The following is a 116,575-nucleotide window of genomic DNA, read 5'->3' on the forward strand; positions in this document are numbered from 1 at the left end:
TTCAAACCAAAAGTTGTCAGATATGTAAGAGCTGCATGTAGCCAGTAAAATGAGATTTCTTTGATTTCCCCAGCCAAATCCATGAAAGGGTGAGATAAGAGATGATAAAACGTTATTAATCCCAAAGAGTTTTCATTCATTTAAAAAAATAATTATCTTACAGTCATATTTTTTCATATATAATTTCATGATATTAGTTTCATTCGACCATCATTTTTAGGAAGTAAATGTAGATTATAATTGAATTTAAGTTAACTGATTTTTGCCACTGCATTAACATCCAGTTTTTTAAAGTTTTTCTTGTTGTAAAATGAAGTTCTTCCTCTTAACAATTTCTCATCAAATTCTTCAACAAAATCTGTATCATAGTAGTACACAAGTAACAGTTAAGTTTTAGTTTTTAGTGTGCAATTCAAACTATATTTTTAACTGAAAAATGCAATCTATAATGAATAATAATATGTTAGTGCATTGGTGAATTCCCACTACTGGAAAAAAACGAAACAAAGGGCAGCATTACATTATATAAAAATAAATAACTCGCTTATAAAAGCAGCTTTAAACCTCATTGAAACACCATTATTTGTGTCTGTTGTGACCTGTGTGTTGTCGGATGCTGAACCACACTTCAATCAGGAAAGCCCTGAAATCTTTCAAGCGACAAAAGGAAGGAATATACTTCACACTGAACACTTGAGAACATACAGTAACGTTTCAGCTTGCGTTTGGTGACTGGGGGAGCTGTGAAATGTTGTTACTGGACTATAGAGAGCAATCACCTCAGCGATTCCCACAACATGATGTAAGGGGGATGAAAGACAGCTCATCAGACCATAATACTTCAATTTCCATTTCCTAGGCATCCGCACTTTGTGCCACTTACACCAGATTATGTGTCTTTGTGCGCTGGCATCGATACAAGCAGTTTCTTAATAGCAGCTGCACCATGAAAAGCAGCTGGGAAAGATCACAATGTAGCTTTTGTTGTGGCTGTTTCACAAAGGTGCTGATTCAATTCTGTGGTAATTTTTGAGGCTGCGTCTTCTGGGTGTTCCAAAGTGATTTTTTTTTTCTCCTTTTTATTTTTTTTTATTTTTCATCGCTGATATTTCTGCTTCTGCTCGGCTCATACGCTGCACACATTCATATCCAGGGTGGGCAGTTTACTTGGTTTGGGTGCATGTTTTAAAGGTGTGTGACATGTTTAACATAATACAATCATGCAAATTAGAACAGAAACACCACAGGACTTACACGAGTACAACAAACACTCTTTCTAAAAAGTAGTGTAGACTAGTTTGAAGTGTTTTTGCATTGAATCTTCAGTGTACACCCTCTAGATATGACTGCCATGAAATATGCAGGACATAGTATGGTATTCTGTCCATGAGAAGATTTCACAAGTGACCCTGAAGTGCGCATTCTGTGTAGTTACAGTTTGTCTTCTTGCATTTCTTATTGCCTCACAAGAATATAAATGCCTGAAAGGGAAGATCCCAGAGAATTCAATAACATCATAGACAGAATTGGGGGTATGACATGCACAAAGAGGATGTTTTCAGAGTTTGACCCATGAGACTGCACCAGTTAGGAAGGGCTTTCACTATGCACATTGCTGCAGCTCTAACACAAAATGCCTGCGATGATATTCTATTCTGTTAAAAAAAAAAAAAAAAAGCCCTCTACACAGAAAGACGAGAAAAGCATTTGGTTGTCTTAGTACTTGTACTCCGAGCAGTGTGAATAAAGTTGAATTATTCTAATTATCTGTGAAGTGTACTATACATTAAACATGTGAAGTTAGTTGCAATAAATTGTGAACTATTTATTGGATCATGTGTCATTTTTCCTGCTGGCACAGTGGAAAAATAACCAAGAAATATTTTTTGTAGATTTGCAAAGTATTTGCATTCAAACTCCAGAATAAAGATGTGAATGATTCTGTCTGTTATCCAGTGACTTCCTTTCCTTTGCGCGATCGTTGTGTTCAAACAGCAGGGAAAGCAGAACCTGAAAAACCTGCTAAAAACAGCATCTTTCTGCCCTAAGAGAATTGTTTGAAGTCGTCCTGTTAAAGATCAGGCAGCCAGCTGAGCATGTGAAGAGTTAAACACTCTCAAATCCACAATGATTCAGTGTCCTGATACAACCTTATAATCAAGAGCCATAACACAGAATAGCTGTTATTCTAATAATTAATCGGTGTATTTAGCACAGCATATGAATAGTAAAGTTCACCTTACAACATAGGACTTTTTGTGCAGCCAAGACCACATTTGTTGTTGTTGTCATCGTTTTTGAGCAGAGGTAGCCTGTGGTTTTCCGCAACAATCATCTCCTGCAGGTTTGAACACCTGTGGCACACAGTACGGGACCTGATCCCATGTAGACCAGTTAATTCTTTTTTTTCTACAATGGTAAGACATTGTCCTCTTTAACCTTTAGAGTGGTCAGTGGCTTAATTTCTTGTTGTTTTGTTGAACATTAAGAAGGCACAAAGCATCAAGCTGTGGTCATTTTCTGATTTTTAGCATCATGTTAGGAGCATGGAGGGTGTAGTGTCGCACAACTGTTCAGTAAAATGTTTTAGTATGTTTTTTTACAGTAAAGATCACAACAGCTTCGGAGCAGCTCCAACATGTTTTATGCCCTTACATCCATGTGGCAGAGCCAAGATTCATGGTTTTCTTTTTAAAAAAAAAAGACACAAGAAAAAACATACCATCCCAGAAGATCATATAACAACACATGCCAGTGTTCTGAAGGTATTAATGGAACCCTCTGAGGCTCTGCTTCTGACCCTTCTGGATAAAACATACTGTACTCATTCTAGCATCAAAAAAAGGATTTTGACTTTATTTTCTCTCCAGAGAGCCAGAAAGTACACAATGCCTTGCTTCTATTGTGGAGTACACAAACCTTATATAACCTTAACTAAATACTGTAAAGTTAATGTTGTTCAAACTGAGCATGGATATATGGAATTTCAAGCATTTATTTTTTTATTTAGTCCCAGAATTTGGAAATAATAGATCAAAAAGTTTCTTTATGGTACAGAATATTTTTATCCAGTTATATAAAGGGCTCTTGATTCCAAATATCAAGAGACGTTTACCTTTAAAAAAAGAGATCTGAGACTCAGGTGTCACTAAAATACAAGATGCACAAGTTTGGGCTATTGCAGTTTATGCTGCATATCTCTTTTATTTTATTTTGAGAGACATCAATTTGTGCTATAAGTAAGGCTAAACATGTGATCAAGCTGTTTCTTCACTGAAAGCATTAACACGTAATTGATAGCAGTCTTCACATCTACCTCTTGGGAAGATGGCAAACAAGTGAGTTTCCCAACAATGTTGCATTACTCCTCGACTGTCACTATCAAAAGCACAAGAAGGAAGGAATTTTGGCCTCCTCTGACAGCCTGATTTGAATTCTTGCTTTTAATGTGACTGATATGATTGTAAAAAATCACAACGTCTTGGTGGAGCGTTCTGGCATCAGCGAGGGAGAGGAGAAGATCAATGTGTGTGGTGGGACTGTTGTCAGGCCCAGCAGAGAGCAGAGTGTGCTGTTATTCTTTTTGTCATTACACTCCGTTTTTCATCTTTATGCACAGCACTGGCAGTGACGGGTTCCAGCGAAGATCTTTGGGGCCCAAAGTGCCACTTGTTTTCTTTTGTAGAAGGTAATTAACTGCATTCTCCTGGTATCTCGTGTCTTTTCAGTCCTCATTAAAAAAAGCTTGAATGAAAACCATCAGTGCTAGTGATAACTGCAGCTGGGAAACACTGGCCTGTAGTAGGAAACTGCACTAAATCCGACAATTTCATGAGGTGTGAACCATCCCCCGGAAACTGGCAAATAGTGTATCTAACAGGAACAAAATGCAGTGATATCTGGTTATGTAGGCTGTAGGATAGTATTTCTTTTGAAGTACTTTCTCCTCCCAAGTCCCATGGGAACTGCATTACTTCAAAATCACCTAAGACCACCAACTCCCATTTATCAAGGCGAGCCACAATTGGCCCACAGGGTGAGCGGCAGTCAACCATAAATCTAGAAATGTCAGATAAGGCAGGGTATAAAGCACTTCTCTTACCAATTATGTCTTCGCTTTGATACATGTAGTAGTTATAGTCAAAGCAAAGGAGGGGATCATGAAGCGGCCTGAATATCCAGCAGATTTCAACACCCTCTGCTGCTATTTCAGCAGGACCCAAAAAATGACTGGGAGTCCCTGAATCCCAAGACATGGGTGGAGCCCTCGGCTAGTGTGTGCTGGATCCCTCTCACATAGATAATCCAAAATCCTACTGTAGATTTGTATTATGTATCAAGATCCAGGCTGAAATAAGAGGATCACGACATGACACCAGTGTACGGCCCCAGCAGGGAACTTGGGGAGTGGAGCGTAACAGCTTTGTTTCCCCCCGTGGAGACTTGCAACTTCACAAGCAATCCATAATCATCCGATGTTGATGTGACTGTTTGTATGCAACGATGAAAGGAAGGAGGAACAGCAGGGAGAGATGTCAACATATGCATACTGATATGGGCATACATTTAAAATGAAGACAGGGCTGCAGGGTATGCTGCTGTCTTCTGATCCAGGATGCCTCTCAGAGACGATCAGGAGGGGATGCAAGAAGGATTTGCTTGTAAAGAGCGCCATCTGGTTACAGCAGGACGCCCATGCATACAAAACAAAAGAAATCAACGGGTGGAGCCACAGAAGGCGGGCTTCTACGACTCCGTGCGTGAGTCCTTCCCAGCGAACCATCAGAGTTTCAGGCGGAGGAAATCGACTGTGGTGAGGAGTAAAGTGAGAGAAGCAGGAGCTGTTTGGGATCTTCTTCAAGTAGGTAAGGCTTCTTCATCAGACTCTTGCTTCTAAATAAATTTATCGGGCCGGAGCTGTTAGTTAAAGGAGGGGGAAAGGCGCCATGTGTCCAGCCGTGCGCAATGCGTAAAGACACGCCACAAGGAAGCAGCTGCACATGCTTTCAAGAGGGGAACATCATCCGGCTGATGCAATAGAGCCTGAGGGCATCTGAGAGAAGCTTCTGTACTTTTTCTCACCAAACTTTAAAGTAGTCGAGTGTGGCGCAAATGTGGAATGATGCGCAGTTTGGAGACGAACTCGGAGTAGTTTTGTGGACGGCTGCGGTTAAAGGGGAGACTTGAGCTTTTGCGTGCGGAGAAACATTGCCTTTTATAGCGCCACAAAGTTTCTGGAGGGTCAGTCCCAGCAGCAGTGTGGCTGAATGAACACACACCATAAATAAAAGGCAATTCTCTCACATTTCTCATCAGTTTTATGAAATTTTTCCATCTTAGATTATGTTATGAAAAAAACTAAAATGATAGTTTTTGTTTGAAAGTTAATACTTTCAAACTAGTTAAACGTTGTGGTTAAACATATGTTTTGCACCTTAACGATTGTTACCATGTGTGTTTGATGTTGATGTTTGAGGACTCAACATAGTTTATAACTTTTTAAAGCCCAATTCTGTACGTTTGAAGACCAACTCTGGTAAATTTCTATTCTGCAGTGTAAAGAATAAACTAAATCAAATAAATATTCAGTCAGTAAGTGAAACTTCTCATTTTCTCAGTCAACATTGCTGTGTAGAGCAACGATATGAGAACACCAGCAGTAGACACAAGGATTATTTGTGTTTAGGGGAGAATTGTTGAAGTTCACTTTTTTTTTCAAACCCATGCGTTAATTTAAAGCTTTACTGATCTATACTGTCTCCCCTCTTGTTCATAAATCTAATGTAAGAGACGTCTTCAGATGTCAGAGTTGGTCAAATCCATTTCTTATCTTCCAGAGTTACTGTGATTTTAGTATAATTTTCCCTCTTTCTGTTGCTGCTACAGAAAACTGTATTTTAAAGTAAAGTTGGAATGTGACCCACTTCATATTACCATGCTCCCCCCGCCCCGCCCCCCCCCTCCCCCCCCAAAATCAAAAAGATGAAAATGCACGTTCTGTTTTCTTTTCTCCCATTTTTAAAAATAATTTTTATTGTAATAAAATATATGTGTACTTGACAGAAAAGACAGACACTGATTAAGATGACTTATGTAATGTTAAAACAAACAAACAAACAAAAAGATAATTAAAGCTGACCTGAATAAAACATGCAGTGTCCCAATTTCCTGTCATCCAAGCAGCTAATATTTGCCTCAGCTGTAAACTTTTACTCCACACTTTCCGTTTAACTTTATTACTGCATCCGGTTGCTCCATTCATAGTTATAATATAGAGTTGTGCGCATGTCAAACTCCGCTGCTCTGTACACCTTCTGGATAGTGAACTTTCTGTGAATGAAAGAATGAGGGCAACATACTGTAAAGGGCTAATTCTTGGGTGTGGTATTTGTGAACGCATGGGTGACAAACTAAAGGAAAATCCAACATAATGGGTCTTAGTAAGGTGTTAGGTTGTCATCTGTCAACAAACCAGCTTCAGTGCACCTTGACATTGATTCTCCAGCTCTTTTGAGCTCCACTAGGGGGATTAAAACCATTCTTCCAAAAGATAATACCTAGTTTGGTGTTTTGATAATGTTGGAGGTCCAAAATCTCCCGTCAGTGTCCTGTTGACTTGACATCTGGTGACTGTGGTGACATTTTCATTAAACCATTCAGTGACCCCTCATGCCCTTTAGATGGAGCCACTTTTATCCTGGAGGAAACCGCTCCCATCAGGATAGAAATGGTTCATGTGAGGATAAAGGTGATCACTCAGATCTTCATAATGATTTTCAGTGATATTTCTTTCTAGGAGATAAGCAGACCCAAACCAGAAGCAAAAAAGGCTAACAGAGCCCCGGATCCCCTCACTGTAGGGATCAAGCATTCAGGCCTGTACTGTTCTGTTGAGGAACGCTACACATGCAGCAACCCACTTATATGATGAAGGATGACTCATCTGAGCTTTTTTGGACATCTCAGTAGAGCAATGCCAATGGTTTTTATGCACTGAACTCTTGGTTTTTTCATTCATCTTTGTTTATAAGGGAATTATGAACTCTAACTTTACTATAATATCCCTCTATTAATAATTGTTAATGGGTTGTTCTTGCTAGCAGACTGATCACTTCCTGCAGAGACATTATAAGTCACTTGAAGAAGAATTCCTTGTCTGTTTTTCCCACTTGAGTCTTACGGTCATCAAATGTTCACTGTTGATTACAGCTTCTGTCAATTAAATCAGTGCTCCTAATAAATCCAGTTGAGTAGTCTGTGTGACTGAAGCTCCTGCCATCTGTGCCCCAGCAATCTTATCTTCTTGCCATCTTTGTATAAAATCTGAATCAGCTTTCTAAGAATTTGACTACATGTCAAAGCGTGCCTGGATGTTCGTGTCTTACACTAACTGTACCATAAAATGCAACTATGTGGAAGCATTTCTGTTGATTTATGTTTCTCCACTCATTTACTTGAGTTTTCCTTTAATTTGTTTCCGATCTGTATGTATTAATGTAAGGAGGTGCCACCCAGCCCAAGAATTTGACTGGTGTTCACTTTAATTTGAAGTTATTTTCCCGTCTTGGTTTGCATTTAAAATACTTTACAGCATAAAAATTTGACAGAAGTAAAGTACAATTAAAATTTATATTTAAAAAAAAAAAAAAAAAAATATATATATATATGTGTGTGTGTGTGTGTGTGTGTGTGTGTGTGTGTGTGTGTGTGTGTGTGTGTGTGTGTGTGTGTGTGTGTGTGTGTGTGTGTGTGTGTGTGTGTATGTATATATATGTTTATATATACATACATATATACGTATACATATATATGTATATATAAACATATATATATATAAATATACATATATATATATGTATATATATATATATATATATATATATATATATACACACACACACACACACACACACGCTACCATTCAAAAGTTTAAGGTCACTTAGAAATGTCCCTATTTTTGAAAGAAAAGCAATTTTTTCAATGAAGATAACATTAAATTAATCAGAAACACAGTCTAGACATTTTTAATGTGGTAAATGACTATTCCAGCTGGAAATGGCTGATTTTTAATGGAATACCTCCATAGGGGTACAGAGGAACATTTCCAGCAACCATCACTCCTGTGTTCTAATGCTACATTGTGTTAGCTAGTGGTGTTGAAAGGCTAACTGATGATTAGAAAACCCTTATGCAGTTATGTTAGCACATGAACAAAAATGTGAGTTTTCATGGAAAACATGAATTTGTCTGGGTCACCTCAAACTTTTGAACGGTAGTGTATATAATTCCTAACATTCAACACTGAAATATTGACATTGGTATCAGGTTTCAAAACCAGCAGGTAACCTCTAAAAATAGAATATTGTGAACAAGGCTGGGGGGGAAATGCCATTCCTGCTTGTGGATTTTTTAGAAATGTGAAGTGAACAATTGTATTTGTGGAAAAGTTAGCAAAGAAATGTAAAAATTACATGTTCCTGACATGTTAGACAATTAGGGATGGTTCTTAAAATATTTGCAAAAGAATTCAAATAAGCACTCGAACATTGTAAATGAACAGTGTGGCCACCAGCCAAGAAAGTGTGAGAATAATACCAGGGATCAGAAACTTATCTCAGATCTATTTATGCATTTTAACATTAACATATGTAGGACATAGTGCCTGACAGAAATGTGTCGTGGATGAACGTTGCAGCGTTGATGCTGTATTGGGAGTCGCTGTGACATTCATGAATTTGCACGAAGTCAAAAAGAACAAAGCATGAGGCAGGTACTGAATGTCAACACTGAGTCAGCCTGCAAGGACATGTCAGCTGAGCTTTTTACTGGGGGACTGTTTCTGACAACGTGCCCGGCTTTCTGACAGCGTGTCGACATCCAGCAATCTTACCGTACATTGTGGATGGGACTATTATTGGCTTTACTGCGTCTGTAGATTATGCTGAATACCACTTATCATAGGGAATGACAGGTGATTTTTTGATACGATTTAGTATCTGTGCATGAACATTTTCAAAACCAAATTACATGTCAGACTTTTTCCCATTCAGTCTTCTGCAGATTGGTCAGTTATATAATATATAGGTATGTATGTAATTATGTACAAATGCAATATTAGACAAACATGTAATATTTAAAAATGTGTTAGCCATAAGCTCAAACGTGTACTTGCAGAGTTTTATAGTCAGTTGTTTAATTGCTAAGAAAGTGAGATATTAGTCCTCATTGATTATTTGTCTGGTTGCATCATAAAAATCAGCCTTTTTAGCTTAAAGTCTAGGTAGTTTAGGTTCATACATTTCATTTTTTATTTTTATTTTCTCCCACAAGAGCAAGAAATGGTACAGGAGTGTCCAAGACCCATTTATAGGCTTCATTCTCTCAGCAAACTTCAAAATCACTAGAAGCTACTGTTCATTTTCTAATGGCTTGGTGTTGCTGTTTGTCTTATCGATGTTACAAGGTTAATGTGGCCTCACTAAAGCCTAAATCCCTGGAAGGGAAAGTTTGTTTGTTTGGCTTGTGTAAGATGTCTTTTTTATGGTTGTCCTCACATGGCACTTTGTTTGCTTCATCCCCAGTCACACCACAAGGGCAGATGGGCTTTTTGTAGTGCTGCTAAATGCCCCTCACATGCCAAGTTGGAGCTGAAAGCTCTCTGAATGAACTCGTCATCTGTCGCCCTCTTTTAAATTCATGCACAGAGAATTGTAATTGAGGAGAGTCAACAGCTTTTTCTGAAATTGCGATTGTTGGGTAATTCACTTTTCAGGTGTTGTTTGTTTTGGATGGACCATTTTCAGACAAGAAATATATGCCAATCAGGTATTAATGTTTAACAGAGTACATGTCTTTAACATTAATTTACATCATACCGATCCAAAGTAGCCTTGTCAAGCCCTCATAGTTTTGAGTTATACTATTTTAATATTGAGATATATTGACAAGAAGTTTTGTTTGAGGTCGTACCTCAAACGAAACTGCTTCCATCCTCATGTATGTAAACATTGTCCCAGCCCATTTAAAAGTCATATGAAGGAGCCAAAGTATTTTTCCTGCAGCCAAATAGTGAAGTGCATGTGACTGGCTGCTATTCCAAATTCACCCATTTGCCCCTGTGTGTCATGAGCAGGTGTTGCGATCAGGGATTGGCTGAGAAGAGGGCAGGGTCCTTTCCTGCCCACCCTCCTTTTTTAGCTCAGGCGCTGCATGTCACATCATGTGCATGCTGCTGTATATCTGAACCACTGGCAGTTATCACCCCTTTTTTGTCAGGTAGTGACTTGGCAAATGTCCTTTTTATGACATATAAGGACATATTCTTTTGTCTCATACTTCTGTTTACATTTTTGATTGATGTGAGAAGTACGTATTAACTTGCAAATGCAGTTTTTCCTTTGCTGAGTCTTGCACGCAAGCCACATGTTGGTCTAATCAAAGAGGAATTGCATGTTTGCATCCAACTGTCCAACTATTCAGAATCTAGAAGAATAAACTCACACCTGTTGAGCTTCACGATTCATCTCGTCTTTCTTAGTCGAGTGTTTCTTCGACGTAAACTGTGGGACTGTTTCTGTTGTAAAAGGATCAAACAGCACACTCGGGTCATAATTTTGGGCTGTTGATCTGACAATAACGAGGAGAGGCTGTCGGAGTCTGTTGGTTTTTCACGAGGGGAGGCGTGGTTGTCGCACAGCTGCTCTGGAGGCCATGTGATGTGTCACTGTTCTATTTGTGAGGCAGACACCTGAATGGTTTGTACGCAAAATGCGTCTGTGTCACGTGTCAAACCACTGCTCGTAAACTCGTCTCTCAGCTCTGTTCATCTAAAGCCGACCCTAGAACCAAAGAACTAAGTTGACTGGAACTGTAAACCAAAAGCAGAGCATCTTAGTTCATCAGTGAAGGCAGAAGATCCTGGTTTGTATTGTGTTGTGGAAGTGAGTATTGTTGGACAGATCTATATCTGTCTCTGCTGCTCTGTTTATGGCCCAGGCTTTGAACCTTATTTGTGAACTGCCAAGAGAATGCATTGCACATGGTTTAAAAACTATTAAGGTATAATTTTTTGGCGGTTAATGATGATCTGAAATGACTGGTAGCATCATGGTTTTGTCTAGCTTTGTGGTGTGATATGGAATGTCCATTTCTGCTGGTTTTGTTGTCTTTATACTTCATTTTTTTCCCCATATTGTTTAGTGGACTTTGTCAGACATCTATTAGGAACCAGCTGAAATGAAGTTTTACTGTTTGCACTGTAACTTGGATCAGTTGAACTTAATAACAGATAATAATGCGTAAATAAGAGAACAATTAATTAGAACAAAATAGCTGCAGCTTGTAGCTTAGGAGGTCCAACCCTCCATACTCAAAGTGTGCACTTTCTACATGATGTCATACCTTTTTATGTCGAATTCAGCATATAATACATGCAAAATTCCATTAACAGCACTGTCAGACGTCTTCAGAATGAATGCTATTGCATTGCTATTGAAATGTGACTGCATGTGATGTCCGTACTCAAATTTAGCATCATACCAAGTCTCTTCATGATCAGAACTTGTTCACATAGATACAGCCTATAGTAGTGTTCTGTACATGCGGTTATTTTAACACATCCAACCACTTTCACTGTTCAGCTTTTATGTCCGTGTGAATATATTAACCTTATTTGTTCAGACCAGCAATTCCCTACAAAGTTTTAAATCAATGTTGCATGTGTTTCTTTCACACTTTTTACACTGAATATTTGCATGGCTATGATAAAAAATGAAAAGCTCCTACTGACCTGAAGGACTCAAGCTCATGTATGTTTCCTTTGTTCTAATGCAGGACTTTTAACACCTTCTTGTGTGAGTTCTGACTTGTGTTATTGTATGAATTTCACCAGATTCTTAACATTTCACCTTAAAGGCACAATAAGCTTGTATCCTACAATGGATTTCTGCTCATCATGATTCAAAACACACCAGTTGTAAAGGTCTCATTTCCATTTTTGTCTTGCAACATTGTCCAAATGCTAGTAGGGCTGTCTTTACTGTATTTAAAAGTAGACCAAAAAACACAACAAAAAATCAGATATATTGATATATGGATAGCAATCTCAACACATTCCTCTTTTTGTTTTGTCAGCAGGTATCTTCTGAACTTTTGGTGCAAAGTGCCAGCCAGGATGATTCTGGCGACATTGAAAGGCATCGGGAAGCAGCTTCTGCGCGTGAAGGTTGTGGACTGTAACGCAGACGAGTCTCGCTTGTCTCGATGCCTCAACACCTTCGACCTGGTGGCTCTGGGTGTCGGCAGCACACTCGGCGCTGGCGTTTATGTGCTTGCCGGAGCCGTAGCCCGCAACAGCGCCGGTCCGGCCATCGTCCTCTCCTTCCTCATCGCTGCTCTGGCTTCTGTCCTGGCTGGTCTGTGCTACGCCGAGTTCGGAGCCCGTGTCCCCAAAACCGGCTCGGCTTACCTCTATAGCTACGTGACGGTCGGAGAGCTGTGGGCCTTTATCACCGGCTGGAACCTCATTCTGTCCTATGTCATTGGTGAGACACTTTATATGAGGAAGGAAATGAGTTAGCTGCCATTCTTGATCATTTTCAGTTTACATGACTACTTTTCTCTGCACAGGAACTTCGAGTGTGGCCAGAGCATGGAGCGCAACTTTTGATGAGCTGATCGGAAGGCACATTGAGGACTTTTGCAGACGATACATGACTATGAACGCACCAGGAGTTCTGGCACAATATCCAGACATCTTTGCTGTCTTTATCATTCTCACTCTGACAGGTCGGGAACAGCTCACATTTATCTCTCTAATGTTTTACATGATACTATTTGATCTTTCATGTTTTTTTTAAACTTATTTGCAGGACTGCTTGCGTTTGGAGTGAAAGAGTCAGCTTTGGTTAATAAAGTATTCACCTGCATCAACGTACTGGTGCTGCTGTTTGTCGTCATCTCTGGCTTGGTTAAAGGAAACCTGAAAAACTGGAGCGTGAACCCCGAAGAAATCCTGAATGGCACCGGAAACTCAAGCCTCAAGTGGGTGGAATGAAGAACTTATTCCCCAAATGTATAATGATTTGCCAGAGGTGTTTTTAAAATGCACTGTTTTCTTCCTTTTCCTTCCAGTATGTCTGATTTCTTACCAGAAGAGGAGAGTCTTGGTCAAGGCGGCTTCATGCCTTTCGGCTGGACTGGAGTCCTTTCTGGTGCTGCCACCTGTTTTTACGCCTTTGTAGGGTTCGACTGCATTGCCACTACAGGTGAGAGAGAGAATACATTAAACTGATAATCCACACATGAAATCCATCCTCTGACACTTCCGGTTTCCTCCCCAGGAGAAGAAGTGAAGAATCCCCAGAGGGCCATCCCCATCGGGATCGTGGCCTCCCTCCTCATCTGCTTCGTGGCGTACTTCGGTGTGTCTGCGGCGCTCACCGTGATGATGCCGTACTACATGCTCGACAAGAACAGCCCTCTGCCGGTGGCCTTTAAGTATGTGGGCTGGGAGGGAGCCACTTATGCAGTGGCCATTGGCTCGTTATGTGCGTTGTCGACCAGGTAAGAGGATCTCCTGCTGCCTCTCAACATAAAAAGTCATAGAGGACTTGTAATTGTTCAGCATGCTTTTTTAAAAAAGAAAAAAAAAAGAATAATTCATGTGTAATATACTGAATAAGGATTTTTATTATATTCTCTTTTCTTCACTGTAAGTTGAGCTAGATGTAGTATTAATATTATAAATATGTTGCAAACTCATGAAAGGTTGTAATTTACTAGATAGCAGAGCGAATTTTATTTCTTGTATGGAAATTTTAATGAAAAACGTGCAAAAATGATATTTTATGTATTGAAAGGTTCCCTGTGGAGTTTCCGTTTACATACAGTGTTACCTTAATACATTGTGGTTATCTTCAGTGTCTAACAAATACATTTTCGTGCACATAAAATCTTTAGGAAGCGCATTTTTTGTCAAACAAGCCTGCATTACTGCATTTTTGGTGCAATATGCCACTTCAGTGAAATAAAGAAAAACATTGGCGGAAGTACTTTTTTCAAATCAAGCAAAGTCCCACACATAAAACAGAATTTCATCACATTAGAAACTCCACAGGGCATCTTTAAGTCAGCCTCACATACTTTGTGGTTCCAATTACAGTGTGGACAAAATTTTAAAATTATGTTTTATGTATATTTTTGCATGTGTGTTGTGTGTGTATATAGCGTTTTACAACAGATTAATAAGAACATTTACTGAATGTTTTTATACACTAACTGGCATGCTTTTCCTGAGATGGTGTTTTGGCCAGAAGTATGTAGACACCCCTTTACATTTAGACTGGGGCTGTTTTCCTTGCTTTGATTAGTTCTAGTCGAAGCTAAAAAAAAAAAACCAAACAGTATTTTTGACAGAAGCGGACTCCAAGTCTATTGTAACAGTTTGTGGTTTAAAAATGGCATAAAAAATGAATTTCTGAGTCTGGACTTCAACCCTTATCCAATACCTTTGTAATGAAATCCTATTGGCCAACATGTAGGACAGCTCATATGGCTGAAAGGGAACAAAGCAGTGCTGTAATATGAAATGTTCAACAGTCCTCATACGTGTCACATTCAGGTGTTGACATATTTTAGGTCATTAGTGGATAGACATACACACAGTGTGGACAAAAAAAAAGGCATATGAAGTTCCCAAGAACAGAATTCATAGCGTATTCTTGTTATGTCTTAGTGGTTCCGTTTTTCCTTCCCTGATTTTATTTTCTAATTGTGTGCCTTCACTTACATGGCATGCTGTTCTCTCTGTCTCCCGAACTAGTTTACTGGGCTCCATGTTCCCAATGCCCAGAGTGATCTGGGCCATGGCAGAAGATGGCCTGCTCTTCAAATGTTTGGCTAAAATCAGCCCTCGAACCAAAACCCCTCTAACCGCTACAGTAACATCAGGTGTTGTGGCAGGTGAGCTCACATCCTAAACTCACTAACTGGCTGAGGTGGATTCCTACTAGACTCTTGGCGCACATGGCCTCAACACGAGAACTCAATCAAACCAAGACAGCCCTGCAAATTTTCTTGATCGATTATTGCAACGTGTACAACTGACACGACAACATCCTGATTAGAGCATCCAGTGCTGAGAAAGGTTGAGGCCTAGTGTGAAACCAAAGCTCACGAAACGTTTCTTCAGGTTATAAATCTCCTCCTCCTCCTTCCTTCATCCTCGGCTCAGTCTCCTTGGCTCCATGTTTCCGCTGCCACGCATTATCTTTGCTATGGCTCGCGACGGTCTACTCTTCTCGTTTCTGGCTCGTGTCAGCGAGAGGAAGACGCCCATCATCTCCACCATGGTGGCAGGGCTTATGTCCGGTAGGTGGTTGGATGAGGCCAAAGGCAACAGTGCCCCCTAGTGGAAGGAGGATGGTGGTAAAATCACATGTAGCTGTTAATACATTGAGCTGCGCAGAAAGTTAAATTATTGGCTTTATAATTATGAATGATCTCTAAACATATACAATGTCTTTATTATTATTATTATTATTATTACACCATATGGGTTTTCTGTCTGTTCTTGCTGACTTGTATATTTCTGCCGTGTGTTCTGCAGCTGTCATGGCGTTCCTGTTCGACTTGAAGGACCTGGTTGACCTCATGTCCATCGGCACTTTGCTGGCTTACACTCTGGTGGCTGCCTGTGTGCTGGTCCTCAGGTGCTCCTCGTCTCTCGACTTATAAATCCAGCCTAAAGTTGACAGCACACAAGAGGATTATGTGGCTTGAGTTGCAGCATATTTTTATACCCACTCACTGGGAATTAAATCGTCAGACTGTAGTCGGACTCGTCAGTCTAGATGTGTTTAAGAGTCTTAGGATTTCAGTTTACATTTGATACTACAGACTAATCTGAGCTGCCTTGATGATATCAAACATACGGTCTTCAGGATTGTAGAGACTAGAAGATGGACGTATTAGAGTTTTTTCGAAGTTACTAAAAGCTGTCTAAGCTTTTTACCCATTTCATGTTATTAATGCGTGTTAGACTACACGAGTAAATGATCCTAATAATTTGTATTTAATAGAGAAAAACATGTTAAACCCATCATAATGAATGTTATGCGATGTGTTTATAAGCCTTAGGATTAAAACAATCCTCTGGTGTGTCCTCAGCTTTAGTGAACAGTATTTTAGAGAGCCCTGTGGTGTGCATGTCTTGTTCTGAATGTTTGGTCTTCTGAAGGTACCAGCCTGAGCAGCCCAGCGCCGCCTATGAGATGGCCAACACCCAGGATGAACCAGAAATGGCTGAATCGTATAATATCGACATCTTACCTCAGCCAGAGGATCGCTTCACTATCAAGAACCTTTTTTTCCCGTCCAACACTGAACCGTCTCCTCTGTCTGGGTTTACTGTCAACATCTGCACCAGTGTACTTGGTGAGACATGGAGAAAACACAGAGAAAACTGGACAAAAATACCTGAATAATTTGGTTACTTGTTGCTGACTGATCATGTGGTGTCCTCTCTTATTTTACAGGTATTTTGGTGTGTATCTTCGGTGTTGTCGCAGTTCATGGAGGCCTGGCCGCCTGGTCTGTTGCCTTCCTCGTTATTGTCATGGCGATCGGCCTGTTTCTCACCTTAATTGTATGCAGACAGCCACAGAGCAAAGCCAAACTCGCCTTTAAGGTGAATATGAAGCACTTTTCTCTCACTATTTCACCGTTCCGTCGTCTTTTTAACTGCATTTCTGTGAGCAAACATCAAGCAGCAAACAGTAAAAAGGATGGATTGTCTCCTCGGGCTTTATTATTTCTCCCAACCTGCTAAACACATCTTTCACACCGACAGCTACAGATTGTGTGTATCTAGTGTTATTGCCAACTGTTTGCAAAGAAAACCCTGTTTAAATTGATTACACCATTGTTCATTTCACTTCATTAGTTAAATCAACTTGCCTCGAATCTGTTCACTTTTTGCTTTCATTTCATTATATGGTAATGCGCTCAAACTCCTCGCAAATGCATTAAAACGTTTTTGTTCTGTAAGGAAATGAATGGAACCCAGCAGATGCCTAAAAAATTTCAGTGAATCTTGAATTTATGGCAGGCTTTTCAAGTGGTTTAGCAACACGTGAACATTCTCATTGTTCAAGCTTTCACTTCATCAAATAAACTGAGCATTTGGAGTGAAGTTTTCTATATAAAAATGTTGACAATACAATATGCTGTAGCTTCAATAGAGAGTTTTACCTCGAGACACTGTTTAATTATACTATCTGATGTCAAACTAGAAGCAGCAAATGCCAATTTCAGTTTATATCTAGTCATGTCAGAATATAAAGAGAGCAATATGTGTTTAGGAAGTTAATAGACTAAAACATACTGAACCACTTTTGCTATAATTCAAGTATTACGGGGGCTGAAAAATCATTAAGTTTTCAGTGCACTGTATGTTCCCCTAATGCTTTCCCCCTATGACAGCATATTGACAGCGCAAGCAGTTTATTTTGCTTGTTTTAAAATCCTGATTGCACACTCTCAGAAGATTTGTGTGATATGTTTAAGAGACAAAGTTTGTCAGTAATTTTTGTCACATGAGGAAAAGTGTTGGTCTTTGGTTCCAGGTTTTAATTACTCTAATTGTAATTTGTCCACTTAGTTTTCAATGTTGTTTGTTTGATTTTATCCATTATTCTACATTTGATGCTTTTTTTTTTAAATGCAAAGTTTAACCCATTAAAGACACACACTCTCCCCACAGGTCCCTCTGCTGCCCTTCATCCCCGTCATCAGTATGTTTGTCAATGTGTACCTGATGATGCAGCTCGATAAAGGCACTTGGCTGCGTTTTGCCATCTGGATGGTTTTAGGTACATTTAGTCAATAATGGCAAATATTCTTTTCACTGCACTCATGTTTTTTAGTTTTTTTTCATTTTTTCATTTTTAAATTAACTAATTAGTTATTGTTTTTGCACTGTTTCTAGGTTTCGTTATCTACTTCAGCTACGGCATCCGCAACAGTGCAGAGGCAGCGTTGAACAGGTCCGACGCCTACACACCTTCCTGCTCAATAAAAGGAGAGCCAATGGCCACGGAGAAGGAAGCGTTCCTGCACAACACGGCAAACTCCGCTCCAGACAATGAAGACGAAGATTCCTGAGCAAAGAGGAGGTTCTCTGATCTTGACTGGCACCCGTCCAATCAGAGTATTGAAGTGTTTTCTTATTCTAGCCAAAAATACTATCTGTTGTCATTTTTCAAGTGAAACAATAAGAACCTCAATACTTCTGAAAACCAAGATTTTAATTATAAAGTTGTCTTTTTTTTTTTTTTTGCGAAATTATCTTTTATATTTTATGCACTTTGATATGATCAGTTTCACTAAACACAACTAAGTCTGTGGATAAAACACAAGCAGTTTTAACAAAGCTTTATCTTGGCATCTACATGCATATGTTTGCTGTTAGACTTCAATTTGGCTCCCTAATTGATAGTATATAAAATTTTATATTATCATATTGAAAGGTCAGAATTTCCCAGAGCTAATATGTTAGCTGTTTACGAAAAAAAGGATTATAGACTGAGCTGAAAATGTCGCTGCATCTTCATTGCCTTTTGTGCCAGATCTCCTATTTGCGTTTATCTCTAAGGTTCAGCTTTTGGAGTTTTAACTATGTATTTTGTTACTGAGGAAATGTATAGAAAGCACAACTCTGCAGCTGTTTTATATATGAACTATGCAGCTCAGAGAAATACAACATGGTGCTATAAATAATCTGGTAGAGGTCTCTGTTTTCAGTATATCTCCATGTGAGAGAGTTGATGAATTTGTCTTCGGTACCGATTGGCGGCACGCATTTACCAGAGATCAAAAACACCAGTGTTGTCTCCATCAGGGAATTGCACTTTTTAAGTAGCCAAAGAAATTAAAAAAAGCTGCTAATGTGAATTGATTTATCAGATGCTTTAAAGAATATATATTAAGTGCCTATTTCCCGAATGAATGTAAAGCCTTTAGAGGACTGATATTCCTCTTATCACCAGCAGGCTTTGTGAAATATACATACTGTATATTGTCTGTATATAAAGTACACTTTAGATTTCTGAAAAGCTGGTATTTATAATATGGGAGAAATTTCACCGTAGTGGATCATTTTCACTTTTTAGTGCACATACATTTGGACTGTCAGTGATCAGTGATATTGCACATCTGTTGTTTACATACTGATTTAACTCACTTTGTTTTGCTCCCTTTAATCTTGAAAAGACTAAACTCATACTGTACATCCAGAAACACACATTGCAGCGATAGTCGTGCTGTAACTCAAGCATTAATACATCTGTTTGTCGGACATGATTGTGGGTTTTAGGGCAGCTAAAATCCAACTGTGACCTGTGTGTTCACTAAAAACTGAAAATGCTACAAGGTGAAAAAAATTTCCCTTTTAAATCACTGCTTTTAATTCACCCTGGTGAATTAATCCCACTCTGATGCATCTATTTATGTACATTGAGAGAAGCTGTTAATATAATCTGATGCCAGATTCTATTAATTTGAATTAGATTATGTGTCAGAACCATGTTGCTATTCATTGACAGTTGCTGTAAATGTTTCGTGCAACAGCACTAAAAAGTTAAAAATACCAGAAAACCATGTAAATAAACACAGTGCCTTTATTAGATTTCAATATATATAAGCGAGAATTTTTTTTCCATTAGTTTGTTTTGTAACTACCATGCATTATTTACTGGGAAATGTGTAATTCAATAGGATGTTGTTACATGTAAGTTTGGATCTTTATTATGAAATCAAATGCATTAATGTCTGCTCAGAAATGTTGATTTTGAACATTTTATTTCAGTCTGTAAATAGAGTTGTGATCCTGCTTTTAAAGTTACTGCCTGGCTGTTATATGAATTGAAACCAATTGTGCCCTCTGCTGAATGTTTCTCCTGAACACTGTCCGTTAAAAAACGTTTGCATGCTGTACAAATCCTTAAAGTATAGATTTTATAGTGCTGCTATTTTATAACGGTGTGTCAGAGCAGAGGGCAGACTGTTCACCAAATGTTGCCATGATATTGGTTGTGGTTTGTATATTTCCTGCTATAAATAAATAAGACTGAAAGTTAAAGTGCAGTTTTTTCTTTGATTTTTTTGTTATAGATGAAATAAATTGCACACACCTGACTGTTACATACAGTAGATGGTTTGATGTTGTGATTGTATTTTCCTTTTCAGTGATGGTGTAGAAATGGTATTACTTTGTCTCTATTATTATTGCTACTCCAACAGTTATTAACAATAATCATAACAGATTATGATCTTTTATTCATGTAGCATTTAAATCTCTTGAATAGTAATATAAAGATATGTGTGTATACATATATATATATACACACACATTTATACTTTACAGTGAATCGGTGGTTAGTACTGCTACCTTGCAGCTAGAAGATCCCCGGTTCGCATCCCGACCTGACCCTGAGATCTTTCTGCATGGAGTTTGCATGTTCTCCCTGTGCATACGTGGGGTTTCTCCAGCTACGTCAGCTTCCTCCCACAGTCCAAAAACATGATGAGGTTAATTAGTGATTCTAAATTGTCCGTAGATGTGAGTGTGATTATTTGTCTCTTTATGTACCCCTGTGATAGACTGATGACCTGTCCACGGTGTCCCCAACCTTCGCCCTAAGTCAGCTGGGATAGACTCCAGCTCTCTGTTACCCTAATGAGGATTAAACGATGTATAAATAATTAAATAATGGATGGATATATATATATATATATATATATATATATATATATATATAGAGAGAGAGAGAGAGAGAGAGAGAGTGGTTAAAAATAAGCAAAAAAACAAACACACATATACACACACACACACACACACACACACACACACACACACACACACACACACACACACACACACACACACATATATATATAAAATACAGTGGGACAATTAAAAGCAGCAAAAAGCCATTGAAAACATGCGCATCTGGAGATCTGTATAGAAAATATAAATAGAGGAGGAACATTTGCAAATTATATTCCATAAACTGTTAACTGTATATAACTGTAGCTGTAGCTGATGTACAGAGAGTAACTGCCTGGTTGTGACCTGCAGGGGGCGTCCTGAGCCCACCCTGCTGCTCACCTCCTCTCCTCCCTATTTTCCAGAGATGCTGCAGACTGTGTCCTCATCATCACGGCTCAACTGATCGTCTCCCTTCTTCTGCTTCTCCCTCTCCTCGCCGTCGAGCTCGTCTCCGGCGGATCACCTGAGTCTACCGGTAAGAATTCTCCATTTTACACCGGGGACGGCGGCTCGTTTCTGCCTCCTTCCTCCTCCTTCTCCGTGTTAATTGAATTTATTGACACTGCTGCATCCGCTGGAGAGACTGCGGATGATGCTGCTGTTGTTTGTTGGTGTTCGTTGTCATGTTCAGGTCATTTGTTAATTGTTTGCAGGATTCTAATGTCGCTGTTGCATTCAGGGGAGCTGGAAAAAATAAAGGTACCCTGACTGGAGGTGGGTTCACCTCAGCTCAGAGTATGTGGAGTCCCACTGTGGATTATGAGCTTCTTTCTTCTGCATCTCATGTTTGTGTGTGTGTGCCCTGGGAGCAGAAATGCCTGTCCTTCCTCTTTTTAGTGTTCTTTTCTTGCACAGGGATCATGTGTGTAGATGCACTTTGTAATATATTTAGAAACTACAGTGTGAGGCAGCATGAGCTGGATGAATGGACATTAGTATTAGGGATGTGACAGGTTTCCTCTGGTCTGGATTGAGTCATCACAGTTCTCCAAATGGTTGGAGTTTTTCACATTATGTAAGATGTGACACCAGACAACAGCTTCTACATCCACTGAGACCTCAATTACAGAATGTAAATGCATCAACGCTTTGGTGTTAAATTAAAATAATCACCAAGCTTCCATACACGTGTTTTGTTCTTGCAGCCACTTGTAGGCCTGAGAAGCACACAGCTTTACCACTCTATATAGAGATAAGATATGATGCTAGCTTTGGTTGGTTACACAAAGAAGTCAAGGCCACTGAAGCATTAAAATATGAGGGAGACTCGTGCCTCCATTTTCATCCATCTTCAATATTTCATGAGGATCCCAGTGGAAGCATGAAGTGAAGCTTGGTGGACAAATTAAAGGCCTCGGTCTGAGCTGTGGTTCAAGTATATGGTTGCCAAAAAGGAGGGAGATTTGGTTCCACTGAGGAAAAACAAGTCACTCTCACAGGCGTGCCAAGCACAGATTTCACCAGAGGCTCCAGCGAAGGTCTTACCTCCATATCAGGAGGCAGGTGGCGGGGTGAGCTGCTGAGCGCTGGGGGGATGGGGATGCATGCTCATGGAAGCATGTTGCCGGGACGAGCATAAATTTCCTCAGTATCCTCTCGTGCCATTATGGTGCCACCGCAGGAAAATTAGGAGCTTTGCAGCAGCAGCAGGGAAGACAAAAGAAGCAGGAACGTAAATTAGAAGCAGAGAAAAACACCTGAAGAGATGAAGATGACGGGGCCGAGGCAGGAACGAGCACTGACAGTGTGAATTACAGCAACACTGTATGTGACATGTAGGTGGAAATGGGAAACTGGCCGGTAAATTAAGTGAAGAGTATCACTGCAGTCACTCAGAGTACTTGTGCTGCACTTTTTACAGGCAGTAAGATGAGCAGCATCCTGCACTTTCCTGCCTGTGCTGTGTCACCCAAATCTCAAGAGGTATGTGAGTAGAATGAGGTTCAAATAGATTGAAAAATGTAATAAATTTAGTTTTTTTTTCTCCATGAGAGCCGGCAAAGCAGAATTTGAAAGTTATAGTTAGATTTCATGTCCCAAAGTAGGGCAGGTGTAATCTGCTTTAATCCATTTTAGATTACCTGAAGTTGCCTTTTTGCAGGCCATTTGTAGTTTTTTGTATTTATACAGACTTTCTGTCCCACATTTGCTTGTTGTATTAACTGAATAAGTCTTAGATGTCATCAGTTTCTTGATTAACTCTTCATTCTAAAATTTAATAACAAGTCAACCATGACTCTTGTGTCACCGCCGTGCTGATGAATGATGATTTGCTGTAGTATCTCTGCAGCGGTCTGCACTGAATTGATTCGGAGTTGGAAATCAATTTAAAGGATGGAAAGCAATCATGGCTGCAGCAGGAACAATCTTGTTACCAGGTTGCAGCTTCTTTCCTGAAAGCGATCTGTTGTCACGCTTGTCAGACAACATGCTACATGGAAGAGACTTTATGTGAGGTCGTCTGATATCCGGAGAGAGTTTGCGACTTTATGTGGTTGGACATGGAGCATATTTTATATACAGTCTATGTGTGAGGGAAGCGAGGGAGATGCAGGTGTAAAGGAATCTGATTCATTGGTTTGCAGTACAGCCACACTACACTAAATGCTGCCTCAACACATGCTCTGCAGAACAGACACTTCTGTCTTGGGACCCTCTTTGTGTTTCTTGTTAAGTGTACAAAAGTGCATGAAAGAAAACAAGAAAGCCCCAGTATATATGTTTGTAGCTGGTGGAGTTTTCCCTCCTTGCTCTGAGCACGCATCCAACTCTCATGATCACACAACAGCACAGTTTTTCTTTTCATATGAGGGGAAATGTGATGCTGTTTCCTGCTGTGTAAGTGAATTTATTAGGACACCGGTGGAGAGCAAATGCGTGAGGTGGAGCAGCAGTCAGTCAGTTTTGACGCTAATCGGCTGACGAGTATAACAAGGACAAAAGAGTGAATTCAGCTTTGCTTTCAGCACAAGCTGTTTAAAGATTGTTTTTATGTTGCCATCACACCTGGAGTCTTTGTGGAAGTAACCACTTCATACAAGAAATAAAGCATTTTATTTTTATTTTATTTGTGATTGAAATGAGAAGGTGGGAACAAAATAATGGAAAATGGTAATGAAGAGCAGTGAATTGAAATTTCATTTATGGTACTTAATTAACTTGACAGCCTGCACTGAATAATGGCGTTAATAAGACGTGGTTATGTGCAGGTGCTTTTATGAGTTGTTGCTTGAGATCAGAGGATCAGTTAAGACTCTTTGCACTGTACAAGGGTCCATTCAGTAAATAGGTCAACTGCAGACATCATTTCTTATGTGCTTTTGGCTGCAGAGATGAAAGGAAATGGCACAGAAGGAGCACCACCTGGCTAACTGCAATATGCCATATAGGCCTATAAGAGACTCTCTATGCTGGATATCAGAGCAATCCTCATTGATCTCAACAGACCTAATGAGGCCCAAATGGTCCCGGCATATTTTTTTCCCAAACTACAGTTATTTATGTGTTAAAGTTCACCCTTTTGCAGGATTTTTATCATTTCCGCTGTGCAAAAATCCCACAATTTGGGGCTAATAGCTCATTCTATTCACAGCAATTCCTGTCACATGAAACAGCCTTTTAAATAGCTATACAAATGCACACGCAGGCATTAAGCTCATCACAGGGAGAATCCCTAAAAGCACCTGTAGTACTCAGGAGTTCAGAGGTGACCTGTCATATATGTAATTACATGTAAACACTGAAAATGGGAACCCATTCACAGCGAAGGCAGAAGTGAACAGACTCGCCGCCACCTGTCAGCCTCCACAGAACAACACAGCATGCTGTCGTTATGGCACAATCACACAGCTCCTCTGAATGGACCACAAAGATGTTTCTAATCGTGTCGGGCAGTGATGTGCTGTTGAATGTGTATGTTTACGGGTTTGTAATATTTACAGGAGTGTGTCAATAGTGAATGCATCAATTAGCAGTGGTTAGTGCACAGAAAAATGTAAGAGATTATGGAAAATCAATAGTTGCTGCAGAACATACAGTATATATTACAATTGCAATCTCAGTTACTCGAGGGCTGATGGTTAAGCTAAAGCATAGAACCTCAGAAAATAATTTCTCCTGTAAGAATGTAACATTATCCTCATGTAATTTTCATTGTCACATTCATTCTGTCTGTTCGTCATATACACAGAGACAGTAGTCTCCATATACATGAACGATATTTAATCATTCTTAGGTGTATGTTAAATGTAGGGACCTCAAGTTAAACTCAGTGCAGTAGTTCTAATGGAAATGTTAGTATGTAAGAGGTTAATGGTCTCTTGTTTGCAGCCTTTCCTTCCTCCTGATCTTTAAAAGCCTTCCATTTCAGAATTCTCCTTGCATTATGGGTCAGTTTTTAGTAAGGACAAAAATGATTTTGGCAAATGACAGACCACTAGTGAAGTTTGTCCTACTTTTAGCTCTGGTTTGCAGCCATATGTGTATGGGTGGAATCTTAAATTGTACGAGATACTGTCTCATCTAGTCATGTCACACAGCTATCAGAATATGTGTTCCATTGTTCCCAGTGATCACTTTTACTCCAGAGCACGTTAGTCAGTCGCTGAGATTTAATTTCCTAATTATGTCTCTTGAAGAAGTAGGACACAGCAGAAAACATAATGCCTCTGCCAGAAATTCTGGGTTCCCTGACAATACTTGAGTGAGGGCTTTGACACAGTAAACAAACATGAGTGTTGAATGTTTCCTGAGTTTACATGTGTTGGCTACTTTGTGATCAAGTCGTCCTTGTTTTTGTTGATTTTCTTATGAGGTATCTGCTGTTTTTTTTTGTTTGTTTGTTGTTTTTACAGGATAAGGACTCCCAATGTCATGAAGAATGATCTTCCAAATTAGACATGATAATCGCTTTGGATTTCTGCCACACTGGAAAAATATGTGAAAATAGGCCCCCGCTGTGCCTCTAAGGCTCTTTGATGGGTAGACAGACTTTTTTTGTAATTGATGCCGTGGATGACTGATTTTTAAAGTGCTCTTGAGGGTGTCATAAACTCAGAGCTGCTTCCATAATGTGTGAGCGAGGAGAGCCCCTCGGTGAGGGGGAGTTAAGGAATAACAACCGACAGGGTGGCGTGTTGACTGATAGCGATGCCAATGCCAATGCAGTTCAGACAGAGGATGGTGGGAGAACTAGGGAAACAGGCTCTCTGTCAGCACTGATGACTGAAACAGCAGAGCAGGATAAAGTGATCATCTGGGGCACCGACTCTCAGTGTGACGATCCCGAGCTGGCGGAGTTTGAGATGCTGGAATGTCAGGAGCTGGAGGCTTATCTGGTTGAGGACGGGGAGGACTTTGTTGGGCTTGCAGAGCGGAAGGAGCTTCAAGAACAGCCATCGTCATGCAGAAAATCAACAATAGGACAGGCAACAGATAATAAGAACAGGGAAGAGGGGAAGTCAGTTCCACATGGTGCCAGTGAACAGGAATCCTCACAAGCCTCTGAGAGCAGAGAGGCGTCCAAGACGGAGTTAAGCTCTGAAACAGATGTCTTTGTGTCCTGTCTGTCCACTATTTCAAGCTTAGCCACCGCTATGGACACTACTGGCAGAACCCAGATGACAGACTCCTGGCACATGGCCTCTGGTCCTCATTCAACTATCTCAGAAGACATGACTCTGGCTTCCCAGACTTGTGCCACCATCTCTGAGAGCAAAAAGGCCTCTGAAAGAGCTGATCGTCCATCCTCGTTCCCTAGAAAAAGCACAATACACCAAAAAGATGTGAACCTCAATTTGAATTCAGCACTTCACTCGGAGGAGGTTGCTTTACAGGCACAAGTGAACAATGCAGTTTTATGCAAGGATGTTGGTGATGAGCACAGGAAGAACAATAACCAGAGGAACAGAGCAGGGAATGCCGTATCGGTGGATAATTATGATGGTACTGAGCACAAGGTTGTGCCCTCTGCAACAAAAACTCATGAAGAAAGCAACACTAAAATGGATAAAAGCACACAAGCTGATGAAACCCCTGGTTTGAACTATGGGCCATCCAAAACAGGTACAAAAGGGACTCAGTCATCAGTTGAACCTAAAGTCATAAAGAAGCAAGGCTCATTCGATAACACATTGAAGAAACAAAACTCTTTTGACAGGAGTTATAAAAAGCAGCCTTCGTTTGAGAATACTTTAAAGAAGCAGCTCTCTTTTGATAACAGCTTAAAAAAGCAGGGCTCCTTTGAGAACACCAACACCTCCAGCTCTTCAAGTCTGGAGAGGAGGAAGCCGTGGGGAAGCCCCAGTCGACCAGCAACTCCTTCGTCCCCTAAAGCTACCTCCTGTTCCCCCAAGAGACGTCCTCCTGGTTCTCCAGCCAAGGTCCAGGGCATCAGGGCACTGAGCTTGGAGCGCAGTGACTCCCCTCTCAGAGATACAAATCAAACTTTCAAGCCACCGGGGAAGACAAGTTTGAGCAGCGGCATCCCCAAACCTGTCATACCCCAACAGAAGGAGGTAGAACCCAGGAGGTCTTCTCCCCCACAGAAGCCCAAAAACGTCCGACCAAAAATCATCACTTATGTTCGGAAAAGTGCTCCAGCAAAACCCGAAGCTCCACATGAAGCCTCTACACACCCGCCAAGATTATCCTCTTATTCCAACCCACCAGCCCACAAAGATCCAAAGGGTGGTCCACATCTGAAATCCACACCGGTGCTCTGTTCCTCCAACCTGCTGTTTGATAAATACAGGCAGGAGATGCAGAAAGCAGGTTACTATCCTCCGGGCATCGCTGCGACTGGGATGAAACCTGCGAGCAGCAGCGTCGCTCAGAGGCTGGGTGGGAAGTCGGACAGCTTTCATGAAGAGATGTCGGAGAAATATCTGCAAGAGGTGAAGTGTTTGATGTATTATGATATAACATTAGTGGTACTACAAGGGCAATGACTTTACATGCCTGTTGCTACAAATAGCAGCAAATTGACAAAAAAAAAGAGTAATGCAAAGATTTTAAGCAGTTAGTGCACGTAGGAAAAGTGCTCAGTTTCACATGTATTGCTTATTGAGCCCTTTTTGACATAAGGTAACAAAAATGGATGTAAAGCACGAAACCTAATGTAGCTATTAGCGAAAGAGTCTAGTTTATCATCATAATCAATATCAGAACTTTAAAATGTCATCACTAAAAATCGAAAATGTTACCAGAAGAACTGACTGTATCACTGATGTCCCAAACCAGCATGCTCCCCAGGATGGAGGAAATGTCTACCGCTCACCCAGAGCACTGAGGCCTCAGCTGGGGTTAGGGGCCGTCACCAGGCAGCCTGCAGCCAAGACAAGAGCACAGCCGATGGGTCAGAGGTCAGCACCGGCCACATGCCAGTCTGCTCAGACAGCCAGAGCAGCTCAGGATCTCACAGGTAAGATGATGATCTGTTTCCATCATGCCTTCAAATTGCAAGTTTAGTTACTTTTTTACTACATTTTTACTATCAGAGACAGTTTTATTTGATTTCAGACCCTCCTGCATTTGATTTAGAATCAGATACTGATTGACCTTTAAGACATAGAAAATGTGTCTTATTTCTGGAATAGCACAATCTGCACCACTTGTTAGGTGCAGGTGTGCAGTTTTTTGCTCTAGATGCCGCTTAATGTAGTTTACTTTCATTATTTTCTAGGTTCCACTGAGGTTTTTGCAACTGAAATATGCCATTTGTACTAATTGTATGAAAAATGGAGGCTTGAGTTTTTTCATTTCCAGAAAGGAAGAAAATCTTTATTTAAACTCAAACAGCTTTTGAGCTACATGTCAGCAGTTAATACAATCTAATATAGATGCTAGAAGGCATATATCAGTATAAGTTTTGATTGATTGATTGATTGATTGATTGATTGATTGATTGATTGATTGATTGATTGATTGATTGATTGGATGGATGGATGGATGGATGGATGGATGGATGGATGGATGGATGGTATATGTCTATGCTTACACTGAAAAAAAACAGTGTGTTAGATGATTAAGACAAATTTTGGAGAATATTCTGTGCACATCCCATCCCCTAGTTGTCGAGCTACAGAGAAGTAATCGCTGAGCTTCTTCGGCTTGCTGAATGATTTACTCTTCTTTTTTTTTTCTCTGCTGTCATGCTTATGGATGAGTTTCAGCTTTTGGCTCCTAAACTCTTTGAAGTGCAAAGCATTTGATAGCAATGTAACCCTCAACCCACATCCTATGTGCTGCAATCCTCCACCTGCTCACATTATAAAGCATAATCTGGTCAGAGTCCACATGTGGTGCCCTCTTATTTATGCACAATTTCATCACTTAATGGAGGCTGTCAGATATTTTCATCGATGTGTGTCATTTTTATGGCTTCATGAGATGTGTGAAACTGATATGAACTCTCTCTTTTCACTCACCAGTGCAGATGCATTAGTGCTGTAATTAGAATCTCCAATATATTCCCTCCAAATAAGACTGGAAAGCAAACAATCAGGTGGTCATAATTTTGATTTTTCTCTCTGTCCCTCATCCTGCAGGCATGGCTCAATAAAATACATACAGCATTGTTAAGGACTTTAGGGGGGGAAAAAAAAAAAAAAAAAAAAAAAAAATATATATATATATATATATATATATATATATATATATATATATATATATATATATATATATAGATAGATAGATATATAGATAGATAGATAGATAGATAGATAGATAGATAGATAGATAGATAGATAGATAGATAGATATTTTATTCTACAGATTTTTTCAGCCTTTTAAAATCTGAATAAAACATCAAAAAAATCACAAAATAGGCTATGAATTTACATGTCTCATGCAAAATCACTTGAAAAACTTTTTAAAGAAAAATGTAGAATTAAGTAAACATATGTCTTAAATTAGACATAATTAGTGACAATTGACAGAAAAAGTAGGATTGGTTCAGTAAAATTAAAGCTAGGTTATATATTTTAATCATTGAAAATTACTGTATTTTTGTGAGTTGTTTCCTTTCTGTTATTGCAGAAGTCCGGCTTCACTTTTCACAATTTAGACCTGAACTTCAAAGTACTGTTTTTTAAAATACAGCACCTCCTTAAAATTACTGCACTTATATCTGTTGTTCACTTTAAGAAATTTGACTTTAAACCTCTGTGAGCTCTACTTGCAATTTTTTTAGCTTATACTTTAATTACTTTCCCCATTTATTGCCTTATCTGCAAGTCTGGGGTTCTCATATTGCTGTTTTGACAAAGCATCTTCCCCAAACAGCATGTTTTATGTTATTTCTCTGTTAGCATCTGCCTTTGTAGTGCTTTCTTTTTTCTCGTTGCTTTTATTCTTTGACCTGATGTCATTGAAAGAGACGGACGCCCTTCAGATATTTCTCAGCTTTGCTCTTAGCTCTACATTTTTAATACACAGAGATTCTTCCACTGTCACTGCGGTGATGCATGTTTTTCTTTCTACCTCAAGCAGAGCAAAAGAGGTCAGGCCCAGAAACGACCCCGAAGAGTCTCCTGCTCAAATCAGGCCAGTCCGGTCTCCGTCCTCCGGGCTTCTCCGCCCTGCCAGCTGCCCGTCTGGCCGCCTTCGGCTTTGTCCGGAGCTCCAGTGTCTCGTCTGTGTCCAGCAACCAGTCTAATGACAGCAGCCACAGTGATCCCAGCCGACCTTCTCAACGTGAGTTACTCTTCTACTGTTTTCACTAGAGCTTAAAGGTGACCACCTCAGAAGAGTTAATAACATCAGACAGCGCTGTGCCTGATAAAAAGGATATGCCACATTTATGTTTTATCACATCTGCGTCTCTTTTTTAATTCACCAGTAGGTGTGGCTGCTCCTCCATTCGTCAGTTACTATAGTAACAGCCGCTTGATTCCTTTCATTTTTCATTCATTTGTCACGAGTGTGCACTGGAAGCTGCTGCAGCACAGAACCTTTGATGAAGAGATCTTAAAGTCTCTCTCCTTGCTCTGCTGCCTCCCCTCAGCCTGCATGCTGCAGAATTTCATCTGGATCAGATCCCAGTCCACAGTGCAACACCAGCGCTCATGAGCTTTACATGCAGGCCGCATTTAGATAGAGCGGTGACAGTAAAATTCAACTGACAAGGTAATTATGTCTATGTATAATAGAGAAATGAGAAATGCGTCAGAGGAGAAGTTGTCGGATCAGACTTATTTTATAATTTATACCAGAAAGAGACCTTACTGATTATGCGCAGCCTCTGTGTGCTCTGTGACTGCAGACTCATTTGTGCTGACTCAAACTATCCATCATGAGAAAAATGCTGAGACATACTGCACTGTTGTGGTCCAGCTCTGAAACAATGGCATAAAAGGGAAGCTCATGCAAGAGATTAACTAAAAGAAAGGCTTTATATGTTTTGCGTGGATTTATATTGTTTAGAACAGACTTTATCATATGAGACTGGCAGGGATAGTCAAAGCTCCAGTGTAACACAAGGGAGCTTACTGAAGGCCTTTAGTTCCAACCTGCAACACTGAAAACCAACACTGACACGACACATCGGCAAGACAGCATACAAAATACTGGTAAATACAATCCTTTATGATGAAGATGTGAATCAGTCACACTAGTTACACCACGAACACCTCAATCAAGCTTTACTTCTTTTTTAATTTTGTAGCACAAAAATAAAAACTCACCAAAATTGGATAAAATACATTTAAACCGTTCAAATACAATGTCCAGGTGAGATGATTATTAGTTATCTCATGGTGTATACTTTTGGTCTGTTTTATGGTCACTAAATCTAAGGGAATCCACAAATTGAGATGGTAAAAATGGTACAAGGGTTTAATAATGGTAAATTTAATTCTTACAAGATACCAAACAAATATGAGAGAGATGGGAGCCCAGGTGAAAACAAATAGTGAAAAGGCCCTGAAACATGCCATGGGGTTGACCGTTGTCACCGAAACTAATGCTGATCAGCGATACTAATGGAACCAAAACTTTAAACAGGACTGCCAGTGACTCTCATCTCAACTAATAATCAATGAATTAAACAAAAACTGCGAACAACAACACGGCACTTCGATGGCTGCTGGTGGAAGATAGATCCTCCCAGCTGGAACTAAAGAAGAGTGACAAGGGAGAGGAGGTTAATGATCAATGATGAGAAGTAATGAGGAATGATGAGAGCAAAAATATACACACATCTAAGTGTCTGTGGTGTACCGACTGACTGTGCTGATTGACAGATGTAATTGTGGGTTAATGCTGTTAATGCTGAGGACCCTCCCCCTTACACTGCTGATGAAAGAAGAGTTTTCAGACTGGAAAAAAAACACAACAGCTGTTGTCTCTTGCGGCCTTGGCGACAATAACTGCTTCATGTATTAGAGCAGCCTTTTGTTCTTATTTATGATAGAAAAAGTGATGTTGAAAGCAAAGAGTTTGACATGAAAATCATCAAAAAATTGTCTAACCAGCCCCTTTCTTGCCTCAAACTTTTGCTACAGTCCAGCCAGGAAATAGTTATTTTTTTCTGCTTCAGGCTTCTGTAGTTGTTTTCATCCAAAAAGTAACAGTTTCTACATTTGAAGATGAAAACCTGCAGTCATGTGAGCGTGACTGAAATCGTCTGTGCTTTCCATTGTAGAGCTCTTTCAAAAGTTTAAGCCAATTGCTGATTTGCTGTATTCCTTTCAGCAGAACATGTAATTCTAATTGTGGTGCGGTGATGAGATGGGTGTCTACCAGACAGAGAACCACTCGGGAGCTGCTCACACAGCGTATACATGACTGGCAGCTTGTATAGCAATGTTTCCCTTCGGGCAGTCGGCTCAGACTGCGGTGCTCTATTAGTGGCTGCCATATGCCTCAAATGCAGCCACATTCACTCCAGCAAAGTGTTTTGACTGGGAGTGAGTAGATGGTTTCGGAGAGGAGGAAGCTATAATGAACTTCGGGCAACTGGTGGCATATCCATTTATTTGTCCAGTTAGCTCAGGAGGAGCCGGCGTTCGCTCATGTGTCTGTGGTGATAGGAGAGTTAAGCTCTGTGTGTTTGGAGCTGCAGTTTATTAAGTCAGTTGCACTCAAATCATCCTGAAAGCATTTTGCATGACACTATGTATTAGTGATGAAACAAGTGATTGATTGAGTGGCTCATTTACAGAAAATTAATCGTTCAAATTATTCATCTGGCAAAAACATTTCTTGTTTTCCCGCTTATCATATTTGAGGATTTGTTGAACGCTGAGATGAACCAAGCAATTTGATTTTCACTTTTTCCCTATTTTTTGACATTTTACAGACCAGCTATTTAATATTAAAATATAGCACAGACTGATAATGAGTTACAGCTTTACTTTGGGCCCCATTTGATGTAGTTTCTAGTTATTGTGCACGTTATAATCCATCTAGAGAGATTCAATAAACAACTAAAATCAATTTAGTTCAGTTAAACAGTCCTTACCTTAGTTTGCAGTCATTTCATTTTGAGAATAAAATGTAATTATATCCTGATTGCATACTTGTTTTTGTGCTGTAATGTACAGCACCAAGGGATCAGGCTTCAGAGTTTGCATAGCTGAGTTCTTCCCAACTTAGTCTCTCTCTATCTCATTGCACATTAATGCATCCAGATATAGTCTAGTACTGAATGTTTTTACCCCTTACTTGAACCTAAGAAACAAAAATAAGTAGGAGCACGGAGTGCTTGAAAGCAAAGCAGCACTTTATCTACTCATGTGGTCCTAATTAATCTTGTTGAGGGTCACAAGGGAAGTGTGTCCCAGCATGCACTGCACAGAAAGCTATGGACACACCAGACAGGTCATCGCTCAATCACCAAGTTAGTAGAAAACTGGCAAAAATTGAAAATAAAAAAATAAAACATGTACATTACCATGTACATAATTTCTAATAATTCTAGACTATGTATGTGATTCCTGAGGTGAATTAAAGGACCATTTTGTGGGAATTTTTGGTACATTTTCATCAAATGAGATTTAATAAAGACCCGCAAGTGCAGAGCTGTTTCAGTTTCACTAGATGATATCTTGCTTTATGTTTTTTGTTTTAGTCCACTTAAACAATCCATACCTTAGATTGCTGTCACTTCTCTTTGAGAATGAAATGTAATTGTGTCTAACTGAGAAAAAAAATACGAATATCAACCTGATTTACCTTAGTGTCTATATCACAAAGGCCGAAAGGGCTTTATTAAGAAATTGTAATTTGGATAATACTGTTCAACTAATGGGAAAGAGAATATATGAAAATTGTACATTCAGTGGTTACTATGAATTAGGGAACCCTGATTGTTAATGCAAATCAAAATGCTTTTATCTAATATTCTTTTTACTGTATAATATCTTCCTCACGCTTTTTCTTTTAGTCCACTTAAACAGGCCTTACCTTAGATTGCCATCACGTCTGTTTGATAATAAAATGTAATTATATAAAAGTGATTTCTCCAAAGTAAAAAATGCCAAATATCAACCTGATTTACATCAGTGCTACATCACACAGGCCAAAGAGCTTTTGTAAGAAATTGTGATTTAGATTAGACTGTTGAATTATTGGGAAAAAGAACCGATGAGACTTGTACATTCAGTAGATACTATAAATTAAGGAGCCGTGATTGTTTTGCCAAACAAAGTACTCCTTTCTAATATCCTTAATGTGTGTGTTCTCACTTCTTGTGAATCAGTCCCCAGCAGAGCAGAGTCCTGGAAGCTGGTTGCGGCTGATCAGAGGCTGCAGGGGGTGGATTTGTACTGTACATGCACACTAGAAACAGGCGTTTAGCAGTGTGAGTCAGCCTCCAGCCGCCTCCCTCAGCCAATCCGCTTCCTGGCTCAGTCTTCATTTCAGTAAGATGCCTTTGGAAAAAAAAAAAGAAAAAAAAAACAATCTGCTGACTCTCCCATGTGGATTCAGGCTCTGCTGCGGTGAGAAGAGTCCCTGTGGTCCCACTGGAGGTTTTATATAAGCCCTGGGCATTTTGACATCAAAACCAGTTTAATATTCCTTTTTTAATGAATTTGTTAGTCTGGGTTTTGCCATTTTGGCTCCAGTACAACTAAAATGTGACACCATATTGTATATTTTACTATAACAGCTTGTTTTGTTCCTTGAATCATCATCTGACTTATTTAGTTGCATTTTAATTTGATGACATTTTAATTTAAGGACAAAACAGTCCGTCTTTCCTATTTGAATGTGTTCTATTACCCGTATTTGCAGCCTGTGTCAGCTCTACCATCGATTGAGGAGCTGAATATTTTATAAGTAATTAGAGCTGTTTGGTTTGTGACTCTTCACTTACACTACAAACTAAACCTAAATGCTGAAGTGTGTGAGGAGTGATGGAATTTCTTTTAAATTGCTAAGATTTCATCTCAAACAAATGTTCGAAAGCAAAAAAAAAAAAAAAAAAAAAAAAAACTTACCATGTAACCATGTGGATTTCTTCCCGGTCGTTTGAAGAAAATGTATTTGGCCATGTTTCTGTTGCACTGCTCTTGCTACAGCCTCAGTTTGTCTGTGAATCAAAGCCTTTCATCTCTGCAAAAGCTAGAGGCGTAATAAGATGTTATGAATAATTAGGATGTTTACAGCTCTCTGCTTTTTTTGCTATTCTTGGTGAATTTCTGCAGTTTAGAAAGGCTCTCCGAGGAAAGATAGTAATCTACTAATGCTTGATACTAAAAACACAAAAGAATAACAACACAGTAATTTATTGTTACACTTGGAGGACTTTATATTCTTTTTCATTTAAAGTGTAAAACTCCATTTACACTAATATGTTTATGCACTGATAGCGCCACAAAGGTACAAATAAAAAAAAAACATGTTCTAAGCAATAAATGAAAAATTTAATGTCACCATCCCCTGAGAGATTCACTGTCAACCCGAGGATCAGCATTCCCTCAGTGTTGCAAAAGAAAATTAAATCTTTCATAACAGACATAAATACAACATAAGAACATAATGGAGAGCATAATCAAGTCTATAGGCCAGGCCAGATTATTGTGGTGTATCGAACAGTACCAAGGGATCCGGCTTTAGAGTTTGCATAGCAGAGTACTTCCCGATATAGTACATCTCATTTCACATTAATGCACTCAGATATAGGCTTGTGCTGGACTTCTTTACCCTCACTTGCACCTTAGACACAGAAATAAGTAGAAACATGGAGTGCTTGGAAGCAGAGCAGCACTGTATCTACTCATATGTCCTCAATTGATCCCGTTTAGGGTCACAGGGCCGAAGCATGTCCCAGCATGCACTGCACCAAAGCTGGGGCACCTGTTATTACATACCTGCGAAAACAGTTTGAGTCTTGATGTGCAATATTTCAAAAAACTCCAGTTTGGTTGTCAAGGTATGCAGCTAGACAAGGCTTTTCGACTATTTCTGATGGTGTCAATATCTGTCAAAACCTGCACTATGCATATGTCTTATACGGGCTGGCTATACTTTGTCAGATTGCTACTTACTGATTGCTTTTATTTGTTCTCTGTCGTCTTTCCTGCTCTGTAGATCCCAGCAGTGGCAGTGAAGATACTCCTCTTCATAAAGCCACAGCACCGCCCAGCAAAGCCCCCCATCCTCAGAGCCGGCCTCAGCCTCCCAACGCCCCCAGCCTCCAGCGCCGCAGTCTGCCGCCACAGCCCTGCTCCCCACTGGGTACGACACAGAGAGCAGAAACGAGCACCCAGAGCTCAGTTTGTGTGTGTGTCGTGTGGCTGCGATCTCCGGATCAGAGGTCAAGGTGGCTCTGATTGGATGTGTGAATGTGGGCTTGCAGAGATCTTAGCTGGAGATGCTTAGTGCTGGAATTGCTTTCCGCTCGACTCGTGAACTGAAGGCCTCGGTTCACATGTTAGTACTCATTCCTCAGTATGAGTCAGTGGAAATTCCCACCCCTCTAATAACAGCACTGCTGTTCACAGACTGCTGTCTTCAGTCTCGGTTGTTGAAGTTGTTACTGAGTTGTATGAAAGAGCAGAAGGACGGAGTAGTTTACAGATGCTGATGGAATTTATGTAACTGGCCCTGCATGGAAAATTTGACACCTGTGCAATAATTGTATTTTAAATCTAAAAGTCTGAAAAGAGCCCAGAGGCAAAAGCAAAATGAGTGTCATTACTAAAATGATTTGATTTTTCTGGCATTTCAGCTGCTAGTTTGACATCAAGGCATTTTTAGTGAGATGTTTCCTTTACTAAAATAAAATATTGAGCCAGATAGTATTCCGTTTTTCTAACTTTAATCACAGATCTTTGTATCGATGGGCAAAGAAAGGTTCTGCACAAAACATATTGACAGTAAGATTATGGTGCCCTTAACGTCCTTGTCCTTGTCCTTCTCATTTCCCCTGTAGGACATCTTAATTGAGATTTTAGGGCAAATTAATACATAATGAATTGCTATTAACTCAGCCATTCTGTGCTGTATCCGTACAGTTACTTAGCATTGCATCACAGCACCGATGCAGCCTCACTCCCTCTCAGTCCATGTAGGCATCGTTGTTAGGTGATGCACGTTGTTGCCCATGTTGGCATATTTGCAGTGAATGTGGAGCATCAACACCATCCTGTGGCCACACTGTGTATTTCTGTAGTGGTTGGGAGCAGCTTCAGCTTCCTGCTACAAAATCTGAGTGAGCGAGTGGAGCAGCAACTCCAGCTAGTGGCCAGTGTACCAAAGTGAACATTCTGAACCATCTTTCTTCTGGTTCCCAATGTTTTGTTCATACTTTTAAACCAAAAATGCATTTTTCTTTCTCAGATTCTTTCATTGGAATGCCCTCTAGGGGTTCAAACTTCTGGGTTTTACACTGTGCATGCTGGGTTGCAGAATCAAATGCAAGTGCCCTAATGATCACAGAGTTTAATTGTCTGTAAATCATGGACTAGTGGAAGTATTCTGATTTGTTATGCAAGTAAAACTGCAATAACGCAATGTTCAAAAGTGTTTATTATAACACAGAACATAATGTCTGATCTACTATATATCATGGTTTAATCAGTGGAAATGGATAATATTTCCTACATAATGTGACATAAATAAAAAGGAAAAATAATATTACTCTTATAAAGGCAACGCAGTATTAGTGTAAATGTAGTTATATGTAAGACAATATTTATGACACAAAATGAAAAGTGTATTTCTTGTGTTTTATTATGTGCACTATAAAGCACATTAACATGGGTTTTCTTTGCAGCCTCCAGGAAAGATTTGCAGAAGGACACAGAGCCTGCGCCATCACCAAAATCCTCCCCTAAAAGATTTGCAGTGGTTTCACCGAAACCACAATCTCCCGGTAGGTCATACACATCACACTACACACATGTAAACACGTACTACACGCACATACAGTATGTGTCTCATATTACGTCTCTGGTTTGTTCCCATGTGGTACAAAAGAAGGAAGCAGTCGTCAATAATGCAACACCATCAGCCTCTACTGTACCTTTAAAAACTGCAGTCACTCTCTCTCCACGCTTCATTCCCAGACTTTACCCATGGCAGCCTGGTGTTGTCATAGCAACACGCCACAGTAGCTCCAATGCTAGAACGGCTCCTTCAGCAGCAGCAAACCCGCTGGCTCAGATTACAACAGTACAAGTCAGCAATTTGTGCTTTTCTTAGAGAGACAGGGAGTCCAGGACAGGTGATAAAGGTTTCCATACTGCACACATAGCAAACATAACTGGGAAGGTGGTCACAGTTGTGGGAGGAAGCTGCTGATTGGTTTGAGCAGACATGAGTAACAGTGAGGTGGAAAGACCAATTGTCACTGTGGGTGTAGAGAAACCACTGAGGCTCCAAGCAATCAGCGGTTAATTTGTTTTGTGTGGATGTAAGCAGAGAGATTAAAGCAAAGCACATTTACTAACTAGAATTTTGCTTCACCAACAATCGAAAACCCAAAACATATTCAATTTACAGTCGTATAGGACACTGAATAGCAGGAAATGTTGATCATTTAGATGCTGGAATTAGTGAATGATGATGAGATGCAATTCACTAATTATCAGTTGAGTTTATATTGCACAACTATCAAACAAGAGTGTATCCGACAATCGTATTTTGATTATTACTGTTTGTAATTGACTTTATCACAAATTATCAGTGTATATTTTGAAAAAAAAAATGTTGCTTCGTTGTTTCATTTAAACCCTTGTAATATAATAGCTGTGATATGGATATCATAGTGTCACATTATATCTTCTTGTTTTCTACTACTGCTTTCTACTGAAAATGTATCAGCAATTACAGAAGGAAGTGTAACTGTTAGAGATAGAAATGTCAAGATTATTTACTTAAAACCATTTCATCAAGTCTAAGTGAAAATATTTCATTATTCCCCGTCCTGCTTTATGCTTTCTGTAATTCGTGGTCGACCAGCAGCGGTTCACGGTGCCGTTCGGACAGACAGGACGCAGGAGTTGGACCGAGCTCTGATCCAGCGGCTGCGTGAACGCTGTGAGCAGCAGGCCCTGCAGCTGCAGAGCCTCCAGGCCGAGTTAAAGAAGGCCTCGCTGTGCCTGGATGTCTTCAGCATCACCACCCAGCACTTCTGTCACAAGGTAGGCTTTAGCGAAGCGCTCAGCAACAATGACAGCAGACTTATTCTTTCCTCAACTTTAAGAGCCTTATAAAAGTCCAGAGTCATAATTCTTCCAGCCTAAATCCTAAAACAGAACTGCAGTGGGCGTCACATGGTCTTGTGCTGCTCCACTTTCCTTTAATGTCTGTATAGGGAAGCTTTGACGTTTGAGATGTGGGAGCTTTGTATTAATATGCTAATTTATGAGAAAAGAATCCCAAAAATGTCTTGACAACTCCTGGATATCATGAATTTGATTGTTTTTCTTGCATTAAGCTGCTTGTAGCTGCATGATTGTCTCATAATAACAATAAATCAGTGCATGTATTATCCATATTGGGCAAAATTTACTTGTTTTTTTTTGTTTTTTCATTGTCTTCATACGACATAATGAACAGAAAGAAGCTCACTATAGTTGGAAAACACATCTTAAATGTTGTGGAATGCTTCAGGGAAAGGTTTACAAAGTTATTGATTTGACTGATACAGAGAATCCTGTCATGGAACTTCACCTGCATCATGTTTAATCTTGTAGTGAATTTATTTCATAGCCATTATTCAGGCTATCTTGCAGTGCTGCTGTTAAAAGGCTGCAGTGAGCTTCAGAATGCAACTACAAAGTCTCTCGCATCCTCTAACACAAGTGACACCTGTAGCATCTGGCTTTTGGTGTCAGCATCACTTTGTTCACAAAGCCAGTCATTTGCTTGTAAAACCTGTTGTGACTCTTTTGCATGTGTTGGGAATAACTGTGAGGCAGCAGGATCTGTCAGTGAAACAGTCTGTGTTGTGGATTTACAAAGGTTTTACTTGCTTAAACAAAAGTGTGAATGGCTTTTTATGAGTGCAAATAGATGTGGATTTGATAGAGCTGTGTGGCATTCCACGTTGGGTCGATCCTAAAGCTGCTGATTGATTGATTGAACGGATCTAAAAATATTTAGCAGCTGAATGTCTGATGACTGATGCTTGCTGTGTAACATAATTGCTGCTATTGGTGTCAAAATCAAGCATACTTTTGCTTTTACTTCTTCTGAGATTGACTGAGTCTATTCTGCTTCTAAAACCTGGATTAAGCATTGGTTTCTTGCCCTTTCCTGGTCCTCTGCTTGCATTTCATCTGTCTCCCAGCCCCACCCATGGTCTCTGCACTATAGTGGGAGATGATTAATAAGATTAGAGCTGCCAGCCTGGTCCTGCCTGTGCTTTTAGTGAGACTGATTGTCAGACATGGACAGAATACCCTCTGAGATCTGCCGGTGAGAGACTTAAGAACACATGTATCTTATATACAGTACTTCTGCAAGTAACAGCAATGGAGGGATACGACTCTCCTTTAAGGATTTTCCTTAAATTTAGTCTGACAAATTTACAGTACAAGAAATTTTCAGATGTAAACCACAGATAAACTTGATAGCCGGCCTTAAATCTTTGTTCATATGTTGTGTCTTGTTCATCCTTGGTGAAATACAGCTTGTTAAATTTACAATATTGGCCAAGATAATCTATAGTTCTGGCTCTGATAATTGTGGCTCAGACATTCAGCACTGCTCTTCTATTAGTGGCCACATGTGTCCAGTCTGGATTTCAAGATGTGTTTTTGATGTATGTGAGATCAGCTGAAGAAATCAAGAGGACTTTTGTGTGAGCATCACCTTATTTAAAGTGCTTTACAGTGTTTATTTATTGAGCTGTTTGGCCACTTAGATTTTTTGCAAGAAACTTTACATTTAAAGCTGCAGTTTTTGTATCATAGTTTCAGTCAAAGCAATCAGAAATGAGTAGTTTTTACTTAATCATGTGTGTGTTCTGGATGCATTGCAGCGTCTGCATGTAGCTATTTTCTCTAAGCTGAGGGCCAGAAGTAATTGTCCACTTATTGATCATCTCCCTCCCCCATCCTCTCCTGCTACCCTCTTTTTGTTTTTTCTCAAAGATGCAGGAGACCTCACATGTGTGTGTGTCTGTGTGTGCGTTGCTTCCCTGCGATGCGTTTGAATGTGGTATGGGGCGTGTTAGAGGGGGTTTGAGGGGAGGGCAGGCAGAGCTGGGCTGGAGCTGCCAGCCTTTGTTCCAGAAGGGATAAACGATGGTCGCGAACCAGGAAACGAGGTGAGGCTTCGGTCTTCTCGTCTCTCCTCCCTTCTCCTTCCCCCCTCTGCCTGCCTCCCTCCTCCTTCTCCTCTGCCTCTCTTTCTGTATCTTTCTGGCACTCGCGTCTGTCACTGCTGCCTCCCCAGCCGGCTAAGGGATGCTGCTATCTGCTAGCCTGGTATGGGCCACTGCTGCTGTAGGCTCCATTTCCTCCCTCTGTGCTGTCTGGACCAAACGGTAAAAGGCAGCATCTTCTGCAGGCAGCGAGCTTGTTTCAGCACCGAGGATTCCTTTATGTATGTGGGGCTGTGCGCATGTGTGTGTTTTGTGAGGGGGTCTGAGTGTTTCTGTCTATAAGATGATTATATTCACTTGTTTCCTGGAGACAGAGCCGGTACAGAGTGTAAAGCTCTGCATGATTATGCTGAGTCAAAGCAAGCTTGTGTGTCGCACTGTTCATCTTTCTTTTCCTCATAGAGTTTGCAGGGACGTTATAGAAAATGCTGCTCTGCTGAATTCTTACATTAGTCTTTCTATTTTGGTGTCTGCATTGTGTGTGTCTGATGGTTAATTCCAGCTGATTGCATGCGTTTGACTGCAGAGAACTTTCACACGGGATGCAATATCCTCTTGTTTACCTGATGTTGCTTAATCTGTCATCTGCAGGAAATCAGCAAAAGTTCAGTTTTCATTGTAAAATTAAAGCACAGTTGCAGCTTCTTGTGTGTTCAATCTCTTCAGCACAAAAAGCAGCAGCACAAATCTTTTTATGGTCCCTGTGAAACTGGACTGATTACATGGGCACAGACCTCGGGGAGGTTAATTAACTCATTACTGTGTCTCCTTCAGAATAAGCTCTCCTACTATAAAAAGCCATGTTTATTTTAAAATGAACTGTGCTGAAATGAATAATTAATTGAATGAAATTGATAGACGGTAGTTTTTAATATTCAAATAATGGTTTTTAATGTGCCAAGGATAAATGGTGACGAATAGTTTACTTTAGCTTTCCAAATATAAGGAATTGGTTTGTTTCTGTTGTATGTATTTAGAAATAGAGTGTTCTAGACTTTTGTTTAGACCAGTCAAGCTTCTGGAAGTTATCATCCCTGGTTTCTAGTTTATTATAATGGTTATTTTTCACTATTTGATGGCAAAGAAAAATTATTTAACAGTGTAATTGTCAATGGAAACAATCACTGGTTGCAGGACTGAAAAGGGATCAGGTTGCCTTGGTGAAAATTAGAAAACCTGACACACAACTCCCTGGAGATATGAATGTGGGGGGCGTCATGGCAGGATCGGGGACTGATGTGTGGGAACAGAGGTGGAGCTCAGGCGTAGGAAATGAAAAAGCTCCTGACCGTGTGTCATCACTCTTGAGGACCCTCCATGTTTTCTGATGACTGTAAAACCCCTTAGCCGGTGACATCATTACTGCTGAGACACGCTGATTGCTATCTCATACATTTTTCACCTTCTACTCTCCGTCCTTCTGCGTTTCTTTGTTCCTCATTAGCTCCGCTGTATGATTTCTGCTTCATCTCTAAGCAACAGTGTGTTTTGCCTTTAGACTGCATGTTTACAGATGTGATCAATAGACGTTTAACCATCTGGGCTGATAGTGAGGAGTCCCCAGTGGATACCACACAGGGCCTGCATATACATGACAACATTTGCATTGTATACAATTTAACAAATGCTGAAATCAACCCTTGCTTGCTCCATGTGAGACCCCTGGTTTTGGTGATCTGTAGTGTTGTAGATGATACGGTGATGCTCCTCCCTCTATCTTGCAGGTGGTCTTAGTCTGTGTGAGAAGGCAGTCAGTTGACATTTGCCTTTCAGCTATAAAAAAGTGACCTGACTTCACTGCTATCTCTTCCATCCACTGGCATCAACTTTCTTTTCTGTCTGCACCTTCATCCATTTACAACTGCCGATGTTGCTGACTTCCACAATGAATTCCTGTTTAGTGTTAGTTTAGTTTGAATAAATATCAATAGACTTGAATAAATTTCCTGCAAGGACTGCAGCTTGTCATTCTCTTTGAACCAGGTTGTGGCTATACATTGAAATTGTTGTTCTGCACACAGAAAATAAGCATTTTCTTCGATAAATGGAGACTTTGACCAGTTCTTATGTCTTTCTAGATCCACAGTGATCTGTGATCACCAGGCAGCCCACACACTGGACAGTCTACATCTAATATGATAGACAGTCATGAAATTTCTGACCTTTAGACTTGGGTATTGTGCCAAGTTGTTACATACATAGAGTTGTGATTGTGATTTCATGTTTGGAAAGAGAAATTGCCAGTGCTGGGTTTGTCACAAGGTACAATGTGGCTTGTGTTTTTTTAGTTAATAATGTGGTGTAATTGGTACCAACATGTTGTAACTGTACTATGGCATGACAATAATGCGCAAACAGAATCTAAGCTTTATTCCACCTGTGGCAAGTATGGGACAACATTTTTAGTCAAAGGAAGCAACAAATAAATCTAACAATGATGTTATTTTGAGTTGTAGTGTTGGAATGCGGAGATCTGCAACATTATGGGTTTAAATCATCTTTTTCCTTTTTTTAATTTTTTTTATGTTACTCATTGCTGTTAGCTGCAATATCTGCATAAACAAAAGGACATACAAATAGTGTGTTTTAAGTGCAACCCTTTGATTCAGTGCTGTTAACTTTTTTATGGTTATAGATGTGAATCTTAATTTTTTTTTTCTGTGATCTGGATGGACATTTTCATCTTATATTTATGTAAGCCTCAGCTCACCTAATTCACCTGAACTGTATCCCAGTTAGAACTTTTTGTTCCAAAACATTCTGAGAAACTTCTGCAGAACTAGTAATGTTTTCAATTGAAAGTTCATTTTTGGTTCCCAGAATGTTCTTTTTAAAGGCAGTATAAAGTTATCTTTGTCCTTCCTTTGTTGTCCTGTAACATTGTGAGATGTTTTATGCAACGATGTTCTGTAATGTGTTCAAATAACATCCTCAAAACATCGTCAGAATATCGCAGGCAAAATGTTCTACCATTGTTAATATAGCATAGTATGGGAGTGTTTTATAAAAACATTCTGTCATCTGGGGAAATCATTATCACGTTGACACATTTTTTTGAATATTAGTTTCAGAACATTGTTCTTTTGTTGTCATGTAATCAGACAACCCAGAGAACATCCTGCACACATCCCTTTTGCAATTGAAACAATATCTTAATTAACTTTTTTGTATTAACATTACCTGAAATGAGAGATAGTGTTAAAACATTCTGGAATAAAAGGTTTTCTTTGAAGTATTAGTAGAACATGTAGGTAATATTTGCCAGTGTTGTGGGAACATTCTCGGCTTGCTACGATGTCATATGGAGGAGGTAAATGTGGGTGAAAGCACAAAAGACAGAGTTCAACCTGAGGACACGCTGATTGTCTTGGTAGTGCTGTAGCCTTCATTAGCATGTAGCACAGAGAACTGACATTTACATACATTTTTTTAATGTTGTACTGACAGGAGACGTGTCTTGTGTGTGTGTGTGTGTGTGTGTGTGTGTGTGTGTGTGTGTGTGTGTGTGTGTGTGTGTGTGTGTGTGTGTGTGTGTGTGTGTGTGTGTGTGTGTTTGCGTTTCAGAGCGAGAGCGCCATTGTGAAGGAGAGGGAGCTGTCCCTGGAGCTCGCCAGAATCAGGGATGAAGTGGGTAAGTGGGGTAAAGCGTGACAGATACGGCACCACGGGGGGGACAGAAAGGAGTGAGTCACTCGCAGCTCAGAACATATGATGAATTACACAGTACACAGGAGACAGAAGGAACAAGTGACCCCTCAGAGGTCACACTGCTGATGGAGGTCTGGATGCAGTCCTACAGTGAGCAACAGACTTCAGAAATGCTGCTCTGTAGATAGTGTTTCATCTCAAACTTTAAGGAATAATAAACATCCATATGAAGCTGCACTATTTGCATTTTAACACGAATAGCAAGAAAAAAAACTTAAATTAGCCTTTCATTTTTTTAGATAGTTTCTGTTTTTCTGTTGTACTTAGTGCTTGACCTGAATCTGAAGCGGGTGAAATATGTAAATTGCATTTCTCCGGTGTGTTCCAGCTTTCAGCGTCGCACACTGGGAGCAACTGCAGCAGGAGAAGGAGGAACTGGAGCGTCGTTTCGAGGCTGAGCTGCAGGGATTGCGGGCCCAGCAGCAGAGGGAGCTGGGAGCGCTTGAGGAGCGGCTGAAGGCGAAGCACATGGACGAGACCAAGAGCCTGCAGGCCCAACAACGAGCCGAGCTGGAGGAGCTGCGTTTCAAACAGCAAGATCAGGTAGACTGGTTAAAAGCTGCGCAAGCTGTATGGCTGCATGTTTCTTTATGACATGTACTGGATACGTGTTTGTATCTGCAACACCGAACAGTTGGTAGCTTTGGAAAGTTATTTTTAATTGTCTAAATCTTGACTGCAGCTTGAGGAGATGAGCGAGAACCATGAGGCGTCCTTGATGGAGATGGAGACGGCTCACAATGACACACTGGCTACTCTGCAGGAGGAGCATGCCAGGACCGTGAAGAGTAAGCACCACATTTAAAACCTGTCCCCTTCCTCCTTCCTGTGCTGTCTCACTGTTAAAAGGAGATGTTAATATGGTTATTTTTCTTGTGTCAGATTTGAAGATGGCCCACGAACAGCAGAGGAAATCTCTAGAAGAAGAGTTTGAAAAGATCAGACTGTCACTGCAGGTTAACAGTTCTTCTTAAAGTACATTTTTAAGATAAGTATGACACATATAGCACATAGTGACCGAAACTAACAAATATCTGTCCGGTCACCAGGATCAGGTGGACACGCTGACGTTTCAGAACCGAAGCCTCAGAGATCGAGCGAAGCGATTTGAAGAAGCTCTTCGCAAGAGCACAGATGAGCAGATAGTGGTAACGGCTGCATGATAGCAACGTATTCAGCGCTCTGTCGACAGTAGCAGCATAAAACTTCAGAGTGACGAAAGCTACGTTGTTTATTTTAAAGACTGATTTTTGGTTTTGCTGCATTTTCCAGGATGCTTTGGCACCATATAAACACATCGAGGAGGACCTGAAGAGCCTGAAAGAAGTTTTGGAGATGAAAAATCAACAAATCCATCAGCAGGAGCTGAAGATTTCAGAGCTGGAGAAAATAGTAGGCTTCAAGTTTCTGCTTTAGTTTAGCATCAAATGGAATCTAGTGTTAGTTTCAAGTTGGTTTGTATGTGAAGTCAAAAGATTAAAAGCATATTTACACGCCAATAATGGCAAACATGAAAATTAAGTAGGAGTCGTGGCAGCTTGTTTAGATTTATAAATGATTGTGCTCCTTGACAGTGCATCTTAAAGTACATCAATACTGCAGTCCTCCCATTTACACTCCTCCTCTTTAAGAGGACAAATGTTTCCTTTGTAAATCCACACCATCAACCCCTGTTCCACTTGTTCTAGACTGCCGTTCGTCATTTGAAGAATTTAATGTTGTCCACCTTTTCTCCTGTGTTTTTGAGCAGGCTGAAAAGAATGTGTACCTGGAGGAGAGAGTACAGGTGTTACAGCAGCAGAACGAAGACCTGAAGGAACGAATAGACAAAAATCTCGCTGTGTCCAGGTCAGTTTAAACGCATACTGGTGCAGAGTTAAAACTTAACCCAGACCAGGAGAAGCGAATCTGGTTACATTAGAAGTCTTTGTATTGCTATATATTAAGAATGTTTTTGCTGACTGAAGACAGAAGGATCGGCGCTGATGATGCAACTTGTTGCTCTGAAGCAGAAGCAGGAATTAAAAGACTATTTCCAGTGTAATTAAAATAATCTCGCTTATCACAGACCTGCACTCCAAATGCTGCAAAGCATTATTATTGAAATATTCATACTCTGCAGAAGAGTTACATTTGTATATAATTTATTTCGTGACCCTGCTTTCTGTTCACTTCTATTTAGTGATGTCATACATTTCCCAGGAATACAACAAACCTTATATCAGGGAATAGAATAGAATAGAATAGAATAGAATAGAATAGAATAGAATAGAATAGAATAGAATAGAATAGAATAGACATGAAATACTTTATTGATCCCCAAGGGGAAAATCTTTTGTTACAGTAGCAAACAGAAAGAGTAAAGTGAGCACAACCACAACAGAAAAATATATTTTAAAAAATAGAAATATAATTGGAATTGAAAAATACACTCAGATACAAAATGTACAATAAAGTGTACAATATACTATGAATAAATAATTTGTCCAGTGGTGACAATAATAATATAGAGTGAATGAAGATATTAAGTTGTGAAAATAGCAGTGCAACATGTGCAAGTATACAAAACGTATAAGTATACGGTAATACAAAAAAAGCCGAACAACATAACTGCAAATACAAAGATGTTACAAAGCAGATAGTGCTGAGAGCTCCCTGCCAGCCAGCCAGAAGTGAGGAGTTAAACAGAGTTATTGCAGTGGTCAGGAATGATTTCCTGTATCTGACTTTGTGAGAGGTGAAGGAAACAAATGACACTGTCTGCACAGTTTTAAGCAAATACGTCAATGTGCAATGACTTGACCTTCCACCTGTAACCTTTTCCTCTTCCTCAGGCAACTCTCTGAGGAAAATGCCAACTTGCAAGTGCACGTGGAGAAGGAAAGCAACGAGAAGAAGCGTCTGAGTCGCACCAACGAGGAGCTGCTGTGGCGGCTGCAGACCGGCGAGCTGAGCCCTCGCATGTCCCCCAGTTCCTCCCCCATCCATCGGCCGTCCTCCGGCCCAGGCTCCCCCGCCCGCCCACACTCCTACCATCAATGACTCTCTCATGGAAGCTCCTCTATCAAACACTTTCTTTTAATTTGGTGTCAGATACCCAGATTTTTTAAGAACTCTTCTATGAATGTTCCTCTCGGTTAAAAGGGAAGGACTTTACATCATATACATGGACAGTATTTCCAAAGTTGAACCCCAGGAATTTTAACTTTTGACCCAATGAATTGTATTAATGATCTCACCTCTTATTATCCAAGAGGGAATTCTCCACTTTTTTTCTATTCCACATCAACACCCCCACAAACAGAAGCACTAAAATACTCCGGTTACATTAAAAAAAAAAACAAAAAAAACCTGGTCATTGTAGATTCCAGTCAACAGAATCAAAGTCACGGTGCCTCAGTTCTATGTTTTCGCCTCCATCTGCATCTCCATCTTCTCATCCAGCGCTCAGGATGATGGATGAACAAGACATAGCCAACATCAGAAGTGCAAACGACAAACACAAGAAGCGCCTTTTTGCCGTCCATTCTCTCCCACCAGCAACGTTTACCGGGGCACAGGCAATACTTTGGGTACAAATCACAAATCTACCTACAGTGAGTTACTCTCAAAGTGTGGATTCTTCTCAGTGGCATGTTCACCTTTTCATGCCAAATATATTTCATATGCTGGGAGTGTATGAATGACTGCCAAGCCATTTAAACCTCAATCATCCACTCTACTGTCTTCTTGAACAGCTAGCTATCATAACAACTCATAAATCCACTGAACTGCCAACATACGGAACTATAATATTTATTACTGAAAAACTGTAAATTGTACAGGTATTGCTCTCTTTAAAGCATGATCTGTCTTCCAGTTATAATGAACTTTACGTTAGGATTAAATACATTGTGATGATATGGAGAGGAAGGTCAAAGGGGCAACACATGTTAAATCTTACTTCTGACAAATCTGAACAGGATCTATTAAAATAAACCAGGAAATAGTCATTGTATTATAGATTTCAAACTAAGTGTCCCTCGCCTTCAGTTGGGTTAAGAAAATATAATCATTTCTTAAGAAATAAAAGTGCAGGATCTGTAGAAACCACCAAAGAGGAAGTCATCCAAAACAGCAGTTCATTATGTTCTGTAGCTGTCATATCTGTGGAGTTAATAGCTGCAGAATCAGCCATGAATGGTGCAGACGATGCAAAATGTAAATCTGCTCCGTTGCATTTTAATCTACGCAGCAACAGTTTCTTTTCTCTTTCTCTTCTCGCTAGGAGCAAACTATCAGCGCTCCAACAGCTGCCTGGAGTTGTTACTGTTTTCTGTGTTGCTACAAGTTCTCTGTCTTTTCACCACAGACAATCCAAATGGTGCCCCAACTTATGTTCTCCAATTGAACCTCCAATTGACTTCCTGTCGTCCAAAATTTGCTAAATTATTTCTTCAAAATGAGCATGAAAATCTGATTGCAATGTTACCTCATTTTCTCATTGTAGAGAATAATCTCAGGTCTTGAGGAGAATTAAGCAACTGCCGTAACTTTTTTTTTTGTGCTTATTTTACTTTTATGTTTACATAACCGCTCATCTCAAAGGTCTGCTTTGCGAAACATCCTTTGTATAACATCATGTGGATGTAAAGATTGTGTAAAAATACTTTGAAGAGTGTAGTGTAGTTAGGAAATGTATTCAAACAAGTTGAAATAGAGTTTTATTACATTAATATTTTCTTGTAATAAAGCCATATTTCTTTTATTTAACCCCTCAGACATAAAATGTTAAAACCTGCTCAAACAGGGATTTGGTTGTGGGTGAGCTGTGCTTACTGTTTGGACAAGCTGCTTATGTTTAACTTGTTCGCTGGTGGGCTTCGCTTAGTTCTTAAAGGAAGCTGAAAAGACGTTTCTCTCCATCAGGTACTCCGATTGCACTGATTCCCTCTGTGTCCTGTGGACATGACCTTGTACTCATTTGCTGAATGTTTGTCCGACACTAGAATAAGAGTTTTTGTTTACAGTTTACATCTCAATGTCAGAGGAGGAAGGTCGGTGCATCACGTGGATGTCGTGACTTCTGTTGATTGTTTACAGGACTTATGTTGTAAAAGATTGTGTTCAGTATTTCAGAAATTCATGCACTGGATGAGTTTATATGAAAGCATGTCGTCATGAGGTTGTTGCGCACTACTTTTATTTTTTTTGACATTTCTTGTGCATTTCATAGATTGATTTATTTATTTGTCCTCAAATCCTCCAGAACTGCAACTGTAGCTTAGCTGGTTAAAAATATTGTGGTCAATGATAAGAATTTATGTCTATACTATATATGTTGCACTTTGTATTTAAGTATTAAATCACACTAAGTATACATACTATGCGTACAAATTTGAGATTTAATATGGGTATACATGTAAATATAGAATTATGATATAGAACTCTTTTTTTCTTAGCAAAATATGGGAAGCTTCAGAGGTAACAATGCAGAGAGTACTGAACACACAAGGACTTAAAGACTGCATCTACAGAATTCATTTAGCTTGTTTGAAACTTGCCATCGACAAGATTCCTCACTTTCTCTGCATAAAAGACTGCAGCATGTCTATAGGCAAAGGGAAGATGATGGTGGAGTTCTTCTCTGCTGCAATGGAGTTGAGAGTCTGCAGGTATCGCAGCTGGAGAGCAGAAGGTGCCTCAGCCATCACAACAGAAGCTTCTTTAAGAGCCCTGGAGGCCTTCATCTCTCCCTCTGCAGCAATGATCTGAAACACAGGCCAGTGTTACTTCTCCTAATGTTCCACTATTCTCTCTTTTTCACGGTCAGACGACATGAAATTGAAGTAAATCTTCCTCACCTTGGCCCTGGCCTCCCGGCTGGCCTCGGCCTCGGCTGCCATGGCTCGCTGCAGCTGCTGAGGCAGCTTCACATCCTTGATCTCCACACGCTCCACCTTGATGCCCCACTGATCAGTGGCTTCATCCAAGGATTCCTGCAGGGTGATATTAAACAGCAAATGCTCAGTTACATAAAACCATTCAACAGTTATACTTTAATATACAACAAATCAGATGACGATGAAACTGAACACTAACTCTTCAGGTCTACAGAGCTTTTTAGCCTGCATTAGCTTATTCATTTGATTTTGTGTTACATCATGTTCTCTGGTTCAATCTCACTGCTCTTAACCTAGTAAGAAAACTGTTGCAACTGTTTTCTTCCCTCTAGTGGCCAAAACAGACAGCTAATACAGCTGAAAAGTAGCAGATTACACCAGAATTAGGCCTCATTAACTGATCTGCCAGGTTTTCAGGAACAAAAAATGTTCGCTCTTTTGTTTTTGTCAAGCATATCTTTGGGCTTTTCCTCACCACACATGCTCTCCCTGTAAATTGTACAGCTGATCAAAATGAACACAGCAATGCAAGGACGATCTGGAGAGTAACAAGCCACAAGGAAGCCTGCACAGGGTATTTGGCAAAAGCTAACAGGTTACATATTGTATTTAAAGATTCAAAAGGTTTTATTTGTCACATGCTCATACAGTATGTCCATTGAAATGCAAGATGACCGCTCTCACAACAATGAAATAACAATACACCATTATGAAAAGAGCAATACTTTAAAAACAATAGAAAACTAGAAAAGGGTGTCATAAATAATAAGGAAAGTATGCTTATCTGTTGTTGTCTGAATCAAGGTTAAAATAGAAGCAGCTGACCTAAAACATTTGTCTTAAATCTGAGATTTTTAACAGCTGAACTTGAATTGTTGCATTCAGCCCGTCATTAAAAATTACAGGGCTTCCAGCATTTTCTCCTCACCTGCATGCTGATTGAAATACCCTCTCTGTCAGACAGAAGTTCTGCCAGGTTTTTGGTACCGAGCACATTCCTCAGAGTGGTTTGAGCGAGAAGTCGTGTAGATGAGTGTGCGTTGGACACTTTGGTCACGGCCGAGATTGGGCAGTATATGCGGAAATACACCACACCATCCACAGACACTGTCACAGAGTCCTTGGTTAGGATCTGAAAAGGTTAAAACATCCTTTCTTAATGCTAAAATTATTTAGTTCACTCGAGAAACTTATATAGACTGGGAAACAGGAGATTTTGAGAGAGACAAGGCGTACCTCTTGTGGAGGGATGTCAAAGGATACAGTTCTCAGATCAACTTTCACGAAGGTGTCGGTGCAGGGCAAAATCATAAAAAGGCCTGGAAAGGGATAAATGTCAATAAGATCACAGTTTGGAACACAGTTTCTAAGCAGATGTTTTCAGCCATGAAACTAGTTTCTGGAATAGTTTTCCCACAGTCTGCATACTGTATGTTAGATGTTAAATCACAAACCTGGCCCTTTAGGCTTCCTGTCTGCAATCTGGCCGAGTCTGAAAATGACAGCTCGCTCATACTCCTTCACTATCTGCACGTTAGAGACAACCAACCACGCAAAAACAAATCAGTGTAAAGAGAAATATTTCCCCATCAGTGAACTAAATGCAGTCTGTGATTTCAAAAGCAAATAGTGATCAAATCCTAAGCAGCAGTGTAGTGCAATGAGAATATACTCTACCTTAACACACAGAAATATTGTGAGTGGGCAGGTTAGTACTGCTAAGATGAAGGATACAGTAACCAACAGCCAACCACAACATTGCATTCTCCCTGATTCTTTGTCTGTGGAGAGAGTGAAACACCTGACAGGTTTGCAGTGCAGGTGCAGCATTTTGCATATTTGCCATGACGTCTTTGTTCCACACTTGTGAGCATTTAAACTGAAAGTTGTCGTTTGTTGACATAATTAAACACCAAAATGATCCTGTGGGACAGAAGATTTATTCAAGGTGAGACAAAGCATTCATGTTGCCAGACAGGCAGTCGTAGTGGATCCACACTTGTCAATAATGATGCAAATATTCTCAGAAAAAAATCACACTGAAATGTATTGAGTCACAGAGATTTATCATCTTTAAAACACCTTGACATCAGGTTCCCCCCCCCCCAAAAAAAATCAAGTTTAAGAGCTGAATTCAACAAATGTTTGTCACTTTCATTTATTAAGGAAGTTAACCATGCAAACATGAACAAACAAAACCTTTTCTGTTCACAGACTAAATGTTTATTTGGCTAAGTGTCTCAACACTTCATTACTTGAGAGCTCTTAGAGGAAAAAAGCTGGCTTTTATCTACTCTTAAGAGTGCTGTCAAAAAAATCAGACTGAGTGTGCAAATTTTCTAAGCCATGCTCTGAAGTGAGTTTACAAACTAATAGATCTGATTTTGAAATATGATCTGTGAGGGAGGGACTGAGTGGGTGAGAAACATGCTAAACCAGTGAGTATAAAGCATGATGAATAATGCTGTGCTCATTAAAGGTGAATTTAAGGCTGAAAACTAATGTTAATGAAGCCAAAAATTTGTTGATAAAAGCTGAAGACCTACTATTACATTCATATACTGACTTATTTATATTCAGTGGGATTATTTAATATCTTTAGTTTCATGTTTGGAGCCTTTATTTCCCTTCTTTTCCCCTTAAATACCACTGCGGTTTGTAAAATTATTGTATCTTAAATGTTTTACAAATATAATCATGACAGACATTGCAAACAACTTACTAATGTCTCAAGGAGGACCCATTTTCTGACAAAAATGTCTTGGTTCAGGGTCCCTTAGAATTAACTCTCTGTGGGCCTCTAAGCAGATATCTATTATCTCTAATTAATTAAGTCTTCACCATTTAAATTAGAGTGCTTGGTGAGCAAGTTGTCAAGAAAAGAAAAACATTTCACATTTAATGACAGTCAAAATGGGACTTTATTTAAAAGCTCATATGAAGTATTTACCTTCAACGTTTTCCTCATTGATGTGAAGTTTTCCCTGCGTAATCATCTCTGCTGTGCTGGACGCTGTTGAGATCATTAGTGGGATGTCAGCGCTGTGGATGCAGCAGGTGAAGTGACGCAGCACTTGTTTACTCCGTCTGTTCTCCCTGCGGGGTGTGGTCTATCCGTCTACAAGCCTAAGAAACACACACACGTGAAGTCAAATTCTCACAGGGTGTGTGACTCGATGGCCTATAAAGTGCCAAAAGGTAACGTGAAGCATGGAGTCTAGCAGCTTCTAGTGTTGGACAGCTTCATGTTCAGCTCCTGTACTTTTCCATTATATTCTTACACTGAAGCACAGGAGTCAGTCACTTGTTGAATGCAGAGCGTAAATAAATAATCAGTGGTGTCCAAGTCGTGAAACATGAGAGACGGTGCAGAAAGAAGATGTGATCACAGCTTCCCTTATATGGACAGTTTACACATTTTCCCTCCAGATTTCCCAGTTTTTACTAAATGAATGAGATTTATACATTCACTGTATGGAATTTAAAAAGAGTGAAAGTAGTTTGTATGGCAGGAAGTTGGATGAAGTAAAACACCAGGAAGGACCAAGAGAGGAGGGAGATCACAGAAATGGCATGGACAATAATGAGGAAGAGAATTACCATGAGGAGGAAGAGGAGGATACAGCTGGTTGAGGCAAGGGAACCAATCAGAGGACAGAAATGTAGAACGGCTTTCTGGCTGCCTGTAGAGTCAGTCAGATCTTTCTTTGATTCCCAAAGGAATAAAACCAGCCATTCATTCAGAATTCCAGTTAATAAATCAGTATATCATGCCTGGAAGATGGGGATTGCATTCCAAATACTGTGGGGCTGGAATGGATCAGCTTCCACTGTGGACAAGGGCACAACTTGTAAGGCACAAAGGGATATTCTGTATGCTGTGTGTGGGCAATAAGGACTAACATGAAAGCAGCTCCTTACTGTGAATTTCCAGTAATTCTTTTTCAATAAGGTCTCTAATTGACTGTCACATACTTTGTCACATGCCAGTCAGCTCACTACATGATGTGTGCAAACCCAGGTTTAGTTGTTCACAATACCACAAATACAACAGACAACACACTACTTAATCTTGAGTATTATCAAAGTGTGTAAATTGTGATCAACGTGTTTTTTTAACAGGTGTAATAGATGACCTCAGCTTTAACAAGGGGTGTTTGTACAGTTTTGGTTTTTTTTTAAGTTTCAAGGCCTCAGACTTGCTGCTGACGTCTTCTTCAGACATACTGAGGAATTAAATCTATGAAGATAAACATATCTGGGTGAAAATTCATACATCGTTTTCACAGATTGCAAATGGAGATGATGAAATTGATTCTAATCTTTACATTACAATCTTACATTCTAATAATTACATTTTTAACAAAATACATGAGAGGAGGATTTAGTTAAGGAAAAATTAAGAAATTAATGTCAAAAAAAAATTGCCAAAAGCAGATTAATGGCAAAGTATTTGCACTACAGTTGGGATGTTTTTGGGAAGTGTACACTAGGGAATAAACAGAGCATTGCTTTATGTTAACAGTATTACTTTTATATATATTTGATGATTTAGTTCAGCAGAAAGGAGTTAAACTGCTTGAAGGACAGATTGAACTAGCTGTTCATATTCTTCTTCTTTTTTCCTCGTAGTTTGTTTTGAATTTGACTGACAAACCATGTGTGAGTGCTCTCATTATCAATCATTCTGCAACATGTTCATACACCATTAAAAGTATTAAGCTCAGACTTAAATGTCAAGAATAAAACTTTATTTAAAATGACTGTGGCCAGCACAGTACGGACACACAATGTTCATGTTATTACCAGGATTTGCTAATAAAACCATAATAAAAACACCAATATTTACATCATTTTCAGATCATAAGCTATGAAGAAACGATAAATCTCCAGTTATATAAGTTTAAATGCTAAAAGAAGAGGCAGTGTTTTAACAGAATGTCTGCTTCGAGTGGAAAGATCCTCCACATCAGGCACCGGCCGCCTCCATCATGAATTTGCGACTGAACTCATAAGCCAGGAAGAGGGCTCCGTTGGCAGGGAAGGTGCGTATCATGGTGGGAGTCAGGCCAGAGTAGAGAGCAGTGAACCCTGCGGGGCAAGAGAGAGTCACAAGGCCTCAAAAGTGATTCCCTGCAGAGGAGAAGGTCCCCAGCTTGGACCAGTTAGTAACAACATGCATCCATTGCATCTCCAGCAGCCTTTTTAAACCAGTCTGGGTTGGTTTCACATTTTTCATCGGTCTCTATTTGGGTTCACATTAGATATTCTTTGCCACTGTTATGTTGGACACATTTAATTCTACACATACCAACATACATGTGACTTCTTAATGTGCACTGTCAGGTTTAATCGATCCGATCTGTTTCACTCCTTTTGTCCTTACAGTAAAACAGACTGTTTAAATCATCTGTTACTTCCAGATGCCAGTTTGACGCATCTTCTTCTGATATCCCCTCAACACATCACTGGATGGTGGCTAAAATACCACAAAAATCACAGTACGTATACTTTCTCTGCTGTATTAAATGAGAAAATATACAACAAAAAAACTACAATTATTAAGACAATCTTTTCAGTTTGACTTAACTCCTACCAAGGTGAGAAGTGCCTGTGCAGAGGTTACTTTGATAATAATAACTTTATTTATATAGCATCTTTTAAAATCAAAGTTTGCAAAGCGCTTTACTGACAGGGCAATAAAGAGACGAGGGATACTCAGGAAGACCAGTGAACAACAGACGGCCAGTATGTCCAGACAGAATGAAAAAGACCAGAAACTCAAAAGTGGAAAATGGAGATAAACGTGGTAAAAGAATTTGTATGTATTTTGCTATTTTTAATGTTGAAGCTCGCCAAAGGGGAGAGTCATTCTGAGGTTGCTTGGGTTGACACTGTCTCTGATGAACTAAAATTCTTCCTAAAAAGACTAATAATGCAGTTTCTGTCCTTTATGGATATGTTATGTAAAACAGTCACCTTTGCCCCCTCATTGTGCCAGATGTGACAGTTTTGTCCAGTAGTAAGTGAGAACAGAGCAGCACAGTGGCTGTGAGACATGTCATCACTTTTTTTTTTTAGATAAATTGTCCAAAAAACTCTGGTAAAGTACATAGTTTGTTTTGAGCTGTGGCGGGAAAAAAAGCGAAAATTACTCTATTTAAGTGAAGATAGTCCTACTTTTTATTTATATGTTTGTAAATAAATAACTTTATATACTGAACCAAAAAACTGAAAATAATGAATACATGTCCAAAGATTGGGCACCCGTTAAGTGAGCAGTTCTTCCTTTTGCAAATAACACTACTTTCAAATGCTATTTGTAGGTTGTCTTGCACAAAAACACATTTAGAATCTTCCGACAGATTCTCAAAGGCACATTTTGGATGTACTTTTGCAGAAGCCAGCCACTAAGGTTTTACATTTCTCAGGTAGATCCATTTGTGCTAGCACTGTCGACTCACAGCTAGAAGGTCCTGGGTTTGAATCTCCGCTTTTGCATGCTCTCCCGCTGCCTGCGTTGGTTTTCATTGGTCTCTCCAGCTTCCTCCCACAGTCCAAAGGCATGCTGAGGTTAACTGGTGATTCTAAATTGGCTGTAGGTGTGAATGTGAGTGTGCATGGTTGTCTGTCTGTCTCTCTATGATAGACTGGCAACCTGTCCAAGATGTACAATGCCTTTGGCCCAAGTCAGCTGGAAGAGGCTCTAGTTGCCTTCGACCTTCTACAGGATAAAGTGGTGTATAGAAAATAGCTGGATAAATGGATAGTATGTGAGAACTGTACAGTTTTAATTTTAAAAATGCATGTTCAACTCTTACCTTCAGTGCGTATAATACCCATGAAGGTTTTCATGAAGCCCTCTTGCCTCCCAGCTAAAGAGTACACCTGAATCCTGGACTTCACACAGTCTATTGGATAAACCGCCAACCAAAGACAAGCTCCTCCAAATCCACCGCTGAACACGAGTGGAAGGATACCTGCAAGTACAAATTATTTTAAGGGGGCAGAACTGGTGAATATTATCAAAACAGGGAGACTACTATAAACATACCTATATTATCTTTGTCTGTGCCCATGTGTTGTGCAAATGCAGACCGGCACACTTCATAGGCTCCAAAAAAGCAGAAGTAACCCGGAATCTCCCTCATGATGGTGGACGTCAGGCCTTCGTAGAAACCCAACGGCCCATTTGTCCTCAACACCGTTTTCACCACAGTCCACGCTGTGCTTAAGTCGCACCACGAGACACAGTCAAAAGTAGCTGAAGTCAAATAAAAATAAAAATATTCTTCTTCTCTTTTCAGTCCCACTTACCTTCTCTGTCCTCTCGGCACCTTTCCAGACATCTCCATTTCATGCATGGCCTGCAGGCGACATTTCACCAGCTCTGTGGGGCAGAGTACCATGGAGGAGAAGATGGAGGCTAAAGACCCCGCAGATGCCTTCTGAAGATCACTGATGAGCAACAACAATAGCACAGTAGCAGATACAAACGAAAAAAAAATAAAATGGCTTTAACATGCATACAAAAAGGCGTCCAGCTTCAGTTATTATATGAGTAATTACACAGGACGATTAGAATTAAATCCATGCTTCGTGTAATTACAAATAAGAGGTCAGTCACTGTGTTGTAGTCTGCTGACGCACAAATAACCTCCACGTCTCTGACAATTAAGTGCACTAAATGGAAAACCATCTTATGAATGTACCCAAGATGAATTTCTGGGAGCGTAGTTACATTTCCTGGTCCGGATCTGGTAGAATTGTTTCCATCTCAAAGAGGACAAACAAAGAGCCTCAACTAGAGAGTGACCTTCTTATTTTTTTTTTTTTTTTTTAAACATGTGTTTATTCAGGTTTTCTTTGTTTTGTTTACAAAAGAAGAACAAACAACAACAAGAAAACTAAAAAGGCACAAAAGCAGCAATAAAAAAAGAATAAGAATACATAAATTAAGTTTAAAAAAATAAATAAAAAATAAAAAAATAGAATAAATAAATTAAAACAAAAATACATAAAATAAGTAATAATAAAAGTAGTATTATATAAAACAATACATATTAAACATAATCAAGTTAGCTTATGTCATCCTTCCAGCCATCGATAGGAATATTGTTCTTCTGAGTGACCTTCTTATTAAATATCAAGAGAACAGCTCCTGGATGTGCTCCTAATAGTTCTCTGAATAAAGACTGAGACTAAAATATTTTTCAGTCATTTCAAGGTCTTTTCTCATGCAGGACGCTGTTTACTGCGATCTAAAACCAGGATTTAGTCAGTGATAAATGCAGCAATGTTATGTTTGCAGTTAGAGCACACATTTTTCAGCTTGCTTAAAATTAAAGGTATCTCTTCAAGAAGATTCAAAGTTGCATATCAATGAAAAATTACTTTCTTTTATTTTTAGTAGATGAGAAGCTACTTTAGTCACAATGTAAACGACTAATTGAACACCAGATTATTCATATGGGGGTTGTATTTTATGGTAAATCTGAAATAAATACACAGACATCAGCTCCTAACCTGAGTTCTGTCCCTTTATCCATCCCGGCCAAAAGGCGAACGACATCCTGGCAGAGGCCGTAACTCAAGAAGAGCACAGCATTCTCACTGATGTTGGCCAACAGGGCCGGAGTTGTGCCTTTGTAGAGACCGAGCAGTCCCACCTGCCTGAAGGTTGAGATGAAACAATGGATGAAGCCCCGGTACATGCTGGGAAACGTCTGCATCTTCACCTTTGCGGTGTCAAACGGTTGACCGCTCAGCACACAGGCTGTTCCACCTAAAGGAGGATGTCGGCACACTGGGTGAATCATTTAGAATCAGAGCAGTGCACAAAGCAGAGGCCAGGAAACGGTTAAAAACACTTTTTGCTGCTATTACTCCACAGCTAGATACATATACATAGGTCCACAAACTTGATGCAGAAATGCAGACAGACAGGATAGTCATTGCTCAGTCTAACTTTGTAACTCTACACACTCTTAGGGATAGTCTCTATAAATATAAGTGTGTCAATAAGGAGTGGCCGGTTACTGACCCCAGGGCTTCTCTCTGAGGTCATCCTGGGTTTTTCTTACCATTAAAGTGAGAGAAAATCTCTAAGTGGTTAATTTAGCACCACTTACACATACAAATATACACATACTGATCTAAACAACTGGAACCCACCTATCGCTCCAGCTGAGAAGTCGATGATTGCCTGGATTACAGGGTGTGGAGCCATGATGATTCAAACGCCTGAAAATATCAACAACTTCATCTTGCAGTTATTTGAGCTTTGCATAATTTCCTCACATGCAAACAGCCACAAACTTGAAGTACTTGCAAAGTCAGGGAAGATGAAAAAAAATAAATAAAAAATAAATAAATAAAGCGATAGAGAACATTAAGAAGCTCTACTGTGGACAAGATACTGAAGACACAAAAGGGCAGGAATCTATAAAGTATCTGAAGTAGATCTTTGATGCTCACCTGGGGTCTCCTCGAGGCAAGTTTGTGTTCCTTCGCTCACAAAGGAACAACTCTGAGAACTTTTGTTGCACTTTACTCCGTGTGGACCAGCACTCAGGCAATGAGGCGTCTCAGTTCGTACAAAGTACAACTTTCAGGAACAGAGAACAGTCCTCAGAAGTCTGCTGTTGCTCGTCAGGGCGCGGCAGTTCGGTAAAGTTGGAAAGATATTCACAGATTCGGACTTCCGGCATCAATAACTTATGACATATACGTTGTAAAAACATAAACGATGCCTCTTTTAAATCGTCATTGTAAGCTAGACAATGTGCTACAAGACCAGTTTTATCAAAAGTCGCTGTCTTTCCAGCTGCAGAAATAACATTGTTGTCTATGCGCAGCTGGCTGTGCGACGAGTGAACAGGGACCGTCTGCCAAATAGCAAAACTGCTGCAACAGCGAAGAGACACAAATATTCAATAACTGCACTCTTATGCATTGTAGTGTCACCAAAATCACTGGATCCATCAATTGTCTCCTGCTGGTCATACTACAACACTTGGTTTGACATTAAATTTTTAAAAAAAAGAATTTTAAGGAATTTTTATTAGTAATAAAATTCAATAACTTCACTCTTATACACTGTAGTCTCACCAAATTCACTGGAGCCATCAGTTGGCACCTGTCATTATACAACTCTTGGTTTGATATAAAAAAAAACATTTTTTTCATAATTTTAAGGAATTTTTTATCATTTTATTATTATTTTATTAGCAATAAAATTCAATAACTTCACTCTTATACACTGTAGTGTCACCAGAATCACTGCAGCCATCAATTAGATCCTGCTGATCATACTACAACTCTTGATTTGATATTTAACTATTTTTCATGATTTTAAGGATTTTTTATTAGTAGTGAAATTGTTGTTATATATCTCAAATATTTTTTGTTGTAACAGATAAAAGTGCTCATCCATTTTTTGGTAGATTGTGGAACATTAATTACCGGAAGTAACTGAATTTTGTTTTATTTGGGTTATTTATTGCCATGTGAAGTTGTGCACACTATTTAGTGTGCATGCTTGTGTGTGAAGTTTAAGGATTATGAGTAAATTAGCTTAATGGCTCTTTTCTTGATGTATGTGGGGCTATATTTTTAGATCCACAGTGCACCTGTTTGTCCAAATACATGATACTGAATAGTAATGGAACTTAGAATCCCACCAAAGAGAGGATCAGATAACACCAATATACCAAACTAAACTGTTTAGACTGTCTCCTCAAGTACTGATGATTGGGAAGAAAGACAATAAGATGCCTTCTTACAAGGCTGCAGCGTTAAATGATTCATTTAAACCATAATGTTAAACCGCTAATAATATTTTCCAAGTTAAGGACTGTACGGACAATACTTGGAAGAAAAAACATGAAGGTATGATCAGTAGGACCCTTTTGATGGTTGGATGGAGTTTATTTTTTCTGCAGTGTTTAAGAGTGAAGTGATTGAATTTTATTTACTATAAAAAAATTCCTTAAAATTCAGATTTTTAATTTATTACCAAACCAAGAGTTGTAGTATGATCAGCAGGAGCCAACTGATGGCTCCAGTGATTTTGGTGACATTACAGTACATAAGAATGAATTCACTGAATTTTATTACTAATAAAATGATAATAAAATGATAACAATTCCTTAAAATTCAGATTTTTTATTTAATATCAAACCAAATGTTGTAGTATGACCATTAGGAGCCAATTGATGGCTCCAGTGATTTTGGTGACACTACAGTGTATAAGAGTGAAGTTATTGAATTTTATTACTAATAAAATAATAATAAAATGATTTTTAAAAATTTCCTTAAAATTATATTTTTAAAAAGTTTTAATATCAAACCAAGTGTTGTAGGATGACAGTAAGAAGCCAACTGATGGCTCCAGTGAATTTGGTGACACTACAGTGTATAAGAGTGAAGTTATTGAATTTTATTACTAATAAAAATTCCTTAAAATTCTTTTTTTTTAAAATTTAATGTCAAACCAAGTGTTGTAGTATGACCAGTAGGAGTCAATTGATGGCTCCAGTGATTTTGGTGACACTACAATGCATAAGAGTGAAGTTATTGAATATTTGTGTAGTGTCTCTCTTCGCTGTTGCAGCAGTTTTGCAATTTGCAGACGGTCCCTGTTCACTCGTCGCACAGCCAGCTGCGCATAGACATCAATGTTATTTCTGCAGCTGGAAAGACAGCGACTTTTGATAAAACTGGCCTTGTAGCACATTGTCTAGCTTACAACGAATTAAAAGAGGCATCGTTTATGTTTTTACAACGTATATGTCATGAGTTATTGATGCCGGAAGCCCGAATCTGTGAATATCTTTCCAACTTTACGGAACTGTCGAGCTCGACGTCTTCCTGCACTTTGGTTTTCTTCCGCAGCATGTTGTGAAATTCATTGGTAGTTGCCTGCAAGTCGTTCCTGCCGTGCGCACTTGACGCACGCAGAGCGCACAGGAAGCTGCGTCAAGCTATTAAAGTTACCACGACAACACAGGAAGTTGTAGATCTTAAAATGAAAACTATTGCATTTAAATTGATATATCTTTGACACTGGTGAGAAAACATTTGCTGCTTTAACTTTCTTAAAATGGGCTGCACAGTGGTGTAGTGGTTAGCACTTTCGCCTTGCAGCAAGAAGGTCCCTGGTTTGCGTCCCGGCTTTCCCGGGATCTTTCTGCATGGAGTTTGCATGTTCTCCCTGTGCATGCGTGGGTTCTCTCCGGGTACTCCGGCTTCCTCCCACAGTCCAAAAATATGCTGAGGTTAATTGATTACTCTAAATTGCCCGTAGGTGTGAATGTGAGTGTGATTGTTTGTCTTTGTATGTAGCCCTGTGACAGACTGGTGACCTGTCTAGGGTGTCCCCTGCCTTCACCTGAGTCAGCTGGGATAGACTCCAGCACCCCTGCGACCCTAATGAGGATTAAGCGGTGTATAGATAATGGATGGACTTTCTTAAAATCACATTTTGCAGCTGATTTGATGTTGGAACTAATAAGGACAGCTTCTATTTTATTTTGTGTGTGTGTAAAAGTCTTTGAGGCCCAAAATAATAAATCAAACAAAAATAATAATAATTCTACCCTCTACCGTCGGTTGGTCACATGGTCCACGTAGACGTCCCTCACTGGCCTGAGGTGCCCAGAAGTCCCCTGTAGCTAAGCGTTAACGCTGCTGGTCTAGAAACCAGAGACTCGAGGGAGGACCTGTATTCTATGACTGACTAAGTGGCGTGAGCATCCTGTGTGTGTGTGTCTGACTCTCTCATCAGTTATAGCCGCTAGTTAACCACACAGCGCGCTGAGGGGATAAAGTCTGCCAGGCTTCTTTTTGTTTCTGTATGTTTCTGTTGTCATGGGCAAAGTGCATCAGAGAGATGTATTATTTTACTGTCAGTGAGTTGCAGTGTGTTTCCTGTGTTTCTAGAGGCAATGAGGCAGAGGTTATGTTATTTCACTAAAACTATGTACATGCATTTTCACATAATTTTGGACAATTGCAGTATAAACACAATAACAATAATAATTAGAAGAATTTGAATTGTGATTTTCTCAACCTCTCATTTAAAGATATCAGTACTTGTTTATAACATTTGTATATATAGACAAATTAAATATATGCATAAATATAAAATATATAACTTTCATAACCTTGCTGTCTTGCGCAAAGTGGATAGTCAAACTGAATAAAAGTACAAATGCATTTAAATACATGATTTCTATATGATTTAATTTTTTTAAACTTTATTATTAGCACTAAGAATAATAAAGGGCAGGTTATGAATCAGCACCATGGAGCAAATCTGTGGCTATACGGTATATGTCTGGAAAAGGTATGAAATTTAAAAGCAAGGACTCCAGGAAGAGCAGCCACAGTTAGTGTCTAATGGTGATCTAAATTCAACTTCAAAACAAGAATTTGTCACAAATACACTACATCACAGTTTGGGGTTTGAACCAATGACCTTCTGATCAGTAGTCCCGAGACTTAACCACTGCTGCACCTTGTATTGTAAGGTATGTTTATGTATGGTGTTTCAAATTCTTGCTTCATGTGCCCCCTTTTAACTTTGAGCACCTGCCCCTCCAAAGGTCTCTGCACCGCCCCTGATCTTAACATTTCATTCTGGTGACTGGGAGGAGTTTTTTTTCAAGTTAAAAAAAAAAGAATGTGGAAGAGATGTCTTGTGGTCTGGTAGCTAATATTAGATTCTAGTTTCACGTGGTCAGTTGCACAGATTGAGGCCGCTCATGTGCGCAGGGAAATGTGCCATAACATCTCGAGAAAGACCATCTACTCACGAGGCTGTGAATTCAATGCCAACCGTGTCTGTATCTGGTTGTAATACCTCACACATGCCACAAGATGTCACTGTACAATATGCAACAGTATACAACATAGTTAATATATCGGACACCCAAACAGCGTCTGCTCCATCAAACGAGCAGTCAGCTGTTGCATTACTTTTACTCTGACAAGTCACTCTTTCCTCATGCCTTTGTGTCAAAAATACTTTTAAAATACTTTCCTAAATCTGTTTTTCTGATTGTGCTTTTATTGTTACGACATTAAGATAATTATTTTTAAGATGTAGTCCAATTTATGTCTGTGGAACCCCTAGTTCTGAGAAATTTTGTCACATTTGTCTAAATTATTTTTTTGGTTTTGCAAGCTCTTTGAAAACTCTGTGACAATATGGCCTGTAATTACAGCTGTAATTCTTGGGGCATAAGTATGAGGGGACAAAGGCCAAAAAGCACCCTGGTAAGGTACATGTTTTGTTATTTTTGAGCTGTGGAAGAAAGAAAGGTAAAAAATTACTCAGTTCAAGCGGAGATGGTACTTTTCATTTGTATGTTTGTATATGAATATATTTATATATCGAACTAAAAAACTGAAAATAATGAATGCATTTGCAAAAGTTTGGGCACCTGTTAAGTGAACAGTTCCTCGTCTTGCAAATATCACTCCTTTTGAATGTAATTTGTAAGTTGTTTTGCACAAAAAACACATTTAAAATCTACCCACACATTCTCCAAGACAGATTATTGATGCACATTTGCAGAAGTCATCCGCTAAGGTTTTAAATTTCTCATGCAGATCATGTTTGTGAATCACTGCTGCACAGTGGAAGAGAGCACCACAGCTCCTGTCAGCTTTCACGTCTAACAGGGACTATTATCTGGAAGTTTTCTCGATCTTCCAGATATTGTCTTGATTTCCACAGTTCCTCTTAAACTGATATCTCTCAATTCCATTTTTGTCATCGGCTGACAATTGACCTGAATTACAATTCTTAAACAGTCAGGTAAGACCTAAGGAGTTAGTGAGACTTTACAGTGTCTGAATGTTTTCACAAGTTACAGTTCACCTTTAGAAAACAACAAAATGTTTATCAAAGTGTACCAGACTTATGGATACTTTTTAAAGCTAAATGAAGTTTTTTTTTTTTTTATTGCTGCAAAATGAAGAAACAAACCTACATTAATTTATTTTATCAAATGAGACAAAAGTAGGAAAATGGCACTCTCAAGACATACAATTTCAGAGACATAAATGTTCCATTTTTAGTCTGTAGGTTTAGTGAAAGAATGAAAACAAGGAGCTTTTTTTTTTTTTTTTAAATTCGTGCCTTTCGGTGCCATTCATTGGTGCTTGCCGGCTGTCAGTCTCCTGTGGGCGGTGTCAGCTGACAAATGATACTTCCAGTAAGTCCTCACATGCTGCACAGCAGAGTCAACAGGCTGGACGAGGCGCAAGCGGCACATCGCTCCAAACGGAAAACAACAACAAAGCAGCGGCTCAACTCCCTGTGGCCACTAACTCTACTTTATTCCACTAGAAAAGGGCCTTTTAAGAAGCAGACCTTTTATTTTTTACGACTGTTAATACAGATCCCCACCGGCTTGGGATGTGACTTCCAGCGCAGACTTTGCGCCCAGGCGGAGCACAGTTTTCCCGGACAGATTCATCTCACATTTCAGCGGCGAAGTGACTTTTTTCGGGGGGAGGGGGAGCGACAGGTTGGTCACATTTACATGACATTGTAACTCTTGTCATTTTTTTTTTCAAACCTCACGATTATGGCGGAAGCGGCCCAGCAGCCACACCTGGTGGAGATCGACCCGGATTTTGAGCCCCTGTCGCGGCCCCGGTCGTGCACTTGGCCCCTGCCCCGGCCGGAGTTCATCAACCCTGGCGACTCCAACACGTCCTCGCCGGTGCCGTCCGTGAAGCAAGAGCCCGCCGGTACCAACGACTTCATCAACAACCTGAGCCTGCTGGAGGAGACCGAGGACTTCACGGAGCAGAAGCCCGTCATCCTCTGCACTGATTTCCAGTGTCAGGAGAACTGCGTCCACCAGCAAGCTCCACAGCAGCAGCAGCAGCAGCAGCAGCAGCCTCCACATCAGCAGCAGCAGCATCAGCAGCACCCGAACCCACAACTCCCCCATCAGCAGCAGCAGCAGCAGCAGCAGCAGCAGCAGCAGCAGGTGCCTCTGCTCTCCACCCCGGTGGGCTCGTCCTCCTCGGCGGCCGCGGCAGCCGCTGCAGCCGCTGCCCAGAGGAAGAGCAGCTCCTCCCGGCGAAACGCATGGGGGAATATGTCATATGCAGACCTCATTACCAAAGCTATCGAAAGTTCTCCCGAGAACCGACTAACTCTATCTCAGATCTATGACTGGATGGTGAAGAGTGTGCCTTATTTCAAGGACAAAGGAGACAGCAACAGCTCTGCAGGCTGGAAGGTACGTTTTGATACTTTTTGTACGTGTGTGTATGTATGTGGTGGTTGATGCTTCTCATGCCACTTCTTACACAGACTGATCCAGAGGGGAGTTTTGATCGGTCTGTGGTATTTACAGTGGCTTCACAGGGTCATCATCGTGTGTTTTTATCTCTTGTGGTGTCGTTGGAATATCCCTCCTGGGATTTCTGGCTTGTCTGAGCTGTTTAATGATCATTTTATTGTGATTATATAACAATTTTTTTGGTCAGTGTTGTTTTTAATCTCCATCATCAACCATCATCCTTCTGCAGGGACTTCTGCTCATATGTGCACTTTTCCCCCGTCCACAAATGTTAAATGAGAGAAGAGCATGCATGAAAAGTTAAATGACTTTCCACAGTCACACGTCTCCCTCCATTGTTAGCTATGGCAATTTCATAAACTGACCAATTGCTACCAGCACCTTACCCAGTCATCTGTCCTCTTCCTGCACTGTCATTCATTTTAGTCTCCTGACTCAACAGGGTTTTTCTTCTTTTTGCCTTATTGCATCCATCAACGTGCTATTCATGAAATGCCTCGACCTCTGACTCAGTAGATTGACTTCTCTTCTTTGCTGCTGGTAATTTTTAAAAACCAAGATGGTAGATTTTTAAGGGCTAAATCAGCTTTCTGTATTCGAGTGCGGGCCTTGAATGAAGCTGTACGTCTGTGTCGTAAGGAGATACCAGAGTCGCTCATGCGTCCTAGAAACGGTCCAAAATATTACACAAGAGGGGACCTAAACATTTGTGATGTGGTGTGACAGCAGGCCCTCCCACTGCACACTATTGAAGGGCGTAAACCTCCATTTGGAGACACATAGTTTCAGTGGTGTCTGACAATAAATTAATGACAGTCTACTCTCCCAGCAGGAAATCATAGTGAGCCTGCAGCCACACAGTGAGAGATTTATTATGGCTTCCCTCTGTTATGGGCTGTCTGGGTAGCCGATGAAATTTAAAGCAGTTGTGAAGAGAGCTCTTTTTTTTTTTTTTCTGTCTTCCCCTCTCCGAGCAGTCCATGTTTGAGTCATGTGCTGAGAGATGACACATTCACATCAGTCACAAATGCCAAAGAGAATGTCTTTTTTTAGTTCTCAGTGAATCTGACACACAAACAGATTTACTAACAAAGATAATTCTTTTGCATCTTTCACATTTTTGCTGGTTTTGGCTGAACACCTCGCTGCTCCAGATTCATCCATTTGTCGTAGGTGTTTACAAAAAAGCACAAAACTCTCATGGAGCTGTCAGACGTCGTACCGTCAAGTCAAGTTAAATGAGAGTGGAAAAACCTACTCAGTGTAGTGGAATACACACAGTCAACAAAGCAGGTACTGGACAGCTGTTGCTAAGCTGGTGTTATTGTTCAAGTAGGTTTCTCCCCTTATTTATTTATTTATTAAATGCATGTGTGCTTTAACAAGCTTCATATCTGTGCTGCTCTGTAGATTTGTTATGATTTGTAGGCATAAAATGTAATTTTTTTGATCACTTTATTACCCAGAGTGGTGCACAAATCCAACTTTAAAGTGAAATGTGTGTTCATGTTAGTGTGAATATCATTATATTAACCGTGTTTTTGACCAAGAGCCTTTTTTAAATGAACATGACAACACTCATCCAGATTACTTTTGATTAATTAACACAGCAAATTTCTGCAAAGGATGCATTCATGTGGGAAATGAATCCAGAATCTGTAAGTATTGTGTGGTGAGGCAGCATCTCAAAATCCAAACACCTACAGAGTGTTAGTCACACTGACTCTCAGGTTGCGAAATATCAACGGAAAGGTTTTTTTTACTATAAAATGATGTAATGAGCATTTTTGATGAGACTTCTCGCATTACCACATGAATGTCAGGAGTACTATTAGCACCACAGCGGCTATGAAACACACCTGCAGCCAACACTTTCCAAGCAATTCCTGCTAGTTACAGTGTAATTTGGAAGTTATTATACAGCAGAAAGCGGCTACGGCAAGAAGTGACCGAGAGTTAATTGTCTCCAGCGTCATCACCTACAATAGTAGATCATTTACATTCTGCAGAACACGCAGCAGAGTCACAGTGACAAAGACGGACCATGTCACCGTGTCTTCATCAATACCACTAAATAAACAGTGAAAATTTCTCACAGTCGTTCCATCCCTTGAACAGTTTTTTCTCTGTGATTGGCGGCTTGGAGAGGGGAGCGCAGCCGCCGCCTGGGCTCTCTGCTTATCCTGCCATGTTGGGGGTGTAAACTGAGTAATACTGTGGGAAAGCGGAGTGCCATTCACTGCTGCGAGGGGAGTTATTCATAGAGCTCCCCTCGGCTCCACACAGGGGGCCTTCACACATTGTCTCCTCAGAGCGAGCTCACTTATAAGGCGGGCTGAGCTAAAAAGAATATGCCGCCGTGGTGAAGATGCTGATATAAAATGTAAATGATGTGGCGAGCCGTGCGTGCAGTTGTTCTGCTGCTGCCTTTTGAAGTCAAAGGATATTTCTAGACAGTCAAGTTAATTCGCCAGTGTTTAGCTCCATGGGTGTCTCCATTTGAAATGTGAGAAAATATTTTTTTCAGCGATGAATCACAAATTGTCAAATATGGCTTTTTGATCTTCATCCACCGTGTTATATTCTGTCTGGACTGGGGTGAAATGACTGATTGAAAATATGTAAATTGTGTGGCAGAACCTCCTTTCAAAGATGCCGGTTTCGCAAAATGAGTTTAGACATTCAAACAAAAGCACAAATAACCTTGAATTTTTACCCCGTGAACCTCCACAGAGCACGAAACAACACTGACAACCTGTTCTGTGGTTTGTGGAAATATTGGCTTGATTCATAGGTTGACTAAGTCGGTTTTTGTGTTGTCAGACATACAGTAAATCTCACTGACAGAAGTCACAACACAATCGCTTTGTTTCTAGGAAGCAGTGACTGTTCAACACCTTTGAATATTAGCTGTAATTTACTTTTGGTTCAGCCTTTGTGAACTTATTAAGAATCATTTTTCTGTGTTGCTGATGCAGACGTGGTTCCCCTAAAGTGTTCTGGCCGGAGCACATGAAGTTTTCATTAATGCATGATTAAGACTGTCTGCTCTATAATTGTTTGAGGCCGAGCTGGTTTCGCAGAGCTGCTGATCCTCCACATTCAGTCGTGTCTGAACTGAGTCATGACAGCCTCCATACTTCTCAGGCCGTCTGTGACAGTGTGAATTTTGAGGACAGTTGTGCCAGGTGGGACCAGCTTGGAGAAGCTCTGTGAGTGGACTGGACACTGGCCCTGGCACAGGATGCCATCCAACAGGAAGGAGAGCAGATGGCGCAAATGATGTATCACCAAACCTCTCTGCAGAGCTGCTTATTTATTTCTAATGTGTCACTTTCTCCAGCAGACTGTCCACTTTTTGAAAACGTTATTAATGCATGCAGCTCAAATATCACACAAAGCACACACACACACACACACACACACACGTTTCACACACACTTGCATATATGCCAAAAGTCTGTTCTTTCTGGTATTTCTCTACTATACGTACGTCACTGCAGGATAAATATTTGCCGCATGGTTCAGGTACGCTTTGATGTCAGTATCGAGATCACCTCGGTTGTAGGTTCTCTCTGTACACGACGCTCTCTTGACCTGAAATTCCTCAGCCCACGTTGGTAAACACTCCCACGGATCTCAAAACAAACTGTGTCGGAGCAGACAAACACACGGGTCCAAGCAGATTGTACAGCAGGCGACACAAGGGTCATTACCATGTAAATGCACCTATTGACTCCAGTCGCTCTTAGTCTTACAGTAAACACTGAGAACATCGCAGAGAGAAGAGACTCCCGTAAGTTGTGTCGCCGATCTGAAAGCGTTTTAATGACAAACTTCTAAATTATAGAACATTCCAACAAGCCTTTTCTAATGGCTGCATTCTTCTGGAATCAAACTCAATTTTAAGCTTCAGATTTATCATTTATTCAGATGTGTTAGTCATCCATTTAGAACCATTTGCTAACTTCATATGTTTGCAATAAGCTAATATTAGCTGATATCTTGGCTTGGTTGATTAGTCGTGTTACTCTTATCCCCGATGCTTCATCGCACTAGTTGGTCATGTTACCAGAGTTTGTATTTAACCTCCCCATTGATGAATAAATGCAATATGGTAGAAATGATTACAACGTGCACCTTACGGAGTCACGGCACTATAAAACAATCCAGAAGTTAAGCTTCCTTAGGCGTAAACTAAAATATTCTAATATGGGAGTTATCTAATGGAAGAAAAAAGATTTTCATGTACAAAACTTTGCTTGAAAGTAAAACACAATAATATTTGTCTTTATTCACGAACTGTCAAATTTATGCAAAAGTACCATCAATACAATATTACAGTGAAGTTTCCAGCTCATTTGTTTCCAACTTGGCCTTGAATGGTTCAGTTTTACCAGAAGTATGGAAAGGAATGCTGCCCTGGTATCAATGGTGTGGCAGAATTTCTGCTAAACACCGCATTAATTAGAATTTAACTGGTTGATAATTCTGTTTCAGTCGCATTGCACCTCTAGTTTGTGTTATTAGCTTGAAGTTTTTATTATTTACAGCTTTTTTCAGCATATTTCCCATGAACCCCAGGAATATGGCTTAAAGAAATTTAGCAACGAATAATCCTAAGCACAAAGCTGGTTATACTTTATCACAGACTGTTTGTTTCTGTGGGACTCAGTGTGTCTTATAGGACAGAGAGCTGGATAGAACAGCAGTCCTCCTGTTTCTACTGGTTCAAAACACACACGCACACACACACACACACACACACCTCTCACCCCCCTGAGGCAGTCGAGGAGTCCTGCCTTGGCATTGCCCCAAGACATGAGGGGCAGCTGTGTTTCTCAGGCAAAGGGCTGAAGAAGCTCTCCTCACCCTCCTCCCCATTTCCTGCCTGTGTCGCCTGCCTCTCCATTCCCTGGTTCTCTGCCTCAGCACAAAGTAGGCCACACTTGGCGTTTTTGAAGGGTTACTGGAGCCTCCCCTTACCCTCATGGTCCAACCCTAAGGAGCTAACTGCTGACTGTCTTCAGAGAGAAATTAAGCTATAAAGAGAGAGAGAGAGACCCAGAATGCGCTAAGTTCAGTCTGGGTGACACTTGTTAGGAGTTGCATAACAAGACATTTACTGGAATCAGGGAGCCGCAGGCCAAAGTCTGGTGCCACTGGTTAGTCAGCGGAACTGTGAGGCACTGTGTTAGAGATATGTGGGACGCTGGTCTCCTGTGTGTGTGTGTGTGTGTGTGTGTGTGTGTGTGTGTGTGTGTGTGTGTGTGTGTGTGTGTGTGTGTGTGTGTGTGTGTGTGTGTGCGCACATAACCTGGGCCTCATAATTAAAGCCCTGCTGCTGGCAGATGCACAGACACGATGACAGACAGACAGACAGGCCGACACAGAGAGCATTCCAGCACAGGCTTTTATATCTTTTTTATTGTGGCACGATATTCTGCCTTTTTTCCTTCTCGCCCCAGATGATTTTAATCCAGTATCTTCTTACAACTGCCTGTCTCCCCCCTCTTCCTTTTCACTTTTGGTATCACTTAGTGCTTTGAAGTGCTGAATCACCATAGCTGGCACAGCAGAGGTGTTAAAAAGCAGCTGTGGGTATTGATGATTACCACCTGTTGGTCTTTAATCTGCTCTGTCTGGGACTGCAGTAATGATTATTGCCATTATCAGCTGACATACTGATTCTTTATCACACTAAATAACAAACGATTGAGCGTATATCGCTCTGAGAAGAGAGTGAAAAAGCCCATCAAATCTTCAAAACTGTATGGTTGCATCTTTAAATCCATAATCCAAGCTACCCAATGTTACAAAAATTGCGATCAAAATTTTGATTAACAGCTCCTTTGATTGTTTCAGCACAAGTAGATCCACTTAGCTGTGTGTTTGTGGCCGAGCATGACATGAAAATATGATGTAACTGTGCTCGTCTGCTCTGATCCGATTGAGCAACACTGTAAAACTAGTAGCTCCAACACATGATTTCCCAACGTCATGTTTTCATCCTGTCCTGCTCCACATTTGTGTACCTTTTAGCGCCGGCATCGCTATTACTCTCTGTTGTGTTTCATTCTGTCTTACCGAGAACCATTTTGGGATATTAATCAAATCTGAGCAGACTCAAATAGTAAACAGGCAGGAAAGCAGGTCAGTGTGGTGCAGCCGGGCTGTCAATTGGTGTCTGGGTGTTTATGTCTGCGTGTGGCACACGTGGCTTTTATTTACAGATCCAGCAATTCTGTAGCTATGAAGTCATTTTAACCTCAAATGAAGATCACCGATTGATCCCATGTGTTGTTCTCACTCGAAAAAGTTCAGATTCTGTTCACTGCTCTCGCTTGCCAGACTGTTCTGCGGACGTCATAGTTTTTCTTCACTCAGATTGTCCCCAAACGCATGAAGAATCTACGTAACATAAAAATACGTTTTTCATTTAAAAGGAGGATTTCTGTTGCTCCACCTAAAGCAGCCACCTTGAATCTGCAGGAGGTTGATGTGCTTATTGATGCTCCAGATGGTCTGGCAAAAAATATGCAGTCAGGGTTTTTATTATGAGCCACCAATGAGAAATTTACTAAGAAACTGAGTCAAACAAATGGTTTTCTTTAACATGTTTTATGATTATTACAAATGTCATGTAGTTTTAGTGCTTTTTATAGAAGTAAGAGAAAGTGTGGTCTCACTACACAGCTGTTGAATCTCCTTCCACCTTCTTATTTTCAATTTGCCTACATCATTCTACACCGAATTTTTTTTTTACCATACTCTTTACTTTAAAAATAAGGTTTTTAAGATTTAAAGTTCCATAAATGCCACTTTGATGGCAACTGGAGTCAAATTTAAATGTGAATCAATGGTCAAACTCCAGCTTTACTTCTCTTAAAGTAAGTTAAACAGTGTGTTGGTCGCACTGCTGGTAACTTCACAAGTAGCAAACCTCTATCTCAGTAGAAAGGACACTGGAAAATCCCATAATGTGCTCCTTTCATTTTGAGAATTCAAACAAATCATGTCAAATGTGTACACGGGGTGTTTCCACCCACCTCAGACGCTGGCACCGCACAACCCCGCCGCGCTCCTTCCAGAGTTTTTGTTTTGTCAGTTCTTTTTCTGGCCGCAGACCAGAGGACAGATCATTCAGTGCATGCAGCGTCCAGTAAATACACACCGAGTGTAAGTGATGTACAAAAAAAGATACCGGCGGCGGAGAGTAGAACCTCATTCAGCAAGACAGAGGAGTGGTGCCCACGCAGGTTGCTTTACACTAGAGTTGAAAACATGGACTTGACATCCAGTGCTGTTGTCAGGTAAACAGTCATTTGGGATGAGTCACAATGTTTTGCTTTTCTGAGTGCTGGGTTTGGTAGTAGCGGGACGGCAGCACGTGATCATTTGTTTTGACCGTGGTATTACCCGGGCATGGCCGTCTGCTTCATGGAATAGGCTGCTGCGCTGCATTTTTATCACGACTTCTCATCGGTGTGAAAAATTTGAAAAATCTCCGGCGAGGTTACAGGAAGACCTCAGCATTGTTTTATGGTGCAAAAAGAGGAAGTGTTGTGTGTGATTTTTAAATTATTTCACCATCGAATGAGAAGTGAAAGCCCTCAGCAGAAAAAAAAAAGTGGTGTCCCATCGATTTCTCATAGCTTATGTGTGTGTGTGTGTATTTGTGTGTGTGTGAAGTGGCTGCAGACACACAAGGAGCGAGCAGAGCAACACTTTTTTATGGGACCGCTCACTGCTGAGGGCCCCAAACCACAGGCATTACCCAGACCCACATTGTTGTGCAATTCCTGCCCTAAAGCGATTATGCACGGTGCCTGTCAGACTGGCCCGGCATTATCACACCATCACACACTCATTCAGGCCCTCTATCACATACGTGAACGCTCACCAGAGCTGTATAGCTGTCTGGCATGGGTGAAAATTTCAATCCACGCTTTAATCAGAAGTGCCATTATGACTGCGCGTCTGACGGCAGGTTCCCGCCGCTCGTGTTGTCGCAGGGAGCCGATGGTTTGTTTTGAGGCCAAAGTGCGTAACAACGTAACCAAACCGCCCTCAGGAGTGTTCACTTTAGGTTTGCATTGGTGTCGCAACATTGTCGTGCTATTGTCTGTGTTGTATAGCAAAGCTCTTGACTGACGTAGTTCAGAGAGCAGAGGTTACCAGCAGTTAGGTTTCACTTGACATCAACTAGATCGTTTTTAGTCACTTTTCTGTTCAAGAATAGATTTCTGTAAGCCATTTCCAAAGCAAGCCCTGCCAGTTTCCACTACGTAGCGTGTCGCATGTCTGTTCTATTGCTCGATATAAACAAGCTGAATGTACTGTACAGTCTGCGGGTAGCATCTCCGCTTTCCAGTGTGGCTCCTCTTTCAGGGGTTTTGTGTTAAATTCTAGGAAACGCAGCAGTGCCAGGCAGGCTGATTGGATGTGTAACCACATGCAGAGTCATTTTTCTCTCAGTGATTCATTCATATCCTGGTTGAAGTAATTGACGAGAAAGATTACGCTGTTTTGTTAACAATCCAGGGATGTTTTCATTGTTTAAAGATATCTTCATTTGGAATTTTACTCTGCTTAGTTTTGACGTGGAGAGAAACATTGGAGAAGGTTGCATGCCATCTGAAACTTTGAATTTAGTTTGACAGTCTGTACTGCACTAATAATAGAGCTTTAATACCATTGTTGAGCTCCATCTGTCTTATCTTATCAATCTGTCAGAAATAATGTGAAATGTGGAAACACTCCTGCTCTCAGGAAAAGCAGGGAATTTGCTTTTTATTGCTAATTGCACAAACTGCAACAGTAATAAAGTGTTTTTTTTTATTACATATGATATGCTCTGTGTCAGCACATGCACTTGGCTGCAGTGATTGCATAAATGCTCTTTTTTTCTTCAATCTATTGTCTCTATCTTCTTCCACCTGCTCATCTCCGCTTTGAAAAATGCAAATTTCTGCCTGTGACTGACAGGAAGTGGGTGCTTTGAAAGCAGTACAAGGTATGTGGGGTAGTTATGTCATCGGGAGAGGAAGCAACACTGAGCGTGACGCCAGAATCAGTGGCTTCTTCCTCTTCCAGCATTTCCTTCGTTCTTCCTCTTAGCTCCACTCTGAGCTGGGAAACGAATCGGTGTCACTTCTTATCGGCCCTCTAAGTAAATATTTAAAATTCTCTGAATGTTCACATTGAGATATTATGATGTACACTTGACAAATTCAGCTAAATAATACTGAGTGTTAAACAGGGTAAATGCTGAAGCGAGACTCCCTGTCCTGACTTGTCCTGATGCCAGCTTGATAATGGTCCCTTTGAATGGGATGCCAAGTTCAGGTTTTGGCTCGGTTAATATCACACTTAGAGTTTACGGTCTCTCACAAAAATGTGGCTGATGAAGTTTTTATGTTGATATCAGTCTAGTTTGACTTTCTACCCAGAGAGGGAACAAAATATTCACCAAAATCTCTTTCTAGAATGTTTTTGAAAGACTTTTATTTAGCTTAGCAACAAACTTACATTGAATCTACTGTTGGCGATTGGTGTAGTAGCTACAAATAACAAAGACAATGATATTAGTGATAATAATAATATCAAAAAACAAGTGTACATGAGTGCCCGAGCAATGCATGTTTTTAAACAATGTTCATATTGCATTTAAAAACACAAAAATATGTCTTTTTTGAGAAAACCAATTCACGAATCCAGTCATCAGTTCCTGATGCGTGTCCTGCTCACTTCACTTATATGTATTTAATTTTTAGATGTGTCACTGTTACTTCCTTTGCACATTAAGTCCATTAAAAAAGACTTTGTGATAAAAGAAATAATGGCTCCACTGCCTTTCATAAGGTTTTTCTTTGTGTGTGTGTTTTTTTTCTTGTTTTTTTTCACGGGAAACGGTTATGACTCATGCTAATTTTAGAACCGGAGAACAGGTAAGTGCATTACAGCCTCGCAGAGGTATCGACATATGTGCTGCTTCACGGGTGTTGTGCACATGGGAGGAGAGGCGAACCTATCAGGAACCAGAATCAAAAATGTAAAACGAAATCATTTTCCTCCATGATGACGGCTCATCCATCAGTCAAAGGTCTTCTACAAAGGACAGAAAGCGCAGAAAAAATGATTATTTATGGCTTCAAACTCCAAAAATATGAGCCTTGATGTCAGTTCAAGGTTGACGGTATGCCCTCTTTTACACTCTTTCAAGTACTAACCTCCAGCTGAGGTCCTTTAATTTTGGTGACATTTTTGGCGCTCAACAGGAATCTGTGTAGTGCTGCAGATTTTAAGAACAGGGAGTATTCAGACAGTGTGGGCGGTCAATGTTCTCAGGTTCTCTGTTGATGTTTGAGCTTTTGCAGGTATCAACTTTTTTCACTTTTCTTCCACATGTTGCTGAATTTCGTAAAGACAAACCCATATAGCATGTAAACTACTTAACTTTTCACAAACAGTCGTCTTCACAAAGATACTTTAGAAGTCAAGTTGTTTGCATCGACGCTTTACAGGCTATTAAAACAACACACAAAGGAAGCGTGCCGGTGAGAAATCCTCTCGGCTCTGTAACTGGATGGAGACTCATCGTTGGAGCAGTAAAACAGCTCTGGGATATCCCCATGTTTGCTAGTTTGAACAGGGGGTAACAAGCGTATAAATATAACCCCCATAACACCCCTCCTCGTCCCTCCAGCGGTGGGTCAGGCCTTCGGTTCAGGCTGCCACACAGGCACCCAGCAGTGGTCCACACACTGCATCTTTATGCAAGGCCGAGCAGGCAGCGGCCCAGCCCAGTGGCTACGCCGATCAGAGGCAAAAAATATCCCCCACTCCACAGACACAGCTCTGTGCATTTACAGACTCGCATTGTGTTGCACATAGCAACACATGCACATATTTTAGCATGGCAAGCTTAGCCAGCACAACCCGGTCCCTGTCTATACACATGAGCTGCGTGCCGCTTAAATCTGAGTCAGGAAATCAACAAGAGCGGGCACAACATGTAAACACAGAGCCCCGATCGCCCATTATTTTCAAAGCAGATATCGTAAACAACATGTATTGTGAGAAAATGCAGCGTTAATCATTCGGTTAGTCTCTTATGAGTGCAGTCACACGTTGAGGTTTGATTTTTGGAGCCTTGTGCAACAATGTAAATGGGTGTAAATGTATCATACTGTTAAGTTTTTCTTAGAATTGACGCACTTAAAGGGCTCCAGGTGGCAGCATTAAAAAGAATTGAGTCGTCACAAAGAATTAGTGACAAAAGCAGTTAATCTATCAGTTGATGATTGAAGCGAAACCCTTAATAAGTTATTGTACTGAATTATGGTTACAGTCTGCTTTATATTAGATAATTGTAAAGTGATAACCCAATACCATCCTGTCAACACAAGCTGAAATTGAAAACCTGACCATTGTCATGAAGCTAAAAAATGTAGATGTTTTGATTTATGGGGGATTTTTTGCAGCCTAAGTGAGCTAAAATGTCTCAACAACTTGACCAAAAATATGAAGTAGGCGTATTTTGTCAGAAATTGTTCTCCTGAATCGTTCTTCTACATGTTATTTGCCACAGAGTTGCTTCTGGTCAGCTTCTCGTCCTTTTCCTTACTGGCCTGATGAAATGAAAACAAGGAATTGCAAAACCCTGATTGGCTGCTGGAGGTTCGTTGCCACTGACCACAAAATCTTGGGCTCGCTTCCAGTGGACTGTTTGACTTGCTGATTATATAGTTTAAAGTTTGAATGTATGGTCACTCACTTGCTTATTCAGTCGATTTCCCCTTCAGAGTAATTTGTCCAAATGTCAGGCCTGGACGAACTAGAGGAAATGGCAAATGATGTATTGTTCTGTCCCCGAGTTCTGTTTGTTTGGGTCCATAATGAGGGCAAATCTTAAGTGGGGAACTATTTCTAAGATGTACAGTAAGAGCTTTACCCGCCATTGTAATCCTGCTGTAAAAAGTCTACCTGGACAAGGCCCCACTCCTTCCTTTTTCCTCTTGTTTTGCCCTGTCAGACTAGAGAGTTTTGATTAGGAAGTTGTGGCTCTTGAACCCGCTGTTTTCTCCGGCGAGTCCCTTTCTTTGCACCTACCAGGGTCTCGTTTTGCATAAAAACCAGAGGCATCAGTGGGATCAGTATCAGGACTGGCCAGCTCTTCCTGTGCGGATACCATGCAGCAGGAAGTTCACTAATAGCCACTCTGCCACTCGTCTCGCTCGCTGCTCGTCTCACACTGTCATACGGTGATGAAAGATCCCGGAGTGTCAGTGGCTTCGCTGAGTCTCGCCATATGCACAAAACCACTTGCAAGACTATTTATCATTTGTCTCCAGTGTCTGTGGGACTGATCAATCTTCAGCTTAACCAATCAACGTCCATTCAGCCGTCCAAGTTCAGCTGTGTGTGTGTGGGTGTGTGTGTGTGTGCGTTTGGAGGGGAAGAGGGGGGTTGGCTGCACTAAGATTGCTTGCAGAGGATTGTGAAAAGGCGATTCTGCCAAGAAGGCCGTCAGTAAATACATTTGCAGACAGATTTGCTCCTGCATGACTTGCGTTTTCTGCCTTTCCATCTGCGCTTTATGACGGTCATATAACTCAGCATCTGACAATGGCCATTTGGAGAAGGCACTTTCCTGGAAGTCATAGACTGCTACTTGGGCTCGTACAAGTCTAAAGTGAATTTGAGAAGCTGCACACTGAGTGCTCTGTGTCCGAGCCTCGCTCTCCCTTTCTCTTTGCCAAATTGATTTATTGGAAGCTGACGTCAGCGGGCGAGAAAGGGACCCTTTTTTCCCCTGCAACACAAGTGTGCGGATCATCTGTGGCAAGCAGTGTACATGCATGATGTCCCAGAGGAGCGAGTGAAAAGGACAAGGGAGGAATAGAAGGCTAAGAAGGAGGCGGGACGGAGGGCGAGGGCAGGAGCGACCTATTTCTGGCTAGAACCATATCCTAGGGTCACTTTCCGTTTTTAATCTGAGACTTTTTTAAAAACAGAAATTGTGGCAAGACAGATTTCTTTTTATATCCCTGCTAACAGTGATATGTTTCTTCCTTTCTGACCAGTCAGACCTGAGGCGCTGTACTGTGCTGCTCGCTGCTATGCAACATTAATGACAACAATCATTCACTTTGCTCCAGACTGGGTTTTTTTTGTTGTTGTGTTGGGTTTTTTTTTTAAACCGAGGGTGTGAATAATAAAGAAGGCCCAAGGCTTTACATTTCCTGTGCTCTGCTTTTGATTTCCACTGCCTTTTATGATCATCACTGTATTGACTTTAGTAAATAGGCCAGTGATTATCGCTGGTCACTTCAATATTGGTGCTGATGATAACCTATCAAACTGCAAACACATGAAGTCATCACAGTCTGTTCATATTGCTTTGTGAACGTGTTTTGCTGTATTTAGTTGCATGTAAGAGAGACAAAGATGAATTCATTGGCCAAAATATTAGCATTTTTCATGCTTGTTGACAGAGAATTATCACAATTAATGAAGAACAAAACACTATCAACTTGTCACACAATATGTTTTGATGAGTAATGCTGAATGAAAACAGCAAAAATGAAGTTCAAGGGGTGACTTCAGTTCAGAAAATATTCTTAAATGATTAAATAAAGCTTCATTATGGTTCTAACTTATTTGCTTTTTATTAACTGTGTCTGAAATGATGAAAGTGTCTTAAATCAATATCGCACACATTAACACTTTTATGTGCCACATAATAATATTATAAATCAGAGAAATGGGACCAGCAAAGTCAACAAACAGCCCAAGGCCTGATTCCTATCCTTTTTTGTAGTTAGAAGTTGGTAGCTAATGCTACTGCTAGCAGTGTATGACTACATATTTTAGGCTTTTTGTATCCTCAGTGGGACTGTAGCATTTCAAATGGTGGGACTTTTGTTGTGTTGCGTCAGGTCACCTGCATATCTTGCAGCAGATGTCACTCAGCTTTAAAAGTCCCAGCAACATGTGTGTTTTTTCCCTCATTTTGGTCCAACGTGTGCGTTACATAACCACCTTTCCTGTAGCCTGATGGCTGATTGTGATGATTGGGGCTGATGCTTTTAACATCAGTTTATCATCATTATTCAGGGATTTTTTTTGTTTTGTTTTTCAACTGTTATTAAGATCATTTTATCCCCAGGCTCCAAGCATGTGTGAGGAGCAATACACACAATTGATACAACTGCAACAGTCTTCCTGATATCCTGACAAGTTTCTTTAATGTCTAATAAAGGAGCTGCCATTTTCCAGTGTAAACTGTTGCACCAAATATTCCCTGATGCCTCGATTTAGCTGCATATACTTACAATTTATTTGATCTTGTCATTATTGACTATCAGTATCCAATCTGTCTAAAAACCCACTTTGCCTGGTTAAACAATCAGGAAAAGAAATCCCTCCAAATTAAAGCAGAATTTCCACAGAAAGAAAAAATAAATGTGACTTATGGCTGTCACTGCAGTTTAGTTTGTAGAGTTTTAAAACCGCTGCATTGTTGGAAATTCCTTAATCTTAGAGCCAGCGTCTGAGATACTTTTTGCAGAACGGTACTTTGAGGGATTTTAATTTACATCATGATTTACACTAGAAGCAAATAAACATACAATGATCAATGAACAAGCAGTTCTAAGTACATATCTATCCAGATATTAGATGTCAACTTTTGGTATTTGATAGCTTTTCTCTCTGCATTTAAACACCATTTGATGTTGGCTCTTTCTCCAGATCACAGAATACTCTCTGCCACAGACAGGAGAAATCACCGTGGGTGTATTTTATGATGACTTTGTGGTTCCAGCTCCCGGTCACTCGCTGCCCTGCCCTCTCACCTGGAACTGTGTGCTCAGCCCCATGCTGTTGTTAAGTGGGCAGACATGCTGAGCTGGTGTTTGGCTAATGACAAGTTTGCACGTTTTCTGTCTTAACCGCACTGCTCTAACTCAGCCAGACTCAGCACAAACCTCCAGACATGACCAAGCTGCAGCTTTAGGCCGACTTACTTAGGTGGTTAGAAGCGGTGCACGGGCTCTATAGGATGTCCCCATCGCAGCTGCAGACATTACATAGAAAATAGCAGCTTACAGTGCAAGAACACACCTTCTGTTTGGGCTGAAATCTTGGCAACAAAAAGGTGAGAATGCCTGTTCAGGACAGCACCGTTTCTCTAATGAGTTCAGTGGAAAGGATGCAGGGAAACCACATTTTTTACTTTCATCTGTTCCATATCGCTGGTAAATGTGTGTGAAGCTGCAGCTGCAGCCGTGTGAGATCATACCTGCTGCAGTGAGGAGCTGCACTTTGTGCCTATAGCTGTACAGGCTCTGCAGCCGAGGTTTCACTTGTGGCTTTACTTGATTCAAAGCAGCACTGCATGTAGGTGGTGTTGCGCTCTTTTGGGGATTTTTTTTTTCTTTATTAGACGATTTGACATTTGAGCAGCTCTGAGAGCGTCAGCGCCTCAGTCGGTTTGCCAGCATCTGTCTGGCACGCCATCTTCATTTTTCTGCAAGAGCACGGCCACAGTGAGAAAGCAAGAGAGAGGAAAAGGAAGGAAACAGGCTGAGGAGGGGAGGGAAGGTAGAGGAAAAATGCAGAGAGAGGAGGAGGAGAAGGAAGGAAGAGAAAATAAGGTGAGGGAAATGGATTGGAGAATGAAAACAAGATGAAGAGATGAGAAAGATGAATAAAAGAGAGGAGATGAAAGGAGTTGGGCGTATAGGAGAGGAGATGACATTAAAAAGGGGTGAGGAGATGAGAAGTCAAGCGAAGGAGCAAAGCTAGACGAGGGTGATGTACCGAACAGTGTGGCCTTTCAGTAGTGCTGCCAGAGAAGGAGTTTAAATCAGCACAGTGTGTTCTCTGCTGATCCGAGCCCACTCCGTCACACACAACCCCTCTTTCTCCATTACTTAAACACTTCAAACACATTCTGCTGCTCACATACACTACGGTCACGTGTGGACTCATGACGTATCCAGTCACGTAATTCTACAGGTCGCACATTACTTTCATTTAATGAACATAGTCTGACATCAGGCATTAATGCCAGTTGCTAAACATAAACTGTTTTGGCAGTTTTGGAGGAGGAGGCGGGGGGGCGGGTTGAATTTGTGGTGTCCACTTGGCGCACGACCCTGCGGCTTCGCATTCCATGCCTTTTTCTCTGCTTACCGACCGCCATGTTTCCTGTGAGACAGGAAGTCAGCTCTGTTTCCTGCCACAGTCCTCTTTCATGTGGTCACTTCCTTGTGTTTTGCCAGCGCCGCTCTGTTCTGTTGACTCAGAGGACGGAGGTGGTGCTCCTTACGGTGGGCTCAGGAACAACACAGAGAGGTCTTTTTTTAATCACAAAGTAGCCTTCAGTGATGCAGCAATGTCAGGCTACAGGTAATATTTATTATGATGTGCAAAGCATGTATTAACATTTCCAGTGTTATTTTGAGTGCAATGTGCTTTTCTGAACTGTCTTCATTGATTTTTGCTTTTTTTTTTCTGGGAAAAGACAAAAAAAACTTCTGCGATGAGACCCTGTTATTGTCATATTTTTACAAAACACAAGATAGGACCGTCCTCTCACGACAGCAATCACTTCTGTGAATTATTGGGTTTTGTAACCTTGCTGAGGAATGTTGATTGTGATGGCCGCCTGGCTGGGAATCCTGCCTTAACTGTTTCCTAAGAGATACTAACAAGTTGGCTGTGATTACAATTGAACTTTGCACACAGTGATTAGCTGGAATGTTTAGATTCCTGTGTACTGCAGCCAGAGATAAATCAGTGTCACATACGGTCTCGGGATCCAAAAGAAACAAGAGTTTTAATTTGTAAAGAAAATGTAATATATTAAAAAGATGAAAAATAATCAAGAGGAAAAAGTTGAGGCATGTCTCTTCATTATTAGCACAAAGAAGTTTTCATTCATACATATGTGTCTTGCTTCATGTGCGTGTGTTCGTCCCGAGTAGCGTGCGTTTGCAGACCGCTATATCACTGCCTGCAGAGGAGGGAGCTGCAAAATCAAAACCATACTGTGCTGCTGTTTGTCGTACTGCCATTCCACTAAAAACATGAGCTGGCACTCTGTCACACACACACAGTGGGAGACGAGGCTTTTCCATTGGCCCCAGCAGACACCCTTCAGCCGCACTCCCCACACGGCACACCGAGTTCTGCCGAGTTCTGGCAGTTCCCATCAGAGCAGTTTTTATGACCCTTCACTTGTTACTCCCTCTCGCTTGCACCAATACTTTAATTTTTTATTTTTTTTTCAAATGTTCCCAGTCATCACACCCTTTAGCATGACATCAGCCAAAATAGAAACCAAAGTGGCCAAAGTAGAGACTTTAGCTGCGAGTTTCTGCTTTGCTGTCATCAGGATGATATAGGGCTGTAACAGGACATCCCGGCGTCTGTGCGCACATTGCAGTCATTCCTTATTGCAGCACAGCTGAAATCAGCAGCACTCTTAGCAGTCATGGGAAAGAGAAGCTCATGACCAGACTTTGCTCCTCGCCTTTTGTCATAGCTACCGATGTGCACGAGGAGGAGAAAGGGGGGGAGAAAAGCATTTGCTAAGCTAATCAGGGAAGGGCTGTCACGTACCTCAGATCATGCAAACTAGCCCGAGACCATTGGCTGAGGCGGTCGGGCCATTTGATTCAGAGGAAATGACATTCATTTGTGTTCAGAGAGGTCCTCATGTGGAAAGGAAAGAGAAGAAATGGGAGAGGTTAAAGAGAAAATGAAAGAATTTTACACATTTACATTCACCTGTGACGAGTTGTGCAACGTCTTCTGGGGCTCTCAGAGTTTGAGAAAAATAACCCCGGTAGTGTCATCTCAGCTTCAGCAGCAGATTTAACGTTTTTAAGAGAAAGTGTTGGAGCTGGAAATGTGTTGGGAGTTAACAGCTCTGTGGTGGGAGGTCCAGTAAAAGATGCTATCAAGTGGCGTTAAAGGCAGTAATAGGGTGCAGTGTTTTAAGAGCTTGACCCATTCTAGTATCGTCAAAATATCTGGCCACCTTCTTTGATTTTAAGCACTTTTAAAGACAAAAAGTCTCTTGAAGTCTCCCAGCTGTAGAGGAGTGCAACACTAAATGGCTGGAATGCCTCTTTAATCATTTAAGTGAATTATTGAGGGGAAGTGTCAAACCTTTGCTCCTTTTCTCTGTTTTATATCACTGTAAATTGATTATGTGTGAGTGTTGGAGTGCAGTTTGAAGGCTTAAGGAATATTAGAATGTGATGTTTGCAGACTAAACAAGAAATTCATCAACAACAATAAGAAGTAAGTGTGGCATAGGTTAGATTGGGACCAGATTTAAGAGTCCAGGCCGAGCAGAGTTGGTAGAGATGAGGAGAAGCAGAGGTGAAGGCAGAGCAGAGGGCAGACTGTGAACCAGATGTGAAGCGGTGACTCACAACAGGAACAGGCTTGATGACGTTAGCCACTATGCACGCTAAGCTGTGTGTGTCTCTGTGTGTGTGTGTGTGTGTGTGTGTGTGTGCCGGGAGTTCCAGCCTTTTTCTTCCAAAACAACCAGCTTTACGCATGCACAGTAATGTCTGGACAAGGCTCATTACTTCATGTTAAGTCCTGGACGCAAAATGATACAGAACGGGAGTGTAAATTATTCTCCGGGGGTAAACGGTCACAACAGGTTGAGCCGGCGGGTTTGAAAAATCCGGCCGAAAAACAAACCGAGTCTGAAATGATGAGCAACCCGAGCGTCCCATTACAGTAGCAGAGGGAGAGAAAACGGCGTCTCGCTTTCTGTGGTTTGCTCAGCAGACATTTGCCCAATATTCTCGCTCTTTTGTTTGCCCTGTTTTTATAACGCTTCACTAGCTTCCTGCACAAAAAAATTCGTTTTTCCACTGGTGGCGTCACTAAGCAACGTTCGAGCGCCACATTGATGTGTCTGTAAGGAGGAAAGATTAGTCTGTTTCCTCCCTTTGATTTTGTGCTGGTTTAGACAAGACACAGTCAGGTGGAATGTGGCTGTTGGTTTAATGGTGTTTTACAATAGGCCCCTCTGTTTTGGGAAGGAAGGCCCTCATGTACAGTGTATTTGGAGAAAAGTGTGCCTGCAGTTTAATCCTCGCTCTGTTCAGGATGTATCACTCACAGAGCAAACTCACTGGCATCTATTGTGTGCGTGTTTGTGCACATGTGTTTTCTGAATAGCAAATGGCATTAGACTGCTGAGTGACCACAAAATCTCCCTTTTCTCCTCATAAGTCAGCTGTCGAGCCGAGCGTGCTTTTAAAAGACAACCACCTGTACGGATGGATTTGCACTTGTGTGATGAAGCAGAACTGAGGTGTTGTGGGAAAAGGGCAAATCTCTCTGTTTGTCTGTCTCCTCACACAGCTTTTCTCTCTCTTTCGTCTCCTCTGCAGAACTCCATTAGACACAACCTGTCCCTGCACAGCCGCTTTGTTCGTGTCCAGAATGAAGGGACGGGGAAGAGCTCGTGGTGGATGTTGAACCCGGAAGGCGGGAAGAGCGGCAAGTCCCCACGACGCCGGGCGGCCTCCATGGACAACAACAGCAAGTTCACCAAGAGCAGAGGGAGAGCAGCGAAGAAAAAGGTAAGTCGGTCCAGGACCCATCTGTAGTCTTATGCTCAGACATACTCTAGCGTTGCTTTCTTCTATAAAAGAAACTAATTTTACTAGTGTGTTGATTAATCCGTGTGCTCTGCTGAATTGAGATACGGTGAGATAAATATCACCAAGAATTGGGATGGATTTTGGACATTAAATATGTCAAATTAACTTAAACATCAGCTGAATAGTCACTTTATGGGTACAGATTTGGAAGGAATATATTCTGGTGCTTTTATCTTTGAGCCCTGTTTTATTTCCACTGCTTTCTGCCAACAGTATGTTAAATTGATTGACTCTGGCACGCATAGTATTGTCGGTGCACTGAGAGTCTCCTTGTCTCCCCACAGCTGTCCCTGCAGGGCGGCCCTGACGGAGGCGCAGACAGCCCTGGATCCTACTCCAAGTGGCCTGGCAGCCCCAACTCCCACAGCAACGACGACTACGATGCGTGGAACAGCTTCAGGCCTCGGACGAGCTCGAACGCCAGCACGCTGAGCGGCCGCCTCTCTCCCTTCATGCCCGAGGACGACCTGGGAGAGGCAGATGTACATATGGGCTACCCAGGAGCCCCCGGGGCCAAGATGACAGCCACACTGCCCAGCCTCACTGAGATGACAGGCTCTTTGGGACACAGCTCTGAGAACGTCATGGAGAACCTTCTGGACAACCTGAACTTGCTGTCGCCCAACAACTCTCAGGTTGGAGGAGGGGCAACGACCCCCGGCTCCTCTCAGTCCTCCCCCTCTCCTATGATGCAGCCCAGCCCAGGGTATCCTGCCTACAGCTCCCCCAGCATGGCCTCACAGTCCCAGCCAGACTACCACAAGTGTGTGTACGGCCAAGCGGGGATGAACACCCTGTCTCCAATGCCGCTGCAGACGCTGTCGGAGAGCAAGCCCAGCTTCGGGCCCAGCATGGGCCAGTACAGCTGCACTGCGGGGCTTCTAAAGGAGCTGCTGACATCAGATACAGACCAGCACGGAGAGCTGATGCCGTCGGTGGACACCGTGGTGTCTCAGTCCAGCGGCGGCTGCATGCTGCCGCCTTACAGCAGCAGCCAACATGCAGCCAAACTCATGGGAGGAGGGAACGGTCACCCGCATGGCCTCTCTCACACTCACCCACACAATGTGCACAGCCAAGCCCCGTCCTCATCACCAGCTATGAACGGCCGCTTGCTCATGTCCCTGAGCTACAACGGGGGCAGCTCGCGGCTGCCTGCAGCCAAAAGCCACATGCAGATGCCTTACAGTCTCTCCGGCCACCTAAGCGGAGGAGGAATGCCCGGCGGCTTCTGTCCTCTGAACACCAACGGATTCGGCCGGCCGGGCCTGTCACCACCCTCATACCCAGAGAAACTGCCCAGCGACCTGGATGACATGTCCATCGAGAAGTTTGAGTTTGACATGGAGACGGTGCTCCATGACACTCTGATGGACGGAGACTCGCTGGACTTCAACTTTGAGCCGGTGGTGACCCAGCAAGGTTTCCCACATGGGGTGAAGACCACCACACACAGCTGGGTGTCAGGGTAGAGACTGTAATGCAAAAAAAAAAAAAAAAGAAAAAAGTTCCTATTGTTGCTGTTTGGTAAACTCGTTTGAGACTAAACGTGTATCTTAAGATGCATTTTATTCTCATCTCAACATCACCTGCAATTTCTTTTCCAATGACATTCCTGTTTCAAAAAAATTACATCAGCAGGCTGAGATTGGTTGCAGCCTGCTGCAGACAAATCACCTTTAGGGCCCCTGAAAATGAAGTCAGGTTTATTTTAACAGTCTGTACGAACTAAGTGCCAAACATTTTGCCTTAACAGAAGAGCCAAACTGAAACACACCTCTCTGGTTTACTCACAAAGGTTACAGAGTTGAGTAGTAATTTAGTCGAGTCTGTAATTTTTGACACTGCCAACTACATCTCATCAGCAGCTGCAGCACAATGTGTAGAAGTGCACAAACTCATGCTGTTTACTGTGTCACCAGTCAAGCTTTTGTATGTACAAATAATGATAATTGATTAGCGCTGCAGACGGGCGATGAAGGTGATCTGGCTCCTGGAGTTTGTGGACTGTCATGATAGTAAAACAAGCGAGGGATTTCTCAAAGAATCCTTGGGTGATGTTACATTATAACTGACTTATTATCTGAATGTACATAGTGTAATCATACGGTTTGTAAAATCAGGTCTCGTCGTGTATTTTTAAAGATTGTAAATAGTGTTTACAGAATGGAAGCAAAAATCAAGGCAACCGAAAATGAGCTCAGAGAAAAACTGGATCCGATTCTTCTAAACACAGATCTGCGCTTGAGATCAATCAGGCTGTAAAATGATAATTTACTTTCTGATTTCTTTGTACATACATTAAGAATGTATATTAAAATGATGTAGTAGATGTTTAGTAGATTTAGTATATATTTGAGACATAAGTTATTTGTGGTTAATATAGATTTATGCTGTTGCATAACCTGCACTCAGACATCAGAATTGTTCTGGGTTATTTGTCACTCTGAACCTTAATACCACAGGGGCCTATTTATTGTGCCTAACAAAGTAGATTTTGACTGCAGGCTTGAAGGGTTTTAATATTGTAAATGTCTACGGTCCAGAAGATACTCAAATCCAGCAGTCTTGAAGAAAAGAACAGTGAACTCTTTTATTTTCAATTTCCTGCTTTCACTTGTCTGCAGAAGAAATAAGTGACTGTAAATTGTTATTGTTAAGGTTTCCTGAACGCTTTTTCGGCACTGTGATTGTGATGAGGTCGAGGCGGTTTTGGATAAAAGATATTCTCAGTGCTACTGTTGTTGTCACGCCGAGGCTGAATGAGGCGTGCAGAGATCGTCACTGCAAGTAAACCAGCCGGTGCCCTGTATGGCTTCAGAGCTCTTTGTATTTCCCTGTTTGTCTCGAAAGTTTAGTGATCCAGATTAGTACAGTATGATTGCTTTTTTTGTTCAACAGAGCCCTCTAAATGCTGTCATTAGGAACAGCCTTACTACTTTCACTCTGCCCCTCCTACCTCTACCTATCATTATGTCTTTTTTAAGCATCTGATATAATGGTAACGCGTGACTTGATAACAGCCAATCATCTTTTTTTAATCTGTTTTAGTCATTATTTAAAGTTTCCCCCGAAAAGCGCCACTAAGTGTTACGTATCTGAGCTTGTATATTTGCATTTTCAAACTTGCTTTTCCCACCTATTGCTGTACTAACAACAAACTCTCCAGCCTGCCGGTGACTTATTATGCAGAAGCAGATAATCGTGCACGAGACTGTCGCGACCTTCGTCTGTCAACGTGACTGATTCTCATAAAGTCGACTGGTTTTGGTGGCTGAATGTGATAAAACTGAGAGCCTTTATTATCCGATTGATCTAGAATCCTCACACGTCAGTAGGCGATCCCGTGTTGTCTAAGTATGCAGGTTTTTAATTATCAACCACAGGTGAAAGATCCTCAATTTACTTTTGTTTTTTGGATGAAATGAAAACGTGCATACTCCAGAACAGCAACGGCAAACGATCTGACTCCACTGACAGATTTTAAGAAAGAGCGAGCAAGTTAAAGTGAGTAAAAATACCATTTTTAACATTTCAAAAGGCAGAGGAGCCGATAAAGAAGCTGCTGTTTGGCTTTGTTGCCAGGTGTTGCCTTTTCCTACCCAAACATGCCATAGTGTACTATAGCCAAATTTGCCTTTTGAAGTCAAAGTGATATATTTAGCATTTTTATCATGTGATGTGCTCAGAACTATATATATTTGTGCCGGTCACTCAAGTCAGGATAAACTGTAATGAATCCATGTAGGTTCACTCTAAAAGTTAAAGAGCTGTACTAAGTAAATTATATCTCAAACATTTTGAAATGATTGAATCTATGCATTGTATTCCTTAATTTTATGTTGCTCTTGTTATATTTTTCTTTTTCTTTGGACTTTAAACAGAGATATTTTATTGTAACATAGCGCTGTGAGATGTTATGGTGTCGTTGTTGTCAAAACTCTATGTTCCAGATAGTTATATGGGAAAAAATGAAGTTTATTTAGAAAAAATAGATGATGCAGTGATTGATACGCTAAGCTTTTTGTAAACTGACAATGTTGTTTTTATTGTATTCAGCTACGGTTTTTAGAAAATAGCATCAAAAAAGCAAATTACAGAAAAAAAATGTAAAGATATATTGCATTTTTAAAACTGAAACACACAATATTTATTCGTCAGAGAAGTCCTGCTCAAAATGATGCAGATTCTGGACCAATTTAGATATTGCACTTTTACTTACATTTTATAACAAAAGGGCTCCTCGTAACAAGAGGAAGAGTTCCCATTTCATATTTAAAATACAAAAAATCTGTTACATTTACCTAATGCAGGTATACAGGAATAAATTGGAATTGTGCTGTGTGATTTGCAATCAATACAAATATGTAACTTGTTCAATATTAATGTATTAAGACCTAAATAAATGTACTTCTGTGTAAAAGATGTGTCAGATTTGTTTTTCAGAAATAGGAATCATATTGCATGCAGAAGTTGATTTTTGAAGTTTTGGTTAGGTTCAAACATGTCTTCGGAGACGTAATCTGTCAGTGCTCCCTGAAGAAGACCATAAGAGGAGGTTATAAAGCAAAGACAAAAGAAGTACAGACTTAAAATATGCTGAAAGTAAGCACAGGAGAGAGACAAATGGGGAAAAAATGAATCTAAATGTGCAAAAAAAGGCCTGTAGGTTAATTTGGTTTGGTAAATCAAGCAATAAGCCCACTGCTAGTTGGTTATTCTGCCTCCACAGCAGTCAGATCTGATTATTCCACATATTACTGTATAACCAAAGCTCCAATGTGGTTCATATTTTTCCTCTGGCACCCGAATACACACAGTGTGCTTGGCCTGGCAGGAGATGATTAGCAGGTGGTCTGGCCAGAGGTCACATTTTCATCCCAGCTAATAAGCCAGCTGACATTTCCAGGTGAAATACTTGACAAATGTGCTGAGGGTTATTAGCAAAGTGTGGTAGAATTTAACATAATGTAACACTGGCTAAGTTTGCAATAGGAAAAGTTAACAAGTCAGGAGTCGGATGGCAGAAACCATTACAAATGATCCGCAATCAACCCATGTTCTGTAAATTAGAATACACTCAGTGTAAAAATATGTCGACCATTCAGTGTCCACACTTAGAAAGTGGAAAGTACACATTGTCACACAAGGGTAAAAGATCCAGAACAGAAGATTTAAGCCATGTGCAGAGGCTTGTTTTATAAAAGACTGAAAATTCTTTGCTCATGCGCTGCACTCCCAGTTCTGGCGTCTCATTTCTTCCCTATAATGATTCCTCCTGGCTTTTTCTTACAGCCACATTCCGCACCATGCACCCCCTACCACTGAACCCAGTAACCCCAGACAGCAAACTGCACACCCTTTCTGGCCCCACTGTCTTTGACTTTGACTTGTGAGTAAAAGATAACCTTTAACTAGACAAGCCACTGGGGATTAGTCATATAAAAAGCTCCGGCCCAAGACTCTTCTTTAGGAGTTGCAGTCAAGGCCTCTTATTTTTCCATTTTTCCTCCTCCCGTTTCAGAGCTGAAATTCACACTGAAGGAAGTTTCTGTGAAATAAGTATCAGCATGTAGGCACTACCTGAAATGAACCCTATCCCTGAAGCCTGACAAGCCTGTTTAATCCACCTGCGTAACAGTCGGTTCAGTCAGTCGCATGTTTAGAAGAACTTGGAAGGTTCAGCTTGGTTCAAGAAGTGGCACATTATAAGTTCCACCTCCCCCTGTGTCCAGGAAAAATATAGTGTTTGCATTTCTTTACAGGGTACAGCAATGTGGGCCAAGTTTTTGGTGTCAGAGCGAAGAGGGAGGGCGATGGGAGGGGGAGCAGGGAGAACGCTTGTGAGCACATAGCTGAGGAATGTGGGCGTGGACTGCTGCCAAAGGCATATGTGATCCTTATGTTCCCCTGGGTGCCAGAAGACAAAATGCGGTTAGACGGTTGGGGCCATGTCAGGACACAGATGTAGTGTGAGGACGTTGGAATATGTCATGGAGTTCACTCTCGCCGCTGCATGTGCACTTTTGCATTTTCCCCCAGTTCCCAGCGAACAGTTCTTTGCGCCCCAGTTCTGAATTGAGGACAAGGAGTTACAGAACAACAACAAAAAAAGCTGTTGTTATTGTACAGTGGGATACACACAATACAAGACTGTACTAGAACACTGTCACCAATAAATAATCTGTCATCAGCGCCTCCTTTGGGTGCTTTTTCATTAAAAATGTTCTTGCTTGAATTTTCATAATAAAGCATCGATGAATATCTTAGTGTTATGGTGCAAATGACAAGACTAAATAAAACTCTTCATGATAGCATTTTAAAATGTAAGTAGGACAACACAAATTACCCTTTTACAGCTTGCTATATCTACTGTACTTTATCATACTTACTGACATCTTGTCTAGCTCTCACGCAAGCCTGAACATGCAAGTGAGTGTGTGTGTGTGTGTGTGTTTGAGGTGTGTCCTCAGGGCTCTGTAGGTGACACAAATAAGCCTCACAGAGACTTTAGACCCAAAGGACTTTGAGCAAAAGATGTAACTAGTGAAGTGCCAAAGTGCATGACAGAAACCATGGGCCTTTACCATATTTTTATTTGGTGTGTTTTCATAATTTCAAAAATTAATTTCAAAAATTAATTGTTTGTTTTAACTCTGTTCCCATTCTAATTTGTTACGTGCATTTTACCTGAAGGCCTGAAGTCATCACTGCAGCATAGCATGACAAATCTAAATAAATTAGCTTGGACAACTAGCTCTATGTGCCAAAGTTTCTCTAAAATTGGAAAAATATGTATTCAGGATATGTTTATGTCCCAATTACAGAGTTGCACAATTTATTTTTCCCTAAATGTACAGCCAACATGACCCAAATTTACCTTCCTGTCATCTCAAATGCCCTCAGGTAGTGGTAATCCCACATTCTCCGTTGCCTGGGTGAAGTGCTCTTCTAGTAGGACTATATGCCCTTCCAGTTGGTGCAGGTGTGCAAATGGTGAACTCAGGTGATCTTAGAGTTGGCCCAAGTGCCCACAGTTTGCCCACATGTCTCTGTATTTGGCTGAGTTATTTGATTGTTGCTAAAAATGTCCCTCTGCTTGGTCAGTGTGCCTTTTCTAACTGATCCCAGTACACACTTCTGGTAAGCTTAAGTGCCCTTTTAGGTTGGCCAAGTCCTCAAGTTTGTCCACAGACCCCTTTGGTTGTCCTAAATTCTCTTCCAAGTCAAGTGCCAGGTGGTGGCTGCAACACCTCCTTTGGTAAGCCCAAGTGCTGCTTTGATGACCCTTTGATTGGCACTTCTTGTTGATCTATTTGCCATTGTAGTTGTCCCAAGTGCCCACCATCTTCCTTCATGTCTTTCCAGTTCATCTAAGGATCCTTGTTGTTGGCTAAAATACCCTTCAGATTATCCCAAGTTCCCCTTTGGTCGGCCTCGATCCCTCTCTCATTGTCTAAAGTGACCCTTTGATTGGTCCAAATACCCCTCTGGTTGGCACAGGTACTCTGCTGGTAAGCCCAAAGTGCTTCTGTGGTTTGCTCAAGTACTAATCTATTGTAATCTTTGGACTAAACAAACCATAAACCTAAACACAAACCTGCCCCTGTGCACCACAGAGGTACCACTGTTTTCCCTGTCCTTAGACAACCTGTACATGCCTCTGCTTAGATGATTAGTTGTACTCCAGCGCAGGACATCACACCGACCTGTACCGAAGCGGCTCCGCTTTTTGTGGCCAGCAAACATCGCTATGTAACAACACATTTCAGGAGAGACTGAGAGAGAGAGACACGGGGAGACGGAGAAAGTAAAGGAGAAACAGATGTAGCTTAACTGTTGGGTAAGTTGAGAGGAGGCAGCCCAGCCTGGGGGTGTGATTTGTGTCCTGATTTAACCTCGCCGGCGGCACTGATAAGACAGACACCCAACAGGCAGGACACACACACACATGCTGATCTGATTCTTTCTCTTTCTGTCCCCCTTCTCTTTTTATCTTTACAGTTTCTGCCCATGCCGCTGACCGTCCCCTGTTCCTCCCTTTGTAATTTATGCACGGCTGGAACCGATTAGCCCCATATGACTTTAGCTTCCAGGTTAGTTACATTCCACATCAGTCTTTGCTCCATGCTGCCTTTGTACTGTCACACGCTCTTGCTCGAGCAGCCCTTGTTAACCACCTCTGACATTATTTTAGTGTCTATCATCACAGCGCTGGATTTATATCGTGGAGAGTTCTATTTATGCCATGTGATGTAAGCAATCTTAGGAAATGGAGTCAGGCAGAGAAGTGCCTGTGACTGTTTTGTCAAAGACCGAAGTGTGTCAAACTCGGCCCACTGACATCTCAAGTGAGGTTCATTAAGGGACTTTTTCTGTCATACTGTCAAACCCTGCGGTGGTGAAAGAATTGAAGTGAAAACTCTGAGAATTTAAAGCATTCACGTCTGATGGTTTGCGAATTGAACTTGACGGTCTGGTAATATCTCATGACTAACTATGGGAACAATAAGAGCCCTTTTCCCCAGCTATACCACAGGCAATGGTTACTACAGTCTGCCTTTGTGTTGCTCAAAGCTGTTACTACATGCAATGGGAGTCTATTTGTGGCCGTTCGCTCAGCCAGGCAAAGGCTCGCCCACAGCCATATTCCATGATTTATATGAAAAATGCCTCCACCCAGCTTGGGTTTGTGGTTAGCTGTGACTGGCACGCGACTCATGGTATTTCCTCCAGAATGATAGTAAGAGAGTCACACACCGGCACTCGCAAGAATAAACATGGTCTTTGAAAGGCGCACAGGGTGTAAACAATAAAGTTTCTATGGTAAAATTACAAGAGCGCAGGGACAGAAAGAAGAAGAGAAAAGAAGCAAAAGGGCACGAACAAAGGAAAACATCAACAGAGAGGAGAAAGGAGGAGTGAGGTGAGGCAGGTTTATTTGTGTAGCCTCTTTCAAACAGACTCTTAATGTAAAGCATAAAATGTGTTAAACACTTCAAAAGACACTCAAAAAGGGAGGGGGGACACGGCAGCATGAGATGATTTGCAGTGAAAATGCACACAAAAACATAACAAATCACTTTTTTGGAAAGATTACAATGCTTTTTTAAATACATCTTACAGAAACTACAGTACCTTAAATAGCTCAGATATTTCCTGTCTAACACTTGTAGACCATTCCACTGATTCACTGAAGCAGACATATCTTATGCATGCTTAACTGCAAGTGTTAAGAACCCAAATCTCTTGAATTTTATCTTTTAAATCCGCTATTTCAGTACAGCATGTGGTCTGTAATACAAGAGAAACAAAATACTTTAATTTCTTCCATGTCAATAAATTCAGACTTTTTCCAAACATAGCAGCTGTACACCTCCACAGAGACTAAAATACAAAAACCACAGGATGCTCTAACTGTACTTTGCTTCATTGTAGCTTGTGGTACTTTAAATTTTATTGTTTTGAAACAATAGCACTTATTTCCATGTTTAAGTCACAATTTAATTCTAGTAAACCAAGGAAGATTGTTTGGTCTCTGTTGTGGATAGAGCTTCATGAGGATGTTTTTATGACTAACAGCTATCAGTACTATGGTTTTTCCACTGAAAGAAGGATGTTCTATCTACACATTCTATCAAATATTGAATCTGTTGCTATTACAATCTCAGCTTTAATTAGTGACAGAGCTGCCCTTAGTTTTATCCGTGCAGTGACATATTTTTCATCATAGCTTGGCCCTACCTTTCCATTAGTCACGAGTGTCAGTGACAGAGGACAGGACCAGGGATCCTGCTGCTGCAGTGGGTCATTCAACCGGTGATGCACTTATTCATCAGTGTATTTGATTCTGTGTGCCCTCTACTCATGCGTGTCATAAGGTCTTTCTGGCTTGTTTACGTTTTATCCAGGAACATATCGTTTACCTGAGCGCCGGCCTAATAATATGCATCCAGGGTACATGTGGGCGAGCACCAAGTAACAGCAGAACATTTGAAAACAACACCATTAACAGCACTTCAGCGGCGGCTGACAAACAGCATGTGTGTTCAGAAAAGTCTGGCACCGAGTTTCAGGTGGAGGCAGTCATGTCTCTGAGCTCCCACCACAGGATTTATCTCATCGCTGCTGCGGTCAAAGATTTGCTCTTGATAAAAGAATCAACAGCATCATTGTCTGGTTCTTGGTTTGAGGATGCTGCTTCCGCCTCTTTGTCCATCTCCATGTTTACTTTAAAGTTTTTTTTAAATCAGGAATCCACCTTCATGTTTTATCAATGCAAACTTACAAAAGAGGCGTTTTTTCAGCTAGCTACCTGCATTCTCTGCACTTTGGCCAAATATTTCATCTTCACAAAGCTAAAAAAGCCAACATAATATGAGCAAAAAACAGGCAATCAAACAAAAAACAGCCAGTGATACACCCAGCGGAGAACAAAGCAAAGGAAATGGCAACCAAAACCCCCTTTTTTAAAATTTATAGCATAGATTCCATTTTCATCTTTCGAGCAACCAAAAGTTGAGTGTTTTTGTCTCTTCTTTGTTGTGGTAAACTCTCTTGCATTTTATTTCCAGTTATCGCTTATTTTGTAACCTTCCTCTGAAATTTATAGTTTGAACTTGTATTTTTGAAGCGTATAAAGAGGCTATAAAATTTGTTTGTGTCTCATTATGGGGATAAATATTGAGACAAAATGTTCTGTGTTTGTCTAAATTGTTCAAAAACAAAATGTTCCGTTTGCAAGTGAACGTATGACTTGATCAGTGCTCGCTCTTTGACTTCCTTAAGGAAGGGTCTTTTCTGATTCTATAACTGCCTTTAGTGATCAGAAAAATGAAAATTTTGTCATATTAATGACCTTAAATAACCATCATCTATAGTGGTTATAATACTGATATTGTCAGTTATTCACTGGTGATATAGTAATGTCACATTCTCCAATAGATAGATAGATAGATAGATAGTTACTCTATTCATCCCCTCAAAATAGATAAAGTAACAATGTGCATGCAACTAATTATCAATGCAAATTGTGCTAGTCGAAGAAATAGAAATAAGGCGCCAAAAATGCTGGTATTTACAAAAAAAGGTGCAAAATTTTTGGTCTTTACAATAAAATACAGCATTAGAATATAAAGGTACAATGTGAAGATACTACTAACAATAAGCATATCAGTCAAGATTATTGGTTTTATTCCACAGTTAAGTGCTTCCAAAGTAACGTTTTTTACTTGAAAAAAAAAAGCATCACAGATCAGAATCTGCGTTTTCCACGTCTTGACCTGTGAGCAAACAAGACATCTTTCAGTGACTTAGAGACACCTATTGATAGAGGTTAAAACTCCTCAAAATCTGTAAAAGGGCAACTCTTTGAAACCAATAACTGTGAGAAAAACAATAAAATTGAGATTAAAAAGCTAAATAGCCTATTCAGTCTAGACTTAGGAATGACCCAGAGACCCCTGCCTAAGAATCACACAGCACAGCTCACAGGGGATTAACCAGTCCTGGACTGGTTAAACTCTTAAATCTTTCCCCGTATAATGCACGTGTTGCTGGATCGACTGGCAGTGTTCTTTAAATGAGAGTCAAAAAAAAAGAAAGAAAGAAAAAAAATCCTGCCAATACCCTCCGAGTCCTTTTACTCTTGCCTCTAACGATGTTATGAGGTTAGCCCTCTGCGGCTGGCCAAATGTGTGTGTTCTGAGCTCCTCCGTTATTGACACAGAGTTCAGGGAGGAGCTCATGTCAATAAGCTGGCCTGCCCCATGCTGGCTGCACCATATGGAGGTCTGGTTGTAATTCGTGGGACAGGCCGGGGCATAGTGCCAGGGAATTAGAGAGGCGGGTGGCAGGAGACATTTTAATTTGTGCTGCCATGTGCAAAGGCATGCACCTCTAGCCTGGCTCGGTTCCTGTGATTAGACAAGCCAGTGTATTCTTAGAAGAGAGGAGGAGCAGAAAAACACCGGGAAATGAAACGAGACCCAGGAAATGCTATTGATTGCTTGACATGAACTGTCTTTGATGTGACGTGGCCTCAGAGCAACAACCCAGCTCCATTGTCATCACAAACGTACCTGCTCAGGCTATATCATCTTCATTATATCCACTTTTATTTGATGAGAATCATCAAATTATCTCAGAAACTCATGTCGCTGTAATGCATTTTTGTCATCAAGCAGCACAGACGGTTTTATCCAATATATAATCTATAGTGCAATCTGTGATCTAACATATCAGACCACGGAAGAATTTTGTGTACAGTACACCAAAGCTCTTGTTTTTTTACTGTGATTTTTGCCCAGATAACCTCATTTAAAGCTCCATTAATCAACACTTTTATGTCAGGAATATATAAAATAACAAATAAATCTGAGTCTAATGTTAGTCTGATGCTTAAAAGGGCTGCTCATTGTGTGAAACTCAAAGAGAAAATCAGCAAACACAGGCTCTTTGAACAATTTTTGTCCTTTAACCTCAGTGTTGTGACTGCACACCCTTTAAACTATCCTTTCGCTACAAATGAGTCAAAGAGCAAACGTTCTTCATTCACAGTTGAGTCTCTGGCCACCTGATGTTAAATCCAATATTCATTCCCTTTAACTTGGTTTTTGGTCTTTACCAACTCATGAGGGAAATATCTGGCCTTTTAGCTGATAAATGCTCCAGCAGCTTCACGACTTAGTCCACTAAGTTGTATCTGTCTGCTGTTTTGGTGCTGAACAAGCAGCGTGCAGTAGGTTGTGTGAGTAGGTAGCTGTCTGCTGTGGCCAAAAATGATGCTATGAGAGCAGCAACAGGAACGTTATGGGCGAAAGTTCTGCAAAATAAAGGGAAGCTTGAGATTTGGGTGATAATTTTCTATAAGTTCATCACTATGAGGGACATTTTCATATTGTTTCTCATTTAATAACTTGTGTAAATATATTGTTTATGCACTGACTGCCCCCCAAAAAAGTTGCACATTCTAATACCGCCTTCACCTCTGAGTATGGCACACATGGAATTGTTTTGATAAGCTTCTGCAATGTCACAGCATTTATTTCTGTCCAGACTTGCACTCATTTTCTGCCAAGATCTTATATTGATGATGGGAGAGTCGGACCGCTGTGCAAAGTCTTCTCCAGCACATCCCAAAGATTCTCAGTGGGGCTGAGGTCTGGACTCTGTGGAGGACAATCCATGTGTGAAAATGACGTCTCATGCTCCCTGAACCACTCATTCACAATATGAGCCTCATGAATCCTGACATAGTAATCTTGGAACATGCCCGTGTCATCGGGGAAGAAAAACTTCATTGACAGAATAACTTGGTCATTCAATATATTCAGGTAGTCAGCTGACCTCATTATCTGAGCATATAACATTGCTGAACCTCGAACTGACCAACTGCAGCAACCCCAGATCATAACACTGCCCCCAAGGGCTTGTATGGTAGACACTAGGCATGATTAGTGTGTCACTTCACCCGCCTCTCTTCTTACCCTGATGTTCCCATCACTTTGAAACAGGATAAATTTGGACTCATCAGACCACATGACCTTCTTCGATTGCTCCAGAGTTCAATCTGTACGCTCCCTAGCAAATTGAAGCCTGTTTTTCCAATTAGCCTCACTGATCAGTGGTTTTCTGTGATCTACACAGCTGTTTAGTCCCAATCCCCGGAGTTCCCTTCGCATTGTGCGTGAGGAAATGCTCTTACTTTCACTATTAAACATAGCTGTGAGTTCTGCTGTTGATTTCACCAAACATTTAAGTGACCTCGGATCACGATCATCCAAGAGTTTGTTCAGATCACATTTCTTCCATGAGGATGATGGTTGACCACTACCCTTCAGGTTTTAATAATGCGTTGGACAGTTCTTAACCTGATTTTATTAGTTTCAGGAATCTCATTAGTTGTTTTCTTTATTGAAGCAGGCCAATAATTTGACCCTTTATTATTGGAACATATCCTGTGTTCCTTTCCATGACCACAAGATATGTCTTCTATGGTTGTTTAAGAAATGAGAAGCTATTCACAGCATCAGCTCGGGTTAAATAAGTTGTTGCAGTTGAAAAATATTCATCACTATGGTAATTATCCAGTGGATGGCTCCTACCTATTTGCTTAGTTAAATCAAGCAGTGTAGCTATCAAAGTGATAATCTAATTCTTATTTTGCTGATTTTTTTTAACTTGTTGGTGCTGCTTTGTTTTTTGCACCTTCCCTCCTTTGTGCCCGACTCACTGTAGTCTTCTACCTAAAGTTACTCAGCTTAGACTAAAACAATGTTTCTTAAGTTATGAGTTGTTGCTTCTGGAAACATAAAATCTACTCTGCATCCTGCAGGAAAGCATTCATCCTGGGACAAAGGGATCCCATCACAGGTCTTTATCATACTGTCATTGCTACTGAATGTGAGGCTATTCTTAATTAGATAATGGATTTTTACATGCAATGCTTCAGAAAGCAGCTTTAAAGATTTTATTTATACATCGTTTTCTAGACAGTTCTATTTTGGACCTTTTGTTTTCATTTCTGTTTCCATTATTAGTGAAAACTGAGCAGGATTTGTTAGTTTAATGAGAATATAATGTGTAGCAGTCTAAATGCTTTTATTTTTGTGATTTCTTAGAATCCTTCTCAGAAACAGTATAATCGCCCCTGAACCAGTAACACATGAAGTTTTGCATCTCTGATTATCTCATCATGAAGAATTAACCGGTGTAATTCTGAGGATGGATTTGGTCCGGGGGGATATTCTGTGGTCTCTCCTGGCTCTGGCAGTGAGGGAGAACATTCACATCTCCACGGTGACAGACTCCCATGAAATTAGCAGAGCAGCAAACTCAACAGCCACTCAACATGGAGACTTTCAGAAAACAAAATCTCATTATACTTATTAACCAAACTGTGTAGCCACTTGGTAACAATACACATTTATTTAATGCAATAACATGCGTTCCACATATACTTCGAGTTGAACTGCATGGTGATGTTGTAGCGTCTTTGCTCTGAGATCTGATTTATGCTCAGTAATTCTGTGTGGCAACGCAGAGCTAAATGAATTCACAGGAGGTTTGTCAGGTATGAAACCATGTATTCCTCGGTTTCCTAGGCAATGGGATTATGGGATATAGACAGTGAAATGTGTCCAAACCAGACTGGGTGTAAGGAGTAACCTCGGCCTCATTAGCGAGCTGGGAAGAAGGTAGCAATTACTCAAACACTCTGAGCCCCGCAGGAAAGACAGCGGCAACTCTAAAGACTCTAGTTGTGTGTGATACATTGTATGTAAAAGTGAAGCCTGGTCCTCTATTAGAGAAGCTGCTGTACAGATGTAGCTCTTTTCTGGTAAAGGTGGCACTAACTACAAGAGATTCAGGTTTAGGTGGTGACTTATTCTAATTTAATTGTTAATCACAGCTAAATAATCTGAGCTTTCACTTCATTCCAGTCTTATTGGTGCTGAAGTCATAATAAAACTCAGTTTAAATCACATTAAGAAACATATAAATACATGTAAATGCACTCATGGCCTCAGGGGAGAAAACTATAGAAAGAAAACACTTTTCCTTAAGTACTGCTTCATTCTAAGGTGCTGTGATGGTTTGTATTAAGGTTGAGTGGTATAACATTTATGGCAGAATGCTGATGAGCAAATGAAATACATTCATTTAAAAGTAGGGACACAACCAGTACAAGCTTTGCTCCTTGCCTCCCTTTATTTCTTTTACAGCCTGGGTTTTATTTTTATGTTATCATCAGTCAGGATAATAAATTATTCACTGCATTAATTGCTGGGATTAAAGGATGAGGCCATACAAAGCCACAGAAGCAATCAAACAGGTTTGAACTTTGAAGTTAAGTTCAGATATCATCCAGATTGTCCTGTTGTTAAAGTCCATTAGATTTTACAACTATTTAGTGGTCTAATGTTGACACAATGAACCACTGTGTGAACATTATGTTTTTACGATTTAATAGATGAAATAAGATGTCACATCATGTTTCAACCTGTTAAAACCATGTATGGCTGTAGGATCACTCTTGTTTCCTGTTTAACTCTGCTGACACTGGTTGAAGGTCAACAATAGTTTGGAGAGAAGTTTCATACTTGAACAGTTGTATGACTGTATGTTTTAACAGAAATTGTCCATTCCATGGGGTTTACAGGTGAATTTCCGTTCAATTCCATTGTTTATTTGCTTTATTATCAGTTGGTGGGATTGTTGTCTTGTCTTTATGCCTGTTTGTAATGTGAAGAAATAATGCAACCAATTAGCAAATGTGGAACAAAAAAAATGTTTATTTATTTATTTGATTTTACTTTAGGTCAGTATTTTTATGGAAATTTGAAAGATATATGAGTTAATAAACTCTGGGTTTAGCATTGACAAGCACTGTCCTTTTTTTATTTACAGCAGGTAATCCACTACAATTTTGTCAAATTACGGGACAAAATCCAGGTATTGTAGTTTTTGTACTGTATCTACACTACCAGTCAAAAGTTTGGACACACCTTCTCATTTAAGGGTTTTTCTGATGACACGGACCACAGAGTGAAGGCAAAAGGGCCAACAAGTGCTGAGCATCTCTGAGAACTCCGTGAAGACTGTTGGAAAACCATTTCAGGTGACTACCTATACCACTGGATAGCAGAAACTGTCCTAAGTTCTGCTACAGATACAATATTTAATAATTGCAAATGTACAGTTTTATTTATCACTGATTTACCATTGAATATCAGGAAAATTGGCATATTTCATTAATGGTACAACAGTAATATATAGACAATTTTAAAAAGCTATATATAAATCATTAAAGTACAGATAATGTCCTGTTTTTATTAGCAGGTTTTACTTATTAATTTATTTTTAACTGTGAACATGCTATTAGCTAATTGAATTTTTTTCATTTTTAATTTATTAGGTCCCAATTTTTTTTCTATTATTTTACTTTTTTTTTTTTTAAACAGTGTACTCAACTTCTGCAGGCCTATCATCTCACTGCTCTTTCTGCTTCTGTAAACTGTCATTTCAGTGTGAGATTGATGGACCCCTCCTCCACCCCATCCACCTCAGCATCCAATAGTCTACCTATTCAAAATCCTGCCTCACATCTCATCTATTAGCGCTTCAGTCTTGCTTTTTACCACCTCTAACAGTTTCCATCAGTGGGGATTTTCATGCAAATCTCAACATGATCATGTCACAATAAGGTCTGATTACCAAATGCTTTTCCTTAATTCACTTTTCTCTCCATTAGTCTTGCCAGAGTGAAAGGCAGAGTAATGCAAATGCAACTACATTTTTATTGTATCTGTAGATATTTGTGTCAAACTGTAATTACAAAATTAGGAAATAGAAAGATACAGATGAATTATATGAGCGCTGTATGAGACCCGCTCGTATGCTAGTGTTACTCTGGGAGAAAAATGTGTCCCTGTGTGTGTTGGTTCTGTGAGAAAGAGGCCGTGCATGTGTGTGAGCCGATTCACTGTTGCTAATGACCACCTTCCTTTGAGATTAATCAAAGATTTGTACATTTAATTGCTGTCAAGTCAGCGCTCACCACCTGCCACGGCTTGCCACACGTGTTCACCCCCTCTCTGGGAGCATTTCCAGCTCCATCTATCATCCCTGGCTGAAGGCTGAGACAACACAGCCTGCTGGGCAACCTGTACTCAGGCGTCCAGCCGGGCCCAGCCAGGCCTGCACAGCATGGACCCAGTTAGCCTGCTCAGCATGGAGGGAGGTCTGTCAGCACCTGGACCTCACAGCGCAAACCATTCCTCAGATTATTAAAAACAGACTTGCCTAAAAACTGACACCGAATAAAGTCAGCGAGATGTACATTATGTTTTTGTTTTCTTCCCTTTGCGGAGGCATTCACCGCGTGCAACCTGGCCGTGACATGAGATACGAATCAAAGCAACCGGAGTTCTGTGAGGCGCCGCCAACCCGGGCAGGCCTCACACCTCACTCTCAGGCTCACAGCTATCACTGTGGCGTGTGAGAATTGGTGGTCTGCTTTGTCCCTCAGCGCAGTCCAGGAAGGAATGTGGGCTTGATCTGTTATCGGTCTCGGCTTGTTTTCCCAGCTGATGCCCACAGGCCCGGTGTAGCGCAGCCGCCCGAGTTGTGCAAGAATCTGCCAGGACTGTTCAGTTAATGCCTCACACTTTTTGGATTTGTGGGGCCATTAGAGTTTGCATGACAGACATTATTAGCCCCCAAGGGTCTCAGCGTCCCAAGGAGCTGCAACACAAGACAGTTTGCAGCATCAGGTGGAGTCTGAAAGCGTGGGAAGCACAATTCTCCTGTTTTGGTGACGTTTTGGAGGGTCACATTTAATTAAATAGAATAAGAAATTCTAATAATATCACTGCATTTAAATAAAAAAAAATATAGTGAACTAGAAGTAAATTAATAAGAGACACGATTGCTGACTAATAAGTGATAAACTCATGATGGTTTCAAGTTTTATTTTTTACTGTATTTACTTGACAATCAAATTAAAAAGTAGTGAGATTAGGCTGCGGTAACCAACCTAAGATCGATTTCACACATAGCCAAGCTACCTACACAAGCTCACATAATGCATAGTGGTGGCTCAGGTGTTACAGTTAATCCAATGTTATACTCATCCTTGAAAGTTTGCTAATTATCGCACACAAGGCTCTGAGCTATGTACAGGAAAACAGGCCTGACCTGTCGGGTTGGACTCAGTTCGACTGTAAGCCGGCAAGTCTGAACAAGGCTCTCCGAGGCCTGACGTCTCCTGGGGCTCGAGGAGCTTCGGGCAAAGTGTGATCCGAACCTGCTCCCATGGGCGCCAGCGCCAGGGAACAGGTGGAAGGCCACAGCTGCCTTTCTGACTCCCTGAGCTCATTAGTGCCACTGCATTGTCACTGACTAGAGGATAATAGGCCTTCCAACATGGTTTTATTTCCTTCACATTCTTTCAATCAAGGGATTTCTTTGATGCAGACTCAAAGCTGTATAGTCTTTTATGTTCGACTGAGGAATGTAATTTTTGCTAGCAATGCTCACCACATTCAAGCCCACTTTTTTGCTCTTGAGTTCAAGTCCGAACTTTGCAAAAAGAGCCACTGACCCTGCATACCAAGTGTAATTTATTCTTTTTATTCAGTAAAGCGCTCACCGCTCAGACACAGCGGTATAGAAGCGTGTCTTTCGAGCTTATTGTCGCAGGAACATTGAAGCCCGTTACAGGGTTATGAATCAGATAATATAAAAGCAGAACAGAAGCAGGAACACCTGACATCTGTTCTGAAAGGCACGACAGTTGAAATACATTGAATTAGTTATTCCAAGAAAAGTTGAGGAAATCTTATTTATGTATATAAAGAGGACATAGTTAACCTCAGCTGACTTGATCTTAATTCAAATAAATGCACAAATAGATTACCCAGGATAGAGTTTTAATTTGGGAAATCTTCAAAAGCTGTAGTGACAGCTGGAGGAAAGGCAAGATGTCCCATGATTTCTGAAAACTGATGGCTTCTCTGAAAGTTTTAGTTTGTCTAGAATTCAAAATACTCCGGCTATAAAACACACGCTATTTGAGTCACTCTATGAGACATCACAGTGGGCAAAGGGCCAGATAAGATAGTAAAGCATCAAATATTGCAGTCTACACAGAAGAAAATGAATGAATTTCAACATGACAACTGTAAACGACTGTAAGAATTTCATTTGTTAAAAAATGTGTGCATGCTTATATTAGTGTTAATATTACACTCAAGTAATCTGACTTTAGGGGCTTTATATGTGTAATTTAAGTGCCATAAGTGACCTGAGGCATGTAAAAGTGTTTGAAAGGGTTACATTTTTTTACGACAGTCAATTTGGTTTTCACTTCTTATAACTGTGTGAACTTCTGTCCTGACAAGAGAGTGAAATATGCTCTCACTGGACAAGCTTGTACGACTGGTTGGTGGTTAAAAGAATCAACTAATTAGTACACAAATATACTATACTATGAATATACTCATATAAACATAACTAGAATCACCACCTTCTGTTTTTTTGCTTCCACCAACCAGTCAAGTTCCACTTTACATTCACTTCCCCTTTTGAGTTTTGGTGTTAAAGTGTCACAGTGAAGTTGACCTTTGACCTTCTGGATATAAAATGTCACCACTTCATCATTTTATCTTATTTTCAATTAAATATTAATCATGTAGAGGTTATGTACACATTTTAAACAGATAGATCAATAATTCAAAGTCTGCAGCCGTCTGCCTCGATCAGTTGGGGTCATTTTAGGAATTTGTGTGAAATTTTGTCACAATTAGCGTAAAAAATCCTGACCAGAAAAGTGTTTTGTGCCTCCAAAGTGAGCTTAACTTTTGACTTTTGGCAGCCAAAATCGAATCAGTTCGTCCTTGAGTTTAAGTGGTCCTGTGTCTCAAATTTGAAGAAATTCTTTAGAGACACCGTGTTCACCAGAATGGGACAGATTACTGCACCAAAGCATAATGCCACGACTGCTGCCAACAAAGAGGCAGGAAAACAGAAACGACATCAAATGAAAAGTTGATATGTACAATACTGCTGTGCTAAAACACAGCTCCACTGATGTAATGATTGATGTATAAAAAACAGAGTTTCATCGTGTAAAGACGCTTCCTGCTGTTGAGTTGCACCCTGCCGCTCACAGTGAAGAGGAAAATCTTCAGCTCTGTCTTCTCATCAGGACTGAAGTGGCTTCACTTGTTGAAATCAGACATTTATGGGACTCTAGTGCTCACCTTCTTCCACTGAGTTAAATCATCAGACTGCACAGATGAAACAAATGAGGGACTTGTAAAGGCTGCAATCCAAACCTATTGTTCTTTCTAATTGCAAAATGCAAAATGCTTGTGTTTCTTTTGACTTGGGTGTTCATTTTGAGCTGAACCTGACAAAACCGAACCAGACAACCGAGTTTGAGTGTTTCACCAGCTGGAAAGAGACTCGACCATATGGCCTCTCTTCAGGGAATAATAATAAAAAAAGAAAATACATAGAGTTCACAATCTCTCATATCGTGACAGCAGATGCAATGTGAGTGGTCTATTTCGCTGACTCACATGTTTGGGCCACCCACGTATGAGAGCGCCAAGCTAAAATCACACACTGTTTCCACGACGACCATAATTTATACCTTCAAAACAACTTTTTCTTTCATCTCGCACAAAGAGAAAAAAGGGTAATTAGAAACTAACTTCTGGACTCCCAATGTCATAAATACTACATTTTTGCTACGTCTCAGCGGGATAAGTGTAACACGGTGCTCCTGTTGGAGAGGAATATTCGAACATAACAGGTAACTGCAATGAAAGGAAGGCCTTTGCAAACAGATGTTTGGGAGAATTTGGCATGTTGCCTTTACAGATGCTGAACCCAGACAAAGGCAAAAACAGCACAAATCCTCATAAATCACACAGCGAGACGAATGGAAAAGCGGTTTTGTGAAGGTTTGATCCTCCATTCTTGAATTTTATCTGACTTCCTACCGTGATTTCCTACTTCAGGTCAAACACAACTTCCTAGTTCTTGATCAATCTGGAGAATTTCATATGTCGGAGCCAAGATGTCACTTAAGAGAAAGTCAAGACCTTTCCGAGTATGAATGGGAGGAAATGGCTGGAGAGTTTACCCACCGGGCCAGTCATTTGATATTAACACCCTTTCTTTGCTTCTGTGCACTCAGGTTAAATACCAAAGCTTGTTTTCTCCGCATGGATTTGATTTGCTTCCATGATTTGAAAGTGACCCCTCCTCCACCCGGCTCCCCTCCGCCTCCTTCGCAAAAACAGGGCCCGATCTGGCCCCGGCCCCGGCGCCCGGCTTGTTGGGACAGCTGCTCGGATGATCTGGGCCCTCTGCAGGTGCCGTGATTCACTTTCTGAGTCAACACAACGAACTTGAGCTGCAACCTCAATGTAGCTGTGATTCACAGGCAGATTTGTAAATTTGAATGATTACTCAATCTTCGTGTGTGTATCTCACAGAGAGGCTGTGAAAAATACACCAATTGTTTTATTTTTTCCAAAAAAAGAAACACTACGGGGTTTAGATTAACTAGAAACAAAAAAACAAGGAATAAGACTCACTTTTTCTGCTCTTTTCTAAACCGCACCCAAGACTCATTTTTCTTCTCGTCACGAGATCTGAGTTTTGCCAATTATTAGTGATAATAAGGAATTTCGTGCTGTGTTACGTGGATAATTATTACTGATCTTGCAATGAGAGAACATCAGCTGCATCAGCGCTACAGCTGACTGTCATGCATGTGAGTTCCATTACATATAAACAGATCATTTGTCTGTTGTTTATCAGTATTACTGACTGGGGGAAAATCCTGCAGCTTCTCTAATGGAAATAGCCTTCTTCCTTTAAAATTTAAAGGCCTTGGCCCTGCTTGGTCAGTATACATTTAGATGTTTTTGTTGTTTTTTTTTTTTGTTTTTTTTGTTAGCTTTTTAAAGTGCATTTCGTCTTTTTTTTAAACTCATTCATTTTTTCTTGACTTTACTCACAAAAGTAAATCAAACACTTACATCCTCTTCATGATTTAAGTACCAATCTCTCAATTGTACAGTTTCCTATCACCTCAGTTGAACATTTAACAATTTTTAATCCACGTCACCTGCTTTGTCTCTCCTCTATCACTACAGTCTGTGTTTCATCACAGCTTCACCCCTCGACCACCAGTGTTCAGACCCTTCTATGGCTCCCCGGAAGGATCTTCAATTGGTTGCTATTTATAGCATTTATCCTATAGGTCCAGCTATTCAATGGGATCCACATCAAAGTCTTCCAAACAAAGCAAGCTTCTGTATTCAGGCCAGCTCGTGTCTCCCCTGATTGAACTAAAGTAAAATGTCACAAAACAAACAAGAATTGTTTAAAAGTGTCATACTATGTAAAATATGTAGTAGTCCAAGCCACCATCTTTCATTCCTAATAGTTATTTTGTGATTATTGCCATTTAAAGGACTTCACAATGTCCATAATACTACAAACAGAAGTGTGGTGCTTTTACAAACTGACTGTGCTCCAATTTTTTTTTCTTTTTTTTATAATAGGGAGTCCACCGATGCAGTCACGAGTCACTTAAAAATTGGTCATCAAAACTTCTCCTTTCCATCATATTGCTAAAAAAAGCACAGCTGGTTTATCCAGTATTACATTAAAAAAGAGCACGAGATCCACCAAATGTTTGCTTTTGGAAAAATCTAACTGCCATACTTCTACTGCATTGCTTTTTATCATTCAATAACTTCAAAGACTACACATGACTTTGCAGAAGGCAGCACCTCCTCTTTTTCCAAAACACGGCATCACCAGAAAAGCTCCCCGTCACACCCATGCGAGGGCAGAAAGTTTCAGTGTGGCTGATCTGGATCTCTCTGGTTCTGCTGCTCACCCCGGACTGATTTAGCAGCCCCGTCGTTCAGCCGGTACCTCCCTTACCAGTCTGGCGTGGAGAGTGTGTGGGCTGGGATGGATTAATGATGTCAGGCCTGCAGTTTTGTCACAGCCACTCCCAGTCTGCGTATAAAGCCACTAATCACCAATCTACCTTCGGCAGACTGCGCCGAGTTCCCTACTCATGCTAAATATTATTGTTGTGAGTTGTAGGTCGAGTGACTCATATTTTCCATCGACATCTTACTCATTCAGCTGCTACAATGGGAAGGAGTGGCTTTCTGCTGACACACATTCACACACATCTCTCCAGCCAGCCACATTCAACTGCAGTTTATGCTTCAAGAATCCAGATAAGCCTTTCAGAATACTTTACCAGTGACTAAGTAATTGCAACAGCAAAAAAATTTGGTTTAATTCTTGAAATAAAAGAGTCAAAAAATCTACTACAAGGCAAAGAGTGAATGAAGAAGAAATATGATAACAATGCAGTTGTAATCCCGCTCTGTCAGGCTTGTTAACATTCAGAGATGTGACAGTTTAGGATTCTGCTCATTCATAACAAGCTGTCAGTTGAAAGTTGAAAAGATGTGCCTCTGCATGTATGCAACTAATGCAACTCCTCATGCTTTCTATTGTGCAGAAATACAACAAAAATAAAGGGAGCATGGAATATTTTATCATGTCTTATCCATAACAAAGGGGACAAGTATTTGTTGTTTTAACACATGACGCCTTTAGAACGGAATGAACATCTTAAAACAAACATGTAATATGTAATATACTGGAAATGATAATACCCAGATCAAGACACCAGAAGTCAGAGACAAGTCATACATGTATGACGCAGAGAGTTAATGAGGTTCTGGCTTTCTGAATGTTGTCCCACTCTTCCTGAAGGGCTTGGTGACAGGATCAAGTTGTCAGACACGTCAATCCAGAGCCGTTTGAAATGATTCCTTAGTTGACAAAAGGCGCAGTTGTGGAAAATCAAGTCTCTGACTACGGATCTAACTGACACCCAGCATGCCAAAAACACATTCTAGTCTTTTTCTTGTCATCTGTGGCATCGTGTGGCATTTTAAGGAGGTCTTTTTTTGTCACTGGGTGGCCGAATAGCGCCTGACAGCTTGGAGTCATCTGCACCCCGAAACGTGCGAACATGAGTTTTAAAACCCCAGAAATGTCAGCACAGTGTGGCAAGTGATGAGTCATTAGTACAGACCAAGAGCCAAGTTCAAGCCTCACACATGCAGCGTATTCTGCTCTGTTTATGTTATGGGACAGTAAAATGAACACAGTCAACCTTTAAGCTATTTTGTCGTTCTAGTTCTAGTGTCAAGGGAAATTTCTACTTAATGCTCTTGTGTTTGCTGCTGTGATTCTCTGACTGGCTAAGCTTTCTTAGTGTGTGTGTGTCTCTCTGTGTGTGTGTGTGTGTGTGTGTGTGTGTGTGTGTGTGTGTGTGTGTGTGAGTGCACACTATGGGGAGTCAGCATACAGGCTCACTTCACGTGGTTCGAAAGGTGAAGGGCTATTAGGGGAAAGGTGAGTACGGGACTGCTGCTCTGGGTTACTCAGTAACTGGGGCTCTGTTCTATCCTCCCCCTCTCAGGCCTCTGCTGCTGCTTGGACACATCCACCCCCACAGCTCCCACCCATGCACACACACACACACACACACACACACACACACACACACACACACACACACACACACACACACACACACACACACACACACACACACACAAATGCACATACTGCAGCTGTATCAGGGTGTTCTTTCCTTGTGATCTTTGGAAGAAAAAAGTATGAGACAGTACATCAATCTCCATATTCATTATCTTGTTGCAAGACCTGAAAATGTGTCTACAAGTGTAATAAAAGGTGCAGAAAGTGCATTTCCCACCTGAGTATGAATTAATTAAGAAATAATTTGAATGATTACTGCAAACTAAAAGTCTCTATAGCTGTCAGGCCTTTATTAACAAGACATTACAAAGTACTTGCCAATGTTTGAGCTTAAAATCTGCTAAATAACAGATTTTCGAATCAGTAAGTAAATGAAAAACACAACAACTTCAACAATATTCAGCATTACGTCAAAAACAAAGATCTTTGTGCCATCAGAAACAAGGTCAGGAGAAACTAAAACATCTATTTCGTAACAGAAAATGAAGAGCTTAATGAGAAATGTGCTCTTCAATCTGAGACTTTCATTTCCTTTTTATTTTCAGGAATATTACGACACTTCATGACTCAGTCGGGACAACTTAGCTCACTCAGAAATGTCATTATTTGGTAGATGGGGGATACTTTTTCCTGTTAAAGGGATTTTCAGGAGTTATATTTAAACAACACATCAGTAAAATAAAAAGAAAACACAGGAAGGAAGAGATAGAAGATGACAACTGCTATACAGAAGTAAACTTAGACGGTATAAACTGATCTGATAATGACATAAAGATACTGCAAATTTCCGACTACGACAACAGCGATGGAGTGTATAACAGGGCAGATGCTGCCACCTGTGACTGGATCAAAGCCTCCTCTCGTTGCATCACCATCCAGACACTCTGGTGTCAAAACAGAGCCGAGTATAACGCAGCTATAGCTATAGCTTGTGCTCTCAGCCCTGTTTGTTTACCGTCCCTGAGCAGGGACACACGAAAGTGGGTTGACTGGGTCTGTGGCCGTGACCTCTGCGACAAGAACATCCCCAGTTCATGTAATCACTGTCTTTCTTCCCCTCATGCACACACACACACACACACACACACACACACACAAGAGCTTGGCCCAGTTTTCTTGCTTCAGAATGGGAGTCACGGGACTGTGCTTTGAAGAAGCGCACAGCATGGACGCATGTGGACCAATAAGGGCAAAGACAGTGTTCTCTGTGTGAGTAATGATTGACAGCATGTTGGATTACTCACAGAGGCATTAGTCATGGTAAATTTGTTACATGTTCTTGTTCTCTCTTCTGTTAGTGTGAATAGGTCTGTGTGTCTTTCAAGTTCACGGATTCGGTCGTGTGCTGGTGGCAAACCTGGCGTTCTTTCAAAAACTTTCACAAAGCAGCACCTCCATGTTATTTAGTTTATTTGTTCATTATGACTGTGGACGATCGCTGTGAAACTCACTATCGTGTCGTGCACAACTTTGCAAAAGATTTTAGGTGCACGCAAGCAGAAAACAACAGCGAGAGATTTTTCACGGGTGACTAAAATCCAACAACAACAGAGGAAAAATCTGGTCATTAGTGACACAATTTGGAAATGGCTGAACGTGCTTGTGTTCGGTCCAGGACTCTGTACAAAGTGTTTCATAGCAGCAAAAGCAAACATGTTTCTGCTGGGAGGAAAAGCTTACACAATGAAGTATTGCAGCCACACGCAATACTGTACAAGCATTCTGGGGCACCATCAGGGGGTCCAACCTTTCTAACAGCGTGAGGGCAAAGCAGCTCCATCATTGGCTAATCTTCAGCTACAGACAGCCAGTCAGCTCTGCGCTCTCCTCTCATCCCACAACTATCCAAACACTGTGCTGTTAGCGTCTCTGATATGCTTTGTTTATCAGGCCACCTGGACATGCATCTGGTCAGTCAGGGAGTATGCCTGTCAATAGGAGCGCCAGATGGATGTGCATTAATAACTGCGTCTTATGTGTCAAAATCACGGGCGGCAAATGCTGACTTTTGAGGCAGATTTGAAGTTTCTGTAGCCTTGTTATGTTGAGCGGAGTGAATGAAATGCTGATTAGGGTGATGGGAACTGCAGACAATCAGAAAAGAAAATTAATTAGTGTGCACTCAGGTTTCAGGTCAGTACTTCACAGTGCTCCCCTTCCTGTGCTAATAGACAAATTACATAATAGCCTCCAAAGAGGGAGAGATTTGACATAAGGTAACCTTTTCCAAATAACCAAAAGGATGATGAGAAATAATTAGAAGTAGTACTGATATGATAGAGGAGATATTTCAGCTTTATAATAAGATGGATGACCATAGCCTCCGCTTGAAGCAGCGAGGACACAATACATGGAGAGCATGTTACATAACTAATATCTTTACTCTAATGGGTTTAATAAGAGATGTTAGGAGTGAGGAGGGATGAGAGGCTCAATTCAAACTAATCATGTCGCTGACATGAGGAAATCCAGAAGCAAACCATTTTCCAAGTATTGAGCAAGACCATGCTACTCATAATGACTGATAACTTAGTTTTGAGGGGATAAACAATTCTCTTCCTCTTGCAGCAAGTTTGTGTTCAATGTTTAACCAGCAAGGAGGCCATGATGCAACTGTCCACGATCTGCAAGTACAGCACGGTTTGTGAAATGAAGAACCTAATCAAAACAGATAATTCATTAACATTGTACACTTTAAAGTCTGCTTACTAGGTAGTTTGCCGCCACAAAGTCCATTATTTCATCATCGATTTCCTAACAACTTCCTGTTGGATTCTACTTTATCTGTGTGGGAAGATTAGATGTGGAAAGCAGAAGGCGGCATTTTTCCTGAACTATGGTTTCACTGGTAAAATAAAATACATGTCAGCAGTGACAAAGTTGTTTCTGTCATTTATCCTTTTAGTCCATCTGAGGTAACCAGTTTGGATGTTTGCACAGGCTGGCACAGCAGACATTATCTGCTAATATAGGCTGGTCACAGATACTTTGGTATGGGCATATAATGGACCTACATACATAGAAAAAAACATTCTTTTACAGAACATAATACAGAAAAAAATGCTTGGGGTAATTTAGAAACATGTCCTCACATTGTTTGTCCAGCAGAGACAGTTTAGCCACTTTACTGTCTGCAGTACATGTAGTAGAGTACGTATCGCAGCTTTGCAGTGTTCATGGTAAGCTGCTAAATATTTTGTGAAATACACAGCTGGAGAGTTCATAAACAATGACATCCTTATTGTCAGTTTTCAGGATAACTCTACTATACTGTATATAAACAACACAGGCTGACACAATTATATCAGAATCTTCTACTTCTTAAAATTGGTACTGGCCTATGAATCCAGTATCATTTGGGTTCTATTTAATATCTAATTTTTAAGACTCTCTCCTCAATGTATACAGACTATTTTGTTATTCAGTCAGGTACAGGTACAGTTACGGTGACAGTTGACCTGGAATCTTCACGAATGTGATATGCAACCTGAATGAACAACTTAATGTGAGCATTCACTATGTGATGAGGCAGTTTTCTACATGCAGATGATACTGTTTTATATATATCTGTTAGAATATTTCCAAAGTGTCCACACAAGAGTGTGCCTGCTATGGTTGCCAGAAGCAAATAACTCTAAAGTAAAAGCTAATTTAAAAAATTAAACTGGTTTTATAAATATATTTACATGTAATGTTTTTGCCCAACACTTGATCATTCAAAATTACTTGATCGGTGACACGTTCATTGTCATTTCTGATTGCAAAGACCTTAGTTAACATGCAACTTCATGAATTCACAGCAGCTTTTATATATTGCATAGCTAATGATGTAAACCAAAAATTTGACTTAATGCTGAAAAGGTGTCACCACATACTCAAAAGAAATTATTATGAATATTTTGAGGTCTAATAGATCTGTTAAATTTGCTAAATACATCACATTCTATATAATCTGGCTCATAAGGAAATTAGTGATTTGGTGAAACCTTTCAGAACTATACAATTTTCCTCCATGAAAAATACAACTTAAATATGAAATTTTATGTGTAGATGGTATATTTAGCTTACAGTGAACACAATATGTGAGCCAAAGATACAAAATCATTTTTCTTACTGCAGGGACTGATTAAAAAAAAAAAAAAGTTACAATAACTTGTTATAATAAACTAACTGCAGCTTTCCCCCTAAATGTATCCTATGTTAAGACTTGACAAATT

At 40.6% G+C, this 116,575-nt stretch overlaps 5 protein-coding genes across 17 annotated transcripts; 3 read left to right on the forward strand and 2 right to left on the reverse strand.

Annotated features, from left to right (window-relative positions):
- The first annotated feature begins 4,724 nt into the window (after positions 1-4,724).
- LOC111563620 (high affinity cationic amino acid transporter 1-like) lies at positions 4,725-20,142 on the forward strand. Of its 7 annotated transcripts, none has more exons than XM_023262767.3 (12): positions 4,725-4,865; positions 12,133-12,542; positions 12,628-12,786; positions 12,870-13,041; positions 13,132-13,265; positions 13,341-13,563; positions 14,822-14,961; positions 15,608-15,710; positions 16,238-16,434; positions 16,536-16,687; positions 17,762-17,870; positions 17,987-20,142. In XM_023262767.3, the coding sequence occupies exons 2-12, from the start codon at positions 12,173-12,175 to the stop codon at positions 18,160-18,162; spliced, it is 1,935 nt and encodes a 644-aa protein (XP_023118535.2). In that variant the 5' UTR covers positions 4,725-4,865; positions 12,133-12,172; the 3' UTR covers positions 18,163-20,142. The 7 variants fall into 7 exon arrangements, with proteins under 7 accessions (XP_023118535.2, XP_023118536.2, XP_023118537.2 ...); XM_023262768.3 differs by having other exon boundaries at positions 4,740-4,865; positions 12,136-12,542; XM_023262769.3 differs by having other exon boundaries at positions 4,740-4,861.
- A 1,019-nt stretch (positions 20,143-21,161) lies between these two features.
- mtus2b (microtubule associated tumor suppressor candidate 2b) lies at positions 21,162-50,677 on the forward strand. 6 transcript variants are annotated; one of them, XM_023262753.3, is made up of 15 exons: positions 21,162-21,302; positions 25,681-27,720; positions 28,067-28,247; positions 30,314-30,520; positions 36,362-36,508; positions 38,049-38,147; positions 39,236-39,417; positions 45,171-45,237; positions 45,643-45,857; positions 45,997-46,102; positions 46,197-46,270; positions 46,364-46,462; positions 46,587-46,706; positions 47,062-47,162; positions 48,149-50,677. In XM_023262753.3, the coding sequence occupies exons 2-15, from the start codon at positions 25,897-25,899 to the stop codon at positions 48,354-48,356; spliced, it is 3,630 nt and encodes a 1,209-aa protein (XP_023118521.2). In that variant the 5' UTR covers positions 21,162-21,302; positions 25,681-25,896; the 3' UTR covers positions 48,357-50,677. The 6 variants fall into 6 exon arrangements, with proteins under 6 accessions (XP_023118521.2, XP_023118522.2, XP_023118523.2 ...); XM_023262754.3 differs by having other exon boundaries at positions 47,065-47,162; XM_023262755.3 differs by having other exon boundaries at positions 39,239-39,417.
- A 122-nt stretch (positions 50,678-50,799) lies between these two features.
- On the reverse strand, positions 50,800-55,818 carry stoml3a (stomatin (EPB72)-like 3a). 2 transcript variants are annotated; one of them, XM_023262758.3, is made up of 7 exons: positions 54,147-55,818; positions 52,874-52,977; positions 52,651-52,723; positions 52,433-52,515; positions 52,125-52,328; positions 51,158-51,292; positions 50,800-51,064 (listed from the first exon to the last, which is right to left on the reverse strand). In XM_023262758.3, the coding sequence occupies exons 1-7, from the start codon at positions 54,220-54,222 to the stop codon at positions 50,873-50,875; spliced, it is 867 nt and encodes a 288-aa protein (XP_023118526.2). In that variant the 5' UTR covers positions 54,223-55,818; the 3' UTR covers positions 50,800-50,872. The 2 variants fall into 2 exon arrangements, with proteins under 2 accessions (XP_023118526.2, XP_035800605.2); XM_035944712.2 differs by lacking the exon at positions 52,874-52,977.
- A 114-nt stretch (positions 55,819-55,932) lies between these two features.
- Positions 55,933-61,068, reverse strand: slc25a15a (solute carrier family 25 member 15a). The gene is made up of 7 exons (XM_023262757.3): positions 60,674-61,068; positions 60,371-60,439; positions 59,723-59,981; positions 58,514-58,654; positions 58,251-58,426; positions 58,018-58,176; positions 55,933-56,287 (listed from the first exon to the last, which is right to left on the reverse strand). The coding sequence occupies exons 2-7, from the start codon at positions 60,423-60,425 to the stop codon at positions 56,166-56,168; spliced, it is 912 nt and encodes a 303-aa protein (XP_023118525.2). The 5' UTR covers positions 60,426-60,439; positions 60,674-61,068; the 3' UTR covers positions 55,933-56,165.
- Positions 61,069-66,429: 5,361 nt separating this feature from the next.
- On the forward strand, positions 66,430-91,656 carry foxo1a (forkhead box O1 a). Its single transcript, XM_023262759.3, has 3 exons — positions 66,430-67,461; positions 86,961-87,152; positions 87,518-91,656. Exons 1-3 carry the CDS (start codon positions 66,796-66,798, stop codon positions 88,703-88,705), a joined length of 2,046 nt encoding a protein of 681 aa, XP_023118527.2. The 5' UTR covers positions 66,430-66,795; the 3' UTR covers positions 88,706-91,656.
- The last annotated feature ends 24,919 nt before the right edge of the window (positions 91,657-116,575 follow it).

The sequence above is a fragment of the Amphiprion ocellaris genome, chromosome 7 (genome assembly GCF_022539595.1).
Source record: "Amphiprion ocellaris isolate individual 3 ecotype Okinawa chromosome 7, ASM2253959v1, whole genome shotgun sequence".
NCBI classification, from domain to species: Eukaryota; Metazoa; Chordata; class Actinopteri; family Pomacentridae; genus Amphiprion; species Amphiprion ocellaris.

Coding starts and splice junctions, on each gene's coding strand:
- LOC111563620 (XM_023262767.3), top strand. CDS start 12,173: ATGATTCTGGCGACATTGAAAGGCATCGGGAAGCAGCTTCTGCGCGTG. Junction 12,787..12,869: donor TATCATTCTCACTCTGACAG/GTCGGGAACAGC, acceptor ACTTATTTGCAG/GACTGCTTGCGTTTGGAGTG. Junction 16,688..17,761: donor AAGCCAAACTCGCCTTTAAG/GTGAATATGAAG, acceptor CTCTCCCCACAG/GTCCCTCTGCTGCCCTTCAT.
- mtus2b (XM_023262753.3), top strand. CDS start 25,897: ATGTGTGAGCGAGGAGAGCCCCTCGGTGAGGGGGAGTTAAGGAATAAC. Junction 28,248..30,313: donor AGCAGCTCAGGATCTCACAG/GTAAGATGATGA, acceptor TTCTACCTCAAG/CAGAGCAAAAGAGGTCAGGC. Junction 38,148..39,235: donor ACCGAAACCACAATCTCCCG/GTAGGTCATACA, acceptor GTGGTCGACCAG/CAGCGGTTCACGGTGCCGTT.
- stoml3a (XM_023262758.3), bottom strand. CDS start 54,222: ATGATCTCAACAGCGTCCAGCACAGCAGAGATGATTACGCAGGGAAAA. Junction 51,293..52,124: donor GTATTTCAATCAGCATGCAG/GTGAGGAGAAAA, acceptor ATCACCCTGCAG/GAATCCTTGGATGAAGCCAC. Junction 51,065..51,157: donor GCCGGGAGGCCAGGGCCAAG/GTGAGGAAGATT, acceptor CCTGTGTTTCAG/ATCATTGCTGCAGAGGGAGA.
- slc25a15a (XM_023262757.3), bottom strand. CDS start 60,425: ATGGCTCCACACCCTGTAATCCAGGCAATCATCGACTTCTCAGCTGGA. Junction 58,177..58,250: donor CACAGACAAAGATAATATAG/GTATGTTTATAG, acceptor TTGTACTTGCAG/GTATCCTTCCACTCGTGTTC. Junction 56,288..58,017: donor GGGTATTATACGCACTGAAG/GTAAGAGTTGAA, acceptor CTTGCCCCGCAG/GGTTCACTGCTCTCTACTCT.
- foxo1a (XM_023262759.3), top strand. CDS start 66,796: ATGGCGGAAGCGGCCCAGCAGCCACACCTGGTGGAGATCGACCCGGAT. Junction 67,462..86,960: donor ACAGCTCTGCAGGCTGGAAG/GTACGTTTTGAT, acceptor TCTCCTCTGCAG/AACTCCATTAGACACAACCT. Junction 87,153..87,517: donor GGAGAGCAGCGAAGAAAAAG/GTAAGTCGGTCC, acceptor GTCTCCCCACAG/CTGTCCCTGCAGGGCGGCCC.